We start from the raw sequence: 144,179 nt of genomic DNA on the forward strand, positions 1-144,179 counted from the left end.
AAATAAATAAAATAAAAAAGAAAATAGCTATGAAATTATCTGGATTCCGTTGAACGAGTTTTGCGGCATGAGAACACCAACAAATAACTCGTTCTCCAGCAATAGTTGAGGGTGAAAGATTCAAATAGCGACGACCTTTGGCACAAACAAGACGAGAACTTGAACAAATCTAAGTCACTATGCAAAAAAAGGGAGAAGAAAGGAAGGACAGCTAGGGTTTTATGACTAAGTTTGTGAGATGAGTTTAGGAACAGGAATGGGAGAAGAAAGATCAAAATTATAAGAGTATGTGGCCGTTACAAATGAAAACCCTACCAGAACTGCAGAAGAATTCCATCACATAAGGGAGATAAAAAAAAATGGCATGTTGCACGCTTCAGTGAAGATTATAAGGAGCCTTAAATATGCATCACTAGGGTTTCATATTTTAATATTAATTTAATAAGTAGACGAGTCGATTCAGGTCTCAATTCTCTTACCCGAATCCGACCGTATTTAACCATCTAAACCCATTTTTCTGATCCATTCTTCTCCTAAAAAAACCGACCGACCGTACCATGTTTTGGGCCTTCGGGTAATGCAGTTTCGAACGAACTTCGCATTAATGGACAACCCTAAATTTTGTAGTGTAAAAGTGCATATCTGGTGTGTACTTGTTTACAATCTACCATCATTATTATTCCAGTAAGTAGTACTATTCACAATGAAAGTTGCATAAGTCAAAATAATTAAAAGAGAAATTATGGCAACAAAATATGAGATAGAGAAGTTTAATGGGAGTAACTTCTCCTTATGGAAATTAAATATAAGAACAATTTTAAGGAAAGACAATTATCTTGATGCAATTAAAGACAGACTCGCAGATATTTAAGAAGAAAAATAGAGAGAGATGAATAACAATGCTATTGCCAATTTGCATTTAGCATTGGCAGACTCAATGTTATCTAGTGTTGCAGAGAAGAAGACTGCAAAGGAGATTTGGGACATCTGATCAAGTTGTATGAGGCCAAGTCACTTCATACTAGAATATTCTTAAAGAGAAAACTCTACATTCTTCAAATGAGTGAGTCTACATCAATACCAGACCACATCAATAATCTGAATACGTTGTTCGCTCAGCTTACAGCTTCAGATTTTCACATAAGAGAAGGTGAAGAGCTTCTACTCTAGAGTTTACCAGATTCATACGATCAACTCATCATCAATATAACAAACAACAACATTATCGGTCGTCTATCCTTTGATGATGTTGCCGGAGCAGTTATTAAAGAAGAATCCAAGTGAAAGAATAAAGACGATAGACTGGACAATTCTAAACAAGCAGAAGTGTTGACAATGATGAGAGGGAGATCAATGGAACGTGGCCTTAGTGAGAGTCAAAATCATAGTAGATCAAAATCTCAGAGAAGGAATAATCTAAAATGCTACAGTTGTCGCATGAGAGGGCACATGAAGAAAGATTGTTGGCATAAGAAGAGTGGAGAAGGTAAAAAATCGGAAGCATCAACCTCTCAAGGTTGTGTTGCAAGTACCTCAGATGATGATGAAATCTTATACAATGAAGCAAAAATACATTCTAGAAGTGGAAGACAACTCCATGAATGTTGGATATTGGATTCAGGTGCAACCTGGCACATGACTCCATGTCGAGACTAATTTTGTACTTATGAACCTATCTCAAGAGGATGTGTATTCATGAGAAATGATCATGCCTTAGAAATTGCTGGAGTCATCAAATTAAAAATGTATGATGGTACTGTTCAAACAATTCAAGGAGTACAACATGTGAAGGGTTTGAAAAAGAATATATTGTTTGTTGGGCAATTGGATGACGTCAAGTGCAAGATCCACATTGAAGGTGGAATCTTAAAGGTAGTTAAAGGCAATTTGGTACTGATGAAAGCAGAAAAGATCAAAACCAATTTATACATGCTTTTGGGAGATACATTGCAAGAAGCAGATGCATCAGTTGTAACAAGTCAAGAAGCGAAAACAATGATGTGGCATCGTAAAATTGGTCATATGTTAGAGCGAGGTTTGAAAATTCTTGTTGAACGTAATCTCTTGCTAGGGCTCAAAATTGTAACCTTATCATTTTGTAAGCACTGTGTGACAAGTAAACAACATAGATTGAAGTTTGCAAAAGTGACTACAAGAAGCAGACACATACTGGACTTGACTCATTCTGATGTATGGGAATCACCGAAAGTATCTATTAGAGGAGCAAAATATTTTTTATCATTCATTGACGATCACTCAAGAAGATTGTAGATATACCTAATCAAGAAGAAGTCAGATATGTTTCCAGTATTTAAGGGGTCAAAGCACAAGTGAAACTTGAAATTGGAAAAAGAATTAAGTGCTTAAGGACAGACAATGGAGGAGAATATGTAGATGGTGATTTCCTGGCATTCTGCAAGCAAAAGGGTATGTCAAGGCAATTCATAGTATCCTATACACCCCAGCAGAATAGTGTAGTAGAGTAGATGAATAGGACTCTCCTAGATAAAATAAGGGCTATGCTGAGAACATCAAGAATGGTCAAATCTTTCTGGGCAGAAGCAGTTAAAACTGCCTATTACGTGCTAAATTGATCACCATCAACAACAATTGGTTTGAAGACACCAATGGAGATATGGAAAGAAAAACTACCTAATTATTCTTCATTACATGTGTTCGAGTGTCCTGTATACATGATGTACAATTCCCAAGAAAGAACAAAGCTAGATCCAAAATCCAGGAAATGTATATTCTTGGGTTATGCTGACAATGTTAAGGGGTATCGCTTATGGGATCCCACTGCCTGCAAGCTTGTTGTTAGTAGGGATGTAGTCTTTGCAGAAAATGAACTGCAAAAAGAGTAGAAAAATGACAGTACTATCAAAGACACTACTTCAGTAGTGATAGAAAGGAAGTCTAAAGAAGATGATACCTCTGAAGCAGAAAAAGAGCATAAAGAACAAGAACCAGATGATGCCAATGATGGAGAAGCTCAACAAACAAGACGTGAGATAAGGAAATCATTATGGCACTCAGACTATGTCATGGCAAGTCACGATGCATATTATCTTCTAACCAAAGAAGGAGAACCATCAACCTTTCATAGGGCTTTGAGAAGTTCATATGCTTCTTTGTGGATGATAACAATGCAGGAAGAAATTGAGGCCTTACATAAAAACAAGACATGGGAACTTGTTAAACTTCCAAAAGGTCAAAAAGCCATTGGTTGTAAATGGGTATACAAAATCAAACAAGATGGCAATGATCAAATGAAGCAGCATCGTGTAAGATTGGTGGTTAAGGGATATGCTCAGAAAGAAGGCATTGATTTCAACGAGATATTCTCGCCAATTGTCTGATTAACCACAATCATAATTGTTTTGGCAATGTGTGTTGCATTTGATTTACATCTTGAGCAACTTGATGTAAAGACTGCTTTTCTCTATGGAGAACTTGAAGAGAAAATATATGTGCTCCAATCGGAAGGCTTTACAAAACAAGAAAAAGAAAACTTGGTTCATAGGTTGACCAAACTCTATGCAATCTAAAACAGGCGCCGTGATGTTGGTACAAGAGATTTGATTCTTTCATTATTAGCCTTGGTTACAACAGACTAAGGTCAGACCATTGTACGTACTATAATAGGTTTGATGAAAATGATTTTATCATTTTGTTGTTGTATGTGGATGACATGGTGGTAGGCCCCAACAAAGATCAGATCCAAGAATTAAAGGCACAATTAGCTAGGGAATTTGATATGAAGGATTTGGGATCAGCAAACAAGATTTTAGGGATGCAAATATACCGAGACAAAAAAGATAGGAAGATTTGGCTTTCTCAAAAGAATTATTTATTGAAAGTCTTGCAGCGTTTTAAAATGCAAGATTGCAAGTCAATTTCTACCCTACTTCCTGTCAATTGCAAATTATCCTCAAGTATGAGTCATAGAAATGAAGTAGAGAGGAAGGAAATGTCTTGAGTGTCGTATGCATCAGCAGTGGGAAGCCTTATGTATAGTATGATTTGTACAAGACCAAACACTGCACAAGCACTGGGAGCAGTCAATAGGTTTATGGCAAATCCTGGTAAAGAGCATTGGAATGTTGTAAAGAGGATCCTTAGATACATTAAAGGAATCTCTAATGTTGCATTATGTTTTGAAGGATCAGAATTTATTGTCAAGGGCTATGTTGATTAAGATTTTGTGGGTGATATGAATAAAAGGAAATCAACTACTGGTTATGTGTTTATACTTACTAAAGGGGCAATAAACTAGTTGTTTAAATTACAGACTGTTATGACTCTATCTACTACAGAAGTTGAATACATGGCAACTACTGAGGCATGCAAGGAAGCAATATGAATTCAAAGGTTATTAGAGGAACTTAGGCACAAATAGCAGAATACTACTATGTATTGTGACAATCAGAGTGCTTTACATATTGCAAAGAATTCAGCCTTTCATTTCAGAACAAAGCACATAGGCATACAATACCACTTTGTTCGTGAAGTAGTAGAGGAAGGAAGAGTGGATATGCAGAAGATTCATACCAAAGACAACATAGCAGACATAATGACAAAGCCAGCAACAATGACAAGTTTACATGGTGTCGATCCTTGTATGGCCTATTAGAAACATAAGCAACATATAATTGTAATGTGTAAAGATATGAGTAGTTTAATCATAATCTTTAAGTGAGAGAATGAAAAAAGTCTCAGATTGATGGGAACTTCAAATCAAGGACCCCATTGAGCTTATAAATAAAGCCTTGAGGTCCCCCTTATCCATCCATCCCCAAAACTCCTTCTTCTTCTCCCTTTTTTCTTATATTTTCACTTTGAAATCTTGTTCTCGGTAATTGTAGTAGTAATATGAGTTAGAAGTGGTGTAATTTTTTTCTTTATTAAAGTTGAAGTATTGTCTATATTGTCTCTCTTTTAGCTCTTATTTTTTTCATCTCTTATTTTAGTTGAGTTATTATTACGTTACTCTGGTTCCAAAAATTAACACACAAATGCATTACATGAGTAGGATTCATGATTAGGAGTTTATATTGTAGAATTCTAGTTTGTCGATGCTTGACTTGAATTCCAACTACTATTTTTGAATATCCATCATGTTGGAAGTACAAGGGTTGTCCAAGAAAAGCTTTTAGACTTAGAACTCCATAAGAAACACAATCATTTGCTTGATTAGAACATGTGTACCTAAAATGCACCCTCACTTGCATTTTCTTGCTAATGAGAACCTGCCTGTGACTTTGAATTGATTTCATTTAAATTCTTTGAAATTCACTTCATTTAAAACTTCGTAAAATTATAAGCATTTTACATTAGGTAAGGACTAAAATAAAAAAAATACTATAGAAACTAAAAGTAAATTTCAATGATTTTATAAGAATTAAAAACATATTTAACTCAGTACAACTTTTTTTTAACCCTTAAAAAATATAGATAATATGTATGTTTGAACAAACTATACAATCAATTCATTTGTTTATGAATTTATTGTGTTTCATAAGTGTTTGCAAACTTGAGTTTTAATAATTTTTATTTTGTGGAATACATTTCACTTAAAAAATGAGTTTAAGATAATATTATATGTTTAATTATTTTATAAAATTTTCAACTCAGCATAAAAGTTATAATATTACTCAAAAGTAAGTTTATAAGTAAAATTAATTATGCTATACAATTACCAAATATAATGATACAAATTTCAAACCACATTAACTTATTCAAACTTGAACTTAAGAACATTAATGGTTATTTAAACATGCACTCAAAATTTAAACTTATGTCCAATTTTACATTAATTTATTTAGACATGATGTTGTAAAGGTTAAACATGTGTTTAAATGTTTTTAATATTGTTTAGCTTTAAAAAAAATTTAAAATGCTTCTCGTAAAGGTTTCAAAATTTATACAAACAAAAAGATTATTGCATTCATTAGAAAAAAAATTACAAGTTAGGTATAATTTACCAAGCGGTTGCTTTAGGTTGAAACTTTAAAGGCAAAATGATACTAAATGATGACTAAGTCATAATTAGTATGAAATAACTTCAAGATATTATTAAGCATATAAAAGTAACAAAATACTACTAAAAAAATTATTATATTAAAATATACAAACATAATAAATGGTTTTTCAATAAAAAAAAATTCTGCCTTTAATTGTTTAAAATCAATCTTAAAGATCAATGTTTGTTAAAAACTTTTATCTAAAATAAATCTAAATTAAGAACATAGCAAAACTGAGTTGCTGAAAAATGACTTGCAGTCTTAAATAGCCAATCAATACATGTATGCACTATAACTAAAAAATAGCCCACTTAGTTGAAATAAAGGCTAATGGTAACAGAAATGAGAAAATAATAACAAATCAAATCCAGATAAATATTCCTAAAGACTAGGACTTCTCGGTAAACCAAGATATTATTCAAAACAAAAACAATACAGTAAACTCTTTCATTTCCTCCCTTAAATTAAGTGCTATGAAGCAATTAGTTTATATCAGAAATGTCACACACTTCTAGTAGCTTTCAAAGCTTCTGAAAAACTTTAATCTTCAATGGCTTGGTCATTATATCTGCCACCTGATCTTGACTTCTGCAATGAATTAATTCAATTGTACCCTCCTTGGTAAGATTCCTTAGAAAATGAAACCTCACATCAATATGCTTGTTGCGACCATGCATAACAGGAATTTTAGATAATTTGATGGTTGAGTTGTTATCACACATCACAGTTATACAGTCTCCATAAGAATGCCCTAGCTTCTTTAAGATTCTTTTCATCCAAACTCCTTGACAAGCACATAAAGCAGTTGCTGCAAATTCTGCTTCTATGGTTGATAAAGTTACAATAGGCTATTCTTTTTGAACACCATGAGACAACACTTGAACTTATCAAAAACATATAACTGGATGTACTCTTCCTGTCTTCCATATCTCCTGCATAGTCACTGTCTATGAATGCCAATAGTTCACCATCTTCTGCAGTCTTATAATAAATTCCATAATTCACAGTCTTTTTTAGATATTGAAGTGCTCTTTTAGCTGCATGCAGATGAATATCCATTGGTTTTGCCATATATTTACAGGTAACAAACATCATGTTAGGTCTTATGGCTACCAACCAGCTGCTTATAATAAGTTTCATCAACAAAGTTTCTAGTTCCATCTTTGCTCATTTTGAAACCTAAAACTATTGGATTGCACACTGAATTACTTTCTATCATACCGAACCTTCTCAAGACTTCCAATGTATACTTTCTTTGGCATATAAAAATACCATCAGGTCTTTGCAGCACCTCGATCCCAAGTAAAAACCTCGTCTTCCCAAAGTCAGACATATCAAACTCTCTTAACATGGAGCTTTTAAATTCAGACATCATAACTTCACATTACCAGTAAAAATTAAATCATCAACATAAACACTTGCAATGATAATTTTTCCTCCTTTGTTTCTCTTGGTGAATAATGTTTGCTCACTTTTACACCGCTAAAATCCTTCGCCAACAAAATGAGCTTCGATTCGACTAAACCAAGCTCGTGGGGCTTGTTTTAATCCATACAAATCTTTATGCAACTTGTAAACCAGATGCTCATTGCCCCATTTTTCATATCATTTTGGCTGCTCCACATAAACATCCCCGTTTAGCTCACCATGGAGGAAAGCCGACTTAACATCTAGCTAGAAAATCTGTCAATTCTTATATGCAGCTAAAGCAATAATCATTCTTACTGTATCCATCCTTGCCACTAGTGCATAAACTTCTACGTAGTCAATTATGTGCTTTTTGGAATACCCTTTAGCCACTAACCGAGCCTTGTACTTATCAATCTTTTCATGTTCATTGCATTTGGTTTTATAAACTCATTTCACTCCAATTTTTTTGGCCCCAGTAGGTAGTTTAGTGAGCGTTCATGTCTGATTTTTTTTATTATGGATTTGATTTCGTCATCCATAGCCAATCTCTAATTTGGACTCTTCACAGCTTCCTCAAAGTATGGTGGATCAATTGACACAATTAAGGCCATATAGGTCTCATCCTCCGATAAACCTTCACCACTAATATAATCACCCATCCATGTAGGAGGTTGCCTGTCTCTAGATTGCCTCAATCCCCTCACTCTATCTTCACCTTCACTAGAATCATAATCTTCTTCATCTTCAAATCTCTCGTTATTAACCACTTCTATCTCTCCATCAATATTTCTGTCATTTTCATTTTCATTCTCACTATCATCCCATTCTAAATCTGGTACTGTTTGTGTTTCATCCCAATCTCATTACTTTTCTTCTTCAAAAATGACGTCTCTACTCACAATAACTCTCTTAGTAATAGGATCAAACAGTTTGTACCTTTTTGATTCCTCACTAACTCCCAACAATACACAAGTAATGCTTCTATTGTCAAGTTTAGTCCTTCTTGCTTCTGGAACATGTGCATGTGCTATGCATCCAAAGACTCGAAAGTGACCAACTGAGGGTTTTACTCCACTCTAAGACTCCTTTGGTGTTACATCCTTCACTACCAATGTAGGACACCTGTTTAGAACATAAATAGTCCAGTTCACTACCTCTGGCCAGAAAGTCTTGGAAATGTTCTTGCCAGATTGCAAGGAACAGACCATATTCATCACTGTTCTATTTTTCCTTTCGGCAACGCCATTCTATTGCGAAGTATAAACAGTGGTTAATTGCCTCTTTATCCCACTTTATTTGCAAAAATCATTGAACTCATTTGAATTGAATTCTTCCCTCTGTTCGTAAACACTTAATAGACATCTCAGCCTCTTTCTCAACCATAGTCTTAAAGCATTTGAAGGAGTTTAAAGTCTCTGACTTCTCTACCAAAAAATACACTCATGCTTTTCTACTATAATCATCAATGAATAATATAATGTACTTTTTGTTACTATTAGATGTTGGAGTGATCAGACCACATATATCTACATGAATAAGTTCTAACTTTTGAGTTGCTCTCCAATTACTCTTCTTTGGAATAGAATCACAATGTTGCTTCCCATTCATGCAATCAGTGTAGGTCACCGTTGACACAGAGAGTTGAGAAAGTCCATGTACCATATTCTTGTTTAGTAGTGTTCTTAAGCCACTATAGCTCAGATGCCCATACCTTCGATGCAAAAGATGAGATATATTTTGAGTTCTTGTGTGAAAGCACTGATCAGATTGTGCTTAAGGGGGAGTCAAAGATTGAGGTGGCAAGATAAACATCCTATTGGCACTCATGTTGGTCTGAATTATCAAACCTTTCTCTGGATGAAATATCTTGCACATTCCCCCCTTAATCAAAATAGTCAAACCTTTTTCTTGTAATTGCCCTATGCTTAAGAGATTATTTCTCAACTCTGAAATATAGTATACTTCAGTGACTACGAGATTGACTGCATTTAACAGCAACTTCACACTTCCTTTTTCCATCACATTCATCTTAGTGTTGTTTCCTAATTTTACTGAATGTCAGAAATTTTCATCAAGCTCATGGAACATAGCTGAATCACCACACATGTGATTAGAACATCCTGAATCAAGGAACCATGCATCTCCTCTTTTAGCCTTATATAACTCCACATAAGACATCAAAAGCATCTCTTCTTTATTTTCAATCTCTGCATAATTTGCTTCTTTGTTTCGAGGACATTCATACTGAAAATGTCCAAGTTAATGGCATTAGTAACACTCTTCAGTTGCTTTGTTGAAATTTGCTCGACCTCTTCCTCTTCCTTTGTTGTGGGTACCTCGACTATGACCTCTTTCTCCTACAAATGTTACTTTCAAGGCCTGTTCCTCACCATTGCGTCTCTAAAACTTCTGTTCATGCACTATTAATGAGCTTTGTAACTCATCAACAGAAAGAGCATCAATGTCCTTTGACTCCTCAAATGTTAAAGAACGGAGAATTTTTTTTCCACCACTTTAACATCTGGTATATCTTCACCATAAATTTGCATTTTGTTGGCCACTATCATGACCCTAGAGAAGTACTCTGTCACTACTTCACCAGACCTCATCTCAAGAACTTCAAATTCTCTATGGGAAGTTTGAAGATGAGACCTTTTGACCCTTGCATTTCCTTCAAACTTTTTCTTCATAGCATCCCATATCTCTTTAGAAGTGTCCTTGAGAATGGTGTTGAGAACAGTTCGATCAATCGCCTGAAAGAGATAGTTTTTTACTTTAAGATCTTTGAGTTTCATCTCATCGTTCCTCTTTTGTTGTGCTTCTGTTTGTACCGTTTTGCTTGCTGTTGCAACATAGCCAGGCTCAATTAGCTCCTAATATACCTTAGATCGAAAGAAATTTTCGATTAACATGCTCCAATGGTCAGTGTGACCATCAAACCGTGGAATAGTTGGTTGTATGAAGCTCCCTTCTGTAGTCATTTTTCTGTGTTGTTGTAAGAATTTAAAGACTGCTGCTTTGATGTATCAAGCCCAGTAGGGACTCTGATACCAGATTGTTGAAAACTTTTATCTGAAATAAATCTAAATTAAGAACACAACAAAACTGAGTTGCTGAAAAACGACTTGCAGTCTTGGCTTAAATAGCCTTTTAAGCCAATCAATACACGTACACACTACAACTAAAAAATAGCCCACTTAGCTAAAATAAAGGCTAGTGATAACAGAAATGAAAAAAATAATAACAAATCAAATCCAAATAAATATTCCTAAAGATTAGGACTTCTCAGTACACCAAGATATTATTCAAAATAGAAACAATACACTAAACTCCTTCAATGTCAACATCTTCTATAATAAAATTATCAGAGTGAGTGATTATACTAAAAAAGTCCATTATACATTTTAAGCAGTGTTTCTATGCTTGCATCCATCTTTAGTTCTACACAATGAAATTCAACAACCTTTCAATCAAAACGCCAGTAAAAATATTTTTCCAACCATTGCCATTGCCACATTCACAGGGTAAGCAAGTTACTTTAAAGACTCAGCGCAAATTAGAAGCATTTTGGTCATTGTAAAATAACTTTTGTTGTTTCTAGCCAACAGAGTCAGGATATGTACAAAAATCCATTAGATCATTTTCTTTCCCAAAAGAAGTGTATGTTCTGTATAACTGTAATTAGTACCACTCTTTGGTCAGCATCAACAACGCCCCACCCCCACCCCAGCAATGTTTTTAAGACCTTGATGAAAAGCCAATATTTGAGGATGCTTTAGCTTCATCTCTGTTCAGGATCCGAGTGCCACTCTTAGAAAGAAGAAAGTCTCTCATTTCTTTGTAACTCCTGAGCTCTTCAAGTGCATCAGCCGTCTTTCGAGGCATGAAGAATCCAGAAGCAGTGGCAACTCCTCCCTCAAGATCAGCCTTCGGGGATTGAGATGAGTAACAACTTGGGTCTTGGCGCAAAGGAGGTGCTGTCCTTAGCATGTGCACAAGAACACCAACAGCAGCATCTTGTGATTTTTTTCCCATTGGCAGTGATGTTGAAGTGATCTCTGCAGCACTCTTCCCATCCGCATTATGACTATGCATAAAATAAACAAGAAAAGAGAAGAAAAATTTAGATATTCAAACACAAATTCATAGATATTGAGAGAAGCATTTAGAAAAGTAGGCCAAAATCAAAGCAGCAGATCAAATAAGAATAATATGGTAAAACAGTATTCCCAAACATCTAACAAATGCTGAAGTAGAATTGGCACAGCAATTTGCCCATTCTGCACAATTCCCTCTTCCAATCAAACATCCTAACAAAGAATCTACAAATGGCCATAGAGCTGCAAAAACTAATCAAACAAGTTTTCATCAGTTCCCAAAAGGCTAATCTATGAGCATGTTACTGGCAGATAAATGACATGCAACTACATGTTCCTATAGCAAGTCAAGTTGCCAAAGTAGAATCTATCATCTTGAAATTCAGGTGTAGTGGATACCAAGCACAGGCATATGTAGCTGGCGGCTCACCTCCTCCTCAGTCATAATATATGAAAAGACTAAAAAACCAAGACAAACAGCAACTGACAACAACGAGCAATCATGAAGTCTTTTTTGGGGGGTTATGTGAGTAATCGTAAGTTGACAAACCATGTAAAAGTGTACATATTACTTTTAATTTTGTTAGTTATTGGTAAATAAAAAACATGACCATTATTCTGAAAAAATAATATGTCAGGGAGAGAAACACCACACTCTCAAACAAACTCAGGGGAAAAGCCATGTTTGGGCAGCCACATGGAAGTTGGGAAAAAACCCTATCCCATAAAAGATGATATATAACAACAACAACTAAGTCTTATTTCACAAGGTGAGATCAGCTACATGGATTATACAATGCTATTAAGCTCTATCAAAAATCAAATTAGCTGGGATATTATTAATCAGAAGATCCATTTTAATAATTTCTTCCAAAGATCTTTTAGGTCTCCTTCTATCCTTTTTTGCCGAACTAAAAATCATGCCATAAAAGATGATGTAATCACTTTAAAATCAGATGGCCTCATATTTAACAATCCAATTGGGCTCACCTATATTTAGAGAGATATAGTGGACAAGTTACAACCCTGTTCTCAAAATATATCCAGAGATCACAATTCTATTCACAGGAGGACAAGAAACAATTTTGCTCAAAGTGGATGGACTAAAAAACCAGAAAAGGTGTATCCATCCAGGGATTTAGATATTACTAACTAGTAACTACTATTGTCAAGTATTTGATCTATAACCAAACTTGCATATGACAACTGCTATAACCAAACTTGTGAGAGGATACACAGGATATTCAGTAAGAGGCTATGACAAACTTGGCTTTTGGAGATTAATCACTTGGTCATAAAAACAACTATTTTGATTAAATTGTGGAACGCCCTATGCTTATAGTAAACTTTCTTATTTTTCTGGTACTGAAAAATCTGAGAAACACCTTTGTATGTATAAGAAGCAAAAACTTAATATATGAAAGAGTTTTATTCTAATTACATTCAGATTACATAAAGCAGGGGAATCTATTAGAAAAGCCATACGAACCTTTCAGTTATTTATTATTACTTCTGAATTCTGAAATAGCAATTACAAACTTTATGGTCTTTTTGATCTCTAAATTTACCAAGATACAGATTAATGGAGTTTACAGGGCTAATATGGACCAATTATTAAAATTAAAGTATGTTAAAAAAGTATTCCTAGAAGTTTTTAATTACCTTATGCTCAATCACTTTGACTGGAAAAGGATCATAGAGATATAAAATAAATCTATGGTGATTAAAAAATTATAACCTTCACATGTGACCCATTTTACTAATCAAAACTTGACTTTAAAACCAATAAGAATCACAGAAATAACACCGAGCAAACAGATCTATAAAGTCCCACAAAAACAAAATCATAATATCAAAAAATGTACTGGTCTTTCCCTTAAAGCATTCCATGGAATATCCGTCGGTTTTTTATCTGTTGAACACATGTCTAGAACATTGTCAATGTTTAAAATACATCAGTCCCAAAATGCAGGTTTTCTTTTACCATTCTGATCATGTAAGCAGACTACAGTAACTACTAATTTGGAACAAGTTACACATCCAATATAATTTTCAGTGATAGGCATTGCTATTTTCTAAAATATCATTGAGGAAGGATATCTGCTAAAAGTAAAACAGGGGACATATCACACTAATTACAAACTGTCAGTACGCTTACAGATGCCTAGCACTTTAGTTGTGAATGACAAAGTTTACTAAAGTACCTGGATTGAACATCTGGTATATCAACATCATCAACATCAAAAGGACATGAAAAGTCACCATCGTCCAAGTCATCCTGAAAAGATAATCTACTTGAGGTTCTAGAAAATCCAATGCGTGGTGAGCCACTTGAAGATAACAATCCTGAGAACCGCCCAGAATCATCCTTGCTATCTTTGACAATCTACACAGTGAATATTAGGCTTGTCAAAACAGATAAACATACTTGATTCTAACTTCAGAAGTAGAAATGAATGACCAAAGTTACCTTTTGACCAGTCCTTGAAGCTTCTAATTTCCTTAATGACCTGATTCCAGATGCAGATTCCTGTGATGAACCATCATTCCTTCTGGGAGATAAAGGGGGCAGCGAATTTCTGCTGGGATCAGAAAAATTAGGAGAAAGGTTTCTAGAGCTTTTTCCCATTACTGAATGAGGATGAGGTATAGTTACAGGGGCTGATTCAGAGCGTACACGGGTTTGAATTGGATTGCCAGCATAGAAGTAGGTAGGTGGCGATGGAGATGGCGAGGGTGAGAATGGAGGAGAAAGTTGATACTCATCGTAACTTGTAGACCTCTGCCGATTATGCATTCGATAGTTGTGCATTCTGACACCATGACTATCAGTAGGTGGAGATGGAAAATCATATGGCTTGGGAGAAGCACGATACACCGGTGGGGAGCCAACATATGGATGGTTCTGTACAAATGGTGCTGCTTTATGGAAGCCACATGTCCAGCTATGAGGTCGATCAAGTGGCATAGAAGTAGAAGATGGCGGTGCTATCCCTCTTACTGGAAAGGAAGTGGCACGAACACCCTTTTCCGAGGCAGGGAAAGACCTCAAAGGGTCAGTATTGGGGCTTCCAACATAATCAGTAATTATTTTTGTTGGCAATGAAGTTGAACACTCGAGGTTGAAATCAGATAGCGTAGTGCGGTAGGTCACAGATATACAAAGGCGGCCAGGAAGGGCCTCAACAGGAGCAAAATTATATTCTTCCATTATTCCTCCTTCTGCCCGAGAGAATGGATCACTAAAGGAAGAGACCTTGTAAACAATATCAAAATTACAAGTATGGCTTGATGTACCTAGCTGTCTAAATATCTTATAAGCCGGGAGAAGCCTCATTTGAGAATAAAGAGCACGGAAAAGTACTATTGACTTCTGGTAAGTCTTCTTGTAAAAGCTAGTAATGTCCCCTGTATGAGGAGCCACTACAAGGGGACACTCATACTGAACAACCCACCTCTCTATAACCGTCTCAACAGAAGAACCATTAACTTCATGAACTAGTATAATGTCAATTATCATTGGATCCATCAAATTTCTATGCCAAAAGTGCAAGTTATCCAGCGCAGAAGGTCTATCACCTAATGCCAAGTTAAACCACTTGTCACTCCTCCTCACACGAGAACCCGTATACAGGTCACCACTTCTATCATGTGGGCGTAACAAAGGCACCCTTGAGTCCAGAATAACGTGTAAGCACTTCAAAAGAAACTGATAAACAATTTGTTCCAATTTGCCCAATTCAGGCTGCATATTATTCTGCAAATCCATCCTAACCCAGGGAAGAAAAAAACTTATTTCTAATTAAATTCCCCCTCCACCCAAGAATATATTTTTACCAAAAAATTATCCTTTCCCAGAAACATCCACTACTTGTCAGACTCATACATCTCTCTTCAAACAGCAAATTCCAAAAACACATAAGATGAAGAACAAATCATATAGCTCACAGTATCACCTCAGTGATCACCACCAGTGAAAATAAACCCCAGCAGCATCAAGCAAAACCGGAATCATGGATCACTCTGATAATTCAAAAACAACAATCAGCAAGCATGACCAAAGAGCAATATATGCCAACATCATCAACAAGCAAATTCCAACTACAATGCAGATATACACATGCCCATGAAAGAAAAATCAACTGGGTACACAGATCACAAAGGATTTTCAAGTAATCAGCAACAAACTAATACAATTTTTTTCCCGAAAAAAAAAAGTCGTCGTCGTCATCATGGGGATCTACAAATAAAAAACGAATCTTTATCACATGGGTAGCACCAGAGAATCTCTACAAAGAGGAAAAGGGAAGCACTCACATGGTAGGAGAAATGGAGACGAAGAAGGGGGTGATGGGTATGGTGGCATTGGAAGAGAGACGCCATTGGAAGATAGAAGGTTGCGTAGAAACACACAGTGCCGTAGCGTTCTCTCTCTTCAATTCCAAATTATTATTATTATTATTAAGTGTATAATAATGATGATAATTTATTGTATATTTTAATTAATCATGTTTGGAAATGAAAAAATGTTAGTAGTTACTAGTCGTTAGAAAAAAGGTTGAAAATTGCAGGCACGAAGATAAGAAAGGGATTTCTTTCTTTACTTTTAAGGTTCTCTCTGTTCTCACTCGCAGCCAATTTTATCGTATAAACTCTATGATTGATTGGTGTTTTTCATTTTTCTTTCTTCATTTTTTTCAAAAGAAATAATAGGATGGAATCTAGTTGGTTGAGTGATTGTACATGCCCCCCACCTTGCCGTGGCATATAACAACAAATATGGTTTGATTTTAGGCTATTTTGTATAAAATAATAATAATTTTTTGTGATACCACTGTTAGTGGATATTTAGAAATTGTGAATTGCTAGATCCGTTTGAAAGAGAAGCCCATAGATATATCAATATAAAATGGTAACACATGTCATCACTTGATTACTTAATGGTCTTGGAAAGCAATTATGACTTTTTGACTTTAATAATGGTTGCCTTAACATTGTGGTCGAAGATATCACAGATATTTGAGCGTCTGGTTTGTACTTTGTACTCGTAAAAACTCACCTTATTATTATTCCTTGCTCTGCTTATCTCCTTTTCTGTGTATTAGTTAAGGTTTGTTAAAAAAATTAATTGAAAATGTATAAGATGTCATTGTAGTATCAATAAAACATAAATACAAAATGAAGCTTAATATAACATATTTTAAATTGACAAAAAAAACTTTGATAGACAACATTAGTTATGCAAATAAGAGAAATTTCATCGTGATTTTGTAATAAAAAACTTAAATTTCTGCTTTGATCTCATTCTTGATTAAGTAACATACAATTAACTTAAGATTAAATATTAAATGTCAAAGATACAATTCAATACAACATAACATTTGTTATTAAGACTTACTAATTATCATAGCTATTAAAATGATGAGAGAAAATTACTTTCATTGAAATTTAGCAGAAAATGTTTGTAAAAGTAGGATCATAACTATTCTTGGAATGAAAATATGTCACTAACTTTTTTTTCCCCGGGTTACATGATTTGTTAGCTTTTTAACTTGTAACCTAATTCTATTACACAATTTATTGGGTTGATAAATGTTTTTTAATAATATATCTTTAAATCTAATTTTAATTTGATTTCGGACAGAGAAAGACTAAAACAATTTATTACATCCAAAATTTTAAAGAGAAAAAAAACTTTTAAATTAAAGAAAAAAGTTATAAAAGAGACTAAATACTCATCAATCTATATATCAAATACAGCAATATCATTTTAATATCTGATTTGAATTTAGACAAAGCATCGTATATAAATATAACATTATTATTTTAAACTTATATAGGGGTCTAATATAAACACATAAATCAAGTGTTAAAATAGCATTACTCTATTAAATAAATTATGTGAAATATATTTATTTTTTAATTAAAAAATTATATGATGCAAATAGGTTGGCAAAGTCCGGTACAAAACATGTCAAAAAATTGAGTTATATTGTCTTGTCTTACAGTGAGTTGACTAGTTAAATATAAAAATTATATAAAATAGTTTAGTAGTTTAATAGATTAACAAGTTAACTCTCTTATAATTAATTAAAATAATTTTAAAAAAATAAAAATTATTAAAATAATATTTTAAATTGATACAAATTAATAATTAATTAATATAATAAACATAATGTACGTAATATCATAAATTCATTAACATTTTTACCTCCTCGTCAATGATAATGACCATCATGCATCTCAATAAATCAGTACCTTTTTATTCAATGGAATTATTTAATTAGATAAATTAAATCTCCAAAGACTAATACGTACCTTCAAATTTCATATCTTATGCTCAAAACTATCTTGGTCTAAGTCATATCATTTAGCCATAAACATATAATACTACATATATATATAAGCTTCGATAAGTCATTCTCTTTAAAAGCGAAGCATGAGAAGTGGAATAAAGCATATACTAGGCAATTACATTCATAAACATTAAACTAATAGGCATGCTCAGCAAAAATTAAGTAGGTAAGCATGCATATGCATGCTCAAACATCATCGAAATCTATTAATGATAGGCATGTTGACGCAATGATGCTGAAGAAAAAGTCATGAAACAATGCATATTGCATAACAACAACATTGAAATTGCTGATAAGGGTTCAAGGAAACTTAAACTCGAGCAGGTAATGTATAGAATTAAATTGCATACATGATCTAAGTGCATGATACCCAGATAGAATGGAAGATGTCCAGAGTGTAAGGAAACAACTTGATTATTAATGAAAACACAAGACACAATTATGCAGCAGATTATGACCTACATGTTATGGATCATAAGATGGTTAGCTTTGATAAAATTTCTTTTTAACAAGCTATCATATATAGTATGCATGTTTTTTGATAAATTGTATTAGAAACATTTTATGCTTTTTTTTAAAATAATCATCATTATTAATGTTATATTAAATATGTATAATAAATAGTAAAAGTTAGTAGTTCATCTTTAAAAAAATATAAATATTCTTTCAAATTTATGAATACAGTAACAAACACTAAATTTATTTAACAAAACTTGTTATTATGTACAATAAAAATGTGTTTGGTAATATAAATTTATAATTTATTTTAATCAATAACTTTATTTGAATATATAATACAAAGGGTATGGATTCTGAGTAATACATTGGCCAGTTATCTTATTCTTACAGGCTTACCCTATTTATGAATCCAAAAGAAAGAGATTTTGGTAAGTTGCAATGATCTTGAATGCTCTGTACACTCCATACTTGTAACAAGGACATACTACACTTCAGAATAATTGAGATTATATACAATCCACTTCTATCTATTAAATAAATATTTTTATTTTTAAATAATTCTAAAAATTGTTTTAATCGAGAGTATTTTTAAAATTATTATATTTTCTGTTACATTATTATTATTATTATGAAATATTTTTTATATTAAACATTTATTTTTTAATTTAACTTATTTATATAATAAAATATTCATTAATAAAATTTATCAAATATTAAAAAGTCACGTAATATATTTCTTTTTTATTTTTTTCTAATTTTTTGTGTATATCACATGTATTTTTTTTAGAAATAATATTTTTTGAGCTAAATAAAATCATTGCAGATAACAAAACTTTTTTCTCTAATGCAGACACATATCCATGGATAATGTTCTGCAGTGTTTTCAATATTTTGATTAAAAAATAAATAAAAAACACGTTTCAACCAAGAAAACCAACGTATCTGAAAGGCTTCTTTTGGGCCGTGTTCACTTATAAGCCCAAATCTAATTCTTCATCTGAAGAACAAAAATCTCATCATAAAAGAAAGGGATATGTTGACCAAAAATTAAAGAAAGGGACAATAAAAAATAAGAATACTTATAGTTAAATATTTTTTATTCATAAATTATATCCAATTTTTATATATTTATTCCTTATATTTTATTTTAAAGGTATTATATATATTATCTGCACTTAAATTACAAAAAGTATACATTTTTTCAGAATAATTATATATATAATTATATAAAAAATCATTTTTAAAATGAAGTCAAGGCATAAAACAAATATTTTTTAAAAATATATCCTCAAAAGAAAAAAGACAAAAGAAAAAAAAATCAATTGTTTCTTTAATGAGCACATATTTGGTGTAAGGTGGTTGTTATTCCATGTGAATTGAGAAGATATCTCACATCTCAGAATATTTTATTCCTATCTTTGCTTTCAATGTAAGATATTTGATTTGTCTAGTTGCCTAGACCTAAATCTACGGTTAATCCTGTATCTACAAATTTTGGGACATAAAAAAGATTATACGCAGGAACGTAATATAATATATACTAGTAATTGTTTTATTATTTTTTCAATTTTTTTGGATTATTAATTAGTTAGCATAAGTCTTTTATAATAAAATAATTTATTTTTTTTAATTGATTATACTTATAACAGTTGTTCTTTGTCAAAGTCTCAAAGATAAAATATTGAAATTATTTAAATCCTATTTGAGGTTCACTAAATTATATATAATGTTAGAGAAAATATATATATTTTTTAAATAAATTAATCATTTTATTGATTTTTTAACACTTCTCTTAATATTTTTAATTTTAAAAATAAACTAACACTGTAAAAACAATATAAGATAAGGATAAGGAAAAAATTAGAGAGTTAAAACAATTGAAGAAAATATCATAAATTTATAGAGTAAAAAAATTATATATATATATATATATAACTGTCAATTAATAATAATTTACAAATTATTTTAGAATTGTAAAGATTCACATTAACTAATGTTTGACCTTATACTTATAAAAAATAGTCATTTATGAAAAATAAACTTATAAAATAACTTTTTTTTAAGTATGTTGAATACACAATAAAAAAAATTATAAAAAAAAATTGTATTAAAAATCAAATAATAGTACTTAATCTAATGCATTAAAAAAATTAAATGATACATTAGTAAACATTTACTATTTAGATACTTTACTATAATTTTATAAATTTTTCTAACAATTTTTTATTTTATAAATTAAATATTGAATAATGAGTCAAAATTTGTTTAAATTGAATATTAAATTTTTCTTTTCTTATTAAACTGAATGTTAAGTTTTAACATTTGGACCACTTAAAAGTAATATTATTTTAACATTTAGTTTGAATATTTATACCAAATAATTTATATAAATTAAAAAGTAATTATGTTACGATTGTTTAAGGTGTTTCATATATAATTACTTAAATTAAATATTAAAATAATATTATTCGGCTGCTTAATAATTTTTATAAAATATAAAATTAATTAATTTAATTATTAAATTATCTTATATTATATTTATAATTACATATATCAACATTCACATAATTTAAATATTTATAAAGATATTATTTAAAATTTAATTTTGTATGAAAATTTATAAAATTGATCTGCTTAGTAAAATACTTTAAACTAAAAAATTGAATCGATTAATCTTATTTTTTATAAACAGTTTCTAAGTAACATATGTATTAAAGTTTGACATTTATTATCAACAAATCTAATTTATATATATATATATATATATTCTTGAAAATATATGTTAAAAAATCAATAATAAAAATAAATAAATTATATATTTTTTAAAATAATAATAATAAAATTAGGAGTAAGGCAATTATTCTAAATTTACATATAATATTATATCATTTTTTCCTATGTTAAATTTATTAGGCTTACCCTAAAAATTTATATTTTTTTATTTAATATTTTATTTTGAAATTTTAAAACAAGTTTTATAAAAAATCATACAGTCTCTATTAATAATTTTATATATTTTTTAATATATATCTATGTAAAATTCAATTTAACTCATATAATATAACATAGAGTTAATGTGAATGATAATATAGTATATTACACTTTCATATTTTTAAAATCTTAATTTTAAAAGTTATAACTTTACAGGTGTTTGTGATAAAATTATTTAATAGATAAATAAATTTACAATTAAATTAAAATTAAATTTAGAATTTTTAATGAATTTTATAAGTATATATTTTTTTAAGAGATAAATGAATGAATAATATTTAAATGAAAAAAAATAGAAAGTCATCTTGAAAATTATTTTATTTTTATTTTCATTAGTGATTGATATTTTAGTTGTAATTAGTTTTGGTTCTTGAAATTGATCAAAATAAAATAAATATGAATTGGTTTAAACAAAAACTAGATAATTAATAACTGATGAGTCTAAAATTCACATGCTGTTTCAATAAATAGATAAATTCATAAAAAAATGATTAAAAGAAACAAAAACAAAAGATAAATCGTAATCCTAAATTTTCATATCTTTAATAAGTTTATAAAATAACATAATCTAAAATTTAGAAGAAGGTTTAAATATGATTCAAGCACTATAAGTACAGGGTGTAACAAATACAAACACATGCATAATTTGTAACAAAAGTAATTGCAACTTGTCAATTTCACATGTTAATGATACTATAATATAACTAATTCTTCACAAAAGCTTCAACAATCTCATTCCTGATTGAATCTCATATTTGATCCATATATGGTGAGAACCTAGATGATGGCATATTTTCAAGTAGACTTGCACCGTTATCATTGGCATGCTCATCATCAGTGTTGATGAAACTCTCTTCATCATCTATTCTTGTAAATTCAACATCAGTGAGACTATTTTGTCTAATAAAATTGTGTATTCCCATTGTAGCAATAACTATCTGAACTTGAGTTGAATATTTAAGTTTTGGCATACGGTTCAGTATCGCAAATCTATTCTTCCATACATCAAATGTTCTTTCTATGGTTCCTCGTAAATTAGAATGAAAATAATTATAAATTTTATTGTGGCAATTAAAGTTGGTAGCTCACCTAAAATTAGGAAGGTGATACCATTCACATTTGTAAGGTCTTACACACCTAAAAGAGGTTGGATATCCAATGAGATATATAAAAACAAATATAACCAATTATAACAAGTTAAATGCAAAGTAAAAATTATTAGTTATAATGCAAACCTATGGGAGGATATGGAAATTTGAGAGAAGCATCATGCGTTTCATAAAAAAATCATAGCATCATGTGTTTTATCTTCTCACCCAGCTAATGCAAACATGAAGTACATATCCCAATCACATATTGCCACAATATTTTGGGATGTATAACCTTTTCTATCGACAAATCTTGCATGTTCACTGGGAGGTACTACACATGGTACATGAGACCCGTCAATTGCTCCAATGCAGTCCTTGAAATAAGACCAATATCTCAAGTCATGTTGAATCTTTGTATGAACATTCTTAAAAGAAAGATCATATGGCTTAATAAATTTCATTGATAGCTTAAAACCTGCGATCAAAACTTTGTGAAAGCATCTACTAACAGTTTCTTCATAGAACTGAAATCTTTCTTGGATCATCTTATTACCTACCTATGTCCAACAATATTTAAAAACATGGCAACCATCTCTAAAACTCCAATATTTTTTGTTACCTTCAACAAAAGGCATGAAAAACATGCTTTTCTATTTGAAACATTTCATGACAGCGAATTTAATGACCATATAATATTTTTTGAACCCAATTATGCCTAGTTAATTTACCAGTTTGACATGATTCTTTGCATAAGCACTTTAAACTATGATCAATAACTAAAATGACTGTTGCTGCCATCAAGAATTCCATATCATCTTCTATGTTATCTTTGGCAACATTCTCATCCAAGTCATCATCATTTTGTGATGAGCTTAGAATAACCATTTTATTAAATTTTTTACAGAAAAATTTAATGCTTTATTTAAATGTTTTTTGTATAAACTTCTAGAGAAGTATTTATAGAAAAAATTAAATTAGATAATGAAAAATATTTTTATAAATTAAAAATAACTATGTATTTAAATTTTAGATAAGTTAAATGAGAGTTTTTTTAAAACTTTTTAAAAAATAAAAAAAGTATAAATTATTATATTTTATGAACAAAATTTTATTTATTTTTATACAAATTTTTTTATAAATAAAAATTTTCTATAAATTTACAGAAAGAGACCTGGTGACATAAAATTTAGTATACTTCTAACTTCTTAGATTAAGAAGTACTAGAGCATTTTGTCATAAATCAGACCATCTACGTACCCCTATCACCAATTTCATTGAGATTTTCATGGAAGCAAAAATCTGTATTAAAATTGGATTTGGTTTCAATTTTAAATACCAAATTGCAAACTCAATAGTCACTGACGGCAATTGCGAATCCATGTCATTTGGCTCTTTCGCTGTAATATTATTATTTGATTCTTTGATGACATTGTTTGTGCCTTCTCCGTTCGTTTTTAGATTTGTAGAAGCCGACCATAGCTTGTCCTCTCTCATCCTTCTGTCTCAGCTGCTTACTTTTTTTTTTTTTTAAATACTTGTGTGCTTGTCTACGCCATAAAGCATAAAACCCCCACACGACACGCGTGTTCTCGTAAAAGTAGCAAAAATATTTTACCAAAAAAATATATATTTATTTATTTATTGACAAAGAAGTTTATATTTTAAATTTTGCATACATTACCCTTAAACACCTTTTACTATTTATCTTAATTTAAACTCATCATTAAATAACAATCTATGCATTTATTGTATTAACAATTGAGCATTATAAATTTGATATTTCATATAATTATACTTTCTATTTTTCTTTCAAACCTCTTAAAAATATATTTTAAGTTAAAAATTAAAGTATTTTGTTATCTATTTTTATTGTTAAAAATTATTTCTCTCATTATTTTTATTCACCCTTTTTAAAAATTAAAGTATTTATTTAGTTACTTATTCTTTATTTGAAAGTGGAAAAGTAAAAATATGGAAAAGAATTGAATAATAAAAGAAGAAGAAGAATAGTTAATAAAAAGATTTCTCGTTAGTAAAATTTTAAAATATAAATTTATAAACAAATTTTAAAGTATTTATAAAACTTTTCCCTTTTATTTAAAAATTCTAAAATAAAAGTTACAATTGAATAAACATTCTCCTTTCTTCCATTTTTTTCTTTCAAAAATTAGCTTCTAAATAAACTCTCAATACACTATAACTTCACTCTGACCAACATATTTGTTCTTAAATTATTTAAAGTCCATAGCACACAATGCAATTTTATGTTTGTATAGATATTTATAATATCATGTCACTAAATTAAAGTTCGTAAATAAATGTTATATTAGCAATACATGGTTAACAACTAATATTTCTATATGATATACTTAAGCAATGTTTTATGGTAACGTAATGAACAAGCTGGCGTTAGTTACAAATCAGCAGCGTGTATAGCTGAAGAAGAAATATGAGTTAGTGAGGAGTTCCCTGACGTAACTCCCATTCTCCACGATCATTTATATATATTATCTCTTTATCACAAGAGAATCAGCTAAATGTTAGAAAAATTACCTCCAATCAAATGTTTTACTTTAAAAAATAATATACTTTTAAACCTCATATCATAGATTCTGATTCAACACTTTGCACGTAAGAACGTAGTAATTCTCACTTCATATATCTTTTCATTTTAAATAACTCAAATCTTTTGAAATTTCAAACACAAATTTTAAAGATAATCAGGATTTTAGAATTTACAGAAATTATTATTTAATTTTTATTATATTTTTCATCTACTATATTAATTAATATTTTTATAAAAAAGGAATAACTAATCCATTAAGGCAAATAAAAAGTAGTTATATGTTATTAAGTCTATTTAAAAATATTCATAATAATAAATGATTAAAATAAAATGATGTATCCTAATTATATGAAGGAATGTATGTACTTAGAATAACGGGAAGATGTTTCGTTGACACAAATTATACAATAAATAAGGATATAAAAAGAATTAACAATTAATATGTAAAAAATAAGTTTATATTTTTTATACTTTAGAGAAAAAACTATTTGTAAGTATTTTAAAAAAAATTAATAACAACATATTCTATTATTTTTAAAATATTTTTTATTATTGGTTAAAATATATTAAAAAATATAAGATTATAAAAGTTTTATTCTTAATTTAATGATTCTTATCTATATCTTTTAAATAAAGTTTAGTCAATAAAACAAAGTGTATTATTAAAAGTGTGTTACAATTGTATTTTTAGGACTCATATTTTTATAAGTAGGATAAAAGGGAATATCAAATATTAAAAATGCATTATAATTTTTGCTAAATTTATAAAATAGTAAAAAAAATAAAAAAAATAAAAAAATAAAAAAAAGAATAAAAAGGATATTATTATAGGACTTGTCTACTTAACACTTCCATTGTTAAGTAATTTTGTAAAAAAAAAAAATATTGAATTCATGGACAATATTAATTTTTTTTTCTAAAAAAAATGAGTTTGATTACAATCATGTTAATTTCTAGCTAAGTTGTCAATAACTTGTCGGTTAATGTTAATGCTTGATATGGTGTTAAATATATGCTTTAAGATTGATGATAAAAAATAATATTCAACGGCTCATATTAAATATTATACTTAAAAAATGTAATCATTCATATTTAAGTGAAGTCTTATAAACTAATGTAAACTTTGAACCAATTTATGAAGGAAATTTTATGAAAACTAAAATAAATTCAACCTCATTGTTTGATTCACACTCTAGAATTTATTTATCAATTATTCAAAGTTAAATATTTTATAAATATAACTAAATTTAAATTATAGTGAATAAATTTTATTTTATTTTTTATATTTTACTCGTCCTCATCCATAGAAGACTTACTGTATATTCTCTTTAATTTTTTTTTATAAGAAATGAATAATTTATTATAACTAATAAAAAATAATACATTATAAAAAATAATTATATAAATTTATAATATATTTTTAAAAAATTCATAATCATAAATAATTAAATTAATAAATTATATATTAATCAATTTAATATATTTATTTATTATATAATGAATAATTATTTCATTAAAATAAATTGTATAATAAATAAAATATAAATATTTTCAAATTTAATGTATACGTTTTTTATATTTAAGAAAAAATACAAATTTATTAACTTTTGAGCTGAATTTAAACGTTTGTAAATGTTATATCTGTATTAAAATTAATTTATTGTGTTTTTGTAGTGTAAATATTTTTAATAAAAATGTTATTTTAAATATTACTTCAAGCTCATTTATAATAAATAATTACTAATATTTTGTTATAATCATAAGAAACAAAAATTTATTTTTAAGTACACTAATAGTTAATTTTTTTTATATATTTACTTATTGCAAAATTTATATTAATGATGTAACAAATACTTTCATTTATTGAATATATAAAATATTAATGAACATTATAAATATTTTTAAAATAAAATATAAATTTATAATATACAATTATTTTTATTAATCTTAATAAACCATTTGTTAACAAATAAGATGTATTTAAACTCAACTTAAGAAATACGGTTAATAAAATTAAAAAATAATTTATTTCTTTCAAAAGTAACGAGAGGTATACTTGTAAGCTGTGAGCGATATAAAGTGAGCTAAACAAATGCGTAAGGCAGGTTCATTGAACCTGGACACAGCTGATTTAAACTCTCTTCGATATTTATACACCATCGTCTTGTCCATGAAGCATTCATTATTCATATCCATACACAAAGCCAACCTTTTACACTGCTATTGCACTGACAAGACGATGATGGGAATCGCACAGGGTGAAACGACGGCGTTGCAGCTGAAGAAGAGGAACAAAGAGCTAGAAGAAGAGCTAAGAAAGAGCAAGGAGAGGGAGGAGCACATGAGGCTCCAGCTCCGCGTCGCACTGGATCGCCTCCGTATAGCAGAGGACGCGGAGGAACGCCTCTGCTCTCAGCTCGGTGACCTCGAAGCCGAGGCGCTTCTGCAGGCGCGTGATTACCACGCTCGTATCGTTTCCCTCATGGATCAACTCTCCCAAGCCCACTCTCCTTCCCCCTCGTGATCAAAATCAATAACCTCTCTCCTTTTCTTCTTCGATACGCATGTCAAAACGCAGGATTTTGGTGCGTTTTGCATTTGTGCTTGTGCAACGCGTGGTTTTTAATTTCAATTGTACGGTTATACGGTGTGAAATGAAAATCGATGTGCTTTAGTTTGCACAGTTCTATTAAGGTCTGATTTGTTCGCGGGTTTAATTTATAATATTGATTTCGTTTGTTGTGTGATCTCAATTCAAAGATCTATTGATTAATTAAAATCATTTTTTGGAGTTTGGGGGTTAAATTTAAAAAGTGTTTTTGAAATAAAATACACCGAAAAACAACTTTCTTCTAAATCTGTGTGATAAACCAAAAGAAATACTATATTGCTTCTCAAATTTAATAGAATATAATTATGATCTATCTCGAAAACTTGAAAGCATTAAAAAAAAATTAAGAGCAGCTGGGTAGGGATTTTAGGTAATGAAGAGTTAAAATAAATACGCAATAAATTGAATTTCTATTCCGCTGTTTTGGGTTTTTAAGTTTTGGTGTCGAGTTAAAATACTGTTTTTTTTTTTCCTTTTATGGTACATAGAAAAAATATTTTAATTTAATAAAACTATCTTATGATCAAAATTTGTCAAACCTGAATCTATGCAAGCTATCCCATGTGAACTGTTGAGAGCATTAGGCTTTCAGTTTTAGTACTTTAGATGAAAAGATTTTTGTTTGGGAATTTCAAAAAGAGAGAAAGAATTTAAAGAAAAAAGTATTAATATAAAATTAAAGAGTTTAAAAAAAAATTAATACAAAATTTTTCATATCAGAAAACTAAAAAAATATGGAATTAAAAGTGTTTATAAATCCTTTTTATTAATTAAAGATTCTTAAATTAAACATTATATGTTTTTTCTCTCTCAAAAACTAACTAAACAAAATCTTAATTATATAGAATATCCCGGTGCAAATTTATTGTCAAACCAAATTGCAATAGTGGGAATTGATTTTAAGGGTGTTTAACACCATTTTTTTGGCGATAACATATATGGTTCGAAGTTAAATACGACCCGTTAATTTGTGTTGTAAAATTTAATTGAGATTAACGTTCGTACAATCTTTTTTCACGAATTCAGGTGGGATTTTCTTGTTGTTAAGTAGAAAACAAACAAAAAATCACAATGAAAAGTATTAAGAGCTTATTTAATGAATATGATAAGATAGTAAAAAATAAGATACGAGAATTAGATAAACATATAATAAGATAAAATTAAAATAAGCTTTTATTTTATATTTGATGCATATATGAATAATAAAATAAATACATTATTTCATTATATACTATTATTATTTTCAACCTAAATTTATAAAAAAAATAAAGTTTATGTTAAAAAAAATTGATAATTCTATAAACTAGAGTTATCATGTTCTATAGTTAAATAAATATTAGAAATATAATAATATAAATTATCATATCTTATTTTTTTAATCATGTCTATTAAATGGACCTTAAAAATATCGAAGATGAAAAGAAAAATTTATCATTTGTACAAAATAATATTACTCTCACATTTATTATCATGATGAGGTTGAATTACATTTTATGTTATTGTTCGATGTCACCTAATTTTTTTAAAAATATTTTGATCATTAATGATATTTTTTTTACTTCAATTATATATTTTATACAATTCATTAAAATATTATATTTTTTTTTCTATAATTTGCTAAAAAATAAGTATATACAATAAGACATCTCTCTCTCTCTCTATATATATATGTATATTTTTTCTTTGAAAATTTTATGACCTGTATAATGCCGAAATTTATATACTTTAATAAATATCAGTTGATTCAATCCTGATCTGGTCATGAATGAGGACATGATGGAATTGATTTCGAGTTCATAAAATTCATATTAAAATCTAAGAGTAAATCCAGGTAAAGTTAACCATCCCACGAAGACTCAACTAGAAATCTAGAATAAAATAATGGGATGAATAGTGTTTTTCTAATATCTACCGAATGAGTGAGGGGTTTCATGTGTCCTCCACGTAAAAGACAAAAAGTTTACTACTTATTTTTTCTTGGAACCAAATATTCAATAGATGCTGCCGTCGAGTCAAGTTTCGAAAACATAGTAAGTTATTAGTACGGTATTGAGGATTATTTTAGCAAGAATCATATTTATATATTTCTATAATTTTTTTATATTTTCTCATTTTTTATTATATTATATCATTTATGAATTTTTTTAATTATTTTTTCTTTCGACCTCTTCACCCCAGAAATAAAATGTAAAATAAAGATCATCGCATCATGAGTGGAGAAGTAATGCGCATGAGCAACGAGAAAATATATTTCTATTTAATTGAAGATTAAATAGATGATGAATCCACAATAAAATTTATGATCGTAGCAAGCACCGAAATTATAAAGTGCGTTTGATGGAATTATTAGCAAAAATTTAACATAAACTTTGCTTAACAAATGAAATATTTGGTTTTTTTTTCAATAAAAAATAGTTGAAAGTTTTGAACGTATAACTGTAAAACTAGTTTAAAGTTTATAATTTGTAGTTAAAAATTCTTAGTTGCATAATTAGTTAGTTGAATTAAAGTTAGTTAGTAAAGTTAATTATACAAGTGGTGTTAAATGACTAAAAGAATATATAATATTTATGTTAATATAATATTAAAGTTAAATATTACTTATTTATTTATTATTAATTAAATAATTAAAATAATGAAGAAAAATGAGAATAAGGAAAAAAAAGAAAAGAAAAAAAAGGAGCGTTATTCCGTACTGGTGGTGTTCTTTGGTGCGATGAGAAAGAGAAAGTAAGGAAAACATTTTTATCAGGATTACAGTTATTGTGGGACGTAAATTGTTAAAAAAATTAAAGATATTATTAATAACTAACTTTTGGAAATCAAATGTTACTTAATATAGTTTTGAACAATTATAAGTTTTTTTTTTGTTATTAAATAATTTTACTTATGGAAAAAATTAATAAACTAAAATCTCTTAAATATATGTTATAAACTTATATTATTGATTTTCTTAATAGCCGACTTAACTCGCTTTGCTTCCTTTTCTCGTTTACTTTTTTTTTTTTTTTCGTTTGGTTCTCTTAATTAATATTATAAAATTAGTAAGTTATTAACTTTAAAATATACATAGGACAAAATATAATCTTGAAAGAGTAAGCATTGAAAAGTCAATATGATAAAAAGCTAACTTCATGACTTAAACTATTTTAAAAACTAAATTGAATCAATTGATTGATTTTACTGAGAATCACTTAAGTCATCAGACTGAAAACTGAAAAATTAGAGTAAAAAATAATTAAAAATTAGTTAAACCGGCTAAATTCATCTAATGAGATTTATTTTTACAGTTTTTTTTTTAATTTCTATATGGTATTTAAAAATAGCATATATCAAAATGTTAAATTTTTAAAAAAATTATGAAAATATGAGATCCAAAAAATCTCATTAACAATTTTTAGTGTAAGTGAGATTTAAAGATAGAAAAGCTAAAAGTTATAAAGTACGATTGACAGTTTTTTAATTCAATGGCGATTTTTTTTTTTCATATTGTCATATTTTTTTTCAAAATTTCGTATTTTAGTATTTAATTTTTTACTCATATAAAAAATGCCTATTTTTACATATCATCTTAAAGATTTATCTTTCTATTAATTTATTTTTAGCCTTCTAGCAAATAGGTGATTTATTAATTTTATTCAGCCATCACAATCCATTTACGTTTAGATTTGTTCTTTGTGATCCTCATAGTAGGCAGTGCATGTATAATAAATTGCTGCTCAATGCTGCAAATAAAAGAGGTAGAAGTACATGAGAAAATTAAACTACAGCCATCAAATAACAAGGAAAAGGATAAAGACCAAGAAACGAGTCAAAGAAGTGCTCCATATATATAGCTTCATCTTATGCCATGAACCGATATACTCAAATATTAATTTTGGGTGTATAAAACTTGAGAGAATAACTTTTAGGATTCTTTTATTCCTTGATACATAGCAAATGACTTATTGTTTTGTTCCAAAGAATTTTATTTTATTTTTTTGCTTCTACAATTGAGTTATCTCGAGAGGATAGGGGGTAAACTGAAATTATGACAAGGTGCTCTCTTGTTAGAACTTTGGAATAGTAGTTTCTGCATTGATTTCTTTCCTTAGGATCCTTCATGTGTTTCACATTCTCTGCTCTTCACTTGTATCTTGCATATGCCCTTTTCAAGAAACACTTGTGGGATTCTCTAATGGCATTGTCTCATATCAGTGGCTGCGTCCTTGCTGCAAACACAGAGAGAGTGGCGACCAAGAGAAAGATTGTCACTGGAAAGGGTAAGAGAATATTAGAAGAAGAATGGACCCACTGAATCTTCTGATAGGGCCATCTAAATGATGATGATGGTGGTGGAGGAGGAAATGCACCATTTGGTCTTTTAATCCTGTTGGTGTTGGGACAAAAAACAATGTCATATTGAAAGGCTTTGCAAATGAAAGTGCTGGTGGCATCATCAAATGCATAGCTATAGGCTTTTGGACAAGCCTGCTTGAAAAGGGTGGAATAGTAGGAAGGTTGGCATGTTGTTGGGTTGGCAAATTCTCCACTGCAGCAGTACTGATCCGATCCAAATGCCTCGCATGCACTCTTACACCCAACTACACCACCTTCGTATCCATCTCCACCAACTACTTGAAGTTCTTTGGGGCAACCTATAAAATTGCATATTTTGAATGTAAAATGTTATCTAGTCATTATCTCTGTAATCTAATGGTTAAAAAAAAAATATTTTTTTTCCACTTATTTTTATCTTTTTCTTATGAAATCAAAGCCTCAATTTTATATTTTTAAATTTTACACACATAATAATAATAATAATAATAATAATAATAATAATAATAATAATAATAATAATAATAATAGTGTTAATATATGAACAAGTGAATAGTACATATAAAAATAAAATTAAAAATAATTTTATAAAATAATAAATTATTTGATAAATTCTACTGTGCTTTATAAATAATAAAACATTTTATACATAAAACAATTATCATGATAATAGACAGTGTTATTAATAGTTTATATAAAAAAACGTAAATATTTTTTAATTTTTAAAATATTAAAAAATTTCAGTCGTTAAATTTAAAAAAGATATACAACATCATCTTAAATTTATATAATATCATATCAAGTACTATTATTTAGGAAGTCAAATTATAAATATTAGTTAGTTTAGCTACTAAAATTATAAAAAAAAATTTTTAGTCTCTAATTATTAAAAATTAATATTTTAATTTTTAAAATTATAATTTTTTAAATTGTTAGAAATTAATTATTTTGAAAGAAAAATAACTTTTAATTCCTAAAAATATATATTTTTAGTCTCTCCCCTTAATCTTTATTAAATTCATCTAATGACATATTTGATTTGGCAGATTAAGGGTTAACTTGATGCATACATGACATAAAACTTAGCACTGGGTAATCCTAACATATTAGCATAAATCTCAAAGAAATTACAAAATTACCTAATTATACAAAGAAAGTGAACGGACTAATGGATAAGAAAGCAATAGTTTTCGTGTAAATAAATTTTTGAATGAAGTTGTATTGAAAGAGAAAACCCAACCCAACAACATATCCTTTCCTATTTCTTTTCTCATAAGATATAACTATCCTATTTAATTACATGGGTAGCCATACATCCCCACTTAACATATCATATCTACCATGTTAGACAAAATTGATAGAAATTGACAAGAGATTTGTTGGCTTTTTATTTTGGTTTTTAATTTAAAAAAATTATATTTTAAAACAATTTTAAAAAACAGTTTTTAAGAAAAAAAATTTGTTTATTAATTTAGTTGTCAAAATAAACAAGTTTATGCAAAACTTATTTCATATTATATTAAAAATAAAAAAAAATATTTTTAAAAATAGTTTTCAAGAATTCATGTTAGCAAATAAGTTTTATTTTTTTACTTTTAACTTAAAAAAAAAGAAAAAGAACACAAACAAGTGCTAAGTGGTTTTTGATAATTTTAGGAACTAATTTTCTTTGTATCATAGTTTTATGGTTTAAATTGGTGAGTGCTTATAATTTCAAGGATTAAAATAATTAATTTATAATAATTTTAAGGGCAACTTTTTTAATAGTTTTAAAGACCAAATTAATGAATGTCTATAATTTGATGGACTAATATAACATATTATTCCAATTTTACGTATAATAATTGAATTACTTTTTATATGATGACTAAATTCATATATTTTAACCATAAGGAATTATTATAGTACCTAATGAAACATGTTACAATTGATGGCTTCATTTTAAAATTAGAACTCTTACCTCTGTTGATATCAGTCACACAACCGGTGGCATTGCAGGCTCCACTACCATATACACCTCGTGGTTGAACAAGAAGTGGCAGATTGTATCCATCTACCATGCTGACATCATAGTAATCTTGTTCATTGCCTTTACCAAGTGTTATCTCAAACAAAGAGGTAGGAGGAGCTGCTCCATTTCCATCACATTCCAGCCTTCCACCACAATCACCTGTTTGGCACTTGCCAATTCCTGTTGCATCAAATGTGCAACCAGTCCTAGCCCATATCCTACCTGACCACCCTGGAACACTAGTAAGTTTGATCATTTGCCCCGAGTCCAGCTGGAATCCGGTCGTCGGAAGTGGAGGCGAGCCGGAGCCGGAGAGTGTGCCAGGCCATATTGTATAAGGGCAGTTGTTGGTTATGGTGAATATTGAAGAGAAAGAATAAGATAAGAAAGTACATAGAATAACAAGGAAACTAGGGAACTTCCAAGATGTCACTATTGGCATGTTCAATGATTCTAGTTGGTGTTATTTTGTGTCCTTGAGGGTGTACTAGAGGGAATTGAATGAGCCAGGAATGACCAATCATCCACATATTTGTACCAAAGAATTTGTGCGCTATGACTTATGAGTTTCTTTGGCATTACAAAACCAACATGCTACGTTGCTTTGGTGAAATTCTCAGCCATAATACCAGTTTTATGGGTTTAGTATTTCTTTTATTTTGGATGGCCTAATTTAGAAGCAATTCTATGCGCTTGCTGTTTTATGGGAAATTGAACAAATAGGGAAATAATCTATGTCACCTCTATGACTAGAGAATCATTAATTTCCTTCAAAGAATCGTGTCAGGAACTATGATTCGACCATGTTAAGGAAATTGCATAGGATGATCCTATAAAGAAGTGATCTATGATTCCTCCATCATCGAAAGTACATTGACTAGGATACGTAAGGAGGAAACTTCTGTATGAAATTATGCATATTTTCAATGGTAGTACACCTAACCATACTTCTTGACCGTTGTACAGTGACTTCAGAACATTCACACGTACCAACTATTGACCTTCCATGCGAGGAAAAGAACAAACTTTTCAACCGTGAAATTATCAACGATTCAAGGAATAGTGTGAAGAGTACGTTAGGAGATTGACTCCACCTACCTCATAAGTCATAACCAATGGCACAAACTTTTGGAGGAAAAGTTTGTTGATTTTCGTTATTACTTTCTTAATTTATATATTTTTAAGAGTAATACTAATAGTGATAATATGACTTAATTATGAAAAAAATTTCAATTCTTAGAACTTGTTTTGTTGTTTAAACTCCGTACTTTGGAGAAAGAATAGAAATTTCTCTGTACAAGTAAACGGGTACCAACTAATTATTTTTCAGAAGACTTGTACTCAAATTAAACTTATCAGTATCTGTTCATATTTAACACAAATATCACTACCAATAAATTTTTGAAACCTGTTCTCGCGATACTGTTTAATGAAATGTTGAAAAAGTAATGGAAATTAAAAATTATTTTTTTATTTACATCGTTCTTTAAATCTGATTCTTTCAATCATATAAAAGATTTTCTGGATATTTATTTTTTTTAATAAAATTCAACAACTTATATTTACTTCAAATTAGTCCCAACTATCGATGTTAATATTTTCCTAAAGGAAACAAAAACTAAACATCCACTATTAAGGATACCTACATGAAAATCAGAATTTAACGAATTTCATTGATTGGATATGGTATATGAGATAAGGATGACCGAAGTTGGAAAACAAAAGCTAAATTAAAAACCTCTATCTTCACAAATATCAAATATAAAATCTTACATCTGCTTATATACCAGGAAAAGAAAAGAAATTAATTGCATCTACTTAGAAGTTAGAATATATCAAAAGAAATATAAAATTTAGCATAAACCATTAACTAGGCAAAATGGAAGAGGATTCACTTTCAAACACAGATTATTACTTTCAATCCTCGAAAACAAAGAGGAAAAATATGCGAGTTTGATAGATTGATGGTGATGATTAATGACGATGTTGAGTATCCTTAGTAAGGTCAACGTTTATTTGCTCCTTGTCACCTTACCATCTACAAGAAATAAATCATAGAATAGAAGTCAATAACAAAAGGTCCGAAATTTCAATGTAAATTAATAATTAACATTAGACATGCCTACTTTCTTACCTTTCTATACCGTGTCTCTATCACATCTCTGTACACTATCATAAATGTTCTTGCCACTATTCTTTTGACATTTTCTAATATTAGGATTACCCACTCAGTCTTTAAACTCTTCATCGCTCCATTACTGTAGGCTTCTCCACCAAACTTTACCAAAGAAAGACTCAAGCAAAAATTGCAATGCCTGCATCCATCAAGAAATTAAGAAATTCATCAATAATTGATGTTATAACAGAGAACAATTCTATATCAAAGAATTCAATATTGCAAGAGAAATGTTTTGAATGCTCCTTCTTAGCATATGCTTCAAAACCTGCACAAGTTACATTAAGCTCAGACAACCAACTGTCAATCAAATCACAGAAAGAAAAGATAACAGAAAATGATTATGATGGATGAAAATGTGAACTAGATCATCTCCATCGAGCCTGTAAAAGAAAAAGGAAGAGTCAAGCTGCAAAACCAAAATTAGTTTTCACCAAATAACATACCAACAACTTTGTTCATATGACGAACAGGAGAGAACCTCAGCCCACAGAAGTCAAGGTTATCATCAATATGAACCTAATACAAACTCATGACAGTAGTAGTAACAATAATGAAAACACTAATACTATAAGAGGCCTGCTTTGTGAATTCTGATTACAGATACACTGGAAACTTGATAGTCGGCTAAAAAAGGGTTATGGTTAATTACATTGCTCATATGTATATCACTGAGGTCCAAATCAAATTTAAGCAATGTAAAGGACAGAATACATTCTGTAGTCAGCCATAACAGACAGCTTCTCAGTAGGTTTAGCAGGAAATTGAAGTCATTCCAGTGTCGTAACCGCACTGTGTACATAACCCTGCTCAAATCCCCATTCAACAGTCAAGCTACTTTAAATGCTACATTACATTAATACTAGAAAAATATAAGGATTTCTTCCTACAGCAGATGGGGACACATCATGTCCACCAATAAATAATCCATAATTGTTCTGAGTTCTATTATCAATACTCATCTGGTAGAAAAAGTAAAGAACTTCAAAGGGACAAGACAAGAGAAATAATAGTCATAAAATAGATGTCTAGTTCACATCCATGCCATCTCCAACTTGGCTGCAGATAGGGCTGACAGCACAGAAAGATCTCTCGAAAGGGGAAGGGTGGAATTGAGCATCTCGTCTACGCTTAAAACCACAGCTATCTGAGGATGAATTCTCTGCATCAAGCTTTCTGCGAACACCTCTCACAGCCTGTTCCTCTGCTGGTGTAAGGGGAAAAATTTGACCACTTGCTAAGCACAGTGAGCTATGGTTATCATACAGAATTCTCTGGTTACAGTTTTTATCACAGATGTGAGTCAGCCCAGTTAGCTTGCAGCGATACATGTTTCCACACACATTTTCATTTTCACATTTCCAGTCGCATTTGTGAACAGAAACTGGACCATCTTGGCCCAAAATACTTGACAGATAAATAACATTTGAAGGAGCTGCAACCATAGATTTACCATATACCTCCATTTCTTCAGTCCAAACAGATACTTCTAAGATTCCAATCTAATACACTCCAACTTCAAGGCCTAGCCTGAATTTTCTGCAGATCCCACCACAACAATACAGAATTCAGTCAAACTCAACAGAAACTGACCTGCTTGGCTCTAAAGAGATGTAAAGACTTTACACCTTTTACAAAACCAACTTTATCTCTTAATCTAATTTCACTTAACCTTCCCTGTAAACAATAAATAAATTTCACACTCTTCTGTAACTACTTATTCCCTTTCAGAAAAAGGTTCTAAGTGCCAACATGTGCGTGTTAAATAAGAAAACCACTCCATAAATTGGATTAGGGCCCAGTTTGGATGAGTTTGTGGATAAATCTTTATAAGAGAAGAAAAATAATATAAAAAATGAATAAACTTATCTCATAAGTCAAAAATAACTTATTCTTCAAGTTTTAGAGAAGTTAAATGAGAGTTTCCAAAAAAAATTGAAAAGCATAAATTGGTTTAAACTTATAGAATGAGTTTGATTCATTTTACTACTTAATTTTGACTCTATAAGTACTTATCAAGAAGTTTATCCAAACTAGGCTCAAATCTTATTCCACTGATGTAACAGCCTATGAAAACAGGTAAACCAAACACAAAAGCTTAACAAGCTTTTGAGAACCATAGCCAAAAATGGAATTTAGCAGTTAGTGAAAGAGAAAATCTAAATGGATTCTCATTAAAATCCCAATTTACAAAGCGTAAATAAATAATAAATAAATAGCATTCTTTTACTGTCTTTCTATTGCAATAAGATATACCACATTTATACTAGAGGCAGACAAATATCCACATGCGGCAGATCTTAACCAATGCCAATTAATATTTTCAAAACAATATACGAGATCACAATAAACACAAGCACTATGAAAATTTAATAAAATCATCCGCAATTAAGCATCATAAAAGCCCTGATAGGAATGGATGTGTGCATGATAGAGTTAGGAAACTATAGGAATGAGCATATGAAAGGAACGGATATGTCCACAATCCACCTATATCATTCTCAAAAGCATACACCCATTCCTATCAAACCCCCATCAACAAATCTCATTCCTATATTCATTCCACCCCATCATTTATACATAAAAATCCTGAATTTTTACACAACCATGCTTACATGGAAAGAAGATGAAACTAGAATGACAAGTGAACAACAGATACCCAGATGAAAAGATGAACTTACACGCTCTTCCACAAAGTCAAGCTGCCAACTCTTCCTTCTCAGTACCTACAAAAATAAGGAAAAAGAAACCCACAAAAGATAACAAAAAAAAATCTAAACTAACTCTCTCTCTCTCTCTCTCTGTGTGGCAAGAACCTAGGCAAAGCTAAATAAAATAAATTGAAAAAAGCAAGGACTGAATCGCAATGGCTTCAGGTATTTATAGAAACCAGACACTGATGGTCACTGTGGACTTGTGGGACACACACCAACGCAGGACAAAATTAACTAACGGAAATGCGTGTTAAATTTCGGGCAAATTGCGACCCAAATGGAAACTTGTTATATTCGGGTCGGGTCATGTAGGTGGCAGCATTGCCTTCAAATTTGGATTAACTATCGGATCCAAGTCCAACGTTCTTTCTCGACCCATCAACTATTTTTAAAAAAAATATTATTTAATTTAAACGGTTCTTTTTTCATATTTTAAATTACTTAAAATTATTTATCATGCCATTTAATTGGGCTTTGTGCACGTGTCCAGTAGCGGGTCTTGCACGTGTTCAGTAGCGGGTCTTGCACGTGTTCAAGTTTTAAATAAACCAATCAGTTTTTCGAATTTTTTAAAACGAACCGGATTAAGAGGAGAGATAAAAAAGGGCATACCGCGAAGACTTTGTTATCCTATTGGAACCTGACACGTGTAAAACGAGCGATGTTTTCGCCTTACACAGTACCTGTAACCACGCCAATGGGCCAGACCTGGTCCACGAAAGAATATTGGGCTTCATGGGCTAAAGCCCATGAACCGACCCGTCTCTCGTAATCGGATCTCATCTGCTAGGGTTTCTTCTGGTTTGTTTTCTGAGAATTTGAATATTCAGTTTCGATTTGATTGAGGGTGAAGAAGGATCATGGTGGGATTTAGAAACAGATACATGGTGATGGAGGTTTTTTTGAACCCTAATAGAGACCGTGTAGGGGATGACTCTGTTATAATTACACAGTTTAATGTCTCAAAAGCTATAAGAGATAGCATATTGGTGAATTTCGGGGAATGTGGTTTGGCTTCTTCACTGGGATCATTCCAGGGTAAGCAATAATGAGTTGATACTAATTTTTCTTGTTTTGTAAATTCTAATGTAACGTCGCTTGTTCGATAATATTCACACTTTTATGTGTGTGCAGTTAAGTATGTGAATCCAATCACGAATGTGTGTATCATTAGGGCTTCAAGAGAGGAGTATCAAAAAGTATGGTCTGCCATTACAATGGTCAGAAATATTGGAAATTGCCCGATCGTGTTTAACCTGCTGGATTTATCTGGTAAGAGAAAATACTGCTTCATTGGTTCTTCTTTCATTGTTATTTTTGGTGAATTCCATTATATAAAATTGGAATAAGAAAAAAGGAGTGATTTAGATTGTATATCTTCAGGGGGAAAAAATGGAAAGTTGAGAGAAATTCTGTGATTTTGCAACATGCTATTATTTCCCATTGTTATTCAGATTGACTAATATTCGTCCAGAGTTCATTTTACTCTTCGTAATCGCCCATCCTGTTATACAAGACACAACTTTCTTCAGAAAACTGTGTTTATTATCATGTCACTCGAGTATATCATTCAATTACGATAGAAGGCCTTCATATGTCATAACTAGTATATTGCCCCCATCTTGTTATGGGTTTATCATTTATGATTATGATGAAATTTATTATCAGAAAACATGATACAAAAACCATCCAGTGAAGGTCAATTCAGCAGGGCACACTCATCATGGCTCCAATAGTCTGTAATAGTAAAAACAAAAGAGATGTACCTCATAGACTACAGAGGAAAAGTAGAGTTTTTGGATTTCTAAGTAATAATGGATTAACAAGTTAGTAACTAATGATGGATAGAGATGATAATTAAGGTTGGATGCATGGGAATTGAATAGAATAACTTGGACTGCATTTTAGTATGAGGCTTCTTCCTATAAAGACGGGAGTGAACCTTTTGGAGAGAATTGTTTCACAGGAATTTGATAATGGCATGGTTGGCATAGCATGAGCTGTTTATAGTTTGGTTACCCATAGCTTTTCTTACTTCCCAGTTAGGAGGGATTTAATTAATCCTTAATGCTGATGCATGACTCCATCATGCTCTATGTTTGTTTGATTTACAGAACAGTATGTTTACAATCATCTGAATGAAACTCCAAAATCTTTTGAATTTTTTAATCTATTTGATTGCATCTAGCCATTGGCCATATTCATGATTTCCCTCTTTTCTTTCGCTTAAAGATCAATTTGGATCCCATCATGTTACTTACTAACCAGACAAAGTCATGTTACCTACTATAATTACTTGTGTCTGTATCTCATAACATGATGTTGTCATGTTAGTAAGTAACCTGAGAAGATCCAAATCCCTTTATGATTTGATGTTGAACATATAAATCCTGATGTGAAATGTTACCTTTTGGTTCAGGAAGTATAAAAGCTTGTAAAAATGCTGCCTTGAAGTGTGAGGAATCAAAATTTGAGCAATACAAACTCATGGTTGGCGATCGATTCTCTGCTGATGATACTCATCGCATGAATAACTATCTTGACAGGATCAAAGTTTTGGAGCACTAAATAGTTTGCCGCTAACGAGTGTCTCATTGAGCTTTCTCAGTTTCTTGCAATTAGTTTGTGTTCAATTTTAATCTCGGTTAAATTTTAATCTCGCTAATCATAGGTTCTTATTTATGCTAGTTCAGTGCACACTCTTTTCACTGAAGATGCAGTCTCCCGTTTAGTTTGTGCTCTGACTTACCATTTTTTCTTGAGTTTACCTGTAATAGTAGCTAGTGCATGGTATAGAGTTACAGCTTCTAACCATGAGAAAAGAGGCTTGTGAAAATGTGTAAATTTGCACCTTTTTTTTTTTTGGTCTCTGACAAATTCATTGTAAATTACTAACTATTTCTAGTTATAGGATAGATTATCAGAGGTAAACTTGTTTTTGTTTTGAGTCTGCATCTAGTTTCTTCCTTTTTTTCACCTCAATTTTATAGATTTATAGGAAGAGTTGCAATCTACGTATTAATAAGTAATGACTCTAATGGATGTTTTGCTTGAAGGAAATTAAAGCAAGTATTGTTATCAAAATTCAATTGTCATATGTAACTTTCTCTTTTCTCACCACCTCCCTGTAGAGAGCTTCAGCATCACTTGGGAAGTGCTTCCCCCTTCTGATAAATTGAACAATTTTCTTTTCCCAGGATTCTAGCTGATAAATAAAGTAGTTAGTCATGTTTCTTTTATATTGAGAATTGTATCGTGTTGGGAAGAGACTACACTGGTGTGGTGCTGTTTTTCACATTGTGGATAGAAAGAAAGGAAAATTATAAATTTCAGGGATAAGTTCACCATGTCAGTACTCGCATTTTGTAAGTTTTAAGGATTTTAGTTTTAATTCACAATCAGACATTATTCATTTTATGGAACACACAATGCCTCGTAGCCCAAATTTATGCTAACCCCAAGACCAAGGTATAATCATGCTGGCCAACCTCTGCCTTGTTTATTCTCAATCTTTTTCAGCATCTAAGGAACAAGTAAAAGGTCACTCTTCAAAAGCACAAAGCTTAGATACAATATCTTTAGTTCTTTTTTAGATTTTTTTCATTAAAATTAAAGTTTTATCTGGATCATTTATACACTTAAAATTAAAACTGACATTAAAGATTGGTATTGATTATTAAGGTAAAAACTAAAGCACTAAAGTTATTGAACTTAGTTTTTGTCATCTTTAAAACTGAGCAATACACCACATTAGTTTTAAATTACAAGCATAAATTAATTTAATTTTAGAAATTATAAAAATATCACTTTATTCTATAAACTTATTAAATGATGATAATTTTTTTTTTCTATTAAATGATGATAATTTTAATCATTGTTATAGTAATTTCTAGAATTGAATGATTGTCATTTGATAATTTTAGGGAAGAAAATTCAGAAAATATTGGAATGCAATTACTAATGATGAAATTTTTTAGGGAAGAAAATACTTTCTCTACAATCAATTCCTATAGCTAATTACCATGATTTTGAGTACAACATGCAATTTAAATAATAAAAATAACTTTTGAATAAATAAAACATTTAGTGTTATTTTAAATTTTTAGAATTTTTCACAAACTCAATGTATTCAGTTCATAGTTTTTAAAGTTAAAATTTTCACATCCACTCTTATAATTTTAATTTATCATAAAAATTAGCTTTTGTATAGACAAATTATTCAATACCAATTTAGATCTTTCTCATGTTTTCTCTATACATTAATTGTATCCACTTCACGTAATTTCTACAAATTTTGTTTAAGCTATATTTTCCTCGCTTAAGTGAAAGTTATAGGAGAAGAATGGTTCACTAAATGAATATTGCTTAAGCGGTCAACAATTTGCTTAAACCACACAAGTTATTATAATATAAATAAAATTTGACTTAAATGAAGATTCTATAACATATTTTTGCTTAAGTCAAATTATTATGACTTAAGCAAAATTGATTTGACTTAAGCTAAAAATAATAGCTTAAGTGAGTATTGACAAAATTTACATGTTCATCACCTATAAAATTAGCTTTAGCAAATATGGTATAACTTGAGCAAAATTTTAGAGAATGATTTTCCTGCATTTTTTAACTTTTAACCACATCTCTTTAGTCATTTTCTCTATTTTAATTTAGCCAACTTGTATGTTTCCAAGAGAATTGAGATGAACGGTGTTTACAAATTTAATTGATTTTATTTACAAATATCACAATTCAAAGTATGATAATACAGATAGACAAAATATGGTTATTTAAATTGTTATATATGAGAAATATTTTTGCATGTTATTTGAGAGGAAAAAATAAGAAGAAATTGAGTAAAGCTTCTACAACATTGTTCAAAGTAGAAATTACTTGATTTCATTTAATATCTTATCTTGAATATCCTTTCTAAAATTTTATCGCTTAAATTTTAATCACAACTATTAAATCTATTAAACTAGTTATTATTAAGAAAATGCTTAAACTAGCTTAGAAACAAAGATACAAGAAAGTGAATATGAGAGAATAGGGTTGAGTTGTATGTTAATGAAAAATAAAATTTACATTTGTAAATATTATAATACTTTTTTTAAAAGGTATTTAATTTTTAAAAAAATACATTTAAATAATTTATTTTAAATATTTAATATTTGAAAATATTTAACCTATAAAATTTATTAAAAATTAAATTATAAATATTATAACTTTTAAAGCATGTTATAATGTGTTATCTTACTAATTTATTTATTAATTATATAATATACCAACTCACATTAATTGTTAATAGTGACTTTATTATCTAAAGTATATGATGATACTCCATGTTATCTAAATAAGTAGTAGTTAAAGAATGCAAGTCCTCTTTTGGACATTGTAATTTACATTTTATATTTATCAATTACTTCAACGGGTAATTTCAATAATTTTTTTAATTTAATAAGTTAATTTATTATCTTTTAAGTTTTTTACTATTTTTTAAAGCTTTTAACTAGTTTATTTCCTAGTTTTGTTGGATATATCCTAAAAGTAGTTACAAATTGAAAGTTGGAACCTCGAAGTTAATAAGCTAGCTAATTAAATTAAAAGTATTTGATAAACTAGCTATTAAACTAACCACCAAATGTAAAGCATAATTACTTGAGATTTAATAAATTTTTTGGTAATTATATATATTTTTAAACAATCATCACATTTTATATTTAAATTTGTTATAAATAATTTATTATTTTAAAAATATTAGGATGATAATTTCTTATTTTCATTTTTTAAACTTTTTATTAAATGAAATAAGATAATATAAAGAGATTTACATTATAATTTATATTCTAAAAAATTAATTTAAAAGTGATAAAAAATTTATATATAAATATTTATAAAAAATTTTAAAAAATGAAAGTGTCAAACATTTATAAAAAATTATTAATAAATTAATTATGTTGAGATAACTTTAAAAAAAAAAAAAAGATAAAACGAAGAAGAAAAGGATAAATTACAAAATAGGTAAACTATCTAGAATTACAAGTTTAGAAACTAGTTTATTAAATACTAAATTAACCTCATAAACATGACATATGAATATACATATGAAATTTTTGAAGAGAAATTAATTTTGAATTTTTTTTTCATAATAAGATTCATTGCTTCTATGTAATTAAATTATAAAATTATCTTACGATAACTTTTCAATGTGGCCAAATGAAGACCTAGGAGATTACTTTCAATTTAACAAAGAGAGCAAACTCATTATTATCAAAAGAAGTAAACTTTGTTAGTCATTCACTACTATAGTTTCAAACCACCACAATTCATATGGTTTATTTTTTAACTACCATTTACATTAATTTTATGGCAATTAAAAGATGGCAGATCTCATGGTATCTCCTGAAAAAAAAAGGTGTGTTTAAAGGCTAATTTATTTAAAATTAACAAAGAACAATTAGTCTTGGATTGATTAGTGAAATCCAAGACATGATACATACTTTATTTCTCTTCATTAAAGAACATATTATTCCTCCAACATTAAAGCCACTAGCGAATAAATAAAAAAATACAATATCTTTGTTGAGCTAAAATAACAATTTCAGTAATAGTAGAGTCATAAAAATTACAATGAGCAAATAACACCCTTAAGTGAAACTTTTTTTTTTTTTAAAGTAAGGTTAATCTTTGAGACAATGGTTAATGTCTTCAAGCTATTGGGAAAACCTAGGATAAGAGGTTGAAGAAGTAAACTCATGATGATGATGCAAAACATTAGTGAATAACGATTTATGATCAATAAAGTCAAATAAAAAATTTAAATTTCTCTAGTACTGACAACTTGCAAACCCAATCAAGATTTGATATTAGGTTGAATCTCAAATTGTTGAACCAAATATAAGTTGTCTTTACAGAATAAGTTTCTTTCATGAAATACATGTGACGATATGTTCCAATTCTAAGTGTCATGAACAAATAACTCACTAATTTAAAAGTTTATATTTGAGATGTGAACTAAATAAACAAAGTTAACAATTAGGTCAAGTTCACCCCAATAAGATTACCATACCAAAAATAATAATAATTAGAATTCAATTGGAACTTAAAATCATATATGAAAATATTACAAACCTCCAAAATGCTTTTCCAAATGGTAGACTCTTTTGAATTTGGTTGAATACTCTATAGTGGATTGTTTTTTATATATTTAGCTTTCATAATTTTAACTTATAATTCAAGTTCATCATGCAAAATATCATATACTAATTTACACATAAGAGATGTATTAACCATTTACATATCATGACTATTTAAGTCACCTTATTTTTCATTAGAGATAATTTTATCTTACCCAACCAAATGAATGTCGTAGTCTAAATTATTATAAGATCAAATAAAATATCTAACTACTTTATTGATGTCATGACCAAGGTAGCTACTAAATTTACATGGGATAAATAGGAATATAAGTTAAAATAAATATTATAAAGTAAAGTTTACTAATTCTATTAAATAATCTTTCTCAGCTGTCACTCTTTTTGGATTTTCTTGAGTAAAGGAAAATTATTCTATTCAATCCATTTTTAGTCAATAAAAAGTTAAGACAAGTTCTTAGACTTGTAACAAATCAAATGATGAAAGTGAGACAATAGAAAATGTCTTACTTTTGGGGAGGAGTCCCTTTTTAATACATTTCTTATCAAAATTGATTTTAAAGCCAGAAACATAACAAAATTTGTACATTATTATGATAACATTTTGGACATAAATGTTTATAGTTTTATAGAAAAAATATATCATCAACAAATAAAATATGAGTGATATTAATATTATTGCTGGATAGATGAATAATAAATTTATGTATCTACAGTCTTTTATTTTTATTTTTTTTAATGTCTGTGTAATGACATACATTAAAATAATAAATTTTTATTAATAAAATATAATATTTAATATTATTAATGTATTAAATTTATAATATTTATTATTTTTAATAAAAATTTAAATTTTATTATATATAAATTTTTATTAAGTGTACTTCAGAAAAAATGTTTTATAATCAAAATGCATTTGAGGTTTTGTTGCAAGTATTTTGCAGGTGTTGCATAAATGCATGAATCATGCATTGCCTTTTTGCTGTTTTCCTTGCTTCACGCAGATTGAGTGCTTTCAAACGTATAAAAGGGAAACTTTTTTTAGTTTGCGTCGATGGCTTCAATTAGAGTCTCTCTTTGGCTACCAACTTTGTTCACGTTTTCGCTCTCCAAGATGACGTTAAACGACAACCGTTTCCGTTTGTTATTAACTATCTAACTGGTCTCTCAAATTCTAAAACAAAAATTTATTATTCAAATATCATCGTTTTATTTCCTATCAGTTAATTCATCTTTGATTTTAAGAACAACAAATTATTTTGATCTTTGAATTTATTACACGATTAATCAATTTGATACTTAATCCTAATGATCAAATTGGCTTATTATTAGTGCTTGTGGTATCTCTAAATTTGAGAATTTATTTTGTACCCTAGTTACATTAACTGTTATGATTTTTTCATTGTCTGAGGATATTAATATTTTTTTCAATTACATCATTAACTTTATTATTTATTAATATAAAATTAATGGTCAGAATTATTCACCTGTAAAAAAAAATATTAAACCATCTTAATTATAAAAAGCACTACCCCATATCTTACCTTATTATTATTTTTTTGTTGAATACTTTATTATTATTATCACATTAGAAACTAGATTAATTTTATTATGTTAAAAACTCATTTGTTTGGTAATATTAATTTTAAATACTAAATTAATTAATAATTTTGAATGTCAGAGAGATTAGATTTATTTATTTATTTTAAATTTTTATAGTCATAGGAATTAATTTAATATATTATTACTATTTTTCAATAATAAAATTAAGAGAAGTTTTTTTAACATGAGTATAATTATTTATAAATGTAAGACTCATATTTTCTTTATAATTATATGTCAGAAGTAATTTTATTTTATAATCGAAATAGAAGTATTTTTAAACTACTAAACTTGGACTAACATTGACGAGTTTGGATTTTACATTATGTCATAGTTTTATATTTGACTAACATTAATATATTACTTCTTCTGATTTAACCTTTGAAGTATTATTCAAACATATAATTTATTTTGAAAGTTATTTTTTAAAATTATTAAATATATATCAAACAAGTTATTTAAAGATTTGTCCTTAGCTCAAGTTATTAATTAACAAGGATCTTCTTAATTAACAAGTACCTTTATTATACAACTTAAAGAAATTAAGAGTGCAAAAATTTTATTAACATTTACATTTAAATGCATTAATAATATTTTTTATTTCTTAGCATTGTTCAATTAATAAAAGACTCTGTTAAATAAGTACTTTGTCGAGAAAGATTCCAAAAATATAATTTATTTCTAATATACTTAACTTAAAAAATGGGCTATATATAACGTAAACATTTCGCAATAAGTTTATGACTTTTTTCTCGTCTAATTTAATTTAATTGATGGATGGGTACACATTATTTATAGTTTAACTCTATTATATTTTATCTTTTCAATATCCTTATTATTCATATCATTATTGGTTGTAAAAGCAAGTTAGTTATGTCTATCAATTGTATGAATGATCACTCCTTTTTGCAAATGAAATTCATTGTATAAAAATTAGAATATACTTCCTACGTAAATAAAACAAAATTAATTCTATTTACTAATTAACCTGCTAGTTTGCACAAATTTAAATTCTAGTTTTAATAATAAGTGAGCAACTTCATTGTGTTAAAGAATGTAGAGAGAATAAAATTAACTTTGAATAAAATTTATCCTCTATAATTTTATTCACCACAGTTTTCTTTCATATATTTATTTACTTTCATTTTAGTTTTTATAATTTTAGTTATTTGAATTTAATTCATTGGGGACCAATATTCAATAAATGAAAATTATAAGAAGTAATCATTCAAGAAAAATAAGTATTAATATACTAATAAGCGCAGACCATAGGGGTTACTTATTCGAGTGAAAATGCAATATGATTGATACTTTAACTATAGGAGCAAAACTAAAATAAAGAAAAATTGGCCAATAATAATAAATGAAACATCTAAATAGGATAAAAATTATGAATTCAAACGTATTTAAGGCAAGACATCGTAATCTTCATGTTTAATAAGATAAATTTTATCCTTTATATCTTATTTATCTAAAAATGACTTGCTTTATCATGCTAAAAGAAATATTGGTGAAAATTTTGAGGAATAAAATTTGGCATTTTATTCAATAGATAAACAATAAATGTAAAAACATGGTCCCAAAATTAATATAGGTTCACTTAGTGTAAACTATAATTTAATGATTCTAATATTGTGTTTGTGTTTGAGAAAATATTAACATATTAAGAGAGAAATTTACTTGTAAATTATAATTTTAATGTATATAGATCTATTAAAAAATAAAAAAAATAAAATGTTGAATATAATTTTATTATTTTTATATGTATTAAATATATAAGATAAGATAAGATAAGGGACTATTACGTTGTTGTTGTGTGTTTTTTCTATCTAGCTTTCATGTTTTATTATGTTTAATAATGAGATAATTACAGAACAATAATATATTATTAAATTTACTTAATAATATAATAAATATATCAATAAATAATAGGTTAAAATTCTTATACTGTGTTCATGTTTGAAAAATAAACTCCTCTTCTTATTGCTAAAAGGGTTTTGAAAGGACCATTATTTAGATGTCATTCTCGGGTATCTCGTGCATACTTTCCTCAGGTTTGCTGTCCTTTTTTCTTGTGTTGTCGGATTATAAATAATATTTATCTTATTCTATTGAAAGTTAATAATTTTTAGCAGTTCAAATAGCAAAACTGTTAAAAAACAATAATACTTTTATTGTAAATGATAATTTTGTTATATAGTACAATTATATTTCAGCATTAAAGTGAAAAAAAAGAAGTTTTGACACTAAAATACTTCACTATTTTTGTTCCTCAAGTCAACTTAATTAGTAGCGAGACATAAAATTTAATTTAATTTTTCTGATTTTCATTCCCTTATCCCGTTATCTTTTCCTACTGATAAAACCTACTACGAACTTCAAGAAAAAAAAGAAATACCCTCCACTATTCAATTAAAAAATCATTAACATTAATGGTATTAATGTGAACATACATAATTATTTATCGATTTGGATCAATCTAAATCCCATCTTGCGGTTAGGTTAGAACAAGAAATACAAAAGTCAGAATCCAAATTCCAAAAGCAACTTCAAGCTGACTCCAATGGAACTGTTCTGACTTGCTAACAAAGCAGTCATTAATTAGTCATTGATCACTTACAATTTAGTTATCAAAGAGAAATGTCTACAAGTATATATCGTCTAAATAACTTTGTTATATTTATTATTATTTTTTAAAAATAAATTTAAAAAATACCCTATACTGAATGCTGATTTTATTTTTCATGACCCTTTTAGGATATCAACTGTGTGGCTTAAAAATGGAGGAGTATTCTCATTTAAAACAATGTCTTCTGTGAGTATATCAATAAATATTATGAAGTATAATTTTAAAATAATAGTTAGCAAAATAGAATAGACTATGGAATTTTAAAAATTAAATGAGGTAACTATCCTTTTTGTTTTTTGGGTGAACACAGTTAACTATCCTTGTTAATTAGCATACAGTGATGAAGAGGAGGGTTGAAATTAATGTGAATGTTGAAGAGAGGACAGTGGGGTGGGCGTGGCCCTTTGAATTGCATCCAAATTCTTTTGCACACGTGGATCCCATCTCTTTCTTCTCGGAAACCACCATTCCCATGTAGCAGACAGCAGCATCATAAACAAAGGTTTCCCATTAGCACAAAAAGTGGAAAACAAAAAATCTATAAAAAGATATAATTAAAGGTAGCATTAATATTTATACACCTGAATTTATTGATTTAAAATATAACCCACCACAGTCCAATGCCATGTGTTTGTTTGGTGTATGCATATAAACCCCCCCACGTTTTGTGCAATGAGATTGATCCATACCAATTTTACTCTTTTCCCATACACACACGGCAACACCCGTGTTGCACTTGCCCTCTCTCTATACCTTCAATCTTCCCTCACATTTCATCTTTCCACATAATAATCAGATAAAAATTGGCCACACAAGGGAAGAGAGAAAGTAGATCAAATTCAATCTCAAATCATAACCCATTTTATGCATATTTCTCTTTCCCTTGTGGGTTTTCCCTTTTGTTTAACACATTGCCATTAAATGGAAAAGAAAGTCCTTGATCTCATATTAGTCCCAAGTGGTCTCCTTGTGACCATAGCATACCATTTCTGGCTCCTCCACAGAATAATCAAACACCCCACCAAAACTGTCATTGGTGTCAATGCAATGAATCGCCGTTTCTGGGTTCAAGCCATGATGGAGGTACATATATTTATGTGGGTGCTAAAAAGTTTGGGTTTTTATTCCTGGGTATTGATCCATTTTAAGTTTTTAACATATGTTTTATATGTGTGCTTGTGTATTATTATTAATATTAACATTGGTTTTTGATGATGTGTTGTGATTGTTAAGGATGCGTCCAAGAATGGTGTTTTGGCAGTGCAATCCTTGAGGAACAACATAATGGCATCGACCCTCTTGGCTTCCACGGCTATAATGCTGAGTTCTCTCATTGCTGTGTTGATGAGCAGTGGCAATGAGAGGAAAACTGTGGTATCTGAGGTTTTTGGGGATAGGAGTGAGTTTGGTTTGTCCATAAAGTTTTTTTCTATATTGGTGTGTTTCTTGTTGGCGTTTTTGTTGAATGTGCAGTCCATAAGGTACTATAGCCATGCAAGTATCCTCATCAACGTACCCTTCAAGAAAGTGACCCCAAATCTTAGGCATCAGATGCTAACATCTGAGTATGTTGCCACCACTGTGAACCGTGGCAGCTATTTCTGGTCCCTTGGATTGCGTGCCTTCTACTTTTCTTTCCCTCTCTTCATGTGGCTCTTTGGACCCATTCCAATGTTCTTTTCTTCACTTGCCCTTGTTTTCATGCTCTACTTCTTGGATGCCACGTTTGAATGTGGATGGGCTGGGGTTGCTGATACTGACAGTATTGAAGTTGAATTGGACAACCACCATATTGATATGGAAATTGGAAGGGCCAATTAGATGTTAAACCAGTATAATTTGTTTGTGGTAGGGACATAGTTAACCTTTGGCTTATTAGCTTGTAGGCTAGCAAAGCATGTGTAAAATTAATTGCACCTTCCATTGTGTTGGATAGTAGAAGGAAGATTCAAGTTCAACTCAAGTTGAATTGAATTGAATGTATACTCGATATGAGAAGTTTTAGATGGTTAAATTAAGCTTATGAAGTTTTTTTTTCTTAGTAATGTTATTAGCTATTGATAGCAGACTCATATAGAGGAAGAAAATCATTTCTTTTTCACTTTGTTCTGTTTCATTAACTTTGATTGATCGACATGTTGCACAAGCACAATACATCATAGGCTTTTATAGGGAATCATTTTACAATAAAATAATGAACAAAAACCAGGAAGCTCTTATTTCATCTTCATGTATAATCTCACTAAATAAAACTCCCAATATGGAAGAAATGCAACAGAGAGGAAACAACAAGTTCAATTAACAAGCGTGTAAATTCACTAGGAAGAACGTCTACAATTTGAATAGAACTTTGATATTTAGCGTGTTTGAAAGTCATCAAATTTATTTAACTGTGGATCCAATCTAAATAGTTTTTAAGTTGAAACATGATTTAACATGAAATGTGAAAAAAAATGCATTAACTTTTGATTAAAAGTAAATTAGGATTAACGAAATGTTTTAATTTAAATTAGGAGTGGGCACAACTATATTTTTTTCACTTAAATTTTTTTTAAAGACAAATTCCAGTACGGCAGTAAAAATAAATAGTTAAATTTCTATTAATTAATTTCGTACAATTATGTAGCTTAGTTTCTGTTGTATTGTGGCTCAATGGTTTTTAGCTTTCAAATGGACAAAGAGCATGTTGTCAATGCCAATTGTTCATTACGTAAAAAAACCCAAAGTCAAAATCAATGACTCAAAACAGAGCATCTCAGCCTTTGTCCTTTAGCTGTGGATGTAAGCTCAGGCTAAAATTGATGCATGTTTTATTTATGTATAAATCCAATTTAATCTTACACAAGCATCGATCACATTTCAAAGGCTCATTATGGAAATGTAAAAAAAAAAATTCGCCAAAGAATTTATGTGATAATAATAATGTTACAGTATTTTTCTGAGATAGCATTGTGTGATACAGTATTTATCTGGTAACGGTGGAGCGATTGTGATGTTTCAAGAGCAGGAATATTTAACCAACACCATGATTTGGATCTTTCCTCTACCGAGTCTTAGACAAAAGAGCTTCTCAGGGCAATACACAAGAACAGAATATTCATATAAGGTAATGTATTGTAAATATTATTGTTCACGCATGACTTAGACAAATTTAATAATTTAATTTAATTTTAGTTTAGTTTTTTTTATTTTTATCTCTTTTTTTAAAGTTTTATTTTAGTTTTTTGTTATATTGATTTTTAATTACCACAATTAATAAATAGGATCATATCAAAGTTAAATAAAAAACATTTTAAAATTTAACTAAAATAAAATTAGAAGATTAAATTGCTAATTATATCCAAAACTTACATAGCAAATATCATCAACTTCTACCACCAAATACATGGATTAACTTAAATTATGATCTTGAGTTCAAGTATTAATAAGTACAATTATGTTAAATATTTGAAAAAAAAATTACCCTTAAAAATAATCCTACTTAACTTGAACAAGATTATACTTCTAATGGAAGATATTTATGGTTTAAAAAAATATATCGTCAATCCCTTTTATCAGTATTTTCTTCATCCAAATTAATATCACTCTTCATTTGTGAAGAAAATTTAAGTAAACTAACATTTACCATTTATAATATTATGAATAAAATTGTCTTAGCTTCTCTTTTTACATGCTTACACTCTAATATAAATAATATATATATGTATATATATCGGAAAATCTTTGCAGCATCAATTTCACATGCTCTTCATTAATATTGAATGAATACTAAACTGTTACTTTATATAGTGGGGAGTTGCTACGTGCTACTGTAGCAGATAAAGAGGTATCATTTGGAATAATCAACAAATGTTTGCTAATTAATTTAAGGTATATGTACTTGAAAAAGAAAGCATGAGTATCATTACAACCTACTATGTTTTCTTGCGTTCATACCATAAAAGTATGTATAGATTTCTACTCGATAGAATATTTCTCCTTCTTTTCTTTTTCCTTTTTTTGGTTATGTTTTTCTTTTCTAGTTTATTTGGTTTACTGACGACATAAAAATAAAATAAAACTAAAACTATGCTCTGTAGCCTTCAATAAATTACTGAAATTTATCACAGTTGGGCACTGCTAACAGCGTGAAAATTTAGTGCCTGTTTGATTTATAGTAAAAAGAATTATTGATTTTCACATTTTTTTGAATAAAAATATGAATTCTAAGAAAAGAAAATTAATTTTAACACAATTCAAAATTAATTCTACCAAATTTAATCTTACTCATATAGAACAGATGAACCCTTACTTGAATGTGCACGTTAACAAGCAGAAAGCCACAAAGTACAACGATTAGTACAAACGTAATACTTCAAAGCATATTCCATTAGTGGTGTGAGATGTGTAAAGTGGGAATACCTCGTTCTGTGTGAGTTTGTTTGAGAAGCAAAGTCAAAACATAATGCAAAGTCAAAAGTAAATGCTTCATTTAATTACGATCTTACCTTTCTTGCAGACTCGTTGGTTTTGCACGTAAAGCTAATGGAAAATGACTTCTTTTCAAACTAAAAAAAAAAAAAACCAAAAGTGTCTTGAACCTTGTAGAATGGAAAAAAAAAACAGATTATAAATTTATAATGCTACCCAAGTGAAAAAATAGCCGCAAATTTCGAAGATTTCAACCGAAAAATTAATTCCTTTCAACTAGTATATTAGTTTAATCTCTCTTTCTCACTTGTTGACTTCCTTTCAACTACCTATTAGTGCTTCACGATCCATGTTCCACCAACTTGGTGGAAGGTTTGCATTCAACATTTTTGTGTTGTTAATTTGATCACCATTATTTTATAATAAAGTCAAGTAGGTAATTGATCTCCAACGTGGCCCTTTTTTTATTTAAAAACATATTTTTACACCTCAAATTCAGTAAGGTCGCATGCCTAGTTACAGCAGCCACAAAAACACTCCTTTTCCTTATATTACCAATAAAAAAATAGTAACTAAAGTATTTGATGAGGGTAGCAACACAATTAGAGTCACTACAAACTGTAAGTAAACAAATTTTATACATCAACCTGTGTGATGTCTTTAACATACTCAAACAGTCTTTTTACATCATGCCATGCTCCCTTTTCATTAATTGATATGTTTTTTGGGTTGGTGGTGATCGAAGAAGTTTTCTTAATTAAAGGAACCCAAGCACATAATAGGAATCCGTTGGTGTCTTCTTGAAGAGGGTGAAGGGATATTCCATGTCAAAAAGCCTAAAATAGACAATACAAACAAATTAGCTCAGTTAAGTAACTATATGACAAAGTGGACCAAAAATAAAGGGCACCTAACAAATTCTTAAGGGTTCATGTCTCAATAAAGTGAAAGGAAACAAAGGGTAAAATACCTAAACCTTTTTTTGCTTAGTTACTATGTTTCTGAATACCTGTCATTGTTCTTTCCACTAAGCAAGCGCCATCAACTGCCCATGATTTTCTTTAACCGAATAGCTTGTTTACCTATTCTTTTTGCAGCTTCAATCCATTCTGACAAGGAGACATGACGACCAAAAAAAGAGTAGTTTTTCTTAATTTCAAGTTGCTAACAGTTTAAGTTTCTTAAATTGCTTTTCAGTTTTTCATATGCATCATAGAGAAAAGTGTACCTTGCACAATTAGCATAAAAACTATTTGTATTACTTATGGCATTGTAAAACTGTAGTTCTTGGCACATCCGGCTAAATGAAGAAACTGAAGTTTCTGAAAGTCCCACCTTTGTTTTATCTCACATCAAGTCATAAGATAGCAGTTTGAATGCACATTTTCCATTTTCAAGGCAACAAGTTAAAAAAATATATTTTGAACTAAAATTCAAGTGGGTAAGGGATGTAATTTAACACCATTCATGTGTCTTCACCAATCAACTTAATCTTTTAGGAGTTGATTCATGACATGATATCAAAATCTCTATGACTAAATGGTCTATTGTTTGAACCTTACTGCTTTATTCTTCTAATTAAAGTAGTTAGATTTTATAAGAAGATTGGTGGGCTTTTACAGTATCCATGCTCTAATCAGGGCTCTTACGTGAAAGAGCATGTTAGAGAAGCACTATAAAACTATTCATGTCTCTTCACTTAATGACATGAGCTTTTGGGATTGTTGATTCATTACTAGGGATGGAGGAAGGAACATATATAATTAGGGGCAAAATACAATGCACTGAATTCTAAAATAATAAAAAATATAAAAAAAAATCAACATTTTAATTGTTGAAACTTGATGCTCCAGTGTCTGAAAATATTGATTTTAAGGTGGTGCAGGGTTGTTACTATATTATGCAGTTAGAAAAAAGGCACAACATATGATCATGAGCACAAATAAAACACTTACTTATTTTTTACCATAGCCATGATTTCCCAACTTTTATGATCTTTGAATGTCAGTTACTTTAAGTTTCAACTTCATGTTTCCAGCTTGAACTACAATTTCTCCTCTGGATGAATCCACTTTTAAAACAGTCACCTTTTTCCCAAGGGAAGAGACATGTACCATATCACCAACCTTGGGAAGCTCAGACTTATCTGCAACATCAACAGGTGAATGACAACTGCATCAATATTCATATGATAGCAAATTCCTTATTACAAGACTAGATAACACAGCTCTAGTGTTTGCTGTGAGCAGGATAAAATAAACTCAAGCTTTACCCTTAATTCAGATGCAAGGAATTAAACATGGAAGTATATTAACACATCAAAGTTTAGTTTCCTTTTATTTCCCTCATGTTCCGTTATCTTAACATATACCTGATGAGGATTGGTTAAAAACTTTTACAGCAGATGCACTTCTATCTGCAATAGTAGGTTCCTTGTTATATGCAGCAGTTTGGCTTTTGTTGGTTGCCGATGGATGAGAAATCTTAATGGTTTTATTATTCTGTGAAGGTTGCTTAGCTGATGCATCCAATTCCCTCACTTTCTTGTGAATGATGGATCTTGCCATTGCTGCAGCTTCAGATACATCTCTCATCTTCTTAAATCTTAAATTAGTACCATGTTCCATGATCTTCCTTCTGGTGTTCAACAGACTATTGTAAAGTCCTCTGGAGTGCCTACAATTAGAAAATAAATAAATAAACGTCCCAATTAAAAATGTATGGATGCTCCGAAGGTATGGTGGATTTTGTTAATAATTATCTGTAATAATTAATTATTACCAGCCAAGAAAAAGGAGAACTGCAATACGCAATGCCATGAGACAGCTAATAAAATTGTAGAAATTTTCCACTACTAGTATTACTAGTCATATAATACAAGTGATGGAAAGATGACATATTAACATTTCTTTCCCCCACCCTCCTCATTCTTGCAATTTACCCTATTACAAGAATCTGAATCAGTTTATTTGGATTATGTTCTCATAAAAAAATGTATTCATGGAATGGATAATCTATGAGTACTACACAGTATAGACTCTTGTATTTAGGGTAGTTATTAAAAATGGAGCAAATCAGCCAGTGCCTGGTTCAACCAGCTGGACCAAGAACTGGTGAAGTCAATGGCCAGGACAACTCAAAACATCAGTGGAGAGAAAACAGATAAAAACCAGGCAAGAAATGGTAGAGAATTTAAACCTGTTTGAACCGGTCTTTTATTATTATTATTTTTTGTTAATCTTTAATTTTTTTTATTCTAAAATACTTTTAAAATAAATAAAGGCTCACATATGGTATATTCATATAGAATTACAGATTCCTACTATTTAACTATCCATTATGAATTTTTTATCTTGTAGGATAGGTGATGTGATTATTCTGTATTAATTTAAAATTTCACCAGACTTAATTTTTATATTTTATATTAGTTTATTACTTAATATATTTTATTATTACTGCCTACTGGTTTAACCTTGATTCAACCCTAGTTGAACCAATGAACTGTGAACTAAGTGCCTTTGCTGATTGAATAGCTGATCTAGTTTTAAGAATATTGGTATTTAGTACCAATCATTACTTTGTCACTAAGTTCACGGTTCATTCCATGCTCTGATAAATGAATCCTCCCTAATTAAACAAGCTATCCATTGCATAGAAGAGACTAAAGCTAAGAAAAATTCACAAGGTGGTAAGTCAAAATGAAACACTTCAATTATTAAAACAAGGATGGAAACCTAGCAACGGGTACTATTGAGCATTTCTGATAATAACTACAGAAAAAAATATTAACTATCGAGAATAAAACAAGATGCAAATGTGATTGATTGAATGATCCATTTTCTATTGAATGAATTAGCAACTGAATGAGCCAACTCCATTATCTGTTAGATATATAAATAAGTGCCTATATTTTCATCAGGACATGCCATCTCCTTGAATCATCCGTGAAATGCAAATATATGGGGGATGGGATAAAGCATGCAATGAATTTAATCTTTTTTTCTGAAAAAAGCAGAGTCTCTCACATTAGATAATGACGTGCTTCATCCAATAGCTCTTGGTAATCTTGTTTTAACTTTTCCATATCAGTTATTACCTACATGAAAAATAAACTACATTGAAAGGCAACTGAAATATTTCTAACACATTGAAAAGAATTAGATTTGATTATTTGGAGGCACGTAGAGAGGGGATGGAGCCAGAGCTTGGTATACTTCTGACTTATCTGATCCGCTTAAAAGACTACCATAATGTGCTACTGGTCAATTTATTTATTTAAAATATCAACTCCAGAATCAAGTTCAAGGCATAAAATCAGTGGCTACTCATTACTTAAAGTTTACAACAATAGCATAAATAGAAATTAAGTTTTGAGTACGTCATACACCACATCTAACGTATAATAAACACAATTAAGATCTATTAAAGTACAAATACCTCATCTATCTCTGCACTAGCAGAACCATATAACTTACGAGCAGTATCTACAACAACAGATGGTAGTCCCAACCTCTCAGCTATATTAATTGCATGTGAGCGCCCTACAATGACAAACTCTCTTGAGTTATATGCATTAAGAAGTATTACATCTGGCTATCACTAAAAATGATCCATGAAATCTGCAATTTTTGACTAATAACACATAATGTAATGTAATACATTTCATCTTGCAGGATACACCACAAACATAGCTAAAAATATCAAACAGAACCAGTTAAACCAGAAACCAGTCTGTCAACCAGTTTGGTCCAGCCTCTCAAACTTTTAGTTTTAAAATTGACCATTTAATTGTGGAACAAGATTCAAACGATCCTGAATGGTACAAAGTGATCATCATTTAATTGATGACCAACTCATGCTTTAGTTTAAAAACCATAAGCTAAACTGCCAAAATAGGTGCCAACTGTCATTAACTGCATGAACCAGAACCACTCATGGTTTAACGGATGACAAGTTCAAGTTTATTTACCAAAAACACTAAATTTTAATTTTCTTAGCAAATTCTTTATAAAATTAAATCCTAAAGTGTATTTAACCTAACTTGATCTTTAATGAACTCATGTTGATTTATTGCTTACTGTATTATATTATTAAAAAATATAAATCTAATTGGCACCAGTTTTGAAGCTGAGTCTGGGCATTTCAATAAGATTCAGCATTGTGAGTTGTGACCTGGATTCCATGGGTTCAAATCTTGAAAACAACTTATTTGCTTGCAGGGACAGACCACACATCCACCCTCCCCAGACCCCACTAGCTAGGAGCCTGGTGCATGGGGTCACCTTTTTTAATTATCATCAGTTTGATTGAATCATGGACTATGCCTCCACCAGAACAATGACCAATTCATTTTTTAAAACATTGCCACAGAATCCTTCGCTTCATTCATATCCCAACTTAGATGGTAAAACAACTAGATAATCGTAATTTCTACACATTCAAAATAAATTTATAAATTTGTGTGTAAAAAAATACAAATTGATAATATTGTCACAACCCAAGTATTATGACTAGATTTTGTATTAAAAAAAGATTGCAATGAAAAAAAGTTGTCAGAAAAACAAATGGTATGTGAAAATTATATGCTTAGCCCTTGAAACCTTAAAATGGATGTGCTTTCTAGGTTTAGCCATTCATACTCAACCATATTTTTGGATTGAAATTCCAAGATTTATCACTGGCTTTTAGATGCTTCAGATGAGCATTACACAAAGGAAGGGGACAAATCAAATGACAAAACAGGGCATTTAAAAGCAAGTGAAAAACAGATCAACAAACTTGTAACAATTATTATTATTCATAAGTTAAACAGTGCTTGCCTGGTACACCCCAGAGAACCTTGTAAGTTGGCTTCAAATTCACTTCATCAAACTCCATACATGCATTTTCAAAGGCCTCATTACTGATCATGAAATAAAATTCAGAAATGTGAAAGTGAAATCTGAGGCAATAGTTTTTATAATAGAATGCACCAAAAAGGGATCATATATTTTTAATTCTTTAAAAGACAAAATACACAGAAAACAAGCATCAGAACAATATATTTATGAGTTTATGATCCATTGCTACTGTAAAAAGTTCTAAATTATCAGTGAACTATAATGGTGCCACCTGTTTAAAAACAATTATCAGCGACCTTAGTTATTTTAATGATGTGGAATTGCTTATTTATTGATAGTGTAAAAGTTGCACAACAATGGATCAAATTTAATATTATTATTATTATGGAGGATGTGTTATAAAAGATAAAGAATTAGCCTCTATTTATACAAATGAAAGACTCGTGATCCTAATTAAACAATGAAACAAACCATGAAATATAAAGAAATATAGAAATTGGACTTGTAAGTTAGGTTCAACCTGGAGGCTCATGTCCAATGGCTTAAATGGGGAAGTGTTCACAGCTAATGTTGAATGTTATATGCCAAGAGTTATGCCCCTAAAACAGCATAAATGACATTATCTCATGGTTAGAATAGGTTTTTAGCAACTCACTCTGGTCGCACCCACTCCAATTGTGATTTTCCACAAAATTGCTCTCTATCATTGCCACATCGGTCACTACTTCAAACAACAATGCTATTCAATGTCTGTAGCGTGCTCCAGCCACATAGCAACATGATTTCACAAAAAAGTGCTGCTATTGACAACTATTGCTAAAATTTACTGTTTTAAACTTGTAACAAAGGAACCTCTTAAGAAAGAAAAATAACCAAATAATATATTATAGGTTCCACAATATGGAACTCAGCAATGTTGGGAGAAATCAGAAAATGAGCATTGCTAGAAAGACTACTTAGCAATTAGCAAGATGCTTGGAATGATCATCATCCTAGAGAGCTGGTGGACTTGTTGCATTACCAAGGAAGAAAAGACCTTTCCTGAATGATCATCAATTTCTTAGCAAGGTATACTGATATGTACCAGAGTGACAATATGGAGAATAGAGAGAATTAAAGAAGGAAATACAATACACTTTGTATTTGTTTTACTTGCGAAAAAGAAAAATTACAGAGAGAGAAACTTCCTCTGTCCAAAGCTTAGCTCCTATAGAAAAATCACAAGGAATCCCCTATCCTAACATAAATTATCTAGCCAAAAATGAGCCCCCAAATACTCTCATCATTCTAAATAACAAAGAATTACTCTACTTTCTCTAACCACTTTCCCACTACTTAGACAACCACCTTCCCACTACTTAGGCCACGTCCCTCTTCTTCTTGCGGAGATAAACTTTCCAAGCCTTAGGATTAGTTTCCACTTCATAGACTAGAGGCTCCTTATGCCCAATTCCCTTATGGACTCCATCAATACCTCCCTCTTCAATAACAGTCTTGTCCTCAAGATTGAGGTCAGAAAATTGGCTTCTAACAATCACTTCATCTTCCCACGTTGCTACATCTGCTGTCCTGTCAGACCAATGTATTAGCCATTGATTCACCCTTTCACCATGCTTCATGATGCTTTGAGTTGCTAACACCGACAATGGTTCCATTAGTTCAGCACCATCATCTTCTAAATCAGCAGGTAATTCAGCTTGCACTTGATAATCATCAATTGCCTTCTTGAGGAGAGACACATGGAACACAAGATGTATTTTTGAAGATGGAGGAAGTTTCAATTGATAAATTCACCAAGAGAAACATTTGGAAGCCCACTAGTGAACTTAAGAGACCTAAAATATTTGAAGTAAAATCTAGGATAAAGACAAGGCCAAATGGCATTTGGGATAAACATGGCTAGACCGAGCATGGGATAAGGATAGACATGTTAGACCACAATTGAGACTGAAGTCGAGGAAAGATTGTGTTTGCGACAAAAGTAGGTGGGGCCAAATATGTAATGAGAAGGACGCAAATAATCATGGAGGTAAAGTAGAGCTCTGGATTTTAAAGAACTCGCAATGGAATAGTGATGAGAGAAGTCTTGGAGGATGGTATCATTTCAATACCAAGTTGGATTTTAAAGAACTCGCAATGGAATAGTGATGAGAGAAGTCTTGGAGGATGGTATCATTTCAATACCAAGTTGAAAATACAAGTTTAAGTGTTAAGAGAGAAAAAGAAATAATAAAGATTTATGTTGATATCTTCATGAAGGTTGAGTTACAAAAGACAGAACTAACTTCAACTTATACTAATAGAAAACTTCTAATCCTAAATTAATAATGAAAGAGATTAAAGAAAATATATGGAAACTATTCCTAAAAGAAGTAAATAAATATAACTCAATGTAGGGAGATGCTATGATACCATTAAATTAGGCATACCTTGTGCAATACAAGTTATCCAACATTTATTCACAAAATATATTTGAAATTTTGTTAAATACAGCCAGCAATCAATAACTATTTGACAACTCACCTTATGTATCTATACCCTTAAAAAAAAACGATACATGCCAATTTGAATAAACTTCTAGAGAAGTTCTTGACAACTCACCTTATGTATCTATACCCTAAAAAAAAAAACGATACATGCCAATTTGAATAAACTTCTAGAGAAGTTCTTGTAAGAAAAAAAATCAGCATAAAAAAGGAATAAAACTTCGCTTATAAGTTATGAATAACTTATCTCTTTAAATTTTAGAAAAGTTAAATTGAAAGAACTTTTCAAAAAATAGAAAAACATAAGTTGTTTTTAACTTATGAGAGAAGTTTTATTCGTGTTTTATATTAAAGTTTGCTCTTATAAGGACTTTTATGGAAGTTTACCCAAATTAAGCCTTCAAACAAATTTGTTTTTGATAATTTTCATTCTATGTCTTTTCTTTCGTTAATCAGTTTTTATATTACAAGAGGACGTAGATGTAGTGTCATGTTGAGCATGCGAAAAATTATTTTTTTTAAACTATCTTCATCATCTGTATTGACTACCTGTATTTTAGGGTTTTCAGTTCTCCGTGATGAGTTGTAGCTATAGTTAACAAACAACCATCTTGAGCAAAAGATTCCAATAATGCCATTCCTAGTGCTGCTCCTTCAAGGGGATTTGTTCCGGCACCAACCTAACAATTCCAAACATAGTACTATCCATTATACACTTGTATGACATTACATATTTGAACTCTTAATTAAGCTCATAAAATACGTGCCTCATCTAGTAGCACTAGTGACCAGCTTGTTGACTGTAATTTAATATTCTGCAAGATAAAATTAAAAAGTGAAATGAGAATTTCTTACATAGTTTAAAATAGTAAAAGAAAATTTTGTCACTTTTAACCATTAGCTGAAAAAATTAACATTTAAAATGATGATTAAACCAGACTGAAATGTTTATAAGTTGCTCAATTTCTTTCATCAGAGTTCTATTATGCATTGAGTTATAAGATTTACAAATGCAACAAATGAACAAGCAAAATTGAATAACCGAAAAAATGAACACGACTTCAGTATTTATGTTCTACACACAATCAAAACACTATTCCTTACACTTATCTGTTTCAAGTGGCCAGAGAATGTAGACAACGATTGTGATAAGGACTGCTCATCACCAATGTCAGCAAAGACAGAATCAAACCAAGGAACTTGTGCAGATTCAGAAGCAAGAACATAAAGACCTGCAACATGACAAGTTCAGATCATAAAAATTTGATTATTTAAACTGAATAAGCAGAAAAATTATTTGAAGGAAATATATGGCTTCACAAATCAATCGTACATAGCTTATCCATGAACAACAAGAAATGAAGATTCTATCATTAGGAATAGGTTAGGATGTAATAAGATATTAGAACTCATGCTTGATGTGAAGCAGGCTGCTCATAATATCTTTAGAATTTTGACAATCCAGCAAATATGTAAGAGTAAAATTATGTATATAATGTTTACACAGATCCACTGAAACCCACAAAGGATCAAAACATCTTTAAACTAGTAACTATTGTGGAATATTTATACAACCATTCTGTCGTCTAATCTTTTAACTAAACTTTATGGTAACAGTTATAGTATAACTATTCAATCCTCTGCAACCTATCCATCTCTTCCACCTCACATCATATCATGATGAGAAAATATTTTTGTTAGTTCAACAAAATGAGATCTCTTTTTTCAAAACTCATTAAAATGAGTTTCTAGGTTAATTTCCTTCTCTTTATCCCTTGTTTTCTAGCAATTGTAAACTTGTATGGCTTGGATTATGAAGTTGGCCTTCCAAGTGAAAGTACCACCCACAGCATTGATGGAACTCAACATTGATTGATGTCTAATAACAGATTAAAAATAACCACTATTTCAGCAAAACAGAGAATCAAAGTCAATTTAGACCACAATCTACAACTTACATGACTGTTGAGCCCATGATGATATGCATGTAAATTTAAATTTATTTATCATCCTTGTTTCTTTTTCTCTACTCTAGTTTATTGATTAATTGCATTCTTTAGCAGTTTAGCGTCTCTGAACATCATAATTTCCAAGGCATGTGCAGTTCTCTCTGATGGATTGAAAGGGAGAGAGTAGGTTCTCAGCTCAAAAAGTGTTTCTATTCTGCTTTCCTATTTTTCCATGTACACTTTCTCTTTGTAAAGAGAGAGCTCTGATACCAAAATGATAAATTTCTGGGTTAACAGAGAGCTCAATAACGAGTTTGGATTAAATTGAAAATTACATTTCACACTTGAGAGCTTCGAGCATTAGCTAAAATTAGATCATATAATTTTTTCCCTCAAGCTTGTTGTTCAGGTTCAGGAAGGGTACAACAGGAAAAGATATGCAATTCATGTACCAAACCCATTGTTTAAATATCAAGACTCAAGAGGCTCACCATAATAAAAAAAAAAAATTATGCTAAATGAATTCATACTTGACAGAATTCAATTATAGTTCTATTCATGTGCATGCAATAATGCCAGAGGGACAGGAGAGAGGAAATATTGAACAAACCTGATTTTGCCATCGTAGCAGCCAACCCTACAGTCTTCAAACATATGGTTTTGCCGCCAGTATTAGGGCCAGTTATAACTATAACAGAAGTTTTTTGAGATACCAAAAAATCAACTGGTACTGGCTGGGCATTGTCTGATACAGCAACCTGACTACCAGAAGTACTTTATCATAAGTGATCACCAAATGCATTATAAGCAGTGTACACAAGAAAAACCTTAAATTTTCAAGCAACAAAAGATATATTCTTCTAGTGATCACTAGAAGAACCCTAACCCAACTTCCTAATCCCACAGGTTATGTTTCTCCTTTTGATGATATATTCTTCTAGGGTTTTCTATATATTTTCCCAGGAAAAGAAAAAGGGAGGGAAAGGGAAGTAATTGGTCATTTTAAGCAACAATCAAAATGGTCGTTTTCTATGAGATCTTTTGATTGAGGATACCACAATATTACTGAACTGACAATAAACTCAGCAGCCTTTTTATCAAAGATTCCCAACCCAGGAATGACAACCACTCCCCTGTCCATCCCCATATAAAGGGGAAAATAGTGAGGAAAATTAATAGTAAAAAAAGTAGTTTGTGTCATCTGTGACTTAACTGAAGTAGCAAGATTGACATTTTTTTTGGCCTTCTTCAAATGCTCCCTGTGCCTCTGGAGCAATAAAGGATGATAAGCTTTCGGCAGATACAGCTTCCATTCCTTATTGTTGGGTAATTGGCCATAGGATTTATCATTCCTTGTTAAGAATTCCACAGTAGAAGAGTTATTCCTATCTGGCAGAAATATATGAGGACTTGACCCTCCAAATGAAAGACCATAAGTAGCACGGGCATTAATCTGCAAAATAGGAACCATGTTACTGACTATCTTTCACACAGTAAGGATGCCTTATAGCCTATTGTGTTGTCAAATATAAACTGTTAAATGAAGTCACCTACCAAAGCAAGTTCTTTAATTTGTGGGGGCACTAAATCCCAAGTTTACCCCAATACTATAGTTTATATGGTTGCAAGATATCATTTTAAGGGTAATTATGCATATGTCAACTCCATTTTACCCCTTTGATGCTAGATTAAATAGGGCCAAACATAAAAATTTGGTTCAAATTCTATATTTATATTTACCTGCCAAATTTTGTAATATGCTTACTAATTGAATTTAATTATGCTTATCGACTTACCTTACTCATTCAAAGAATTCAGTAACTAGGGACATGAAAACAGACTTTTGCCATTGACTAATATCACCGTGACTTATGAAGTTAGAATGTTTTAATCAACCAATGATACATATTTCAACTTTACAGAGCTACAGCTAGTTATCTCAATTGACTAAAGTACAACTATTAATAAAAAAAATATTGGGAATAAGATTTTATTCAGGAAACGGAAAAAAAAAAAGAAGCAAAACTGCACAAGTACAGCCAACGGCAGTAGCTACAGAAAAGAGGCTACTCATCTATGTTAGGCAAGGAGTTCGCTGGACCATTATTATTTTCCTAAAAATCTGCTGCTATATTTATTTCTTATTATAAATTAGGAATAGTACTCAGCCTATTAATTGTATATATTTAGGATTCCTAATTTAGGTTGTACAAATCAGGAATTAGGATCAATTGTCATTAAATAGTTGTAAATGCTATGTATTATTTATGGAGATGAATGGAGAGAAGGAAAAGGCAGAAAAGCCAAACTTTTGACATGGTATCACGAGTCTCCTTGACAGCGACATGAGCTTTTCCAGTTTTGTGTTCGCACTTGATTCTTGGTTCCTGGGTTTGCTTTGCTCACGATTCGTGGTTCTTGCACTTTGCTTCTTGGGTCTGTTTTCGCGTGCGCTCCTGGTTCGTTCTTGTAACCCTCTCGTTTGAGGTTTGTGTTTCTGTTCCTGGTTCTTGTCTCCTTTTATTTTTGGGCACGGCTTCTTGGCTTTTTTTTTTTCTCTCTCTGTTTTCATGACTACGGAGAATCTTTGTGTTCGGTTTAACGGCAAAAACTATGCCGCTTGGGAGTTTCAGTTCAAGATGTTTGTGAAAGGAAAAGGAATGTGGGGACATGTCGATGGGTCCTCCTCTAAACCCACGGCCATGGCTGAGTTGGCTGCTTGGGAGACGAAGGATGCCCAGGTTATTTCTTGGCTTTTGGGGTCCATTGAGCCTCTAATGGTCAATAACTTGCGTTCATTTTCTACTGCCAAAGACATGTGGGACTATCTCAAACGCATTTTCCATCAGGACCATTCTGCCAAACGTTTTCAGTTGGAATTAGACATATCCAATTACACTCAGGCAAATTTCTCTATTCAGGAATATTATTCTGGTTTCCTGAACTTGTGGACTGAACACTCTGCTATACTACATGCCGCTGTTCCGGAAAATTCTTTGGCTGCAGTACAAGAGGTTTATGAGGTCACTAAACGGGACCAATTCCTCATGAAGCTTAGACCAGAATTTGAAGCTGTACGTGCTGCTCTCTTAAATCGAAACCCACTCCCCTCTTTGGATGTATGTGTTAGCAAACTACTTAGAGAAGAACAGCGTCTTCTCACTCAAGCAGCTCTGTCCTGTGACTCTTCTGTTTCGGAAGCTATTCCTGTTGCCTATACTGCCCAAGATAAAGGCAAAGGTCGTGATACACGACAAGTTCAATGCTATTCGTGCAAACAGTTTGGTCATATTGCTCGTCATTGCACCAAGAAGTTTTGCAACTATTGTAAGCAACGTGGCCATATCATCACGGACTGTCCCACTAGACCACCACGGCGCCAATTTCAAGCTTTTCATGCGGCTAGTTCCATGACTGAGACACCCAATTCTGTCCCAACCCATGCTGATGCGTTAACTCCAGAGAAGGTCCAGCAAATGGTGCTTTCAGCATTATCTGCCTTAGGCAGCCAAGGTAAGTCTAATGATATATCTTCAACATGGTTTGTTGATTCTGGAGCCTCCAATCATATGGCTGGTACCTCCGAACATTTAAACAATGTTCGCACTTATAATGGCACTCAAAACATTTAGATTGCTGATGATAATACTCTTTCAATCACCGCTATTGGTGATATTACTCCTTCCTTTCATAATGTCTTTGTGTCTCCTGGACTTGTTTCTAATTTAATCTCAGTTGGACAATTGGTGGATGACAATTGCAATATTAATTTCTCTCGGGCTGGTTGTGTTGTGCAGGATCAGGTGTCGGGAAAAGTGATCGCGAAGGGACCTAAAGTGGGCAGATTATTTCCACTCCAGTTTACTTTACCTAGATTTTTGTCCTTCCATTGTACTGGTGTCCCAAATAAGTATGAGGATTGGCACAAAAAGTTGGGTCACCCAAATTCAGTTGTTTTGTCTCATCTACTGAAAAATGATTTCTTAAGCAATAAAATTATCATTCCTGGTTCTTCCTTTAACTGTTCTGTATGCAAACTTGCTAAAAGCAAAACCCTCCCATTTCCCTCTAATGTCATCGTGCTGACAAACGTTTCGACATTATTCACAGTGATGTTTGGGATATATCGCTTGTCTTATCACATGCTAAGTACAAGTATTTTGTGACATTTATTGATGATTATAGCCGCTTTACTTGGATTTATTTTCTCCGTTCTAAAGATGAAGTTTTCTCAATGTTCAAGATGTTTTTGGCCTACATTGAGAATCAATTCCACACCAGCATTAAGATTTTGCGCACTGATTCTGGTGGCGAATATATTTCTGCTGCGTTTCAGGAGTACTTGCACCAAAAAGGCATTATTTCCCAACGTTCATGCCCATATACACCTTAACAAAATGGCGCTGCAGAACGAAAGAATAGACACTTGCTTGATGTCACACGAGCATTACTTCTTCAAGCTTCGGTACCTTCTCATTTCTGGGTTGAGGCATTGACCACTGCTGTCTACTTGATCAATCGCCTTCCCTCCCAGGTTCTTGATCTCGATTCTCCTTTCTTTCGTCTTTATACCATACAGCCGAGTTATGATGATCTTCACCCTTTTGGCTGTGTATGTTTTGTCCACCTCCACCTTCGGAACGTCACAAACTTGGGGCCCAGTCTGTCCAATGTGCTTTTATGGGTTATGGTACCACTCAAAAGGGTTTTTTGTGTTATGATGCTGTTGCCCAGCGTTTACGTATCTCTCGGAATGTGATTTTCTTTGATCATCAAGATTTCTTTCCATTTGTTTCTCCTGATGCTAATAGTTTTGCTACTCTTCCTACCTTTCCTAGGGTCTCTCATGCTACAGAACGGTTTAAACCAGGCTATGTATATACTAGACACCAGCCTGCCCCGCCCCTTCTCGACTCTGAACCGTCACCTGACCATACGCCAATAGTGCCTCGTCGATCTAGTCGTACTTCTCGTCTACCGGATAGGTATGGTTACTCCCCTACTTCTCTTACTGCCACTTTATCTACCATTCCTATTCCTACATGCTATTCACAGACTATTAAGGATGTGTGTTGGGCCAAAGCTATGCAAGAGGAGTTGTAGGCACTTCAGGAGAATCATACTTGGGAAATTGTTACATGCCCCCCTAGTGTCAAACCCATTGGCTGTAAATGGGTGTATTCTGTGAAACTTAATTCTGATGGTTCTTTTAATCGTTACAAGGCTCGATTGGTTGCCTTGGGTAACAAACAAGAATATGGAGTGGATTATGATGAGACATTTGCACCTATGGCTAAAATGACTATTGTTCGCACTGTTCTATCTATTGCTGCCTCCAAAGGCTGGTCTCTCTATCAAATGGATGTGAAGAATGCCTTTCTACATGGTGACCTAGCTGAAGATATTTATATGAACCCTCCACAAGGTTTGTTTTCTTCTTCTCTCGGTGTATGCAAACTCAAACGTTCTTTATATGGTCTGAGGCAAGCCCCACAGGCATGGTTTGAAAAGTTTCGGACTACTCTCCTTGGATTTTCTTTTACTCAAAGTCGATATGATTCTTCTTTATTTATTCAAACCACCACAGCCGGTAATGTTCTTCTTCTTCTTCTTTATGTTGATGATATGGTCATTATTGGTTCTGATCATGCGTCAATACAGCACCTCAAACAGCAACTTCAAGCTTCTTTTCATATGAAGGATCTAGGCAATCTTCACTATTTTTTGGGTCTTGAGGTTCATTCTTATCCCAAAGGTCTCTTTCTTTATCAACACAAGTATACTGATGATTTGATCTCTTTGGCTGGTCTCCAATCTGCTACTCCTGTGGATACTCCTCTCGAAGTTAATATCAAATTTCTTCGTGATGAGGGTGACATTCTACCTAATCCTTTGTTGTATCGTCAGTTAGTGGGCAGTCTTAATTATTTGACTATTACACGTCCTGACATCTCCTTTGCAGTCCAGCAGGTTAGCCAATTTATGCACACTTCTCGCCACCTTCACCTAGCTGCTGTCCGACGTATCATTCGTTACTTGAAAGGTACTTCTCAGCGGGGGTTGTTCTTTCCCACTGGGACGTCTCTTAATTTGGTGGGTTATAGTGATGCTGATTGGGCAGGCTGCCCAAATACTCGAAGATCTGTCACAGGTTGGTGCCTGTTTCTTGGTTCTGCGCTTATTTCTTGGAAGAGCAAAGAGCAAGCCCGGGTCTCTAAGTCTTCCACCGAGTCTGAATATCGTGCTATGTCTCTAACCTGCTCTGAAATTATTTGGCTTCGTGGTCTTTTAGCTGAGCTTGGCTTCCCTCAAAACGATGCTACACCTCTCTATGCTGACAATACTAGCGCCATTCAGATTGCTGCCAATCCAGTCTTCCATGGACGCACCAAACATATTGAAGTGGATTGTCATTCCATTCGTGAGGCTCTTGATACTCATATTGTCTCTCTTCCCCACATTACCTCGCAACTTCAGCTTGCGGATATTCTTACTAAGGCTGTTCCTCGTCCTCGACATCAGTTTCTTGTTAACAAATTGATGCTCCTTGACCACTCGTATCAATTTGAGGGGGGATGTTAGGCAAGGAGTCCGCTGGACCATTATTATTTTCCTAAAAATCTGCTGCTATATTTATTTCTTATTATAAATTAGGAATAGTACTCAGCCTATTAATTGTATATATTTAGGATTCCTAATTTAGGTTGTACAAATCAGGAATTAGGATCAATTGTCATTAAATAGTTGTAAATGCTATGTATTATTTATGGAGATGAATGGAGAGAAGGAAAAGGCAGAAAAGCCAAACTTTTGACAATCTAAACTCTCAAGGAGGAGGTGGCCTTCATTAAAAGGATAACCAGTAAGAAAACTCCTTGAAAGCCAACAAAGCAAATCTCACCCATGAAAAAGTAATTACAGAGGAAAGAATACAGAGACAGGAAAAAAGAAAATGGTGATCCATTTCTCTCCAAAAAAAATTACAGGATATTTACCACATCCAGTTGAATCAAACTGTTCAATATCCTTTCAATATCATCAAGGTCCAGCTGCATCTGCACACAAAATATGACATTGTTATAGAAAAAAAGAACATGGCCAGAAGAATCTTGATCAGATCATGTTTGTAACCTTTTTGGTTAATGTCAAAAGCACATCTGCCTCAGCCTTTGCCACCAAACTTCTTGCTTGCTGCAACTCATCATTTAAAGGAACAGCAGAAAGTGGCTCTATAGTACTTCCAACTCCGGCTTCACTGCCAACAAAAACTATCTTTAAGGAATGGAATTTTACGCCCATCTACTAGCTTGACTGACAAACATTATTTCATGAACAATGTATAATCAAAGCTATATTGACAAATGTTATGCACCTGGACAATAATAGACCCTTAAAACTTGTCTTCTGCCCAGAATCTACTCTTATGCACCACCTGCCATCAACGTTATTCACTTCCTGTTCAAATTATCACAAAATCAAGAAAAAGAAACATGCAGGAGGAAAAGAAAAACATCTACAGTATAGTGAATCTTACAAGGATTGATGTTTCACTCTTTTCATTCCTGACTATGCTCTCCATTAACTGTTGTACCTGAATATAAGAACCAAATAATCTTAAATAAAGGAATGTATAAAATGAACTATTTCAAATTAAAATAACAATTTATATAGGATAAAGTAAACAGACGTGAATCCAAATCTCAAGATTGAGATTCTCATAACAGATGTGAATGTTAAGAGGATAGCCAAGGATACATTGGTTTTTTCGTTTAATTTCTTTGTCAAACTTTTAAATGAAATTTACTAGATTGGTAGCTGTAAAATAAACTAAAAACTCTATGAACTTCATATATCTGTGATGAGATCACTATTTCCAGAACCAACATTATGAAATATAGTAAAATAAACAGGAGTTACCTTTCTCTCAATCACTTGCACCTGTTGGCGTGACTGTTTAAGGGCTGGACTCTATAACAAGGATGCAAGTTTATATTATACATGTGTTTGCTAAAAAGAGAACAAGAAGCAACTGATAGTCAGCTGAGTGGCAGCAAGAAAGAGGAGATGCATCTGTGAAGTATTCTTTTCCATCGAATGCTATATACTGAAGAATGTTAAGAAAATTGAAGATACAACACATGGCATCTCAAACCAAAGAAAATGCGTAGCTAATGACTGCTTGGCAATGTGCTGAGTTAAAATAAAAAGAAACTTGTACGAGAAATGAAACAAACCGCAGAGTCCTTAACAGAGCCATCTTCATCGACAATTTGCTCTATCACTTTAATCAAAGATCTATTGACAACAAATTCCATTATCTGCATGCACATATAAGTGGATCAAAAACGGCAGAAACATAGTAATAATAGTTACACAATATGACATATATTCAAAATTTTATTTCACCATTTACCACTTCTGTAAGAGGCATGAAACGACTATGCCAATCTTTGTCTTCCTTAATAGCAGCTTTGAGATCACCCTGCAAGGTGTCAGCACACTGCAGAAGAGCCACAACAGCCCATGCCTCAGAGCCACTCACCGGCATACTTCTCCGTGCATGTTGAATTGCAGTTTTGACCTACAAGAACCTTGAATTAACAACTTGGCAAGAAAGAAAACAGATATAAGAAAAAATGACGTTCAATTGGCTGATATAATAAAAGAACCCATTTCTATACTCATCTTACTAACCAGCATAGCATCAAGGTGACCCAAGTGCAATCTGAAAGTGCCGTGCTTGTGCATTTCAACAGCAGCATTGGTTTCCTTGAGAAGTGCAAGACTTTCCTCAAAAGTCTGATTCAGAGACCATAGCTGGTCCTGTCTCATGAACACCCCATGACATAATATGGAATAAGACCATGTTTACATATCTAAAATTGAGTAACATGGAATTGGTGATGGAATGGAATAGAACAGAGTTATAATTCTATTATTTGGACAATTTTTATAGTAAAAATGAAAAAGGACCTGATTTCAGGCCTGTTTGTTTTACATGAAGAATAATTCCCTACACTGTACACGTTCCAAAGTAAAATACATGAACGAGGTTAATTTAGACACGTTCCAATTACATTTAACAGTTCAAAATCAATTTTATTATAATTAATTCTACTCAAATTTAAACCAAACGTACTCTTCATCTTAAACTGCAACTAAATGGAGAAAAAAAATAAGGGTATTAAACGGATCAAAATGAAATACATGAATCGTGTTTTTATTTTATTTTAAACAATCCAATCAAACATAATATCATTTCATTTTATTTTTTAATAAATTTCAATGAACCCAAACATAGCAGAAAAGCCCAGAAAGATGAACCTTGAGGGCTTGACGACCCAAGGAAGTGGTGGCGAAGGAAGCGACCAAGTCACAAAGCTTGTCCCATTCAAGCACTCTGAGGCTGTCATGGTGAATGGAAGCTGACACCGTTTGCGTATGTTTCTGCTTCCATTTATTAATGGTGATGATGGGGAAAGCAGATATGGTTATGGCACAAGATAACATTTTTACGTTATGGGTCTTTCTAACAACAACTGGGTTCTAAGAATTTGCACAGATTTATTGTTGATGTGAGGAAGAGAAACAGAGGAAGCATCACCACAACAGTTGGAGCTTGTTGGATTACAATTTACAACAAAGTTATACTTGGAAATCAAATGTGTAAATAACACTAAAATAATAACAAAAATAATTTGAAGATAGAATGTGAGTTTTTTACCGTAAAATTAAAAAAATAAAATAAAATTACTGAAATAGACTATATTATAATTTTATTATAAAAATAAATCTCATTTTTTTTATCCAAAATTTGATTTTTTAGAAATCAAAATCTGAGTTAGTTTTTTTAAATATATATAATAAAATAAATATTATTATTTAAATTATATTTATATATTTTTATTTTGTTAAAATAAATATTTATAATATATTATTTTAATAAATATTTATAAATATTTTATTAGTTATATGTAATAAAATAAGTTTTATTATTTGAATTATATTTTTATTTTTATATTATTTAAAAATAAATAAAAATAGTAATAATATTAATTTTAAATATTTATTAAAATTTATTTAACTTATTTAAGATAATAAATAATATTTTTAGAAAACAATAATAACTAAATTTTTAAAAAAATAATTAAATAATAAGTAAATTATTTTAATTAATTTTTAAAAACTATTTAAAATATTTAAATAATAAGTATATTATTTTAGATAATAATATTAATGTTTAAAATATTTAAAATGTTAATTTTTAAGTATATTATTTTGCTACAAACTTTCGTAACTCTACACATTTCTCTATACAACATAATTAAATAGGTAGAACTCTAATTATATCATTTTATTTTTTTAAGATTAGTTAATAAAGTTAAATAAATAAAATATACTTTGTTATCTAAAATAATATATTTATTATTTAAGTATTTTTTTAAAAGTTTAGTTATTATTGTTTTCTAAAAATATTATTTATTATCTTAAATATTTCAAATAAATTTTAATAAATATTTAAAATTAATATTATTACTATTTTTATTTATTTTTGAATAATATAAAAATAAAAACATAATTCAAATAATAAAACTCATTTTATTATATATAACTAATAAAATATTTATAAATATTTATTAGAATAATATATTATAAATATTTATTTTAAAAAAATAAAAATATATAAATATAACTTAAATAATAATATTTATTTTATTATATATATATATATATATATATAAAACTAACTCAAAATTCAATTCTCTGGATAGCAAAAAAATAAGTATATTTCTATAATAAAATTGCGATAAGTTTATTTCAGTAGTTTATTTATTTTTTTTGTAATTTTACGATAAAAAAAACTCACAAAATGTTAGAAAATTTTGAGAAAAAAAAATAAAGGAAAAGAAAAATGTTAACTTCTTGATTTTGTCACTGGGTCAAGAAAAAATTGTGAAGAAAAATTTATACGAGATTTTAGGGCGAAGAAATATAATTATTAAAATAAGTTTTATTAATATAATTTATTAAATAAAATTATTTTAAATTTTGTTTAGTTAATTATGACATTTTTTTTATCAAATGAATACTTAAATAATTGAGGTATCTAGATATATTTTAAATAATTTATTTGAATAATAAATAATTAAAAAATTTATTAAAAAATTGATAAAAAAAGTATTCCAATTTAATACGTAATCTCGAGTTTGAAAAATACTTGCGTTATACGTTCAGCCGTCAGTTTTATAGCATTAGCATGTTTGATTTTGCTTTAAAATAAATATAAATGTAATTTATTTTAATTTCGTTAATTATAAATTTGTGTTAAATTTATACTGATAGATTTTCTAAAATGTTTTTAAATATACAGCTACATTTAAAATTTGGAGAGTAAAAACAAAAGGAAATTGTATCAAAACGAAAAAGAAATAAATTAGGAGAAGCAAATAAAATCGTAAAATCTGAAGTTCGTATTTACTTGACCCTATGGGTGGAAGTAACACATGCATAACAGGCATAATATTTCTATTATGATTCACATCTAACTTTATATATTCGTGCATTAAAAGAAAGAATATAATAATTAGATTTAAATTAATTTTTTTTTTAGATCAAAAACAATTGTTAAATTAGATGAAATAATTATTGAATAATAAATAACTATTTATTAACAGCAATATAATATTAATAAAATTATGAAGACAAATAAAAATAATTGACGACTGATACATGTTATTATATAATATTAAGTTCGACCTTCACATATATATATATACACACAGTAAAGATATGTTGTAACCCAATTTCATTCTCCATCCGTTCTACACTCCGCGCCATGTTAGATAAGTGGCTAATTCTTAATAGTCAGAATGTGTTTAGTGCTTGTTACCTTTTTTTTTTAGACGACATTATATACTTTTTTAAATTAATGATTATGATTAAAAAATATTTATATATTTTAAATATATTATCAATTTTTTTATTTATTAATTTATAAAGTACTGTAAAAATTACTAATGTGTTTTGCAGATCAACTGGCTGTGATGTCCAGCACATTTCGGTGATTCGGTGCCGTTTTTTTTTACTCCCTAAACAAATAAATAATATTTTAATAAGTGAATAGTAACTTCATTTGGCTATAAATAGCCGTGAGGAATGAAATTGAGGGGCGCATCGCAAGAGTGTTTATCAAGTATTGATAGAATTCTAGTGAGAGAAAAATAGAGTGTTGAGTAAATCCTAAGAGTGTGAGAAAAATACTGGGGTGGGTATCATCTCTATTTCTTCTTGTTATTACAAAATTTGTAATATTTGAATAGGAAGTGGGTCTCACTGGGTACACTAAATTTTACATCTCTTGTGTGATAGAGTGTTGAAAGGATATTGTAAATATCCCAAGATATAGTGGAATATTTTTCAGAGTTTGTCCCGTGGTTTTTCTTCCACATTGGAGGTTTTCCATGTTAAATATTGGTGTTCTTTATCTGCTTATTTTATTCAGTTAGAATAATTCTTAGTATGCTCTGTGGTTGCAGTTTAGTCTGATCTTCCACATCAGAAAAGAATTATTTCTGTTATCTTTCCGTGGCTGATTGTTGGATTGCTGGATAAGTGTGTTTTTTGTATTAGTGTTGTAACTGGAAAGGTTCTGCCTAAGGAAAGATTTGGTATTTAAGTGATCTATTGTGATTCACCTCTCTTTCCTGGGAAGTATTCCAGTGCACACTTTACAAGTTACACCGCTGCGCTGCTATATCTATTTATTAGATCTGAATTATTGCTCGCCAGTTTACGTCAGAATTTTAATTTACACATCCAAATTTTTTCTGCATTTGAGCACAACACTGGCAACGAGCAACACCCAAAATGATTGTAACGAAAAAAAAGAAGGAAATAGAAGCAAGCAAAATTGCAGAATCTGAAAGTCTATTTTTGGTAGATCCTATTGATGAAAGAAAGGTATGCTTGTTTTTATAAAATTTGAATCTTCCAGAAAAAAGATAACAAAGATTACAGTTTTCATACATAGGAGCAATAATAGGTAGGGACACACATGCCTTAATATAAAAATGGATGAAGTTTGGATGGGATATTAGAATATCAATACACTCATATTTATGGTAAAAACTACTACTTAGATTCATGCCTTGCATGGGCAATAACTTCAGTATCTGCACCTACGTTTAATGGGTACCTTATGTCAATTTAGTCTAGAACCATCAATATTTATATACCATACTGAGTATTTAATTAATTTGGGTATTATAGTCTATCCCAAAAAGGCTTTTTCCATTGGTCCAGTCAAAAATCAATATCAGCACCATTAATATAAATTGGTAAAATACTAAATAATAGTCTGAAAAGTTAATATGAGAGCAGTGGATTCTCCCTTTGATGTTTTGTGGGGTCACTGGAGAGCTTTTTTCAGTGAGTTATGCTCACAGGATGGGAACAAGGTCATTGTCCAAGCAGAGTTATGGACTATATCCTTCATGGAATTCGATTAGCCCTTAATTGAGGTTACAATGCATTGCTTAAGAATCGGATTCCTTGTGTTGGTTGCACTCAGTTACTTCCTTGTCATGCAGACGTGTTTAGAGAAGGGAATCGGGTTGCTGATGATTTGTAAGGCCAAGACATGCCTTATTTTTCCATGATTTTTTATAATCCTCTGCCTTTTGCTTCTTTCCCTTTCACTTTTTATTTATCTTCTACCCACTTGTACAGGCAATATGAAGGGTAGTGTGTCTGAGCATTTAGCCCTTCCTTTCCAAAATAATAATAATAAAAGAGATATAAAGAGAAGAAGAAGAAAAAAAAAAAAACAAACCAACGATCAGATCAAACTATAAAGCCAAAAACTTATCTACATACAACCAAAAAAATCCAATGAAAAACTGTTTGTAACAAATGATACCAATTTTGAAAGATAAAACCTGAATTTCAAAACATTACTAACATGGATTTGTCAAAAGAAAAGAAAAAGATACTCTCAAGGATAAAAACAAACCGACACTATAGATTAGAAATTTAGAACCAATTACCATTTCAAGGTATGACTCAAATATTAATTTCACATACACTCATGCACAAAAAAAGAAAGCAAAAAATATATTTACTCATTCACATACAGAATATAAGATTATGAAAGAGACCGAAGTTAACGGATGTTAAATTTTTGGACACTTATTTTATTACAATTTTTACGCTTAACCCTATATTTTCTATCTCTTTCTAAATTTTTTTATCCTCTATTTTATTTTCAATTTCTTGTACTTGTGTGTATGTAGGTGTATGTATTTAACACACCAAAAACGTGTGAAAGGATAATTATTGATCTAAGTTAATAATTATTAACAGCATTCACATGCAGACTAATGGAAGATGGTAATTCTCAAGTCTCAAAAACTTCTGCTCAGAGACACAATTTCAAAACTTAAAACTTAAAACCCAAGACAGACCCACCTTGACCATCCATGGTTAAAACCTTCAATTGTCTTTTCTATTAAACAACAGCTTTTGAATTAAAGAACCCATGAGACCACATTTTATTCCAAGTATTAGTATTATACTGTCTGTGTTTCATTTCACGCTATCACTCTTATGCCTTTGAATTAAATTCTCCCACTCCCATCTACCTTCTATCACTCTGATCCTCAATTCTCCATCTTTCTCAAACAGGCAAAAACAATCACATAAACACACACAAAGCCATTACCCAAATCTCAAATAGCAACACCACCAAATTCAGTTCCTTTTTGCAATGGTTTCCAATGGGGATGAAGAATCAAGTGCCCATATACCTGAAAACACAAAAAATTCATCCTTTTTCAGGTACAATTCACCACTTGTTCAAGTTATCCTCATTGGCTTTGTCTGTTTTTGCTGCCCTGGCATGTTGAATGCCCTCTCAGGAATGGGTGGTGGGGGCCAATTGGATCACACTGCTTCCAACAACTCCCTCACTGCACTCTACACCATTTTTGCCATATTTGGGATCCTTGGTGGTGGCATCTACAACGTCCTAGGACCCCATTTCACACTTTTCGCAGGTTGTTCCACCTTTGTCCTCTACACAAGTTCCTTCCTCTACTACAACCATTACCACCACCAAGCCTTTGCAATTGTGACTGGTGCTCTTCTTGGTGTAGGAGCAGGATTACTTTGGGCTGCACAAGGTGCAATCATGACATGTTACCCTCCATCCAATAGAAAAGGTACTTACATTTCAATTTTCTGGAGCATCTTCAACATGGGTGGTGTCATTGGTGGTTTAATTCCTTTCATATTGAACTATCATCGTAGTGAGGCTGCTTCTGTCAATGATGGAACCTACATAGGCTTCATGTGTTTTATGTCAGTGGGGACCCTTTTGTCATTGGTGATCTTGCCAGCTAGCAAGGTTGTTCGTGATGATGGTAGTAAATGCACCAACATTTTGTACTCAAATGTGTCCACTGAGTGCTTGGAGATTCTTAAGTTGTTCTTCAATTGGAAAATGCTTCTTTTGGTTCCTGCTGCTTGGTCTAGCAATTTCTTCTACCCTTATCAATTCAATAATGTCAATGGGGTGCTTTTCAACTTGAGAACCCGGGGATTGAATAGTGTGTGCTATTGGGGTGCTCAGATGCTTGGCTCGGTTGGGATTGGATACATAATGGATTTTAGTTTTAAAAGTAGAAGGGTGAGAGGGTTGGTGGGAATTGGAGTGGTTGCTATTATTGGGTCTGTAATTTGGGGTGGTGCACTTGCTAATCAGCTTAGTTATTCCTCAAATGATTTGCCTGAGAAGTTGGATTTTAAGTATTCAGGGTCTCATTTTGCTGGACCCTTTGTCTTGTACTTCTGTTTTGGGTTGCTAGATGCCATCTTCCAAAGCATGGTCTACTGGGTTATTGGAGCCTTGGCTGATGACTCTGAGATTCTTAGCAGGTAAATTGATGTGTGAATAATATGTATAAGCTCAATCAATCAAAAGCTTAGGATGTATTAAAATAAGAATAATATCTACATTTAAGTTATTGTAGTATTATTTTAAGCTTTTGATTGGTTGTTCGTTAATTCTTCCTTTCATAAACAACACTTGAGGCGCAACTCTTAGGTAATCTTAGCGTTACTTTTCAATCAAAATTAGAATTTCATCTTGATAAAAGAAGTCTGCATTTAATATTGTCACGAGTTACTGAAATAAAATTTTATTTTAATTAAAAAAATACTTAAGGTATGTAATGTTTTGTTTGTACATTGTTTTTGAGCCTTTGGTCAATGAACAGAGGAAGTTAATGAGATTTGTTGATAGTGCTTGGAAAAAGGAAATCAACTATTGTTTTCACTTACATAGGTACACTGGGTTCTATAAAGGAATACAAAGTGCAGGAGCTGCAGTTGCTTGGCAAGTTGATGAACACAAGGTGTCTTTCATGTCCCAGTTGATTGTGAATTGGGTGCTCACTTCAATTAGCTATCCATTACTGTTTGTTTTGGTCATATTGGCTGTGAAAGAGGATATTAATAGTGTTACTTAATAAAAATATACTGCTTCTTTTCTTTCACTTGTTACCATTGTTGAGTTTGAGTAGGACAAGGTCAACGATGACATGTAAAATTAATAAAAAAAAAATGAAATTTCCATTTGAATGTGTTCATGGAAATGGAACTCATTTATATAATTCTCATCCCACATGAGGATTTGTGTTTGCTTTTATACGAAAATAAAATAGAGATTAATAATGGTTAGACGTTACTTTCAGCTTTGTTGAACAACTTCAATCTAATATTTGGTGTTGGGATTTAAGAGGTTTTGTTGGGGGAGATGAACTTTTCATTGTTGAGTAGGAGGAGGAAATCAAAAGAGATGCTAACTACACGTTCTTTTTTAACTCTAGGTAAAAGTTTGTGTTGGTTATTTCAATGGAGTTGGATTAGATTATCGTGTGAGCCCATGTGAGGTTATCTCTCTCTTAAATCTTCTTCTTGTAAATTGATATTTTTTAATAAAATATTTTGATTTAAAAAAAATAATCAGTTATAAGAGATATATGTTTAAGAATGTATTTAGAATATTGTTTCATTCTTCTTGTCTATAAAATCTTGAAGCTCTAGAGGTTTTAATAGAAGTATACTACAGATATTTGTTTTCTCACATTGATATTATCTGCTGATCTGTTTTCTCGTTATAAAAGGAGTTCTGATATATATATATATATATGATACGTCATATTTAATTTATTTTTAAGTTCACTCCTAATTTTTATAAATAAAAAGTTGTATATTAATTTATATACTCGAATTTATTTTTAGTTTTGCTGTTATTATTTATGAGTTCTTTTTCTTCCTTGATAAATCGCTCTTAAATTTTAAAAGTTTAAACAGTCATTTATGTAATTTAGTTATATAATTTAATCTTTAGAGATAAAAAAAAAATATGTATCATTTTTATATAAAAAATTATTTATAATCTTGTTTTTAACGTTATGGTAATATTTTTAAATTAATGTCAAGTGACATTTTTTTATTATTTTTAATTTATTATAGTTTAAATAGTTATATAGACGAAATTTTTTAGATAAAACTTTAATTTATATAACTTTTTTTATATCTATTCAACATATTCTTATTCTAATAAGAATTTGAACAATTTTTTTTTCTAAAATTCTAATGTTTTATTCATTTTTTTCTATTTTTAAATTTTTTATACTTTATAATTGTTGTTTAATTAAAATACACATGTCTAAATATAAATATAAAGATATTCATTAAATATGAAATATATACTAAAATTATTGTAAATATTTTCCTTAAATACAAATATAGATATGGATATTTTAGTACCTGTCGACATTTCTGTTTATTCATTTTGAAAGTTAATAATAATATGGTTCAAATAAATTTTTTCTTAACTAACTTCTAACTACCACATGCTCCACAGCACATCATTTCATTTTTTTTTTCCGTCAAATAATTTTGATTTTTTTACTGTATATAATTATGAATTTACAGAATTATATAGAACATGATTATGTTGGCCAGATCATTTTCACTGGTCCAAACATATAACACAATTTCATTTTTCAAAATTTCCACAAATTAGGTGTAAATTCATTTTCGCCAATTAAAAAAGAAAAAGAAAAGAACAGACCCATTCTCCTCCTCCAACGGCATCGAAGATTCTTTCTTTCCTTCTTTGCCTTTTTTTTCTCACCAACACACACAAAAAATCCAATTTCGTCGATTAGGGTTCAATCGAACTCCGATTTCTAAACCCTCCTATTATCCATTTTCCAAATCCCAAAACTTTCCCCAACTGGGTTCTCAAATTCGCCACAGCGAGCCCTCGTAGCTCGCGCATCCTTCAACTGACGATGGCAAAATTCTCCGCAACGATTCTTCCTCGATTCCTCGCCGTTGCAATCGTCGTCGCCGTCCTATGCATCCTTTTCCCTGCCGCAACAGCCGAACCGGAAGAACCCTCCGTCCTCCGGTTGCCGTCTCAAGAGCAGAACGTGTGCGCCAAAACGACGCCGTCGTCGTGCCCCGCGAAGTGCTTCCGCGCCGATCCTGTGTGCGGCGCCGACGGCGTAACGTACTGGTGCGGTTGCGCCGAAGCGGCGTGCGCTGGCGTGGAAGTTGCGAAATTAGGGTTCTGTGAAGTGGGAAATGGGGGATCGGCGTCGATTCCTGGCCAGGCTCTTCTTTTGGTTCACATTGTGTGGCTCATCGTGTTAGGGTTCTCTGTGTTGTTCGGTCTTTTTTAGATTCATGAGGTTTCGGTATCTACGAGCTTGTGATTTGGTTTTTACGTTTTCTTCTCTGTTGCAGAGAAATTTGAGGTTGTTGATTTTATTTTCTTTGTAAATTGATCACACGGCTATTCTTATATTGTTTCTATGATAATTATTGTTGTTATTGTTAAACTTTGGATTTCAATAGATTTCAGATTATATATTTATTTATAAAAAATTCTTTAAATGCGGTGCTTCAATTTTAGGGTCTCCTTAATTTGTTCTTTAGATGTGGAGATTACTGGTTTGGTTAATTTCTTATCTATTTTCTTGCCCCAAGGGAAATTTCCAAATGTATGTCAATTGAATGTAATTGGTTGATCTTGATCCGAATATGTTAAACCAAATTTTATTTGTTAAATTTGGATTCCGTTTATATGCATGTTCCCTTTGTGATAAAATTATGAGTTGTTTCTTTGATCCTTTTAGTGTGTATACTCGGCATTCCCTAAGCTATTGGGTATTATATATCTTATCTGGTATTTCCAGGTTTTGAAATTTTATACGCAATCTGTGTCTTGGATGATGATATAATGGTGAAACTCCATCCTATATTTCCGGCTATGTTTCATGCTTAGTATGGCCTTTTTATGTTGAAAATACATGGACAAGAATGTAAACGGAAATTACCTTGTTACAATTACTGGATTTTAGTAATTTGGTTAGGCAGAATGATTGTGAAACGTTGTTGGGGGCATTTTGAATACGAGAATTTGTCAGTGTAAAATGTCTCTTATATGTTCTAATGTTTTGTTTATTTTTATAAAAATTATATGATTTTTTAATTTAAATGTAAAAATTTACTCTTCTCTATCTCACTTGTAAATTCCCACTTTCAAACATGTCTTAATTTATTCAAACCTAGTGTGAAAATATTATTTGCAGAGACTGAGTGAGTGTGTCCGTTTCATTAATATTGTTTAATGTACTTCAGACGATATTACTGCAAAACGAAGCCTGCATGTGTGTGACTGCTTAATTTGATTAGTTTAATCATTTTGTATTTGTACACTATTTAAATCAAACCTGACACACCAGAAGATCCTTCTCCAAACTCAATTTTCATGGCAACATCCATAGACCATAAAAATAAAGATTAATTCATCGGGCACAGTTCTGTAACATCCAATATCATCCTCATTTTTTGGGAAGCAAAAGTAAAAATCCAGAATCTTCATGATAATTTGGGTTTTCGTCATTTGTGGTAGTAGTTCGAGTACTAAGTCACTTACATGACCTCACCAGAGGAATCATTTCCTATTTCTGCTACCTTCTTGGCTGTTACTGAAGGCTTGCAATTGCATGTATTGCACTCCAATCTCAATTGACAGAATTAACTAAGCTAAAACATATTTGCCAACTACGAGCAATATATTTTCAGCCTTCAAAATGTTCCTTCCATCTTGTTGGAATACTATCTGATCCATCTAAGCATGACACTGCATTTTGCATTCTTACCCTTTTTTTTTTCTGAGTCAACACATTTTACACTTACGAAAGCTAGAAATCTCTGAAATGCTATGGACAATTGATTTAGAAGATATGCAACATACAACAACTGTTGAGATCCTATGTCGTCGACTAACAGGTATGACCAAATAAGAGTTTGTTAAGGTTAAGACAATCCTCACCTTCCAAGCTAACTTTTGGAATTATGTTAGGCCTTGGCCAAAATTTTAAGACCATGGATTGAACCCATCAAATATACAATTTATTGTTTGTTCAAGTTGTAATATATGCTATGCAATATTCAATTGAAGACCATTATCTTTGGGTCAGCGACTCAAGGGCTTTATCTGTTGCTCTTGCTTTCGTAAGGATGGCTTATGCTCTCACCTGACAAAAATTTGTTATTTGCGCAAGGGTTTGGAAATATCAATTTGATAATGACAATATACGAATGGAATATCAATAGTTTCCATATGAAGCATGGCATCAAAACTGGGGAGAAGGAGGGGAGAGGGAGTTATAGTACAATACAAGTCCTACTCAAGCTAAACTTTACTTCAACCCATAGATCATCATCCTCTCATCTTGCAGAATATATATGAATATTTTGATGAAGAATATAAAATATCAGAGTAAGGTCAATAAAGGATTGGCACATCATGCTCGAGCTAACATCAAACCCTTATTAAAGAATAACTGAAGTTATATATTTGGAACTGACACAGTTACTCTCAATACGTAATTAACCTTGAGATCTGTTCATTTGAGCGATTTTTTTAGCTTCTGATGATAAGATTACAGCACTCTTTTTCTTTTTATCAGCAAAGTTTGTGTTGGCCTGTCTTTCTCCTGTTCAACACTAGATGTTGTCATCCTCAAACACCTTAAGAATTGAAATACCAACTTGATTACCAAATAATTTGAGCTCTCTTTTTCCTTTCTATTTCAGAAGAAACTAGACAAGATATGTCAAACAAACAATGGACACTGTCCCCGCCATAAGAACTCAGTCTCACCTTTAAGGAATGTCTTATTTTTGAGCCTTGAGAGTTTCGTGCAATTTTGGTTCAAATTAAATGATATCGCTCTCGTATACAGAATATAGGGATAAAATTAAGTTTGATTAAGATGTATGTTTAATTTAATCTCAGCCACAAATTTATATTAGACCATATATTTTTCATTGAAAAGTGTAAATAGTAATTTTTCAATGCCAAAAACAAACATGCGCTTAACTTTTTTATCACTCTCCTGCGAAGGAAAGTGACAAGTTTGACTCTTCACGTTATAATCTGGCCAATTTTCTCCACTGAGTAATACTAACAATAATATAAAAAGAAAATTGACTTGCTGTCCCTTTTAAACTTTATCAACCATTTTTTCTCTTACCCTATAACAGGAAGACTCAAAATAGAGTAACGAATTCTAGCTTCTAAAGAAGAGAATCCCCCAAACTAATACAATACAACAATTATCTAGCATCTTCACAATCACACGGCACTATGAATATTTGCAGCATTTGGAAGACCAATCCATTATTGCAGGCCTAAGAATGATCCCTTTTCATAGTTATTCATATACCACCCACATAAATCATTCAGTAACACCACTCAAAAAGTACAAGAGTATGCATTGCAAAGTCCAGTGTTGGCACTGTTGTAGGGGAACAAGGCAATAGGGCGAGTTCTTGGCAACTCTGGAATAGGCTTCTCCATGTTAAGAAGAAACCCCACCACTTGCTCCATGGAGGGTCTCCCTTTGTTCTCATTGAGAGTGCAAAGCAATCCAATTTCCAGAACACGAACTGCCTGCTCCAAGTTGATCAATGACCCCATTCTTCTGTCCACCAACTTCACTTTCTCATTAGTCTCATGCAAGTTCCAAGCAAAATCCAACAAGTTCCTCTCTTCTGGACTGGCCTCCTCTTTCTCCTCTCTTATCCTTCCAGCTATCACTTCCAAAACAAGGACACCAAACTCAAACACATCTGCACCTTGGCACACTGCTGACTCAAACTGTTTTGATTCTGCCCCCATTAGCACAAACCCAAAATCACCCAAAACAGCTCTAAAATTGACATCTAGAAACACACTGCTGCATTTCAAGTTCTTGTGGGCTAGTTGCCTACTGTGGATGAAGCTCAAGCCATCAGCTACATCTTTAATAACTTTGAGTCGCCGTGTCCATGGAAGAACACCAGCACCAAATAGCCATTTATCTAGGCTTCCATTGGGGACAAACTCATAGACCACCATGATCTCATGGTTGTCTTGACACCACCCTCTTATAGGAAGCAAATTCGGGTGGCGAGCATGACTAATGGCTTTGATTTCCTTCAACAAACGCTTCTTATCCGAGCCATGTGTATTAAGAAACTGAGCTGAGAATCTTTTCACAGCTACCTGGCTGCCATTAGAAAGCTTTCCTCTGTAGTACACTCCTCTAGAATCACTACCAAGCAACTCTATATCACTAAATGACCGAGTTGAAGATGAAAGCTGAGAAAACGCGAAGCGACGTGGCTTGTTTGGAGGCCTTGGCCTGTGAATTTCCGTGTCCACTGATGAGCTTAACTTGGAAACGTTTCTTCTGTGCTTACTGATGAAGTAAAAACCAAGGAAAATAGCCAGAGCCAATGCCACAGCAGCCACAAAAATCAAAAAGCTGTGTGGTGGTTCATTCTTAGTGGACTTCTTGGTTGTTGTTGCTGCTGCTGCTGTTGTACTATTCTCAAGTAAGATCTTACCCTCACAGGTTTCAGATGAAGGGAAGCGAAGAAAGGCTTGGCTTGTGGAAGTGAAGTTCCAAGAGAGTATGCTGTGGATTTGCGTGTGATTTCCTGTGGAAGCTGAGAACCCCACAAACATGTATTCATTTAGATAAGGAGAAAGGTCCACAGATTCTGAGAAGATAGGCTTAGAAGGATAAACCTCTTGGTTGGCTAGTCCAAGATGAATGTCCATTTTCCTTTGAGGACCATCATAGGTGATCCAAGCACGGTGAACAAAACCATCCTTAAGGGACACACCAACATCAGAAACATTAATGATTTTGGTAGATACTATGGTACCTAAGTTGATGCCAACATGGTTGTCATTTGGATCTCCAAACTCTGGGTTTTTTCTTGTGTCAAACTCCACTGCCACTGCCTTGTAATCATTCTCACAAGCATCATTAAGCATGCCAAGCCATGGCCCTGGCCTACCCACAGTGAATTCATCAGGGACTATGATGAAAGTGAGGCCACTACCTCCATTAGCACTTTGCTCAGAGGTGGTGGAATTGTTCAACTGAAAAGAAAAAGTGGTTTGAAAGGAAGCTGGGGTCTTTGTAGTTGGATCTAGCAAGCGAATTGGAAAGGAATAGATACCTCTACCTGCTTGGTGTCTTATATCAGTCTCTTGTGATTCATTGGGAATTTGAAGTGCACCCTTTTCATTTGAGAACTTGGCACTGCCTAGGAGCTTCACATCATGGACAATTCTTGGGTTGTTGATGAAGCTGAAATCAAGGAAGTGGAAGTGCTTGGTTACATTAATTGGAACATCACTAGCTGAATGAACTACAAATGGGTATGGCCCTATGGAAGCTAGAAGATTAAACAAGCAAAATATGAGGAAGATGTTGCACATGGAAGCCATTGCAATTGCATGCCACAGAATAAAGGAAATTCCTATCATTCAGCTGGATGATATGATTGATGCTAGTTCTAATAATGTTGGTAATGCCTAAGATAAAGCTAGGAAGGTTAGAATTTGGTGCTGCGGTTAATAAACCAAACTGGAAGAAAGCAAATCTGACTAGGAAATATATTGGACTCAGCTTAGAAGACAAAAAAGTACTTGATGTATTAAAATTTTTCTGATAAAAATTATGTGATGGAGGAAAATGATGTGGGGTAATCAACTTATGTTTGATTAATTTCATTCATACTAGCTAAAAAAAAAAAAAAAAATTGTAACAAAATAGATAACCTGCTATGTGGGGTATGATATGACAGTAGATATATATATATATATATATCATATATGAGGTGCAAAATTGGTTCCACAGAAATCATGGTCCACTCACGTTTTTATTTATTCATTTTATTTTATTTTTGCTTTGGCGTAAGTGTAATAGTGAAGGCAACCATATCATTTCTGCAACTCATGAAAATGAGAGGAAACCATAGTGTTTTAGATATAAATAAATCAATAATGATCAAGCAAGCAAGTTATAACACGTGTCAAAGGAATATTCTTCAGTGTGTTATCTATACAATAATCGAGAAATATAATTGTGGATCAAACAATCAGAGTGGCGTCTGGTATTATTTTATGGTATTTAATTAGTGTTAGTGATAATAAATTATAATTGATTGATGAGGAAAAGAGAAGATGAGATAGAGATTTCAATTATAGAACCTTATCAAATCTGATTCTACGATCTGTTTTTCATTTCTAGGTACAAAATTTTTAAATCATTTTAATTTTCTTTTGATATAGTAAGATATGTGCAATGTAACAAGAAACTTGATTTCTTTTTCTGTCTTTACATTTCTTGTTCCTATTGACGTTTACAGTTTTGTGAAACGTGCTTTCTATAATTATACAATGGTGATGATGTCACTTGCAAATGTAATCACATTTCACTTTTCATTTTACATTGAATATGGAAATAATTAACCAGTTACATCAGTTAATCAATCTTCATATTATTTTAACACTTGGTTTAGTTAAGTTAATCGCCAAATCGAAAGTCTGGTTTTATACTTTTATTCAAATATTAAAAATAATAAATTCTAAAATATCTTTATGATAATTATACTTTCTGTTCTTTATTTTTTAAATAAAAAAACTTATATGTACTCACTATATAATGCAAGAAAAATATGGTTAATCCACTCATGATGAAAACTATTAAGTCCCCACCAAGTAACACATTCTTGGCTTCAGTCACTTCGTTATGACATTGTGTGTAATTCATCAAATCAAAGGTGGACCACATTTCAACATTCGTTACATAAATAAATGAAATTGTGACCATATAACTAAAACTAATTATAAGATAAAAAGAAATTAAGTCAAATATTAAAATATTTGTTTATATGCATACATGATCATTTTTTATTTATTTTTATATAAAAAAGAATTTAATATTTAATCACTTTTATTATCGTCATTATTTTATTATTTTTGGTAATTATAATCTTATGAAAATAGATCTTGAATCTTCTAAAGTATGTGACGTAATTTATAAAAAGAAAAAAGAAAAAATGAAATAATAATTATAGATTTAAAATTAACGATTAAAAGTTTTAACGATTATAATTTGTTTTATATGTATATGTGCCTTGTAATAATTTTTTAAAAAAATTTCAATCAACGGTTATTATTAATTTTTAATAATTTCTTAAAATACACACCTCATTTATTGTAAAGTGTAAAGTCTAAATTAAACGTAAAAATTATATAAAAAATTAAAAGATATGATAGAATTTTTATATAGAGCACCTATTTTTAATATTGTTTAATGCATTATGATTTTTTAAAAATATCGTAACAATAATTGCTAAATATGGAAGAGTAGATTAACTGTAATGATACATACAATAATCCAAATTACAAATATTTTTATATAACATCTAAATTAAATATTAGCAAAGCACATAAGTACTAAAAATATTTTTGAACAAAAACCATGTTTAAAAGCTTAGATTTTCTTATATTATTTTTTATCGTAACTTCTCTAAATTGTTGTAATATGTACCTCTTCTCTTTATCGAATATTCATTCAATATTTTTAAAATTTATTTTTTCTAAAATGAAACTTTTACTGAAGTGTAGAGTTATTTGATTTTTTCAATCAACAATTGTAATTTAACTTATATTTCATCTTTAAAATACTCTGTCATAGTATCTTAATTAGTACATTATTTATTTATCTATTTATTTGCAAATAATAAAAAAATACACTTTTTAAATAGTACACACATATATATATATATAGCCTATTTGTTAGATTGTATGTTTCACTCCATATGACGTTTGTTCCTAGGGTAAGACACATAAAGCATTCGGTTTAGGTCCTTTAAAAATAATTTAGAAAGATAGTTATTAGCTAATAAATAACATTAGTCTGTTAAGAATAACCAAATATATTTAAAAATAAAATCCTCATGCTAGCTTCTATTAATTTTTCTGTTATGAAAGGCCTTATTTATATCTCCTTTCTTTCTGCTGATTAATGTCATTTTTCCCTTCATATTATTTGGATTAATATTTCATCTTTTAATTCTTTATTATTGAGTAATAAAATGTTAAACAAAATTAATTATGATAATTTCATAAGTAATTTTGCATCTTAAAAAGTTTGAAAAATAAATTTTAAATAAAATTGTAAAAAATATAAAAATTTTATTTGCTTTAAAAGGTCTATTAAATTTTGCTTTATGTTTAAATAACATTGGGTTCGATTCGTCCTGGTAAAATTGATGTATGCTTGGTACAGTTCAACACAGCTTATAGCCAATTCAATGATTAATGGATTGGTGTATAACTTGTTGGTTTAAATGTCTTTCAATTTAGTTCCCAGTTGAATTGGTTTGACCAGCTAGTCTAGTTTGATTTTCTCAACAATTATTTTAGTTAAAGGAAATTTGTATTATTAAATGATGTTTTTTTTTTTATTTCTTTATAGGAAAGTGTAACATTTAAAGTTTTTAACATATTTTTATTGCGATTTCTAATAAGTTGTTTTCATTTATTATTTTTTAGCCAAATTTTCCTAAATGCTCATTAGTGAGACACTTTTTTCCCTCTCTTTTTCAGTTCTATTGTGAGAATCAGGCAAATACAGGTTCAGGGGCTGTTTAAGTTAATAGATTTTGATTTTATATTTCAGATATACATAATGAGTTATATTTTATAACTATTAAACAGGGAAATATAAATGACCTATGTACACAAAAGAATAAGATAGATTTGGTATTGTGAGCTAATTTAGTATAGTTATTCAAAGGATCATGCACCTAATTTTTTTGTCCTTTAACATTACAAAAAGATGTAATTGCTCATACACATGTAAGATAAAATATACAGAGATATTGACAATTGCTTTAGTAGTGCAATTGGCTAGGGGAACTTAATAGAAGATCCTTATAATTCTGGTTTAAACATCACATAATTAGCATAACAGAATGGCAGCACAGCAGATGAATCTTTTCTATTTTTTCATTTTTGTTATTCCTTTTAGTGAACATTCTAGAACAACAATGAGCTGTCAATAGATAGTACAGAATATGCCTTTATCCTCAAAAGTTTTTAGGTCACACCAATTCTTTTATACAAACTATATATATAATGTAATCATTGAGAATCATTGTAGACAGAAATTTATGCAAATTGTCTTTTCTTCTTTTATCTGTTATGGTATCAAGAGCCCTCTAAAGGTTCAAGCTTTTCTAGCTTACCTCTCTCATGGCCGATTCATGCTCCTCTGGAAATGAGGAGGAAGACATTTCACCTCCTCCTCCCTTTGTTGATCCTAGCCAAAATCCTTCAAGCCCCTTCTACATACACCCAAGTGAGAGCCCTTCATCTGTTGTGGTTTCTCCACCTCTCTCTGCCAACAATTTCCAGTCATGGTCCCGTTCCTTTCGAATGGCCCTTATTTCTAAAAACAAGATGGGCTTTCTCAATGGCGCCATCCCCATCCCAGAAACCACCGATCCCTTATACCCTTCTTGGGAAAGATGTAACACCTTGTTAATGTCATGGATTCTCAATTCCCTTTCTCCTTCAATCGCTCAAAGTGTTGTGTTTTTTGAGCGAGCCACTGATGTCTGGATTGACCTTCGCAAACGTTTTTCTCAAGGAGATTTGCTTCGTGTCGCTGAGTTACAGGAAGAAATCTATTCTCTCAAACAAGGTGCGCTCTCCGTCACCGACTACTACACCTCTCTGAAATCACTCTGGGAAGAGTTGGACAACTATCGAACTCTAACCCCTTGTTCTTGCTCTGCTCGCACCTACCATTCACAGGATTTCATCATCCGTTTTCTGAAAGGACTTGACGATCGTTTTGCCATGGTTCGCTCACAAATCTTATTACTTGACCCTCTTCCCTCTGCTAATCGTGTTTTCTCCATGATAATCTAACATGAGCGCCCACAGCATAACCCATCTTCTTCTTCCATGGAAACCAATCCCTTCATCAATGCTGTCTCTGGTAAAGGCCGAGGCCATCCACAGCAAGGGGGGACAAAACAAACTCGCAAATGTGAATTATGTGGCCGGCTCGGACACACTATTGATTCGTGCTTCCAGAAAAACAACATCACTCCGACAAAGTGCATCCATTGCGATCGTGTTGGACATAGCAGCGATGTATGTTATACCAAGTTTCACTATCCTCCTGGACATCCCAAATATCCAGGAAAGCCACGCGCTTTCAACAACAAGAACACCTTTGGTGGCGGCAGCACAACTGCCGGAGGCACCGTGAACAACGTTACTGCCTCTTCCTCTTCAGATGTTGCGTCGGCCCTAGAAGGAGAAAGGAAAGACACTTCAACTCTGGGCCAAGGTCTTCACATTACTATGGCCCAATTCCAACAACTAATGAGTCTTCTGAACAAAGCCTCCAGATCTGGTGGGGGAAACTCAGAAATCCCTTCAAGGGCCAATCTCTCTTACTCAAGCCCAAACCAATCTCACAACTCTGGTTTTGGCAGTAGGTTTATCTTTTCCATTAACACCACACACACTTAATAATTTTTCACACACCACACCATGGATAATTGATTTCGGAGCCACTAATCACATAACAACTTCATTAGATCATTTTTTCAAATATTCTGAAATCAAGCCATTAAACATCAATTTACCAAATGAGTCTACTGTTCAGGCCCATATATCCGGAAGCATACAATTCTCTCTGGATTTCATTATCCATGACGTTCTTTTTGTTCCAAACTTTACTTTTAATTTATTATATCTTCCTAAATTATTAACTACTGCTCATTGCCGTATAATTTTTTCAAATGAATTCTCTAATATCCTTTGTCAAATACAAGACATGAACACATTGAGGATGATTGGTTCGGCTAACTTAAAGGAAGGACTTTTTCACTTGACAATCGGAAAGGAAAGGAGCCCATCTACCAATAATGCTACTACCACCACCATCAATAACTCCAACCTTTGGCACTTTAGATTAAGACATTTATCTAGTAGCCGTCTTAATGTCTTGAATCAACAATTTCCTTTTATTTCAAAGGGTTCTAATGAAATTTGTGACATTTGTCATTTAGCTAAACAAAAGAAGTTGCCTTATTCTCCTAGCTCTAGTAGAGGTTCTAAGATTTTTTATTTGATTCACATGGATATTTGGGACCCCTTTTCCAAAATATCTATTCATGGACACAAATATTTTCTTACTATACTTGATAATTTTAGCAGATACACATGAGTTGTTTTATTAAAATCAAAAAGTGAAGTAAAAACACATATACAAAATTTTATTAACTTGGTTGAAAATCAATTTGAAACCAAAATTAAATGTATCTGATCCGACAATGGACTGGAATTTTTTCTAAAAAATCTTTTTAATTCTAAAGGAATAATACATCAAACTAGTTGTGTTTACACACCTCAACAAAATGGGAAGAGTGGAACGCAAACATCAACACATTCTCAATGTTGCTAGGGCCATCATGTTTTAATCCAAAATTCCATCAAATTTTTGGTCCTATGCTATCAAACATGTTGTTTTTCTCATTAACCGCGTTCCCTCACCCATCATTTCCTATAAAACGCCTTTTGAACGTCTAAATAAAGTTACATCCGATTTTTCCATGATCAAAATCTTTGGTTGTTTATGTTATGCATCTACTCACAATCAAATTCATAAATTTGAACCTCGATCTAGAAAAGGTGTTTTTTTGGGTTTTCAAAACAGTACAAAAGGATATGTTATTCTGAACATTAATACAAGAGAAACATTCATTTCTAGAAATGTTGTCTTCCATGAAACAATTTTTTCTTTCCACACACCTCCATCACTCTCTACACCCATAACCCAACATACCCTATCCATAGAACCAAATCCAGATTCTCCAAACACAATACCCAGCCTCAAAACCTCAAAGCCCCAACCCCAACATGCCTTCAACTTCACTAGAACGAAGCTTCTCCCTTTTCCCTGAAACTGCGACCTCCAACCCTAACTCCACTTTACCAGAAATTTCAGCCAGCCACACACCGTCCCCAATTGCCGTGCCACCACCGCGTCGTTCAGAACGCGACACCCATCCTCCTCTATACCTTTCCAAATATCAGTACAAGCTTCCTTCCCTTAAGTCCACACAATCATCCACAAGGTGCTCACATCCGATTCAAAGCTTTCTCTCATACACTAATGTCTCTCCTTCCCATCATCGTTTTCTCATGGCCATATCTTCTGAGCGTGAGCTCGCCAGTTTCTACGAAGCAGTAAAGCACCAGTGTTGGCGTGACGCCATGCAATGTGAGATCAAAGCCCTCGAGTTGAATCACACTTGGGATGTGGTTGAGACTCCTCACTATGTTCGACCCATATGTTGCAAGTGGGTATACAAAATCAAGAGGCTACCCGATGGAAGCATAGAGCGCTACAAAGCACAATTGGTAATAAAGGGGTATTCACAAATTGAGGGCATCGACTATTTTGAAACATTCTCCCCGATCGTCAAAATGACCATTGTTCGTATAGTCCTTGTCGTAGCTTCTATCAACCACTGGCACATCCAACAATTAGATGTCAGTAATGCTTTCCTCCATGGAGACCTTGTGAAGGATGTCTACATGGAGATGCCATCGGGCTTATCAGGATACCATTCTGGTCAGAGCTGCAAATTGCACAAATCCCTCTACGGGCTGAAGCAATCAAGCAGAAAATGGTACGAAAAGTTATCTAATTTGTTGTTGACATGTGGTTATAAACAGGCTCATGCTGACCATAGTCTCTTCACCAAAAGACATGGTTCGAATTTCATTGCTTTGATAATATATGTGGATGATATTGTGCTAACCGGTAACTCTATTGAAGAAATCAACCACATTAAGCATATTCTTCATAGCAATTTTCATATCAAGGATTTAGGAAAGTTAAAGTACTTCCTCGGAATTGAAGTGGCTCACTCTTCAAAGGGGATTTCGCTTTGTCAACGCAAGTACTGCTTAGACTTGCTTATAGATTCAGGAATGCTTAGATGCAAACCCTTCTCCACTCCAATGGACAGTACTTTTAAGCTTCACAATGATGCTTCTGACTATCTTGATGATCCATTGCCATATAGGCGCCTTGTTGGCAAATTGGTGTATTTGACGAATACTCACCCTGATCTTGCTTTTGCAACACAACAGCTGAGCCAATTCATGTCGAAGCCCACCAAAGCTCATCATGTTGCAGCTATGCGTGTTCTTCGTTACCTTAAAGGTTACCCGGGTACAGGTCTCTTCTTCCTTAGAATCTATCCTACTCAAGTTTTTGGCTTTAGTGACGCTGATTGGGCCACCTATGTGGACTTAAGACGTTCAATCACAGTGTATTGTTTTTTTATTGGAAGTTCCCTTGTCTCATGGAAAACCAAGAAACAAACCACCGTGTCCCGATCATCCTCCCAGGTCGAATATAGAGCCCTCGCTTCATCTACTTGCGAGTTACAATGGATCATTTACTTGCTTCGAGATCTCCATATTTCCCTTTCTCATATTTCCCTACTTTACTGTGACAATAACAGTGCCCTTCACATTGCTGCCAATCCAGTGTTTCATGAAAGAACGAAACATCTGGATATAGATTGTCACATTGTGCGTGAGAAATCCCAAAAAGGCTTGATGACACTACTTCCTGTTCCTTCTGCTAATCAGCTCACGGACATCTTCACAAAAGCCTTACCTCCACATTCCTTCAAGCTGAATTTATCCAAGCTGCAGTTACAAAACATTTTTGCACCTCCAGCTTGTGGGGGGCTAATAGAAGAGCCTTATAATTCTGGTTTAAACACCACATAATTAGCATAACAGAATGGCAGCACAGCAGAGGAATCTTTTCTATTTTTTTCATTTTTGTTATTCCTTTTAGTGAACATTCTAGAGCAACAATGAGCTGTCAATAGATAGTATAGAATATGCCTTTATCCTCAAAAGTTTTTAGGTCACACCAATTCTTTTGTACAGACTATATATATAATGTAATCATTGAGAATCATTGTAGACAGAAATTTATGCAAATTGTCTTTTCTTCTTTTATCTGTTAGAACTCTCAACTCCCATAATATGGTTGTAAGGTGAGGAAACACGACACATAAGACTTCGAATGATAATGCAAGACTCCTAATTTATTTTTTGTCAACATAAGATCCCTAATCCTAATTTAAGAATTAAGATGATTGGAAGATGGGCAAACCTTAGCTATGAGATTAGTGATGGCCCGTCAAGAAATGATATGAAATATGCCCTTCTAGATCTCGAACTCAAAAAATAATTTCCAAATTTTTTTTGTGTTTTTAGGTGTAAGACAAATTTGTTTCCATATACAACTAGAATTGTGGAATTTTTAAAATTTACAATAATAACAAAGCCTTTTACAATAATATGAGTGACTTTATAGGTTCTGAATTAATTCTTTAAATACAATTCATCAATTCTAATAAAAATTCTTTAAATACAATTCAAAGATAAATAAGTATGAATAAATATAATTTCAATTCATAAGTTATACGTTTTGAATTTTAATGCATAAAGTAATAAGTAAATGAAATCACATATATAAAAATGACTTTATACATTTCAAAATTTATTGCATAGGTTAATAAGTAGGTGTTGAAATAAGATCTGTTAACTTTACTTGTGCTAATTATTCAACAACTTCATCAAATAAGACAAATATAGTTGAATCTATAAAATCTTTAACATCAAGCTCAAGACGAAACCTATAATGTATATAAATTAAGGTAATAATATATAATTCAACTTATTTTAATATGAAAATTTAAAACTTAGAATACATAGTGATAAATTAATTACCTTGTCATTGGATACTCTACGTCTTTATAACATTATTCATATTTAAAATTTGTAGTTGTGAAAGAAACTTTCTTCTTGTAATGAGAGCAAGAAATATAATACCAACCATTTTTATGCATTACATCATTCACAGTTATAATATGACCAATTACGATATTTTGAAAATTAATTAAAAAATTAGTTTAAAACTTAAATAAGAAGAATAAAGTATAGGAGAGATTAAATTTACTATATCACTCTTTGATTTTGCCATTGTCAAGATTTCAGATATGTTTTTGAAATTTTCTAACTTAGAAAAAATAGTAGATCTTGTATTATCAACATTGTGAGCAATATGCATATAATTAAAATCTCTTCAACAAAGTGATAATGAATAATTAAAAATGTAGTTAAAATAAAAAGTAAACAATTAGCAATAATTAATATAATAGAGAGATTTTAAATAATTTTAATACTTGAATGAATTTATAAAATGAGTAACTTTTGGTATGTCAATATTGACATAATTTTTTATTGATCTTGATGTGGAAATATAAATATTATCTATAATACATACATTCATATTTTTTATAATTAAATATCACAGTCGTGATATTCACACTTTTATTTTCTATTCATCTATTGTTGAATTTAGATCGTTAAGAAAAATTCATTTATCTTTATTGAAACTTGTCGTTCTCCTACAACATCATGAAAATATAAAAATAAATAATTACTTGTGATGAATATAAGAAAATAATAAGAGATTTAATACAAATTAATCAATTAAAAATAAGATTCAATACTTTATAAAATTTAAAAAAATTTAAAATATATAACACAATTTAATGAAACAAAATAAAAAATATCAAACTTAAAAATACATGTACTTACGTGGATATGTAATTTTTAACTGCTGACATTGTTGCAAAATACAAAAAAAAAAATATGACAATAAAAAGAATGGTGAACAAGTTTTTAAAAGTTATGTAAATATGATTTATATAAGTAGAGAAAAAGTCTTTCTTTAAGATATATGAAAAGTCAGAAAATAAAAGATTAATGTAATAAAAGTTATTTTTTCTTTCAAAATTTACTCTAATAATATAATATATAATATAAAACAATAATTCACATTCAACGTATATTTTGATTTTTGAAATATATATGAAACTATATATTATATTAAACTAATTAATAAAATTATTTAAATATGTAAACTTACCTTTTCATTAGAAATGTAATTTAACAATATATAGTATAAACTAATAATTTTATAAATATTTTAATTTTTAAGATATATATTGAATTATATATTATATTAAAATAATTACTAAAATAATTTAAATATATAAACTTCTCTTTTTATTAAAAATTTAATTTAATAATATATAATATAAAGTAATAATTTTATAAATGTATTTTTTTATTTACATTATATTTTAGTATTTGAAGTAAATATTAAAATATAAATTAAATTAAACTAATTAATAAAATAATTTAAATATGTAAAAAGAATTTATGAAAAATTTAACTTAATAACATATAATATAAAGTAATAATATTATAAGTGTAATTTTTTAATTCAATGTATATAATATAACCATAAATTCTAATAAATTCTTCTTAAATGTATTTTACAATAAGTATAAATCAGATATAATTTTAATTTATAAAATTTTAAAAATATTATAGTTAATTTTAATAAATTATAATTTAAGACAATTTATAGTATAAATATTTACGTTACCATTTATAACATAATATAACCATCAATTCTAATAAAAAAATTTTAAATACAATTCATCAAATCTAACAAAAAATTCTTTAAATACAATTCAAAGATAATAAGTATAAATAAAATATAATTTTAATCAGTAAGTTTTACGTTTCAAATTTTAATGTAAAGAGTAATAATTAGATGCAGTTAATATGAGTGACTTTTTAAGTTCTGAATTAATTCTTTAAATACAATTCATCAATTCTAATAAAAATTCTTTAAATACAATTCAAAGATAAATAAGTATGAATAAATATAATTTTAATTTATAAGTTATACGTTTTAAATTTTAATATATAGAGTAATAAGTAAATGAAATCACATATATAAAAATAACTTTATACATTTCAAAATTTAATGTAGAGTAATAAGTAGGTGTGATTAATTTTACACTATATAGATCAATTTATGTTATCAAGTCAAATACTAAATTTACAAACTTGTAAAAAGAAAATTCTTAGGTACTATGATTAAAAAGCATTATGTAGAATGATTTTACCCATAAGTTTTACTACTTTTGTTCGGCCTTGTGTTCTGAATTCCTATCTAAAGTTTAGTATTTAAGGATGATTCTACAATGCAACCTGCTTATGTCTGCAGCAAGCATGCGCATCACATTTTTTACCTATTGTCGATCACCAAGTTCTTGTTAAAATATATCTCTTTTATTACTCGTTAGTTATTGCTCTCGTGTTGTTTTCGCTTTTTAATTTTATCCTACCGTAGTTCTGGTTGCCCCTTCAACGGTGATTGAATGGCAACTGGGATTGAATTGCTTTTGCTGCCACCCATTATTACTTGCCAAAATGGTAAACTGATTTCGAGTTTTGCTGGATTTAAGAGGGTGGCCAACGTGGTCTTAGAAGACGGCGTTCCCTTATTTTCAACTGTAACCTTCTAGGTCGGTCCAAAAGAGCAGTGCAAGAGGATATTTTATAGCAACCAAAAATAAGTATAGTGTGGCTTTGAGAGCAGATCAATGATATTAACAGATACAAACTTTAGCATTCTTTTGGATTGATTTACGACATAAAAATTTGACTAATTTATTAGGTTATGGTCACAAATCCCTATCCAACAGCTCTCACAAATGGTGCACCTATGCAACGCTTCTAAGGTGGTGCACAGCAGAAACAACCTAGTATTCATGCTGTCACTTGTTTCCCTCTACTTATTTTATTATGTAGTTTGTGCAACAAACCGTGCACCTTCGTCGAATGCTGTTATAAATATAATAGATTTGTGTTATGCCATTAGCAAGGATGTCCATTGTTTAACACTACATTTTAGCCTAACATTACTTTTCACTAAAAATAACAGAAAACAAAACATTATTATCTTGTATTTGCCAGGTAAAGGAGATAGGGAAATAGCCAAATTAAACAGTATTGGGGTACCCGATTGTGAAATAACATCAAATCTAAGAAAATGTTCCATAACAAAGCAAGTAAGAGTAAATAAGAAGTTTAAATAACATCTTCTGGAAAGAAAATTTTGATAACACAAAATTGTAAATCTCAAGAAGGCAGGCAAAATGAGTAACTGAAACTAACATTAATATTCCTATTTGTCCACCATCTACTCCTCAAGTATTGTCCCCTTCTCGCTAACATAGATACCATCAAGAAACTTCCTGATATCTTTGTTCTTAACATGACATTTCTGTTGTACACACAGAATAAAAAATCAAAATACCATCAAAATCAGCAAGGGCAAAATTGGACAAGCTTTGAGAGAATTATACCTGGTTAATGAGGGCACAGGAACGAGAAACAAGCTCAATGTCATTACCATCCAAAACCAATTCATCCTTCACCTTCTCAGATCGCAAAACAGTAACACCCTCAAGCATGTCCACTTTCCTCACCTAACAACATCTCAATCAAACACACTCCAAATCAATAAAAACAAAGCACTCCATCACCTGCAAGTAATCCTATCTTTCTACGCCTACTAATCATAACTATACAATTTTATAAGAATCGAAAAAATCACTTCCTTCATACACCCAATGCTAAAACACACAATGCTGAAAATAATAACAGGAAATGAAAATGCATCAACTTCTAAAATAGAATCAATTTCAATATAAATAAAATGAAATAAACAGTTATAAAAATAAAATAAAAATTGAAATATCGTTGAAAGAGGACCTTCTTTTCGCCGAGGAAGTTTCGGATCTCAATGGAGGAGTTGTTGTTGGTGATGCTAGCATTGATAGGAAAGTGAGCGTAGACGAAGCGCATCTTGTAGCGGTAACCTTTGGTGACGCCGGTGATGAGATTCTCGACGTGGCTGAGGGCGGTGCGGATCGCGGCGGAGGTTTTGCGAGAACCGAACCACGATTCGATCTTCAGCTTCTTCTGCCCGTTCTCGTCAGTGATAAGTTGGAAATCGAGGTTGAGGTGCTTGAAGTCACGAACGAGCTTGCCACGTGGACCTTCGACCTCAATGACTTTGGCGTGGACCTTGATGCTCACCCCATCGGGGATGTTCATGGTCTCCGATGACAGAATAGTCTTCATGATTCCTTGCCTCTTTCTCTCTCCCACACACACACACACACTCAAGTTTTGTGCGTTGCAGCAAACTAGGGTTTTCTAAACCTATTAGAAGAGAAGGAAGGATAAGCTATTGGGCCATGGGTTTTAGGTCTAAATTGAATTGGGCCTTGCGTCTTTGTACCCAGGACAAAAAATGCAAGACCAAAAATATTTAAAAGATTTTGAAGACGCGGATGGGCAATGACCAAAACACGATATAACGCTGATGGGCTTTACATAAATGAAGAATAGAACATAATGATTTTAGAATTTAGTTAACAACTTAATTAATTACTTGACGTGTTTGAAAAAACATGTATGAAATTTGAGTTTATAAAAATTATTTTTGAAATTGAATAATTAAATTACTATTGTATTTTATATGTTTTAAAAGTATATGCTATGTTAAATTTGATGTATATAAATGGAATATTAAATAATTTTAGATTAATTTTAAAAACTGGTTCGTTTTCTTTTTACTTCTATATATATGTTCTTGACAGCTAAACATTCGGATTGTTCTTCAACAGAAGGCGATACATAATCATTTTGGTTCTCCAAGTTATAATTTGGCGTAGAAACAAAACAAATCGAGATGAAGCCAAAGGCATTTTTAGCATAACTTTATTTTAATTTTATCGTTAAATTAAAATACACATTTAAATCTTTATAATATTTCAATTATAATATTAACTAAAAAGATATGTGCTTGAAATTTGTAATACTTCAAGTGACTAATGTTAGCAACTTTGGGTCATATATATATATTATATAATTAAATGTGTTAGTGCTATTATTTTATTAGCTAAAATATTAAAGTAGTTTAATCAATATAAAATTTATGGCTAAAAGTATATATGTCATGAAAGGTTAATTATATTGAGAGACTAAATTATAATTATCAAATTTGAGGTAATTGATGGTAATTACTAATACAAGGATTACTAGAAAATATGCCCGTGCATTGCACGGTTTGTTTTTTCATTAAATTAATTTATTTTAAAATATAAAATATATAATTTAAATATAAAAAATATATAAATATAATAAAAAATTTATTTATCAAAATTAATTTTTATTTAAAATATGTATAATTTAGTATTTTTTAGCATAAAATAAAATAACATACAAATATTTTATTTTTAAAATGTAAAAATAAAATATTTGTATGTTATTTTATTTTATGCTAAAAAATACTAAATTATACATATTTTAAAATTTATATTGTTTCATGATATCATAAATCATTTATGATTATAAAATTTTAAATAAATAATTATAACAATAAATTATTAAATATAATAAATTTGTTAATATATGTTATAAAATTTAAATAAAAGGTCTTATAATTTTATATTTATATATTTGTTTATATTTGTTGAATTAAATTTGTAAGAGAAACTATCTATTTATAATTATAATTTAAAATTATTAATAAAATTTTACTATATAATTATTAAAACATGATATCATAATTTTTAAAAATCGTCTTTAAATATCAATATACATAAAACTATATATTAGTATTTAAAAATAAAAATATATTAAACTTTTTATATATAAATAAAATTATCATACAAAAATAAATAAAATTAATAATCATATAATATATATACTGAATTTGAAAATTTACTTTTTGATAAAAAAAATGTGGAATTGAATTTTTTTTAAATGATTAAATTATTTTATATTTTTTTATAATTTAATAGAATTAATATTGATTGACATTATAAATAAATTAATTTTATCTAATAATAAATTAAGTATAATAAAACTATGTTATTTGAATTATAAAATTAAAATAATAAATTTATTAATTTTTGTTATATAATTATTTTTTAATTTTTAAAAATAATTAATACAGTTTATTTATTATTTATTATTTTAATTAAGAATTAATAAAAATAAATATATCTATAAACTATTTTAATAATAAAATAATATTTTAAAAGATTTATTAAAAGAACAAATATTAATTTTACATATAGATATAGATTTGTGTTATGAATCAATTAAATTAATCTTTATATCAATTAAATTCAATTTTACATATAGATATATATAAAAACTAATTTTTATATCAATTAAATTTATAGATGTTGATATAATATAAAATTTATAAATCACATATAAGATTTGTCAAAGAATAAAGTTAATACATAATATATATAATAATAAAATAAGAGAGATATATATAATAAAATAACAAAATTATCTTATAAAAGACTTAAATATTTGGTGACATTTTACTTTTCAGACTTTACACAATATTAAAAGTATTTATATAATACTGCAATAAAAATGGTTCAATCTTCTAAATCCTCTATTGTTGTCTTTTATTTACAATTGTTTGCTTCGTCTTCCTTAAGTTACAACCTAAAAGAAAATATCAAATATAAATTATTAATCTAAGAAATTTGAACAATACATTATAAATTTATAATTTATATATTAATTTTCTCATTTTTTTGGTAAATTTGGTATTTCTATGGTTAGAGATATATGTGAATAACTTATTGCCAAATCATTTTCTTTTATTTTTGCATTTATATTGTCTACTCTAACTTATTGCCAAATCATTTTTTTTTATTTTTGCATTTATATTGTCTACTCCTTCTTCCTTTTCAATATGTAAATATAAATAATGAAAATAAAGTTATTTATCATTGTATTATAAACATTATAAATGAAAGTAATGAAACTCTAATTTAATTTTCTATATTACCTTCACTATCGACTTTATAATTTTATTTGCAATAAAACTTTATTTTTTACGACTTTCAAAGTAGTTACTCATTTTATTTGAACAATATGTGAAGTGTCAATAATCTTTAAAAGTTGTGGAGGTAACTTTAACACTTCACCGTTACCTTTAAAAAAATTATCACATAAAAATAGTTATATGTTTTAATATATTTTATTTATAAGAAGTTAGAAACTAACACATTTGCTTACAATTTCAGATCTTGCAATAAGATTTATTAACTTTACTTGTGCCAATTGTTCAACAACTTCATCAAATAAGACAAATATAGTTGAATCTATAAAATCTTTAACATTAGCTCAAGACGAAACCTGTAATGTATATAAATTTAGGTAATAATATATAATTTAATTTATTTTAATATGAAAATTTAAAAATTAGAATACATAATGATAAATTAATTACCTTGTCATTGGATACTCTGCGTCTTTATAACATTATTCACATTTAAAATTTGTAGTTGTGAAAGAAACTTTCTTCTTGTAATGAGAGCAAGAAATATAATACTAACCATTTTTAAGTATTACATCGTTCACATTTATAATATAACCAATTACGATATTTTGAAAATTAATTAAAAAATTAGTTTAAAACTTAAACAAGAAGAATAAAGTATAAGAGAGATTAAATTTACTATATCACTCTTTGATTTTGCCATTGTCAAGATTTCAGATATGTTTTTGAAATTTTCTAACTTAGAAAAAATAGTAGATCTTGTATTATCAGCATTGTGAGCAATATGCATATAATTAAAATCTTTTCAACAAAGTGATAATAAATAATTGAAAATGTAGTTAAAATAAAAAGTAAACAATTAGCAATAATTAATGTAATAGAGAGATTTTAAATAATTTCAATACTTGAATGAATTTATAAAATGAATAACTTCTGGTATGTCAATATTGACATAATTCTTTATTGATCTTGATGTGAAAATATAAATATTACATATAATACATACATTCATATTTTTTATAATTAAATATCACAGTCGTGATATTCACACTTTTATTTTTCATTCATCTATTGTTGAATTCAAATCATTAAGAAAAATTTATTTATCTTCATTGAAACTTGTCGTTCTCTTACAACATCATGGAAATATAAAAATAAATAATTACTTGTGATGAATATAAGAAAATAATAAGAGATTTAATACAAATTAATCAATTAAAAAAAAGATTCAATATATTATATAATTTAAAAATAATACTTTATGCTTATTTAAAAAAATTAAAATATATAACACAATTTAATGAAACAAAATAAAAAATATCAAACTTAAAAATACATGTACTTATGTGGATAGGTAATTTTTAACTGCTAACATTGTTGCAAAATACAAAGAAAAAATATAACAATAGAAGGTGAACAAGTTTTTAAAAGTTATGTAAATATGACTTATATAAGTAGAGAAAAAGTCTTTCTTTAAGATATATGAAAAGTCAGAAAATAAAAAACTAATGTAATAAAAATTATTTTTTCTTTTAAAATTTACTCTAATAATATAATATATAATATAAAACAATAATTCACATTCAACGTATATTTTGATTTTTGAAATATATATGAAACTATATATTATATAAAACTAATTAATAAGATTATTTAAATATGTAAATTTACCTTTTCATTAGAAATGTAATTTAACAATAATATTATAAACTAATAATTTTATAAATATTTTAATTTTTGAGATATATATTGAATTACATATTATATTAAAATAATTACTAAAATAATTTAAATATGTAAACTTGCCTTTTCATTAGAAGTTTAATTTAATAATATATAATATAAAGTAATAATTTTATAAATGTATTTTTTATTTACATTATATTTTAATATTTGAAGTAAATATTGAAATATAAATTAAATTAAACTAATTAATAAAATAATTTAAATATGTAAAAAGAATTTATGAAAAATTTAACTTACAATATATAATATAAAGTAATAATATTATAAGTGTAATTTTTTAATTCAATGTATATAATATAACCATAAATTCTTCTTAATTGTATTTCATAATAAGTATAAATCAGATATAATTTTAATTCATAGATTTTGAAAAATGTTGTAGTTAATTTTAATAAATTATAATTTAAGGCAATTTATAGTATAAATATTTACGTTGCCATTTATAACATAATATAAACATCAATTCTAATAAAAAATTTTAAATACAATTAATCAAATTTAATAAATATTCTTTAATACAATTCAAATATAATAAGTATGAATAAAATATAATTTTAATCAGTAAGTTTTACGTTTCAAATTTTAATTTAAAAAGTAATAATTAGATGCAGTTAATATGAGTAACTTTATAGGTTTTGAATTAATTCTTTAAATACAATTCATCAATTCAAATAAAAATTCTTTAAATACAATTCAAAGATAAATAAGTATGAATAAATATAATTTCAATTCATAAGTTATACGTTTTGAATTTTAATGCATAGAATAATAAGTAAATGAAATTACATATATAAAAATGACTTTATACATTTCAAAATTTAATGCATAAGATAATAAGTAGGTGTAGTTAATTTTACATATATGTAGAGAGTAATAATTAGATGCAGTTAATATGAGTGACTTTATAATTTCTGAATTAATTCTTTAAATACAATTCATCAATTCTAATAAAAAATTCTTTAAATATAATTCAAAGATAAATAAGTATGAATAAATATAATTTCAATTCATAAGTTATACGTTTTAAATTTTAATGCATAGAGTAATAAGTAAATGAAATCACATATATAAAAATGACTTTATACATTTCAAAATTTAATGCATAGGGTAATAAGTAGGTGTAGTTAATTTTACATATATGTAGAGAGTAATAATTAGATGCAGTTAATATGAGTGACTTTATAGTTTCTGAATTAATTCTTTAAATACAATTCATCAATTCTAATAAAAAATTCTTTAAATACAATTCAAAGATAAATAAGTATGAATAAATATAATTTCAATTCATAAGTTATACGTTTTGAATTTTAATGCATAGAGTAATAAATAAATGAAATCACATATATAAAAATGACTTTATACATTTTAAAATTTAATGTATAAGGTAATAAGTAGGTGTAGTTAATTTTACATATAGATATAGATAGATAGATGGTTCCGATTTGTAGAGCAAGTTACAGCATGTAAAATTTTAGTTCTTTCTTTCTTTATCTCCATCAGAAGAGAAACCCAAAAGCAAGCCTAAGGTGCTCTATATTTGGAAGATCAAATACCTGGCATCAATCTCATAACTTCATTATTCCCAATGACGAATTCAAGTACGTTTCCACATTCTATTTTTATCATGAATTCAAGTATGAGTTTATAAAAAAATCTATGATTGTCCTATAATTTTTATTCTATATGGATAATAACATATGGTTAGACACAATTATTGTTTGATAGAAAACCCCAACAATTGATATAAGAGCAATCTATAATTAATTTATGTATGATTTTGGAAAATTTAAAATTAGGGTTCCAAATTGGAATTTATTGATTTTCCATAATTCTGAGTTGTAATATATGGTGATAATTATTTATCAAAAAACTCTTATGGTTGGCGCTGCGCATTTAGGTTTTCGTCCAATATTTAATGTGATGATGTGCAATGGGTTTCTTTTTTGCACTGTAATTCAATGATGGGATGAGTTTCATTCAAACACTGTCATATTTCAATTTTAATATGACGTATGGATTCGGTTTCCATGATAGTCCACGTATTGAATAACGCAATTTCAGTGCATGACATTTTTTTTATGCATATTGAAATTGGACTTATAGGCCGTAACCATATGAATATTGAATTCAGACTTATAGGCTGTATTGAATATTTTTCTATGCATATTTTTTTTAAGGCATATTTTTCGGCCTATTGAATTTGCATTGCAATTTCACTATTTTAGGAGTCCAATTCTATATGAATATTGTATTAATTTGTAATTCTATTAATTGCAATGCATGACATTACGTCATTTGGTTATTGTATTTTTTCTGAGGATTTGGTAAATTAAGGATTTGGTTACAAATTCAAGTTATTGATGTTACGTCATGATTGCAAATTCAGTGCATATTTTTTTGGATTTGGTATATTAATATTCAAATTTTGGTTATTATTTGTATATTTTATACAAAAGTTTAACATTTTAAATAAGCTAATTGAATCAAGAAATCACAAAAGTAACATCTCTTATGTAGATTGTTTATAAGAAATGTTAATGTGTGTAATTATTCATATGAGTGGTGATTGGCCCAAAGGAAAGTTACCATTTAACTAGTTTACATACACACTTGTGATGTTAAATGTGTGATAATTATGAAGCTTTGCATGTAAATGATAAATCACATCCAAAGATGGGTCTGTTATTTGATATGCTTTTATTATCAATGTTTGAACATTACAATAAGTATATCACTAGCAATTAATACCACTGTCTAAAGACTTGATATTAATGGCGCACTAGATATCTTGAGATGGATTATGCCATTATTTAAATGCATTGATGACTGTTTTGTGAGCTTATTGTATTATTTATTTTGTTCTTTTTAGCTATTGCTTCTATATCTCCTAATCTGAATTCAGTTCTAGTTTTTAATGGTACAAATTTTAAGGACTGGAAAGAGAACATGGAAATTGTTCTTGGCTGCATGGATCTAGACCTTGCATTAAGAATTGAGAAACCCTTTTCTCTTACGGATTCTATACTTCTGAACAGAGGAAACTTCATGAGAAGTGAGATCACTTAAATCGCATGAGTCTTATAATTATTAAGCGCGACATTCCTGAGGTCTTTAGGGGTACTGTTTCAGATGATATAACAAGTGCCAAAGAATTCCTTGCTGAAATTGAAAAGTGCTTTGCGAAAAATGATAAGGCGGAAACAAGTACTCTTCTTCAAAACTTGATTTCTATGAAGTATCAAGGCAAAAGAAATATAAGGGAATACATTATGGGAATGTCAAATATTGCTTCAAAATTAAGGGCACTCAAGCTTGAGCTATCAAAAGACTTGCTTATTCATTTAGTGTTGATTTCTCTACCTTTACAGTTTAATCAGTTTAAGATCTCTTATAACTATCAGAAGGAGAAATGGTCTCTTAATAAGCTCATTTCATACTGTGTGCAAGAAGAAGAAATAATGAAGCAAGAAAGGACTGAAAGTGCCCATTTTGTGAGTACCTCTAAAAATAAGGGTAAAAGAAAGATCACTCAAGACTTTAAGAATGAAGCTGTTAAGGGTCCAACACAAAAGAAATAAAATCAGGATGACAACTATTTCTTTTGCAATAAGTCTGAACATGTAAAGAAGAAATGTACTAAATATCATGTCTGGCATGCAAGGAAAGGTATGTTTCTTACTTTGGTCTGTTCTGAGGTCAATTTAGCTTCAGTGCCTAGAAACACTTGGTGGTTAGATTCAAGTGCTACTACTAACATTAGTGTTTCAATGCAAGTTTGCCTAAGCTACTGAAAGTCAATTGATTCTGAAAGATTGGATTTGAAAGACACTTTTGTTGTATCGTCATTTAGACGTAATTTGGTTTCAGTTTTTTATTTGGACAAATCAGGTTATTTCTGTTCATTTGGAAACAATATGGTTAGGTTGTTTTTTAATTCAGATATTGTTGAAACTGGTTCACTTTTAACTTATGATAATCTATATTTACTTGATATTGTAGCTTTCTATGGTGAATCCTTTAATGCGAAATTACGTGGTACTAAGTGTAAAATTGACAATATTAACTCAAGAGCATTATGGCACAGGTGCCTAGGTTACATATCTAAAAATAGAGTTGAACGACTTGTGTCAAATGGGATCTTAGATTTTATTGACTTCACAGACTTTGATTTTTGTGTTGAATGTGTTAAAGGTAAACAGACTAAAATAAAGAAATTAGGTGTGTATAGAGCTACGGACGTCTTAGAGTTGATACATACAGACATTTGTGGGCCATTTCTTATACCTTCTTGGAATGGTCAGCAATATTTTATATAATTCATAGACGATTACTAAAGATATGCATACCTATTTCTTATATATGAAAAGTCACAATCTCTGTATGTGTTCAAATCATTTAAAGTTGAAGTTGAGAATCAACACAATAAAAGAATCAAGAGTGTCAAATCTGATCATGGTGGTGAATACTATGGTAGATATGACGGTTCAGGTGAACAACATTCAAGGCTTTTTGCCAAGTACCTAGAAGAATGTGGAATCGTCCCACAGTACACCATGTCGGGGTCACCTAGTATGAATAGTGTGGCTGAAAGACGAAATAGGACTCTTAAGGATATGGTAAGGAGCATGATCTGTTATTCTACCTTGCCAGAGTCACTATGGGAAGAGGCACTAAAGACTGCAGCTTACATTTTAAATAGAGTGCCAACAAAGGCAATTGCCAAAACACCTTATAAGCTTTGTACTGGGCGAAAGCCTAGTCTAAAACATCTTCATGTGTGGGGATGTCTAGCTGAGGCAAGGCCTTATAGGCCGAATGAAAAGAAATTGGACTCTTGAACAGTGAGCAGCTACTTTATTAGTTATTCTGAAAGATCTAAGGGCTATAAATTTTATGATCCCACACTAAAGACAATTTTTGAGACGAGAACTGCCACGTTCTTTGAAGATATTGAGTTTGGGGGGAAGAATAAGGTTAAGGACTTTGTCTTAGAGGTAGAATCAGTAACAATTCCAGAACCGATTCAAACAGTTGCTTTTGATAAAGCAAGTTCGGAACCTCCATAAGATATTGTTATTGAACCTTTTACTCATATGATTTGGTTATTCATGAAGAACAAACTCAAAATCCTTAAGAACCTGTGCATCATGAGCCAATACCTTTGCGGAGATCCACTAGAGAAAGGAGAAGTACTATTCTGGATGATTACATAGTATTTCTTTAGGAGCATGAGGAAAATAATGGTATGATGGAAGATGACCCAGTCAACTTTCGTCAAGCCATGTAGGATTCCAATTCAGAAAAGTGGATTGAAGCAATGAATGAGGAGTATAAGTCCATGCAAGATAATAAAGTTTGGAAACTTGTCCCATTACCAGAAAGTGTGAAACCCATTGGTAGCAAATGGATATTTAAGACCAAACGAGATTCTAAAGGTAATGTGGAGAGGTATAAGGCTCGTCTTATGGCGAATGGGCTATACCCAAAAGGAAGGGATTGACTTTAAGAAACTTTCTCTCTAGTTTCATCGAAAGACTCTTTTAGGACAATCATGGCTCTTGTCGCACATTATGATTTGGAGTTCCATCAAATGGATGTCAAGACAATGTTTCTCAATGGCAATATTGATGAGACAATCTATATGATGCAACCAGAAAACTTTGTGTCAGGAGACCCAAAGAATATGGTTTGCAAACTGTCAAAATCCATTTACGAACTAAAACAAGCATCTCGTTAATGCACTACTAGAAAAGCGCTTAATACAGACGGATTTTACAGACGGGGTAAAATCCGTCTGTATTACAGACGGCTTTACAGACGGATCTGTGAAATAATTTTTTTTTTTATTTTCTGAAAAATCCGTCTGTATCCGTCTGTAATACAGACGGATTTTAATCCGTCTGTAAAATTCGTCTGTATTTAGCCCGCCTTTTGGCGCCAAACGTTATAGACAGCAATTACAGACGAATTTTTCTGTCTGTAATTTGAAAATAGGATGAAATATTATGGCGGAAAATTATAGACGGATTTTACCGTCTGTAAATATGGCGGTTTTAGCCGACCTTTCAGGTGGCACATTACAGACGGATTTTTCTGTCTGTAAATGGGATTGACGCATTTACAGACGGAAAAATCCGTCTGTAATCTGCCTCCTGAAACGCACCGTTTCATTAAACCCATTATAGACGGATTTTCCCGTCTGTAATGACTGAAACCCATTAAAACCGCGTCTCCTCTTCCCCTCCCCCATTATCAAAACCCTCTCTCTCTCTCGCTCCCCCCTCTCTCTCTCTAAGAGCTCAGTGTTTTGGCCATTGCGAGTTGTTGGAGCAACCATTTGAAAGTTTTTTTGCATCATTGTATTCCTGGTACGATACTCTAACTTTTAATCGGTTTAGTTTTTTAATTTTTTATGTTTTTTAGAGACTTAAAATTTCTAAGATAGAGTTGTAGGATTGGAGATTGTATGACTGGGGGGAAGGGCGTAGAGGTCCTTCTCCGAACCTGATTATTGTGTGCTGTGGGATTATTTGTGTTTGTGGAGTTTGTAGAATATGCATGTTGTGGAGTTACAAGGGGATGTGCTCTAGAACGGTTTAGGATTGTAATGTGTTTGTGTTTGATGTATCGAATAATTTATTGTTATATAATTTATTAGTTGATTTTAGGTGAAATTTTCATTTTTGTAAAAAAATAGTAAACAAATGTAAGGAAATTAACATGTATTAGGGGAGATTCTGCCAAAATTTATATTAAAATTTTCTGTACTGTATTTTAGAAGGTTGATACCACATTGTATATTTGTATTAGGTTTATATAGTTCTTGAGGAAGATGTTTCTCAGAAATCGTCAGTGGATGTATGATAGGTTGCACTCAAGTCGGGGGGGAATAAAACCTGAATTCTTTGAGGGTGTAGAGGAATTTATATGCGTCTATTGTAATTCGCAGCAATTCATCACCAATCAGGTCGTTAGGTATCCATGTTCTAAGTGCAAGTGTAGAAAGTTTTTGGATATTGATTCAATTAGATATGATTTGTATAAGTAGGTTTGTCAATTTACTATGTTGCCATGATTATTTAATTTGAGTTATCACCAATATTATTCATATTTTAAACAAATTATAGTATTTGTCTCTAAACATATATATGGTTTGATTCAGATATGGAAGGTAAAGGTAAAGGTAAGAAGGGTATTACTCAGCAAACTGATCGTGGCAACACTTCTTCACCTACCGCTCAGACTTCGACATCCACACCAGCAACAGTCCAGACCTCCCAGGTTAGGGGACAGGAGCAATTTATCATGGTGTCGAATCCTGGGTATATTGCTCCTCTCCCTCCAGTACAGAGAGTTTCACACTCTGCACCCCCTACTACACAGGCCACACAGTCACCTGCTACACAGGGCACAGGAGATGGATCCACTGCTGTCCCATCTGTAAGCGAGCAGCAGTCATCATAGACCCAGGCATCATCGAGATCGTTAGAAACTTTGAGATGGGATGGGTCCACTTGGTAAGTAATTTAATCAAATATGCCTAACATTGCGTATTTTATGTGAATGTTAGTAGTTATGTTTTATTTTATTGTGTTATCAGTTGGATACCACCACAGAAAGGTCTCCATCAGGTCACAGATACGATTAAGAAGATGTTTGATGCGCCTTACAGAAGTTTTGCAAAGGTGCCAAATGATACAAAGATAGAATGGTTCAAAGATTGGAAGGTAATAATAGTGTATTAATTTTAACTAAGTGTAATTACATATGACTGTTTGTACCTCTTCTCAAAGAAATTGTGTTTCTGTAGAGCAACTTCTCCATTCCCCCCCAGGACGAAAAGATGATTTTCAAGGCCTGGAAGAGTCGCACTGCAAAGCGACTAAGACAGATGTACACTGAGGCTCGCCAGGACCCTTCTACTGCTGATTGGATAGCACCCAACTTTCTTCATGCCTTGCAGGAGTATTGGGGTACAGATGAGTTTAAAAATCTCTCTATAAAGAACAAGACAAACAGGGCATCTAATAAAGGGGGGTCACTGCATATTGGTGGGTCTACGACTTTGGCTGGCAGTAAGGCAAACTTGATATGTGATTTTAAAATTCAGTTTACTCTATCTATAATTTCATATTTGAGATTGTGATTTATTTCTAATTACAGGAGAAGTCGTTGAAGAGGCCACCTACTACTGGAGAGTTGTTTAAAGAGACACACACTCGCAGGCAGGACAAAAACCTGTGGGTTGATACACGATCTAAGGCCACATATGTAAGTCATAGTTATTGATAATATATGTTATTATTAGCGACTTATTAAATAGTTCTCCAAACTAATATCTAATTATCTGAATTGAACTGTAGGATGACTATATTCAAAGGCTTGAGGAAGCATCTTCTCAGAATCCAGAGTCAGTAGATGAGGATGCTATGTGGTCACAGACAGTGGGTGGCCTTTATAAAGGTCGCATTTATGGCATGGGGGGCCGCTTTGCAGACTCCATGTCCCCTGCATCTGTCACTGGAGATGCCCCTTCTCTTGCACCTGAGGATGTGGAGGACATGGTCCGCACTCAGGTCCATGCCCTCAATGAAGAACTCCAAAAGCAGAATGAGGAGATGTGAAAGAGCAAAGAAAGTGCATGGAAGAAGAAGTGGGCAAAGAAAATGGAGAAGAAGATAGATAAGAAGGTGGCGTCGAGAATGCAAAGGGAGGTCCAGCAGCAGATGATGCAGCAGCATATGCAAATGCAGCAGATGCATGCTTATTTTGAGCTCATGAGAGCAAGCAGCTCCACACCTCTTCCTCCTCCTCCACCAGCTCCAGCACCACCGGTTTTCACCTCCATGCATCATTCCTCTACTGACTACTCTTCTACTGATGATGATGCTCCTTCGGATTCTGACCATATAGATTATTCCTGATGAAGACTTGTATTTTATTTTTAAATGTATTTATTTAGATGCTTTTTTTTCTTCCTTTGTAACAACATTTAAATTTTATATTTTATAAATCATTTTGGAATGTTTAGATGCCGAATCTATAGTTTCTATTTTGTTTATAAATTGTGATAATCAAGAACAGCAGGAAATAACTATCTATACAAATAAAAAAATATCAATTATAGTAAAATATATCACCGACAGATTTTTCTGTCTGTGATTTATAGACGAATTTTACCGTCTATAACTTATAGACGGATTCTACCGTCTGTAACTTACAGACAGATTTTTCCATCTGTAACTTACAGACGGATTTAAAAATTCGTCTGTAATTATTTACCGACGAGGATATTACAGACGATTTATATCCGTCTGTAAATCTGTCTGTAATAGAAAAAACTGTCTGTAATGCTCTAAAAATCTGTCTGTATAAACAGACTTTTTAGTAGTGAATGGTACCACAAATTTTATCAAGTTATTCTCTCATTTGGTTTCAAGATGAACCTTGTTGATGATTGTGTGTATCAAAAGTTCAGTGGGAGCAAATATATTTTCTTGGTCTTATATGTTGATGACATACTGCTTGTCACTAATGATATAGACATGTTGTACGAAACCAAGAGATTTCTGTCCAGAAACTTTGAAATGAAAGATCTTGATGACGTCTCTTTTGTATTAGGAATTCAGATACACTGAGATCGATCTCGGGGTACTCTTGGATTATCACAGAGAAACTATATCAAAAAACTACTTCAAAGATTTGGCATGCAGGAATGTAAGGCAGGAGATACCCCTGTTGCTAAGGGAGACAAGTTTAGTCTCAAACAGTGCCCAAAAGGAAATTTGGAAATTTAGAAAATGCAGAAGATTTCCTATGCATCAGCTATAGGGAGTTTGATGTATACCCAAGTATGTATGCATCCAAATATAGCATACATAGTTGGGGTATTAGGCAGATATTTAAGCAATCCAGGAATGGATCATTGGAAAGCAGCTAAAAAGGTTATGAGGTATTTGAAGAGAACAAAGGATTATATGCTCACATACAAGAGGTCAGATCAATTGGAGATCACTGGGTATTCTGACTCAGATTTTGTAGGATGCCAAGATAGTTTGAGATCCACTTCAGCAACATAATTTGTAGCATGTTATGAGGCATCAAATCATGGAATATGGCTGAGAAATTTTGTCACGAGGCTGTAAATTGTGGAAGGAATTGAAAGACCACTTAAGTTATATTGTGATAACAAATCAGCTGTATTGTATTCTAACAACAATAGGAGCTCGACCAAGTCAAAGCACATTGACATCAAGCTCCTAGTTATTAAGGAAATGGTACAGAGTGGACAGATTTCCATAGAAAACTTAGGGACAAACTCCATGATAGCAAATCCTCTTACTAAGGGACTTCCACCCAAGGTCTTTCATGAACATGTTGCTCACATGGGTGTTTTACAATTTGAGGAATCTTTGGTTTAGTGGAAGTTAGTCACTTTTATGTATTTTATGTTCTATGTTTGATTTTATGTATGTATACATTGACTTTTGGATATATTTGGTTATAGATATATATATGGTTTGTTATTCAGTTATTACACTTTGTAAATTAAGGTTATTAAATGATCTCATTGAGGTAAAGTAGGACAACTTGAAATTGGACGTATACAGGCCACTTTCATGTAATTTTCATGCTACATATTTTATGATGAGTTTATGTCATTTGATTCTGTCAGCATTAGTGATCATTGATGGATTTAGTTGTAATTGATACAATGGAAATTGTTTTGGTTCTATGTGTTGATATAATCAATGGACGAGATTTTTAGCATATGCTCAAGGCATGCAATGACAATTTTTGAGCTCATAAAGTTTAACACATTTATAAGGATTGTAAGCATATATATATATATATATATATATATATATATATATATTATATAATTAAATGTGTTAGGGCCATTATTTTATTAGCCAAAATATTAAAGTGGTCTAATCAATATAAAGTTTATGGCTAAGGGCATAGATGTCATGAAAGGCTAATTGTGTAGATACCATTAGTGATATTATAATTTGATGAGAGGTCAAATTATAATTATCAAATTTGGAGTAACTAATGGCAGTTACCAATACAAGGGTTATGGTCCCCATTTGTAGAACAAGTTACAACATGTAAAATTTCAGTTCTTTCTCTTTTTATCTCCATCAGAAAAGAAACCCAAAAGCAAACCTAAGGAACTCTACATTTGGAAGATCAAATACCCGCAATTAATCTCATAACCTTCATTATTCCCAATGGCGAATTCAGGTACGTTTCCACATTCTATTTTCATCATGACTTGAGGTATGGGTTCATAAGAAAATCTATGATTATGCTGTAATTTTCATTCTATATAGATAATAACATGTGGTTAGGCACAATTATTGTTTGATAGAAAATCTCAACAACTAAAGTTTACAATTATATTTACAAATATGGACATAACTCAAAGTTGATGCCACCAACATACTATTAAAATAAAAAAGACTAAAAGATTTCATGTTCCTGTTCATGAAACACTAATCTTCTAACCTCTACCTGGGTAGGATGACGTCCTTCTGTACATAACTGACGTGGGGAGAGTAACTACAAAAGGCACTCTAATGTTGAAGTCAGATCTCGGTTCTGAGCAGCAAATACTATTTTAATAATTAAAAGTCAACCTCTTACCTATACCTCTTACCTTCCTTTTATAGGAAGTATTATGGGCTAATGGGCTTGCTAAGTCAGCCTTGGTTTTGGCCCTTTGATAGTGGATAATAATTTAATTATTACCCTTAATTAGGTTAATTACCTTATACGACCAAGGGGGTACTCGGTTCCATTTTTCTGTAGGTAAGAGTGGATAGTGTCTTATTTGATACACTAGTCCCCCAAGCCCAAAGAGGTATGATGCAAGGGCTTAAGAAGAGACTTACCCATGACATGTAGACAAACGGGTTTTTTGTTTCGGTTAAGAAATACGAGTATGAAGGGAGTACTCGGTTATAATGAAGAGGTAAGTGGATCGAGGGGGTAGTCAATTTTTAAGAGTCGAGGGGGTGTTCAGTTGTGGTGCACAGGAAAGAAACCGAAAGGGTATTCGGTCTAATGAAGGGATATAGGCCGAGGGGGGGTGTTAGGCGCCATTCATCCAAGGATGACGCCGAAGAGGTGTTAGGCGCCATGCATCCAAGGATGAGGTCGAAGGGGGTGTTAGGCACCATGTATCCAAGGTTGAAATAGACAAGTTTACTTATGTATTAATGGTAACTTTTAAAATAACGTTTAAAAATGAACAAGTTAAAAATGATTAGTATCGATGATATTTGTAATTTTATTTTATTTTTTTTAACGACTCGAACCGAATACGTTACACGACAGCAATAATTTGTTATTAGATAATAGCTGAGTGAGGTATGTGTGTTCGGAGGGTAAGTGTACCCATCAAAAAGTAATAAAGGGTTCTTAAATTAAGTTCCTGAAATATCGTCCCACAAGGACTGATTTCTAATTACTAAGAATTTCTTAATTCAATTGTTTAAGCTTCAAAGATACGAGATTAATTAAAAACAAGAATTTATAAAATCAATTATAAAACTAAGAGTAAAGAATACAATGCACGTCTTGGTTAAACTTATCAGAGAGGAACCTAGGGCATATGAGTTTTTTCATTCAATCCTTTATGTTATTTTTCTGTTTAACTCTAAATTCAATTTTCTTGTGATTACCAATCATTCATACGAATACTATTAATACCCAATGGTCATGCAATATTAATATTTTTTTCTCTAAATTAACATCCCTAATGGTCATGCAAGACATCAATTTAAGAAAGCTTAAGGAACCTATAAACTTGTTAATTTAATAACGATTAGAAGAGAAAGATTGGTTTGATCCACCTAATATTTTGTCTAGTTTTACCCTATAAATCTATTAATTAACTGAGGTACGGTCGTCTGATGATATAATTAATTAGGATTAAGAACAATAGGATAAAATCTAATCACAAAACGGAAATCAAATTTAGATTCAAACATCAAAATTTCATAAATTCATGAACAATAGTTCTCATAGCCTTAGCTATGGACTTAGTTACTTATGCTAAAGAAAAGAACTAAAACAATCATAAACAAAGTCATAATCAAAAGCAAACTAGAATGAGATGAGTTCCCTATCTTCAAGTACAATCGCTCAAAGCTCCAAGTCCTGCTAAGCATGTGCCAAGGATCCTGTGCGAGACAAGATCAAAGATGTATCCCAGAGTAAAAGCCAAGATGTCAAAAACGGTGTAAAATAGTGTGTCCCAATGGTGCCTTCGGTCTTTCCTTTAATAGGGTTTGAAAACCTTAAAAACTCTAATTAATTGGGCTTCTCGCAGATGAGCACGGTCGTGCAAGGCCTTAAGCACGGTCGTGCATGGGCTCGAAGCACCCTCGTGCTTATTGAATGGGTCTGGACGTGCTGACTGATGCGAAACTCTAATCTTTCATCAATTTAGGCTCATAATGCACCCAAAATTCATTTGCAGTCTCTTTATACCAAACTACACAATTAATATATAAATTAGTGTAAAATTTAAATAAAATAAAGGTCAAATATGAATATATGGGCTGTAAAAGAGGGCCTAATTACAGACTTATCAATGTGTCAGCGAACATTCGAACAGAATGGGTACTCGTAAATGTAAATTTTACCTTAACCGAGAGGGGTTGATAGGAGAAAATAATCAAACTTTTAACCAAGTGAGGTACTTGGGAATATAGATACTAATCGAGATATGTTATCCGGAAAAAGTAATTAAATCTTATTTGAGCAAGATATCTGAGAGATATTAATTCAACCTTCGCCGAGTGAGGACACAAGAGAGAATATTGATTCAACCTTATCCGAGTGAGGTATTCTAGACAAAATATTTAATTCAACCTTGGCTAAGTGTGGTACTTGGCAGGGAATATTTAATTCAACCTTAGCCAAGTGTGGTACTCGGGAGGAAATATTTAATTCAACCTTAGCCGAGTGAGGTACTCGGAAGAGAATTTTTATTTCAACCTTAGCCGAGTGTGGTACTTGAAAGGGAATATTTAATTCAACCTTAGCCAAGTGTGATACTCGAGAGAAAATATTTAATTCAACCTTAGCCGAGTGAGGTACTCATGAGGGAATATTTAATTCAACCTTAGCCGAGTGTGGTACTTTGGAGGGAATATTTAATTCAACCTTAGCCAAGTGAGGTACTTGGGAGGGAATTTTGATTCAACCTTAGCCGAGTGAGGTACCCGGGAGGAAATAATAAGAGACTATTGACTTGTAAAAAAAGTTCTGTCATTTTATTGATGAAGTGTCTCGTTAAAGACCTTATCTGGAAAACCTATTTTCACGTTCTAAAAAGAAGACAAAATCTGAGTGAGGAAAGAGTGCACTAAATTTACTAAGTACAATTTCTAGCCCGATTGGGAGTGTTCGTGCGCTTCGGTATTGTCAATATCTCTATTGCTAAAGCATGCTAGAGTACCTTGGACCGGCTGGTGTTTAACATTATGTAACTTACAAACCTAGGTCTCCTAGGGAGACGTTCAGTTCTGATCTTTTGGTCCTTGTTTCCGTGTTTGTTTCTTGCGTGTTTGTTCCCTTCAGATTCTCTTCAACTGAGCGCTTGCTTCATTTGGGCCTGGTTGTGGAACTCGGCCAATTCTTTCATTTGCATGTACTTGGTTGCTCGACAACGTAGTTCATCCAGGTCGACAGGGTTTTTTTTGCAGATACTGTTGACAAACGGCCCTGGCCTAAGGGCTGTTGTGAGATGGTGCATCGCAACTGCCGGATCCAAGTTACGGATAGAGAGAGCCATTTGCCCGAAACGTTCCATAAACGACGTGAGTGTTTGCTTCTTCTCCTGGCGAATATTAACCAAAGCCAACGAGGTCAATTGATGAGAATGACTAATGACAAACTGTAAATTGAATCGTCTGGTGAGGGTTACAAACGAATCAATGGACGAAGGGAGTAGCTTGGTGAACCAACTGAGGGCCAATCCTCAGAGTGAAGTAGGAAATATCATGCACCATAAGGCATCAGTTTCTGTATACAGACTGACCTAAGTTGTGAAGATATCCAGATGTTCTCTAGGGTCTGATGTTCCATCGTTAGACCTCTCCAGTTGTCAAGCAGCCTAGCTTCCATGATATGCTGGACAAACGGGCTTCGACTTACTACATCATCCCGATCAGTATAGGTTTCCGATTGCTGGACCATTCTTGGTTTTTCCTGTAACGTCGAGGACTCTCCCTGTTCTTGGGCGAAGGGTGTAGTTTGAGAGGGTATGTGTGTTCTTATTTCTTCCCTTAAGTTGGCATTTTTCCTTCTCAAATTCGAAAGCTCAAGAGCATCTTTCTCCCTCTCTTTCTTCATTTCCTTCATTTCTGCTCTAAGTTGCCTCAATACTGCAAATAGGCTTTCATCACCCCCCTCATCTACCAACACCTCAGGGATCGGCTAGTTGGGTGTGGTATCTTCGTGTTGGCGAGAAGTTCCTCCTTGCTGAGTCTATCCATCTTGTTGGCTTCTTGTTAGTACCATGATAATTGAAAAAGCGAGGCAATTCGCAATTGAGCCCCATGGTAGGCGCCAAAATGTCCCTGTTCGGGAAACACTAATCTTCTAACCTTTGCCTGGGTAGGATGACATCCTTTTGTATGTAGCTGACGTGGAGAGGGTATCTGCAAAAGGCACTCTGATACTGAAGTCAGATCTCGGTTCTGAACAGTAAATACTATTTTAATAATTAAAAGTCAACCTCTTACCTGTACCTCTTACCTTCCTTTTATAAGAAGTATTATGGGCTAATGACCTTGCTAAGTCAGCCTTGATTTTGTCCCTTTGATAGTAGATAATAATTTGATTATTACCCTTAATTGGGTAAATTACCTTATACGACTGAGGGGGTACTCAATTCCTTTTTTCTGTAGGTAAGATCAGATAGTGTCTTATCTGGTACATTTCGTAACAACAAAAAAATAGAACAAGATTAGTAGGTAAAAAATTAAAATACAATTCTAAATTAAAAGTTAAAATGCAAGTCACACTTAGATTAAAGTTAATTAAATTTGAAGTAAACATTTATATAAGAAAAAATTTATATTGATAGTCATCATCAAATTAAAGTTTAAAAAATAATTAAGCTTGCAATTAAAAAAAATCATAAATTTAAATTGTCAAACCTTTTACACTATGCCGTACACATACTTAAATTCTAATAAACGTAGTTGTGCTTTTGATGGTTTAGCATAAGTTAAGTCAAACTCATTTGCCTTTCTTGTAGGTTGTTATCACTGCTCAATTGTATCACAAAATAACAAAAATGAGATGCGTGGGTTGTTCTCTCCCAAAGACAAGTTAGCTACGAAAGCTCTTTATATCATCTCTTAATTTCTTAGTCAAACAAAACTCATGTTAATTCTAATGTTCTATTCATTCTAGAACTCTTAAATATCATACCCACCAACAAACACAATGGATATAATTGATTGCGCAATTCCTTTTATTAATTCCTGCTGAGGAATGCATTTTACATTTTAAAGAGGGCCAGTAAATTTCGGAGTTGCTGAGAGATATTTGTGAACACATTGCTATTGTTGCATTTAATTTGATACAAAAGCATCCTCAAAAGAAGGTCATGATAGAATCAAGGGGTTTTCAGATCAATCAATTTTTCAGCTCTTTGAAAGTTGTTATTCACTCTAAGTGTAGCACAAAAGGTGAATTTCTTCTCCTCTCTCTATTCATGCATGTCTCCTAATTAATATGTTCATGCTGTGTAAGATTTGTTTTTATTTGCACACACAGAAAAAAGAAGAAGAAGAAAATCAACCGCTCAGGTATGGTTATAATTGTACATAAAAAGTTTGACATCAAGTTATTAATTTATTAATATTGTTTTTTTTAGCATTCTGTAATATTATAGAGAATAAAAAATTATATACACTGTTCTGTTTCTAAATTTAGTCTTTTACAAGTTGTGGCACAGTAACTAAGAAAACATTTAATAATCTTATTTTATTAAAAATATTATAAATTTTTTACTATACTTATTTTAAAATTTATTTATGTAATAAATGAAAAGGTAAAAGATATAAAATGAGCTCTGAGATACTTACTTCATCTCTGAAAATTATCTTATTTTCATTAAATGTATTACAAAATTTTCTATAATAACCATTTTAAATTTTATTTATACAATAAATTAGATAAATTTTAAAATGAATTTTAATATAATAATTATCTTAAAGGCAAAGTTAAAAAAATCTATTTTAAAATTATAAAATAAATATCATTTAAAAAAAATAAAATTAGCTAAAAAGATAAAGAGAATAGTAATATTTATTAAAAAAATTAAAGAATTTAATGCCATTAAATATATTTATAATATTAAATAATACATTTTAATTTTAACATATAAAATTTATTATTTTATGCAAGTTACAGATTTCCTTATTCCAATTTGCTTCTTCGGCTGGCAGCTTTCATCCGTTTCCTTATTTTGTGCATACTAGATAAGAAGTTTTACAAAGGCATACAATGGTTAATTAATTCCATCTTTTTTAACTTTGCCATGTGAAAAAAAAATCAAAAGAAAGAAAATATTTTTATACTGAATATTTATTTATTAAATAGTTGTCATGTCAAATCTTGTGTTTAAATAAGTAGAACAATATCAAGCGCAGAAACTTCAGGACTAGCATTTGATAGGTTGCTAATTAGAATCTCCACTCATTTCTTTGGAATGAAGTAAACGTAAATATTACGTAAGCGTCCTTTGAATATAATGTTAATTAGTTCAGTTTTATTTTAAATAATGCTTTAGAATTTCATTACCTGAATATTTCTAATAATTAAAATATTTCCATAACTTTATTCTGATTATGTTTATTTAAAAAAAATTGAAAACTATAACAATTTGCAAACTCACTAGTGAGGACCACAGGATGTCTTAAACATTCCTGCAAATGAACATAGTGTAAAAAATGGTTAAAAAACCAATATAAGTAATGCTTAGACAACGCTATTTTTTTTTTACCTACCCGTGTTCCAGTACAAAATCCTCTATAGGAAGTTCCTAGGCATATATAGTTTTGCACATCAAATAGACTATGGTTTGTAAATTTCAATTTCATTTTCAAAGTACAATATGCACACGACATCCTTAATTGGAGAGACCACATGTTTCCATGATTAAAAAAAAAAAAACATAAAAGAGATAACAATAATAAGGAAAAAATAAAATCGAAACTTAGCATATCTCATGGCAGAAGCTCAAGGAGTAAACTATCATATGCAAATGTTTAACAAGAAAATTTCTTATCATCATGTTATTAGACAAAACAGCAGCAGAACTACCTATAAAACTAAAGAGTATTAAAGTAGTATAATCCGATCAGTCTTACATTTATTACTTTCAAGATGTTTTTCCTTTATTATCATTTAATATATCATACAATTTATTACCTTTTGATGTGTTTCAATAAAACTATTTCTTTTTAGTATAACCATTAATATACGTAACACGGTGTTCTCCTTGATTACTTAAATAAAAAAAGAGTAACCCAAAAGCCAAAAATTAAAGGGATAAAGTTGAGCAATGAAAGTTCAAGTGACTGGGTAGGGTAACTCTTTTTTAGTCTTAACTCCTGCTTGATATTATTACTTTTGGCCAGATAATCCAATATTGGCTCCAGATGCCAAATACTAGCAACACTTGTTTTCCTAATCCTTCTTAACTTTCTATGGTTTATTCAGACTTGAACTTTCTCACAAGAAATTAATGCAAATAATGACACTTCCTTAAATAGAAGACATTAATTCCTAGCATGAAAACGGCATCAACAATCAACTATCTCACAAAATGTTCCAACCCAAGTATAAGAATAATGCACATTAATTATTTCTATTGTTATAATATCTGGAATGGCATACAGCACATAATGTAATGGTTACAACCATAGAAGAAACCACTGACAGGCTGATACAGCGTTTCCTTACATAATGGCTTAGCTCTACTGAGTGGCATCTGTCACCGTGCATATTCATTTCCCTTCAGAATTTTCCAATTCCCATATATAATTTATTTTTCTGAAAACGATTTTCGAATTTCAGTGGGGTTATGTGCATCATTAAGTTCAATTATCTGCCCCTAAAACCGTTTCATTTTTCTATATAATAGTGTTAAGACACATTTGTTTCTCTTAGGAGAAGAGACAAATAAGCACAGCAAGTCAGCAACTTATTTTGCTAACTTGTTTGCTTTTCTTTACAAGAGTGACACACAGAGAGCAATGGAGACAAAGAAGAGGAAGGGAACTTTGAAGGAATGGTTCGCATCATCCCAGGCTCTGTTGAGCATGTTACTAGTGCAAATTTTTATGACGGGGTTGCAGCTGTTAGCAAGGGCCGCATTGGTTCAGGGAAGTTTCATACTTGCACTGGTTTCTTATCGTCACATTGTTGCTGCCATTTGTGTTGCCCCATTTGCATTCTACTTTGAAAGGTATACAAAGATTTTTTTATTTTTATTTTTATTTTTATTTTTGTGTCAGGTATAATATAATTTAGAAAGAATCTTATTTGATTCGTAGGACCACTCGTCACTCATGAACAGATGACAAATCAATGGAGTTTATCAAACTCAAACCCCACTTTAACCCCCTAAATCCATCTCGCTTTCATTTTTCTCGGGTTAAAAAAAACCCAACTTTACCCGTTGGGTTTTGGGTTTCCTTGACTTATCGGTTCTTGATTTTCTTATATTAATTAATATAACAAATAAATAAATAATATATTTTAAATGATTTTTTCTATTTACATGTATTTTAATATAAAATAGACACTCAAATTAAAAACACATATATCCAGGAGACGGGGCCGATTTTCAAATGCGGGGCAAGTATCCAGACCCGAACTGAGCATAAATCTGAATTTTCTCCGTCAAACTCGTGTCTGAATCGGGTGGATTTCCATGGATTCTAGTCCCATAGTAAAGTTTTAGTTTGAGTTTTTTTTTTTAATTATAAATTTTTTTATTTTTTTATTTTAGAAAATGATTTGTATAAAAATGATGAAGTAATAAAAGGAAAAAGAATAAAAAGTTATTTTTTAATTAAAAGGAAATTTGAAATTTAATTACTTTCTTTAAGAAATTATATAAAAAATAATAAATAAAATCATTTTATTAATCTTAATTACTTTAATTAATTGATTAAATTTAATTTAATTTAATTTAATTAATGATTTGTGTAAGAAAACATAAATAAAAATATGCATATATTTAATATTTTCATTTAATAAATAATATAATATTAAATGATATTAGAAGAGGATTTTGAATATTTATTTGGGTTGTGGATGCAGAGGTCGCACAAAGAAGTTCACTTTCGAAGTTTGGTTTTTGCTCTTCATTAACGCGATGCTCGGGTAAGTATTCTTTAGTTTCTCTATAAAATTGGTTATTTGAACTCTCTTGTAAAAATTAAAAATGCAAGCATTCATTGATAAATGAAAGAGGTGCCTTTAATATTAAGAAAATGTTAATTGGTGTTTTAAGAAAATTTGTAAAAAAATGATTGCTTTTTTCTTTAATAAATATAACATTTAATGTTACTAAATGCTTCAAATATAATTTTAATAAAATATTTTTACTTATTCATGCTTTAACTCCCCATAAAACTCTCATTGAATGGACTGATGTTTTTTAAATACTATCTTGAAAATGAACCTCTTGAGATGTGAATAATGTTTGGCTTGGCTATGGATGCTGCAATGTATTGAAACTAAAATAAATCTCCATTATCTTCCCTTTAGGACCCACTTTCATAAAACGGTAATTTGTTCATGCGTGAAAGAAAATCTCATTAAGATAGGCATTGGAAATATTTAAGTTTTTAATATGCAGCTTAAATGGGACAAAAATTTATGATTTTACTAACGTCACTTTTCAAACTTTAATTAATCATTTAAAAGTGATATATTTTTATTATAAATAATATTTAATATAATTAATATTTTAAATATTTAAACATTATTCTAAAAATTGACTGAAATTTTAATGGGTTTCTGCAAGAAAAAGCTCTGTCAAAATTTAATTACAGTAGTAATTATCACATTCAACGGTAGTTAAGTGGTCTCCACTTGTAAAATTTAATTCTAGGGTCAAAGGAAAATGTTTTAGAGGAAGTTTTCAGTGCTTACCTGCAACCAATTGTTTTCTCTTTCTGGCATGTAGTGTTGTTGTTGTTGGTTTGGTTTTAATCAATGAGCCAAAAACAAGAGAGGGGTTCATTCTTCCGCATTTACTGTTGAAGTTCTGATGTGTCAGCTCTATCCTTTACTTTCACCATTACTTTCACCATTAATGGAGCATTTAGTTTACTTGTGTGGGCTTCAATGTGCCATTAATTTTTGAAATTTAATGGTAATTACTTATTAGCACCGTTTATAAATAAAAGTAAAGAAGTGTGAGAAAGTGGGGCTCTCCTGCATCTTAACTTCATAAGTTATATAATAAGTACTTTATCTTCGTTTTACATTCAATAATCAAATTGAATTTTGTATATACTTAATATCTATTGTGAATTACATGGAATTATGATTGCAATATATTGTAGGTTAGTTTGCCTAAGTTTCCCACTGAGATAAATAATCTTATCTTAAGTAGATTAATGAAGTTAAGATACAGAATTAAAAATTATATTGACTTTTTATTTAAGTTTTTATAGATAAAATATATTAGTTAATCTAAGATGGAATTGTTTACACTATTGGAAAACTTAAACAAATCCAATTTAGGCAAATACTTTCAAGTTCTACTAATTGGATATTTATAATAATTAATGGTTTGTCCAATTGGTTTTCTAAGAATGTGATGGTACCAAATACAGGATGACTATGGCTCAAGGATTCTTCTATTATGGTTTGCGAGACACCTCAGCTACTTACTCTGTCAACTTCCTGAACTTGATTCCTATATGCACCTTCTTTGTCTCTGTCATATGCAGGTAATTAGAATTTAAAAATTCACTTCTATATAAATAAAAATGTAGCATAATCAGCATTAGTTGATGAAATAACAAATGTAGAATGGAGAAACTGAGGCTGCAAACTTGGGCTGGTAAAGCTAAGAGTATTGGAGCAATTATGTGTGTTGGGGGAGCATTAACTAGTAGTCTCTACAGAGGGAAGGAGTTTTATCTTGGTCATCGTAATCATCACACTAGTACTGCTGCTGTACACAAAACTAACATGCTTTGTGGCACTTTCTTTTTGATTGGAAGCTCCTTCTCATACTCACTTTGGTTTATTGCACAAGTACGCTCCCATTCTTGAGCTGCATCTAAATATCTGTGGGTTGCTTTTGTGAATTTATTTTATAAGTGAAGCTCATCCTTTTTTCTTTTTTAAGATCTGGACTTTGTTTGAATAACTTTTTAATAATATTTTTTTTAACATTATACATTATTAGCATAATATCGAATAAGATTTATACTGTATAAGATAACATTATTTTAAATTTTGTGATATACAGTATAATTATAGAATAAAAAAAAACATTTTTACAAAAATACCTTTTACTTAGAAATGTACTATACTTATCTAAATTTATAACATGAACAATTAATTTATAAAATAGTTCTAATTTAATTAATTAAATAATAATAAATAATAAGCCTTTAGATATAAATTATGTGTTTTTAATTATTTTATTAGCTACAAACTACAAATTATAAGCTTTTAGTTAATTTTATCCAACAAAAGCTATATATTCATTTTTTTTAAAAGAAAAATCATGTGATGATTATCCTCCTCAAATGGGTATTATCGATTTAAACAGGTCAAGTTGCTTAAAGTATTTCCATTGAGGTGTTGGGGAATAATGATGACATGCATTTTTGCTGCAATCCAAGGAGCAATAATCGGCGTCTGCATAGATACCAGTAAAGCTGCTTGGAGAATAGAGTGGAATCTACAACTAGCCACAATAGTCTACTCGGTATGATCATTGCTTACCTTCAGTGAAGCGAACACATATTGCACAAAACATTTGAATGCTAAGATCTTTCTTGTTATTTAATATATATTTTTATAATAATTTATATGTCTTTTAACAAATAATGCACAAAACATTTGTTTCATGTATCTTTCTTATAAAAATATAGAATAATCTATATTTATATGAAAAATTGACTGCATCTATTTTGAAATACTGATTTTTATTTGATTTTTTTGTTTATCCTAAATTTAACAGCACAGGAAAATGCAAAGAAAATTTCATCAATGGGAACTACGACTTACGAAATAATTTCAAATAGATCAAAATTCAGATTGCTTTAATTTGACAAATTGACGTTGATTAACAAGTGGGATTTATTTGTGTAGGGAGCACTGGCCACAGCTGCTGCATTTTGCTTAGTATCCTGGGCAATTGCACTCAAAGGACCTACTTATCCCCCAATGTTCAATCCCTTGACTCTTGTTTTTGTGGCCTTTGCAGAAGCTATCTTTCTTGGTGAACCATTAAGCGTCGGAACGTATGTATATTTTCCCCCCTCTACATTATTCCAATTTCTAATGTTCCTTAACATTCTAACCGTATCTAGCAATGTAGGGTTTGACCCTGCAACTATTATCATTTCAAAGAACACCATCCAATTAACTACAGCAGATTGACTTTTCTCAACAGTTTCTTTAATAATCTAGCTTTGGTATTTCCTTAAGATATATAATAGTAGAAAAATTACTAAGATATATAGATATATGCAGGTTGCTGGGTGTGGTTTTGATCATGCTGGGATTGTACTCCTTTTTGTGGGGCAAAAGTAATGAGACAGTGCTCATGGCTCAACCTACACCAAATATAGCAGCATCGGAAGTGGCAAGCATGACTAATTTGCCTGCTGGAGTGCAATCAACAGCCACAGTGGCTCCTAGTTCTTCACCTGTTAGCAGTGTAGTTCTTGAAATTGAAAGGACTAATCCAAACTGAAAGAAGTATGATAAAATAAAACCCTTTGAAGCTAAGATTGGTAATTTATCAAGATCTTGCCTTGAAAGCTGATAAATAAAGAATCTAGGAAGTGCAAATGCAAGGAGTATGATAGATTGATAGTTAGCTTTGGCCTTCATTATAAAGTGGGCAACATAGACTAACACCTCCATTTTCCAACTTTATGCACTTTAAGATGGGCAGTGAAATTAGGTAAGTAAGATTGTATTTGACCAGACAATTATACATTGGTTGTTTTCTTAGTTGAAAACCTTGTTTAACAAGTTTTTTTTTCTTTTATAAGGCAGCTAAATTAGGTGATTAGTAGCATTTTTTTTACATCATTATAATCTAACTAATGTTTTTTTAAAACGATATTTTTTTGAGCTACCAATTGAAAGCGATTTGTTTCAAGTATTCCTTTCTGTATCCGTAAAATTTTAAAACTTTTTTACCTTTACTTCTTTTTTTGTTTATGTTTAACATTTAAATTACTTTCATCATTAATTTTTTTTAAAAATATAACTAAATTATTACATCTTATTTTTGTAAAATAAAATTGTCACAATAATAATTCATAGTAATTCACAATATATTATTTTATTTAATAAAATTTCAAAACAAGAGTAAAATTAAAATTTTATAATAATTTAAAAATATATAATTCTAAATTTTGAACCAAAAATTAATACTGTTTTTATTTGTTATTGTAATTTTATCAGCTAGTTCAATTATTAAATTTATGAAGCACTTTCAATTCAATAAGCAAATTTTTCAGTTTTCATCCTTCAACTTTCACCCTGTCTTTTTCGTTTGCCCAATGCACTCTAAGTAAATAAATAAATAAATTATAATAAGATTTTTTAACATGAAATTCTTTTTCAACTTTAAAATAAAAATCAATCAAAAATGCTAACAATATATTATTTAATTTATCTTTTTAACATACTTTTAATTATTAGTTAAAATTTATTTAAATTTACAAAAATATAAAAAAAATAAATTAAAAATGAAATTCACATAATTTATAATAAATTTTTTTATATAATTAAATTTACTCATATTCTATGTACAATTATGTGAAATTACTTATGACAAAACTTACATTCAATCTTTTAAGTGTTAGTTTTTAATTAAAATTAATTTTTTTACTTTAATAACAAACATAATAAATATCACTATTAAAGAATAATACTAATTTTATAAATAAATTTTTAACTTTAATTAGAAAAAGGACTAAAAGCATTGAAAGTATTGTTTATAAATTTTATCTTAAAATAAATTTTTAAATAATTTCTCAAACTCACTAAGTGTATAATATCAAAAAAAATTATCAAATTCTCAAACACCATTATTTTGTAACAATTTCCTTTATTAGATTAATGTATAATTATATTATTTAAAGTTAATAAATTATTATCTTAATCATTGCAACATTTTTTAACTTATTTTCATATATTTATTGTGATTCTAATTAAGGAATTTTTTATTAAAATATTAATTTTATTAACAATTTAGGAGTTATCTAGAGATGGAAAAAGTGTTCAAAATTTTATTGTACAGAGAAAGGGAACCACCGAATTGTCTAAGCAAAAACATATACTACAGAGGGAAGATTCATGAATGAAATGGAAAAGGGAAGGTACCATGGCACAGATGAAGCTTTTATGCTTTCTCTGCCCTTTGGTGAGGTTATCATGGTTGAATTTCATTGGTAATGTGGAAAAGAGTAAAGTGTTGACATGCACTAAATCTCATTGGTTTTGCTATATTGGGTTAAATAGATCAAAATGTGATGTATACGCCATTATCCGTAACATGGGGAATTATGACACGTTACACCTCTTAAATCCTTTCTATTATTATGCAGAAGCAATCTATGCCAAAGTTGTGTCCTTCTTTCAGATACGCAACACTAACTTGTATTGCTCACTCATTATGTACACTTTTTCCGTAATACATACTTCTTACTTACAAATAATATTCATTTTTGTATAACACTTGGTGTCAAAATATATATGTAGATGTGGGATTCGTTTACATTTTAAAGAATGTAAAACTATATCCTAATATATTTATGCGTATATAATTAAGTTTGGTTTAATTTACATACTCAAAGAACCAAAAAGGAAAAGAATTCAAACGAACAAGTATGCTTAAAATTGCAAATGAAGTGCTAATTAATTAAATTGACATTGTGTTTGTTGCTTTCATCCATTTGATTAACCAGCTGTTTCACATCTTCAAACTTATTACAAAGCAAGCCAGATAAGAAGTATAACAATGGCAATGATAAGTTCATCATTTTAACTTTGTTATGCTATTTTTCATTATTGTCAAAGCACTTAAAGATTTACCAAAGTAAATTTGTTTGTGTTTTTCTAAAAAGTACCTAAAAATTCATCATAATGTCATCTCTCATCTTGTTAATCTGATTTCTATATGTAAGAAAACTTAATTTAATTTTTAATTTTTCATCATTATAATTTAATTCATGATGGGTTCCATGAATCCTCCTCTTCTGGCCTATATGCAATACATGGAGGTTAGAATTAGAAAGACATGCATGCTCTTGCACTTGTGTGTTAGAATTGAATAAACATGCACGTTCACGTGTGTATGATAAATCATCTTATATTATTTTTAAAATTATATATATTAAATTTAATATAATTTATATATTTATAAATATTATTTAAAATTTAATATTTATTCATATTTTATAATTATATTATTTGATAAAGTAAAATTATGCATATTAAGTATCTATTAGTTTTTTTTTTGTATGAAAGTTTACACACACAAACTCAATTTATCTATGATTAAGAGATGAAATTACAAAATTTGAGGATATTTTTTATATATGGTATTTAAAAATAATAAATGTCAAAATAAGACATTTTTTAAATACTTACAATAATATGAAAACTCAAAAAATTGTTAATGGTAATTTTTTAAAAGAGTATTAAAAAAAATATAAAATATCAAAATTCGTCATGATAATTTTTTAAAAAAATTAAAAATCATTAATGACAATTTTTTAAAATTTTTTTATTGATGTAATTTTTTTTTCTAAAATCTCATATTTTAATAATTTTGTGCCCACGTAAGAAAGGTAAAATTTTATTTTCCTATTTTTGTTATCTTATTAAAAAATAACTTTTTCTATCATGAAAATCCTAGTATTTTTTTTTTATATCATTGAAAAAATAACTTTGACTCCACTTTATGTAATTGGAGACAAACCTCAACTTTGATAATCTCTTTTTAGTCTTTATCACACTTTTTTTAAGGGATTTTTTTTCTAATTAAGATTTTTGTAAAAAAACATTATCAATTTAAGGTTATTGTGAAACATATTCTCCTTAAAAACAATTATTATTTAACATGTGTCACTCAAGGACGTAATATCATTTTGGAAGGAGAATATATTTTTTAAATCATAATTTTAAATTTTTTTAAGAAATAAATTAATTAGAATAACAAAAATTAAATATAATTATAAATTAATTGTCATCAAAATTTATTTATTAAATATTGATTGATTTGAAAGTTAATTGTTGGTAAATAAGAATTATAAAATTTGAAAGGTAAATTAATTATCATAATTTATTAAAATTAGTGTAATTTGAATAATAAATATAATTATAAATAAATTTTCATAAAAAATATTCAATAGGTTATTTTAAAAAATTATTAATAAATAAGAATGGTAAAATTTGAAAGGTAAGTTAATCATCCTAATTTGTTAATATTAAATTAATTTAGATGATAAATACTAAATATAGTTATAAATGAATTGTCATTAAAATTAATTTAAGATGTAATTTTAAAAATTTAATTATTACATAAGGATTAATTTAAAGTTAATGTTTGTAAATTAAAATTATAAAATTTGAAAGGACTTATCAAAATTTCTTAGATAAAAATTAATTGAAATTATATATATATATATATATATATAATATAATTATAAATTAATTGTCATAAATTACTATTAATGTTATTTAATAGATTATTTAAAAAATATTAATTAATAAAAAATTTGAAAATTATAGTTTAAAATAGTACTATTATTCTGTAGAGAGGCAATACTGCAATCTTGATTGACGCGTGTTAAACTAAAATACTATTATTTTCTATGATAGTGATATCTGTTTATTATGTTACATATGTTAATTTAATACAATATTATTTTCATATAAATAATATTTTTTTAAAATTTTAAAAAAATTAATATATTATTTTAAGTGAGAAAATATTTGTATTACATGTTAAAAATAATTTTAAATAAAAAATATGTTTTCAAAAATCTTAAATTAGTAATTAATTGTGATAAAAATTATAATAAAAAAATTACTATTTTTATGATACTTTATAAATTAAAAAATATAAAATATTTTCTTATATATAGAATAATTATTATCATTAATTTTATAATAATAAATAGTAGAATAATTATTTATTTTGAAAAATATAAATAGTTTTTAATTTGAGATATAAAAAAATTATAACTATTTATTTACAGAGAGTATAAAATGTCTTATAAATTTTTAAGTGTAGCAAATATTTTTTTTATTAATTTAAGCATCGAAATGTGTGAGTCCCCTACAAGAGCACTTTCCTTGGCCTTTCGAATTTCGCTAACTAAAATTCCACATTCCCCTAACAAGCCTGCATAGGTTTAAGTAATAATAGTTATTTATTTAATCTGCAAATGTTGTTTATGAACACTTACCAAGGGTTGACTAAATTTTTCTACTTATTAATTTGGAGTTTATTTAATAATAATAACTAAAAATTTAATTGAAGGTTGAAAACAAATTTTTAAGGTAAAGATTTTTAAGCCGGTTTTTTAAATTGGAAGTATTTGATAAAATAATTATTCTTCCATCAAAATTAAAGTTTTACCTTAATAATATGCCTACCTTTCTTTAATGTTAGTATGTTAAACCTTTAATATTAATCTTTATAACATAGATTATTAAAGTAAAAATTTAATTTTAATTTAAGAATAATACTAATAATGCATATAGTACTTTATTTAAGTTTTGTCCTATTTTATTTTATAAATAATAAGAATTTTTAAATATTTTAAATTTTTTATTAGTTTTAAACCCTTATCATTTTAAGAACAAATATTTTACAAAAATAAAAATAGCATAATAATTAAAATAAATAACATAGTTATAAAAACAACATAATTAGGAACAGACAGAGAGGGCAAGGATGGGTCCTAACCCCCTCTCTAAAAATTTATTTTAAAACTTAAATTTAAATTTTGTTTTATAAAAATAATATAACTATAATTTATATTTATTAATTTAATTATATATGTTACTCTTATACATGCTATATTTATTTTATTGAATATTATTATTTAATTTTAATAAATCCCATAATTATTCAACTGTCAATACGAAAAAAAATTATTATATCTATAAATTTAAATTTGATACTATTTATCAAATTAATAGTTGATTCACATATTTTATGCTTAAATTTATTCATCAATTTATTTTTATATAATAAATAGAAAAGGTTGCTAACATGCACTCCCTATTGTTTATAATGAGTATGTTTTACTAAGTTACACCTTGAGATGTATTTTATAAAAAAATAAAGTCATAAGTTACAAACATATTTTCATATTCTTTTAAATGAGTAAATATATTTAGCAAAAAAAAAAAAAGAGTAAATATACATCAGCAATAGTGGCTATATATACCTCTACTTGTTTCTACGAAGAAGTATGCCAGCAAGTATATTTTTAATATATTTTAAAAATTAAATTATAACTTATTATGATACTTCTTCTTAAAATAAGTACATATATATCAACAAGTTTTTTAAATAAAATATTTATTTTTGACAATTGGGGCACATATTTTTGTAAACTATATCTTTCCTTGATTGTTCGTGAATGTTGGTATTTTTTTATATTTGTTTTGTTTTATATTTTTAAATGTTATCTAAATTTAAAAATACATGTATAATAAACAAAAAATTGCAAATATATGATTAAATGTATTTAGTTTAGTATAAACAAGGTTTTGATCTAACAAATTTTGTAACTTTTTCATTTCATAACTATTTTAATTTTTTCCAAATAAGTTCCCTCAAACGTATTTTTTTTGTATGGTCTCTCAATTAGTAATTTGTTATTTTTTCTAGATGAATCTATGTAAAATCTAATTTAACTTGTATAACATGATATGGAGTTGATGATGATAAAAATGAAATATCTAGGTGTAAAAAAAATGTAATATCTATAATTTTATTTTATATATTTTTAAATCTCAATTTAAAAATTTTATTAAAAAAGTACAAAAAATGTGATGTTATTGATAACACATCATTTATATTATGTATTAGTCAAATTATACGAGTTACTTCAGCTGTTATATAAGCAAATAAATTACTAATTTAGAAATCAAATTAAAATATGAAAATCAATTTTGAGGGACTAGATTTAAAAATATATATATAACAATAATCAAATGAAAGAAAATAATGTATTTTTGGGACCAAAATTTTATTTTAATAATTTAGTTTTATTCCTCTCTCGCCATTTTCTCAACCAACTCTAAGTATAACAGTAAAATTACATGTATTTAACCTTTACTGACATATTTTTTAAAGGACAAATTTCAATGCAACATAAGTATTGTTTGGGTTGCATGTTTTTCGATTAGAGTTTTATCTTTAATACTAATGTGTTGATATTTAATATTAATCTTTATTACACAGATTATCAAAATAAAATTTTAATTTAGATTAAAAAATAGTATAATAGTATACTGCATTTAAATTTTTTTAATTTTCTAAATTTTCCCTGTGTGTAATATTACAAAAGATAACTATGGTACTGAGAATAAAAAAGCGCCGGAGAGAGAGGCATAAGAACATCATTGGTTTGGAGAGAGATGGGTGTTATGAAGATAAGAGTGAGAATATTTCTAAACTAAGATAAAGTAAAAAATTTCTTAAAATATAGTAGAGCAGGGAGAGACAAAAATATATAAGTTTACATATTGTTTTAAATATTATATATGTTGGAGAAAATATATTAAAAATTAATGAGATAAATTTAATTATTAATCACTTCTACTTTAATTAAATAAACTTATAAACTAATCAAATAAGTAAATTATAAGTTAGAGGAAATAAATAACATAGTTCTTATTTAATGGGGGGTTCTGCATTTGTGTTATTTCAACATGAATTTTTTTTATTATATTGTTTTGAGCGAGTGAAAACAGCAAGAAGTTATCTAGACAAACAATAGATGGTAACCCATAAGAAAAGTTCAATTTATTAGCTGTGTAGTGTAACTTACTCCTGCTTAATATTCCTTACTTTCGGCCATATTATCCAACAATTGCTCCAGCTGCCATCAACACATTCCATGGTTTCTCATAATTTCCATGGCTTATACAGATTTGGACTTTCTAACAAGAAATTTGTTCAAATAATGGCATTTCCTTATATAGAAGATAGATATCCAATAGAGGATGACACGGTAAAACTTGGAGTATCAAAGATAATGTAAACGCTATTTCTTTATGAAAACCAATTGTATCCTTGGGCCGATAGCCAGAGATTAATTCCTTTTCAAGGAAAAAATCACTAAAATGGATACAAAGTTGTGTATGATAAAACCCTTTTTCATGCACATAGAAAAGGAATGAATAACAGAAATTACAAGAGAACTAAAAAATGATTTCATAACCGAGAACTTGTTAGAGAAATAACATAAACATTATGACACTAATTAGCACATAAATTCAAAATTAGCAGCAGCCAGATGCGATTTTTATATCTTTACCTCAACTATATATTAAATAACAAAAACAGACTTTCCCTAAAATTTAAACAAAAATCTCAGCAAAGCAAACAAAGCTTAACAGACACCAAATTTCAATGTCCCAACCCAACTACAACTAAAATGCACATTATCGCTATTATTAAATATATCATGAATGACATACAGCAAAACATGTAATGGTGACAAAGTTGGAGAAACCAGTGGCAAGCTGACACAGAGAGTTTTCTAACATAATGGTTTTGCTCTAATGTATGGCATCTGTCACCATATTCATTTCTCTTCAGAAGTTCCTAAGCTTTCTATCATTTATTTCTGAACTTGACTTTTAATTCTAACTGGAGTGGTGCGCATCACATAGTTACATAAGCTGCCGAGCCAAAACCGTTTGTTTCTACTATCACTATTGATATTTTTGTCTCTCTTGTGGAAAGAGACAAGGATAGCGAGTTCAGCACTTTATTTTGCTTGTTCCCTTTAGTCTTCCATAGAAATTAAACAAAACAGTGACATTGAGAGAACAAAGGAGGCAAAGAGCATGGGAACTGTGAAGGAATGGTTCACATCATCTCAGGCTCTTTTGAGCATGTTACTGGTGCAAGTGTTTGCAACTGGGATGCAGCTCCTATCAAGGGTCATATTGGTGCAAGGCTCTTTCATTTGTGCACTTATTGCATATCGTCACATTGTTGCTGCTATTTGTGTTGCACCCTTTGCACTCTACTTTGAAAGGTGTGTTTTTCATTCTATTGACTAGTGCCTTTGCTCTTTGTTCAATTGTACCAAGTCTAGTACACATGCGCTTGAACTTTGCTTCTCTTACTGTTCTTCTTCTTTTTTAGTTGTTCATTTTTAAAAATAATTTAAATAATATTATATCTTCTTTCAATATCATTATATTAATCTTTCTTAATATTTTATTAAGAATTTACTAAAATATAAATACATTTAACATCTTAAAAATATAAAAACGTATTCAATACTTGTTTAGTTGGTTTCTTTGGTGGTGTAGAATGAAATAAATTTTTGACACTTGCTTTTGTACAAAATAAATCTTTTATATTGGTTTGCTACTATTGGATTTAGTCGCTTTGCTCTTAGCATATATTTTGTTTCATCATCTCCTTCTCATCATCGCCCCAGCATATATATAGAAATAATTAATTTTTTTTTCAGCTTTTGGAAAATACAGTAAACATACACTTAGGGTAATCATATGTATACTTTAACCAGAACCGCCCTTCCCCAACAGTTCTCTGAATTCGATTTTTTTCATATTTTTGTTTTAATTTTCACCCAACCCTTCTGGATGATGTTCTTCCTTTTTTGGGTCTTGTGCATGATGTTCTCCTGAATGATATCGGTTGTGATTCCAGAGGCCGCACAAAGAAGTTCAGTGGGAAAGTTTGGTTTTGGCTCTTCATTAATGCATTAATGGGGTACGTACGTAATCATTTTTGTTCCTCTTCATTAATCGCTTTTGTGTTTAAATACCCTCTTCAAAATGATCCTCTTAAGACGGGAGATGACGTTTGGCCATTAAAGTACATTGAAACTTGAACGGATCTCCATCATCTTCCTTTTAATTAAGATCGGCTATATAAAAGGGTTATAATTTGATGGGAAAACATTTGAAATTTGGAGTGTCTATATGAAGCAATTAGCATACTTGAAAGCTATGTGTGAAAAATTGCATATGCATTTGGAAGAAGAAAAAGATTCTTTCCTGAAAATAATAATGATTATTGAATGTTACCTGTTAGGTGGACCCACTTACAAACTCTGATCTAATGTACATATGTTTTTCAGAGGAAGTAATTCTTCCGGGAGTATGGTAGACGTTCTGGTCTTTCTGGTCCATCCTTTACTTTCACCTTTTATGGGACAATTATTAGACCTGTGAATGTGCCGTTTATTTTCAAAGTTTATTAGTAATTAGCATTATTTCTAAATAAAGATAACCAAAAATAAAAAACTAAAACTAGTCTTCATCTAATTTAAAGTCCTCTAAGGCAACCCCTTCATTTATTTGATATTTGCCGGTGCATTGGTTTGGCTGTGTTGGGAATAAAGGTTGGTGGCACTTTCAATTTGGAAGTTATTGCACTAAAATGAAAAGAAAAAGAAATTGAGTGACCCTAGTTGTTGGGCATGAAGTGCACAATATAATTATTTGTTTTTTTTACGTAACTCACTTGGATTTGCGTCCAAAATTCTCCCTTCTATGCTTCTGGCAAATCTCTTCCTTTTTGTGTTGATAACAGCCGACAAATTTTACTTACTGTCTTAGATGATTAGGCCAAAATAAAATACAGAATAAATGAGTCAGTTTACGCCTTCTATAGAACCAAATTTGCATTTATCCAACAATAGTTTTTTTTTCCATTTTTTTAGCATATATAATAACATTTATATGTGATAAAATTTTATTATATATTTTAGATACATATTAAAAAATTATTTTTTATTGTATTGTATATGGTATAATAGGTATTTAGAGCCCTCCTCGCCAAAAAAAGAATAAAAAAATATAAGAAATTAACTACAATTTCCACCGCCCCAATTAATGATTACTGTACAAGTTCTTTTTCCGATGAGTTGTGCCACTGTGAACATTTCATAGGAAGATTAATGAATCTCGTAATTTCATGGTCTATTCGTCAGACACCTGTGTTTATCCCTCTCACTTGGATAGAAATTATAAGCAGTGTTTAAAGAAAACATGCATGTGAATTCATTTCCTTTCTCAACAAATCTAAATGGAAATTAAATTACTTCTCCAACCATTGAAGGCTAATAACCTACTCATTAAGGTATTTTTTTTAACATATTTTTAATTATTAATTAAAATTTATTAAAAAATATGTTAATAATATTCCTCACGTAAAAAAGAATTAGTGAGCATAATTTGAGGAGTTAAGTAAATTTTCTTTTATTTTCATAAAAAATACAATTTAATCATTTAGCTTGAATGAAAATGAATTCTATTAATAATTATTCAAAGAAATAAGATATATGTGAGTATTTAATTCTATTTATTGAGAACATTATTGAAAAAAAGTATATTTAATGTTTAAATACATAATTTACTTAAATTTTTATTTAATAAAATTTTAAAATAATTTGTATTATAACTTTAAAGATAAAATCTAATGAGATGAATTTAAAATATATAATTTTAATAAGTTCTATAAACGGGATTAAGCATAAGGACTGAAAGAAATAGTGAATATACACAAGAATTGATGGCTTGTTCGGTTGGTTTTCTAAAAATACAGTATGACTATGGCTCAAGGATTGTTCTATTATGGTCTGCGAGACACTTCAGCTACTTACTCAGTCAACTTTCTCAACTTAATTCCTATATGCACTTTCATTACCTCTATCACATGCAGGTATATCTATATATCTTTCTACAAAGACCAATTTATATATATATAAATGTGGCCTATTGGTTGCATAACAATTATTTGTTGATGAATTAATTAATGTAGAATGGAGAAACTGGCGCTGCAAACATGGGCTGGTAAAGCTAAGTGTATAGGGGCAATTATGTGTGTTGGGGGAGCATTAGCTACCTGTCTTTACAAAGGGAAGGAATTTTATCTTGGTCATCATAATCATCATACTCATACTGCTGTTACAGCACACAAAACTTACATGCTTAGGGGCACTTTCTTTTTAATTGGCAGCTGCTTCTCATACACAGCTTGGTTCATTGTGCAAGTATGCATCCCTTTCTTTTTTATGTCTACTATACATTGCATCTAAGAGAAAATTTACATGCATGGCAAGATCATATACAAGTTCTTCCTTAGAAAATCAATCTATTACTTTTCTTTTGTACACTTATAGAGTCATGGTCCGAAAAGAAGGATTCGTGCCTTTTATATTTTGCAAGATCACCTGATACTCACTCTAAATATAATACAATTTTTTTGTTACATAAATTTAATACATGTAAGTTTACCATCACAAAATTTTCTGTTGATACTCTTTTCTTTAGTTTTGTGAAAATGCCCTGCATGTGGATCATATCCGTATTAATTAAAGTGCTTTTTCAATTAAAACAGGTCAAGTTGCTTAAAGTATTTCCTTTGAAGTATTGGGGAACAATGCTAGCATGCCTTTTTGCTACAATTCAATCAGCAGTATTTGGGGCATTCATAGATTCTAGTAAAGCTGCTTGGAAATTAGAATTGAATCTACAACTGATCACTATAGTGTACTCGGTAAGATATGATCTGAGCACTTACCTTCAAATTGAAATTACTACATATCCAACGAATTATGACTAATATATATGATGCTTAAATTAAAAATATATATTATAAACATTTGAGTGCTAAGATTTTTCTCATCATTTGCATTTTCTCACTGTAAAGTTTGTGAGATATATCACTCAAATACAAAAGATAAATGTAACGAAGAAGTATATAAATTGAAAAAATAATGCACAAAAAATTTGATTGATTTAGGTTTTCTATTTCTAAAACAGAAAGGTAATTTTCTTTAATTTTGCATTAAATGTTTAATTTTCTTTTAATTCTATAATATTTGTATGATTAGTAATGATTAAAATTAATATGTTAATGCCTCCCAAATTTTATTCTAAAACTGAGTGATTGGTTTATAAATTTTGAAAACTATCTTAATTAGATATTAAACTACAGTTATTTTAACCAGTGGGATTTATTTGTGTAGGGTGCACTGGCTACTGCTGCTACGTTTTGCTTATTATCTTGGGCAATTACACTCAAAGGACCTACTTATCCTCCCATGTTCAATCCCCTTGCTCTTATTTTTGTGGCCATATCAGAAGCTATCATACTTGGAGAACCATTAAGAGTTGGAACGTATGAGTATTTTAATTTCATTCTTGAATTTATTCTTGTACTATTTTTTTAATAAAGTATGTTTGGAAGTTAAATTTTATAAAGAAAAGAAAAAAAAATCATTTTTGAATTTAAAAAGATATAATATTTATAAAATAATTAGAAGATTGACAACTTTAGAGTTTGATTTTAATGCGGTGTTAATATAAAAATTTTATATTATCAATCAATTAAAACACATCATAAATATATTTTTTATATTAATTATTATAAAAATTAATTTTTTATTAATATAACAATGTAAAAAAAAATTATGATAAGAATACATTTAAATTAAAAACTTAATTTTATAGTAATTTATTATTTTTTCTTATTTTAAAAAATAAAATTTAAAAATGTACCTCGCAAGTACATGCTATTAAATTCTTACACGAGGCAACGTGGGGTTCCACCTTGCGGCCTGCTATAAACAGAGAATCACTTGGTCAACTTTCACCTGGAAGAAACACAGCATGCATTTAAGCCAGCAGCAGATTAACTATTTTTATATTTTTAAACCACTATCTTGTTAATCTAGTTTTGTTATTTCCTTGG

General features: G+C 30.2%; 13 protein-coding genes across 23 annotated transcripts in view; 7 read left to right on the forward strand and 6 right to left on the reverse strand.

Moving 5' to 3' along the window:
* Window positions 1-10,705: 10,705 nt before the first annotated feature.
* Window positions 10,706-16,128, reverse strand: LOC113846776 (autophagy-related protein 13a). Of its 2 annotated transcripts, XM_027475406.1 has the most exons (4): window positions 15,848-16,128; window positions 14,001-15,553; window positions 13,735-13,916; window positions 10,706-11,520 (listed from the first exon to the last, which is right to left on the reverse strand). In XM_027475406.1, exons 2-4 carry the CDS (start codon window positions 15,297-15,299, stop codon window positions 11,172-11,174), a joined length of 1,830 nt encoding a protein of 609 aa, XP_027331207.1. In that variant the 5' UTR covers window positions 15,300-15,553; window positions 15,848-16,128; the 3' UTR covers window positions 10,706-11,171. The 2 variants fall into 2 exon arrangements, with proteins under 2 accessions (XP_027331207.1, XP_027331206.1); XM_027475405.1 differs by having other exon boundaries at window positions 14,001-16,128.
* Window positions 16,129-27,196: 11,068 nt separating this feature from the next.
* Window positions 27,197-27,594, forward strand: LOC113848276 (protein RESPONSE TO LOW SULFUR 3-like). Its single transcript, XM_027477730.1, has one exon. It carries the CDS (start codon window positions 27,233-27,235, stop codon window positions 27,515-27,517), a length of 285 nt encoding a protein of 94 aa, XP_027333531.1. The 5' UTR covers window positions 27,197-27,232; the 3' UTR covers window positions 27,518-27,594.
* Window positions 27,595-31,792: 4,198 nt separating this feature from the next.
* On the reverse strand, window positions 31,793-34,374 carry LOC113874401 (thaumatin-like protein 1). The gene is made up of 2 exons (XM_027512623.1): window positions 33,882-34,374; window positions 31,793-32,241 (listed from the first exon to the last, which is right to left on the reverse strand). Exons 1-2 carry the CDS (start codon window positions 34,372-34,374, stop codon window positions 31,793-31,795), a joined length of 942 nt encoding a protein of 313 aa, XP_027368424.1.
* Window positions 34,375-35,660: 1,286 nt separating this feature from the next.
* LOC113848066 lies at window positions 35,661-38,959 on the reverse strand. Of its 3 annotated transcripts, XR_003501800.1 has the most exons (3): window positions 38,790-38,959; window positions 36,067-37,647; window positions 35,661-35,970 (listed from the first exon to the last, which is right to left on the reverse strand). XR_003501800.1 is itself a non-coding variant. In XM_027477442.1 (2 exons), exon 2 carries the CDS (start codon window positions 37,572-37,574, stop codon window positions 37,137-37,139), a length of 438 nt encoding a protein of 145 aa, XP_027333243.1. In that variant the 5' UTR covers window positions 37,575-37,647; window positions 38,790-38,959; the 3' UTR covers window positions 36,697-37,136. The 3 variants fall into 3 exon arrangements, 1 of the variants encoding a protein (XP_027333243.1); XM_027477442.1 differs by lacking the exon at window positions 35,661-35,970 and having other exon boundaries at window positions 36,697-37,647; XR_003501799.1 differs by lacking the exons at window positions 35,661-35,970; window positions 38,790-38,959 and adding an exon at window positions 37,702-37,821 and having other exon boundaries at window positions 37,568-37,647.
* A 645-nt stretch (window positions 38,960-39,604) lies between these two features.
* Window positions 39,605-42,235, forward strand: LOC113847360 (probable ribonuclease P/MRP protein subunit POP5). Its single transcript, XM_027476416.1, has 3 exons — window positions 39,605-39,860; window positions 39,957-40,094; window positions 41,242-42,235. The coding sequence occupies exons 1-3, from the start codon at window positions 39,683-39,685 to the stop codon at window positions 41,388-41,390; spliced, it is 465 nt and encodes a 154-aa protein (XP_027332217.1). The 5' UTR covers window positions 39,605-39,682; the 3' UTR covers window positions 41,391-42,235.
* An 8,887-nt stretch (window positions 42,236-51,122) lies between these two features.
* On the forward strand, window positions 51,123-52,022 carry LOC113874402. Its single transcript, XM_027512624.1, has 2 exons — window positions 51,123-51,284; window positions 51,435-52,022. The coding sequence occupies exons 1-2, from the start codon at window positions 51,123-51,125 to the stop codon at window positions 52,020-52,022; spliced, it is 750 nt and encodes a 249-aa protein (XP_027368425.1).
* Window positions 52,023-55,058: 3,036 nt separating this feature from the next.
* LOC113874979 (endonuclease MutS2) lies at window positions 55,059-74,585 on the reverse strand. 8 transcript variants are annotated; one of them, XR_003506126.1, is made up of 22 exons: window positions 74,211-74,352; window positions 73,872-73,904; window positions 73,581-73,709; window positions 73,300-73,467; window positions 73,121-73,204; window positions 72,804-72,854; window positions 72,421-72,477; window positions 72,259-72,341; window positions 72,018-72,141; window positions 71,882-71,941; window positions 66,100-66,339; window positions 65,497-65,644; window positions 64,042-64,169; window positions 63,705-63,752; window positions 63,487-63,617; window positions 60,431-60,513; window positions 59,049-59,152; window positions 58,637-58,707; window positions 56,983-57,287; window positions 56,567-56,757; window positions 55,606-55,720; window positions 55,277-55,447 (listed from the first exon to the last, which is right to left on the reverse strand). XR_003506126.1 is itself a non-coding variant. In XM_027513344.1 (20 exons), exons 1-19 carry the CDS (start codon window positions 74,394-74,396, stop codon window positions 56,600-56,602), a joined length of 2,358 nt encoding a protein of 785 aa, XP_027369145.1. In that variant the 5' UTR covers window positions 74,397-74,585; the 3' UTR covers window positions 55,119-55,447; window positions 56,567-56,599. The 8 variants fall into 8 exon arrangements, 2 of the variants coding, with proteins under 2 accessions (XP_027369145.1, XP_027369144.1); XR_003506124.1 differs by lacking the exon at window positions 73,872-73,904 and having other exon boundaries at window positions 55,059-55,447; window positions 55,621-55,720; window positions 56,563-56,757; window positions 74,211-74,585; XR_003506123.1 differs by lacking the exon at window positions 73,872-73,904 and having other exon boundaries at window positions 55,115-55,447; window positions 55,621-55,720; window positions 74,211-74,585.
* Window positions 74,586-79,555: 4,970 nt separating this feature from the next.
* Window positions 79,556-81,412, forward strand: LOC113874403 (UNC93-like protein 1). The gene is made up of 3 exons (XM_027512625.1): window positions 79,556-80,104; window positions 80,282-80,819; window positions 81,229-81,412. The coding sequence occupies exons 1-3, from the start codon at window positions 79,651-79,653 to the stop codon at window positions 81,410-81,412; spliced, it is 1,176 nt and encodes a 391-aa protein (XP_027368426.1). The 5' UTR covers window positions 79,556-79,650.
* A 1,594-nt stretch (window positions 81,413-83,006) lies between these two features.
* On the forward strand, window positions 83,007-83,859 carry LOC113847899. The gene has a single exon (XM_027477227.1). It carries the CDS (start codon window positions 83,249-83,251, stop codon window positions 83,639-83,641), a length of 393 nt encoding a protein of 130 aa, XP_027333028.1. The 5' UTR covers window positions 83,007-83,248; the 3' UTR covers window positions 83,642-83,859.
* A 2,591-nt stretch (window positions 83,860-86,450) lies between these two features.
* On the reverse strand, window positions 86,451-89,047 carry LOC113847213 (probable L-type lectin-domain containing receptor kinase S.7). Its single transcript, XM_027476176.1, has one exon. It carries the CDS (start codon window positions 88,795-88,797, stop codon window positions 86,728-86,730), a length of 2,070 nt encoding a protein of 689 aa, XP_027331977.1. The 5' UTR covers window positions 88,798-89,047; the 3' UTR covers window positions 86,451-86,727.
* Window positions 89,048-101,301: 12,254 nt separating this feature from the next.
* LOC113846977 (60S ribosomal protein L9-like) lies at window positions 101,302-102,522 on the reverse strand. The gene is made up of 3 exons (XM_027475778.1): window positions 102,082-102,522; window positions 101,673-101,795; window positions 101,302-101,590 (listed from the first exon to the last, which is right to left on the reverse strand). The coding sequence occupies exons 1-3, from the start codon at window positions 102,451-102,453 to the stop codon at window positions 101,507-101,509; spliced, it is 579 nt and encodes a 192-aa protein (XP_027331579.1). The 5' UTR covers window positions 102,454-102,522; the 3' UTR covers window positions 101,302-101,506.
* A 23,703-nt stretch (window positions 102,523-126,225) lies between these two features.
* LOC113874404 (WAT1-related protein At5g64700-like) lies at window positions 126,226-130,925 on the forward strand. Its single transcript, XM_027512626.1, has 7 exons — window positions 126,226-126,437; window positions 127,298-127,360; window positions 128,824-128,940; window positions 129,022-129,250; window positions 129,774-129,932; window positions 130,319-130,470; window positions 130,703-130,925. Exons 1-7 carry the CDS (start codon window positions 126,226-126,228, stop codon window positions 130,923-130,925), a joined length of 1,155 nt encoding a protein of 384 aa, XP_027368427.1.
* An 8,363-nt stretch (window positions 130,926-139,288) lies between these two features.
* Window positions 139,289-144,179, forward strand: part of LOC113874405 (WAT1-related protein At1g09380-like) — a 5,122-nt gene continuing 231 nt past the window's right edge. Inside the window, exons 1-6 of the mRNA XM_027512627.1 lie at window positions 139,289-139,482; window positions 140,127-140,189; window positions 142,029-142,145; window positions 142,245-142,476; window positions 142,824-142,982; window positions 143,455-143,606. Coding sequence (XP_027368428.1) covers window positions 139,289-139,482; window positions 140,127-140,189; window positions 142,029-142,145; window positions 142,245-142,476; window positions 142,824-142,982; window positions 143,455-143,606 — 917 coding nt within the window. The remainder of the gene's footprint in view (window positions 139,483-140,126; window positions 140,190-142,028; window positions 142,146-142,244; window positions 142,477-142,823; window positions 142,983-143,454; window positions 143,607-144,179) is intronic.

This window comes from Abrus precatorius, unplaced genomic scaffold (genome assembly GCF_003935025.1).
Source record: "Abrus precatorius isolate BTA unplaced genomic scaffold, Abrus_2018 Scaffold8, whole genome shotgun sequence".
Taxonomy (NCBI): domain Eukaryota; kingdom Viridiplantae; phylum Streptophyta; class Magnoliopsida; order Fabales; family Fabaceae; genus Abrus; species Abrus precatorius.

Bases quoted from the DNA above. Each gene is read 5' to 3' on its own strand.
- LOC113874979 (XM_027513344.1), bottom strand. From the start codon at position 74,396: ATGTTATCTTGTGCCATAACCATATCTGCTTTCCCCATCATCACCATT. The intron at 72,855-73,120 runs GTTTGTTTCATT...TCCTTGTTATAG, and splicing joins GCTCTGTTAAGGACTCTGCG to AGTCCAGCCCTTAAACAGTC. The intron at 57,288-58,636 runs GTGAGAGACTCT...TTCTAATTGTAG, and splicing joins GAAGCACGTCATTATCTAAT to GCACTCCAGAGGACTTTACA.
- LOC113874402 (XM_027512624.1), top strand. From the start codon at position 51,123: ATGGAAAAGAAAGTCCTTGATCTCATATTAGTCCCAAGTGGTCTCCTT. The intron at 51,285-51,434 runs GTACATATATTT...GTGATTGTTAAG, and splicing joins GGGTTCAAGCCATGATGGAG to GATGCGTCCAAGAATGGTGT.
- LOC113874401 (XM_027512623.1), bottom strand. From the start codon at position 34,374: ATGCCAATAGTGACATCTTGGAAGTTCCCTAGTTTCCTTGTTATTCTA. The intron at 32,242-33,881 runs GTAAGAGTTCTA...GCAATTTTATAG, and splicing joins TGTGACTGATATCAACAGAG to GTTGCCCCAAAGAACTTCAA.
- LOC113874404 (XM_027512626.1), top strand. From the start codon at position 126,226: ATGGAGACAAAGAAGAGGAAGGGAACTTTGAAGGAATGGTTCGCATCA. The intron at 128,941-129,021 runs GTAATTAGAATT...TAACAAATGTAG, and splicing joins TTTGTCTCTGTCATATGCAG to AATGGAGAAACTGAGGCTGC. The intron at 129,933-130,318 runs GTATGATCATTG...TTATTTGTGTAG, and splicing joins TAGCCACAATAGTCTACTCG to GGAGCACTGGCCACAGCTGC.
- LOC113874403 (XM_027512625.1), top strand. From the start codon at position 79,651: ATGGTTTCCAATGGGGATGAAGAATCAAGTGCCCATATACCTGAAAAC. The intron at 80,105-80,281 runs GTACTTACATTT...TGATCTTGCCAG, and splicing joins CCCTCCATCCAATAGAAAAG to CTAGCAAGGTTGTTCGTGAT. The intron at 80,820-81,228 runs GTAAATTGATGT...TCACTTACATAG, and splicing joins GACTCTGAGATTCTTAGCAG to GTACACTGGGTTCTATAAAG.
- LOC113848066 (XM_027477442.1), bottom strand. From the start codon at position 37,574: ATGGAGGTATATGGTAAATCTATGGTTGCAGCTCCTTCAAATGTTATT.
- LOC113848276 (XM_027477730.1), top strand. From the start codon at position 27,233: ATGATGGGAATCGCACAGGGTGAAACGACGGCGTTGCAGCTGAAGAAG.
- LOC113847213 (XM_027476176.1), bottom strand. From the start codon at position 88,797: ATGATAGGAATTTCCTTTATTCTGTGGCATGCAATTGCAATGGCTTCC.
- LOC113847899 (XM_027477227.1), top strand. From the start codon at position 83,249: ATGGCAAAATTCTCCGCAACGATTCTTCCTCGATTCCTCGCCGTTGCA.
- LOC113846977 (XM_027475778.1), bottom strand. From the start codon at position 102,453: ATGAAGACTATTCTGTCATCGGAGACCATGAACATCCCCGATGGGGTG. The intron at 101,796-102,081 runs GTCCTCTTTCAA...AGATGTTGTTAG, and splicing joins ACTTCCTCGGCGAAAAGAAG to GTGAGGAAAGTGGACATGCT. The intron at 101,591-101,672 runs GTATAATTCTCT...TGTGTACAACAG, and splicing joins CCTGTGCCCTCATTAACCAG to AAATGTCATGTTAAGAACAA.
- LOC113846776 (XM_027475406.1), bottom strand. From the start codon at position 15,299: ATGGATTTGCAGAATAATATGCAGCCTGAATTGGGCAAATTGGAACAA. The intron at 13,917-14,000 runs GTAACTTTGGTC...TTCACTGTGTAG, and splicing joins CTTCAAGGACTGGTCAAAAG to ATTGTCAAAGATAGCAAGGA. The intron at 11,521-13,734 runs GTACTTTAGTAA...TTTTATGCATAG, and splicing joins ATACCAGATGTTCAATCCAG to TCATAATGCGGATGGGAAGA.
- LOC113847360 (XM_027476416.1), top strand. From the start codon at position 39,683: ATGGTGGGATTTAGAAACAGATACATGGTGATGGAGGTTTTTTTGAAC. The intron at 39,861-39,956 runs GTAAGCAATAAT...ATGTGTGTGCAG, and splicing joins TTCACTGGGATCATTCCAGG to TTAAGTATGTGAATCCAATC. The intron at 40,095-41,241 runs GTAAGAGAAAAT...CTTTTGGTTCAG, and splicing joins TAACCTGCTGGATTTATCTG to GAAGTATAAAAGCTTGTAAA.